The sequence below is a fragment of the Syngnathus typhle genome, linkage group LG4 (genome assembly GCF_033458585.1).
Source record: "Syngnathus typhle isolate RoL2023-S1 ecotype Sweden linkage group LG4, RoL_Styp_1.0, whole genome shotgun sequence".
NCBI classification, from domain to species: domain Eukaryota; kingdom Metazoa; phylum Chordata; class Actinopteri; order Syngnathiformes; family Syngnathidae; genus Syngnathus; species Syngnathus typhle.
Genome location: NC_083741.1, coordinates 16,964,403 through 17,105,214, shown reverse-complemented (window position 1 = coordinate 17,105,214; position 140,812 = coordinate 16,964,403). Strand labels below are relative to the sequence as shown.

The window sequence follows — 140,812 nt, the reverse complement described above, 5'->3', positions numbered from 1 at the left end:
TCGTAAGCACAAATCTATTTGGTTCACCTTCCCAGTTTCTTGATATTATATTTTACTTAGATGAAAAAGGAAGAGGAAACTGCACACTGGAGTCAAATCTAATGTCAGAACATTGCTTCACTTCATACAAAAGTGGTTAGAATGTTATTTTGATTTTTTTTTTTAAATGGTTATGGCATAATGATGCAACCTGTGTTGTGCAACATATAACTAACTGTACAGCATTTTTTTTACTCTATCTAAATCATACTCATTGGAATATAATCTTAAAAAAATAATAATAATCAATTTAGCTGTATGACCATTTAGATAACATTGTTTTTAATAATAACATTTAAACCACCCAAAAATACTGATCAGTTTCTCATATTTTTACAGAGCTAATAGAAAAGTACTACTTTCGATGACAAAATAAAATGTACTTATGACAACTGAATGAATTGGCTGGACGAGTTTTAATCAATTTCCCTCTCCTGCAGTAATTCTTATTTTCAAGTTCAGTTTGTGAGTCAACAAAAGGACAATACACGTAAAAAAAAGATTGTATCTTTGGAAAAATACCCATGCATGTTTCCTCTCTTTTGAGTCCTCCCACCCTCTCCATGCCGCAGGCACTCCCGCGGGCCTTCGCTGTAAGGCCTGGAAGGCTTAGCAGAGACAGAGCATTTAGTAATGGCTTCTTAATGGGCTTGTCGACAGCCACATTAGAGCGCAGTGCAGGCGGCGGGCGAGGCCGAGCAGTGATATGCCAAGCCAGATGCCGTGCCAGCTGCGGCACTCGGCTCACTCGCTCACGCTCTCATTTGTAATCACATTTCTCAGACGGATGGATGCCATGTGCGCAAGAGCACGCGAGCAGATACACATTTGTTGCCCTTTCTCTGCGCCTGCCAGGAAAGATCCTTTTAATCTGCCGCTCCACATTTTCTCTGTCGTGTCTGTCACCATCATCAAGTACCGCCTGAGAACATTCTACAAAAGAAATGATCATATTCCTTTTTAATGATTGGATGCCACCGCCTTCTGTTAATATGTTGCTTTATCTTGTCCTGATGTTTGAAATAAGAGGCTCTCTACTGGGGATCAAACCAGTTTTTGATTTTCTTACTGTGGGTTCAAAGTGAAAAGTGGCATCTTCTGAAACTAAATTTGAATGCTTAAGAGCACACACTATTGTAAAGTGAAATTCCAAGTTGTAATATTAAAGTGCCATTATTATTATTATTATTAGTATTAGTAGTAGTAGTAGTAGTAGTAGTACTACGCCTGTGTACCTAAAGAAATGTCCAGTGAGAAAGTCCATTAGTCGATCCATAACATACCATAAAGGTTAAGTACAACTTTTAACCTTTTACATGCAAAGCTGTAAAATAGCACTGGTCTGTCTGGCAGTGGATGCCTTTAAAAAGAGGACTTGTACAGTGGGTGAGGGGAGGAGATGAAGGAAGGCTTCAAGGATACAAGTCATGGCAGTAAATGTGGAGATGGGAGCAGGAAGTGAAAAAGAAAAAGTAAAGAGAAAAGGTTGGTAGAAAGTGGGAGGAGTGATTAAATGACTACATGGATGATTGGATCAATTAATGAATGCTAATGCGCTTCAGTGTCATTACCAAAGGTCTTAAAGGTCTCCAGCAGGGGGAGCAGGGTGTTAGTGTGAACAGGAGTTTGCCTTTGTGTGTGGTGACTAGTGGCTGTGTCGATGGAGGAGTCAGAAGGTGATTCTTTGTTTCCACATCTGATCAGACCTTTGTTGCTACCAAACCAAATTTCCCTGCATCAGCGATGAGCAAGTGTGATGTGGATGCATAGAGAATAATGTATGTGTGTTTGTAGTACACTACACGTGTGTGTTATTGGCAGCTGATAGCATTTCACAAGTTGAAGCCTTGAATATAGACGGCCGTCCCCGGACGCTGTATCGACAGCTGCCAATTGTCACTGCGCTGACTGACAGTGTTGTATTGATGGACAGTAGCCGCCGACAGAGAGGTGGAGGGCGAAACAAAAGGGAAACAATTGGCGAGAAGCAGAAGAGACAGTAAAAAGAGCAAAGGAAAGGTGTACAGAGAATGCTGACTAGGTGCTAGTGAAACTTTGTTAAGGTCAAAAGAAGACACGATCACCTCACTAGGTCACCTCTTTGCAGTGTTTCCCAAACGTCATTGCGGCAAAGCACATATTTTACATCATTTCGATCATTTCCAAACCCCCAAACTTGTCTTTGAGAAGGCAAAATCTAAATAAACTAGCAAGTGAATAATGTGGTTGCAAAAGTGTGCACACCCTCTTATAACTAAGCACGTGATTGGGTTCCGAGTTAACCCATCACATTCAAGCTCAGTCAGCGCGCGCTACCATTTAAAGGGCTTATTATTAACTTTGAATAAAGTTCAGATGTTCAAGTAGACATATGCTGACATTTTTTAGTCATGGTCCTCAAAAATCTTCCACGGCAGCAGAGTGATATCACTCACATGGTGGCAGCACTTGGTACTTCTGGGGCCTTAGTCAAGATGGACGGAATCATGAACAGTTAGTAATAGCAAAAAAAGCAACTGGAAAAAAAAACATCTGGAAACACCAACTGGAACACCTGTGAACTTTATTTGAGGTTAAATAGAGTGCATGTGAGGTGACTTCCACTGAACGCGAATTTGAATGGGATTGGTTTCTGTCACAATGTGTTATGTTAGTTAGCAGGAAAATTCCCTTTTCCCAACACCCGGCTGACCTTAGCATGCCCCCCGAAATACAGTATCGTGCATACGCAGACAGTATGTGGCCCGTGTACAGAGCATGTGTGTTGCTCTTCGCCTCAGGAAACTTGTGGCTGATTCCATTAGTGGGAGGAGAGCATATTTAATGAGGGGAGACAGCTGCTGGTAGAGGGATCTTGGTGGGCTTCGAAGTGTTGGGGGGAGCAATTAAACACATGCTCAAAGCTGGCCACTGGACACTACTTCTGCCAGTAACAATTTTAGGATTTTGGGGCGTAGCCTCAGTCAAGGGATCCTAGGTTCGAATCTCGACTCGGACCTTCTCGTGTGAAGCCACAGTTACGGTATAAAAGGGAAAAGACTTTATCGGAATTGAAAATGGCTGCAGATGGTTAGCAGTGAGGCTGTTTTAAGCGGCGCTAAATGTCCACATATATACGTGAAAATGTCCCAAAGCACATGAACAGCATGTTAAGATTGTAATTGGATGGTTTTCCCCTTTTAACGCGAGGGTATTGTTGGCCGCCTGTGACGTACTCTACTTGATTGACGGGAAATGAGCGAGGAGCCCGGGCACTGTGTCATAACGTTAATGTGATAGGTAAAGCCCCGAGGACACGCACACAAATAACTCCATGGCTGGACTTCTATCCATATTCCCGTACCAGACACCTGGGTTTTTCCATATGTCCATGTCTCAATCTCCTTCCGACCCACAATTCCCTGCTCTCCCTCCCCATCTCGCTACATCATTCACATATCAAAACACTCCTTCAACGTTGTGGTCCGCGTGGCGTTTTTACCACAGGTTAATAATGAGAGGAGAGGTGTGTGACCCTGTCAGAAGAGTGAGAAACTGACCCAAAGATATCAGACAGAGGCCGAGACCCCCGGCCCTGGGGGCGTCGAGTGTGTGCGCTAGAGAGAGGGAGAAGGTTGGCGGTGTGTGTGTCCGTTGCCTTCTTCTCATGGATGACATATGTGAGGTCATTTACATGCTATTACCTTTCCACTGGATTTGATGTACCACACACACACACACATAGTGGCCTGGTGTGATGCCCCTGTCAGATGGGAAGGAATGGGGGGTAGGTCACGTCTGTTTCCCCTCTCTGTCTCACACACACACACGCATACACGCGCTCACACACACACTCACCTGTCTCCCCCCCTTCGGTGTACAGTTACTAAGAGAGTTGTCAGGAGGCCCGTGTGAAGCATCAACTGTTTGACATCTGCCAGTGTCTCCCCAGCACACATTCCCTGTGATCAACATTTACACAGTCATGATTTACCAGTCACAGCTGCCAACACACACATAGAGACACGGATGCGCACGCACAATTTACAGTCAGTCAATTAGTCAATCTGTCACCATCATAAAGAGCCGTATTAACTGGACAGGTAACACTTACCATTTTTAATTGTAAACAAATATATTATCTACTGTAAAATATTGTAAAAAAATGTGATTTCCTCCAGACACATTTTTCTGAAAATGTTCTTCTGGAATAAATTCCAATGCAGGTTCAAGGACCTCTTTGCCGTCGCTGCTATCACATAAAACACAAATAACTTTGGACTTGATTCTTTAAAAGCACATTAAACTGATGTCTAATACATCTTTGATCCCCTTCCAAATGAAACAACAGATACGAGCCAATAGATACAAGCCAATCTGTTTGTTAAATTTGTTTTGTTCAGCTCTGCATGCTTACATCTGCTGTGATCCAGACAGACAAGCCTCCATTTGTCCCACTTTCATACAAGATAATGAAGCTGTCATTCGCAGACAGCCAGACAACTTCATTGGATTGGTTCAGGAGCGCAGACGACTGCTTGGGGAGACACACACACACACACACTCATGCACATACATATGCGCACAAGACTGCGAACAATCCCCTCGGCCCCTGTTAAGCATATGTCAAATATAACCGCATATAGAAAGCGAGATTGTTTGACATACGCGTAGCCAACTGAATGGCAGAGACACAAAAGACAATTAGACGCACACGAAGCACATTTTGTAACATGCAAACAGACAAGACAGTCCTGATAGCCACGAATATGAAATCAACCTTGAATGGGAAAACCCTCTGCGAATACTTGTCTCCACTTTACAAGTCAATTTCATATAATGTAACCACGAACAATTCCAAAGAGATTTAAAAACAATGTAGAAGCAGCCAGTTGATGAGCAGGAATGAAAAGAGGGTCACAAAGAGGAAGTGGGCGAGTGGCCAGGGTGCATGACAAGTTGAGTATGTTAAAATGAGGTTGAAGAGTCAGATTGTTGGTGCAAAGTGCGGGTCTTAAGGCATACGATGGTTTAACAGGTTAACACGCATTGAATTCACGTCTTGCCTGGAATCAGAATCTGATGTTAAAAGAGTATCCTCATTCTGTTCATCACTATTTGGATATACAAGCCAACGCTAAGACGATTTTTCTTTTTGGCAATGAAATTCACAAGAAACAGCAGATTGTAAACAATTCTTCCAAAAAAGACCAGTTGACCCCTACTAGCTGTTTACCATCATTATCAGTTGAAGTTCAACAAAACCACATAATAACTTACAAATGTTAGCGCTATGCTAATACACAACGCAAAACACCATCGACACCCTCACCACATCAATATTGCGGTAGGTTAAAACAATATAAGCGACATATACCTGAACACCAACAGTGCCGCAACACACATAGACAGACAATATAACATTACTCACTGGCATATTCTTGCCTAAAAATTGATAATTTTACTGCAGCTTACTGAGTCACATGGTTGTGTGATTGTAAAAAAAAATAATCGTATAAAGGCAAAAGTAATCTATTTGAAAGTCTAAACGGGTGTCAGGCGTGGGTGTACAAAGGACACTTCAAGGTGGTGAGGTCTTTAAGTCTTGTTTGAAAACATTGGCTCCTACATTTCCCACAATGCAATTTCTCCTCAGAGTCTCCTTAAGAGCCCCCCTGGAGCTTCTGAGGAACTGTGGTTCTCTCATCAAAGCTCGCATTAAAATTGGACTTCAAAGCTGAAATCATTAGTTCAAATAAAACACTGGAGGTAGTGATTGGAACAGCTCTTTAAAGGTTTACTGAAGTGCGGCACAATTGGACACATCAAGATGGCCACAGCCGGAAACCCGGGCATGAAGTGTCTGTGTTGTTTGAGCAAATGAGAGAGAAGAAGGAAGGCTGTTAACTTGCCTTTTTTATCCGATCATCCGCAAACCCACTCATCTTTCACTATTCAAAGACAAGACATAATTACTGCTTTGAGTATTTAGCTTCATAATTTACTCGTTCTGACACATTATTTACAAGCCTTTCCTCCGTCTTGGGCTCCCGGCAGGGGTTCGCCTCTATAATCTACTCTGTTAGGGCCGATCCAAGTTATTATCACTCTCATTTGCTTATTAAGTGCCCCCTTGTTTTCTTCAAATAAAGTTATAATTAGAGATTGAGCAGTTTGAAATACTATCTTCTCTTCGTAGAATCTTGACTGGGATGAGAGAGAATTGTGTTTTATCACTCGAGGAGTTAATGAGGATGTGCGCAACTGATGCTGTTTGTAAGCGTGTGTGTGTGCTTGAGATAGAGTGAGGGTATAGACGGATAAAGACACCCCTGTTTGAATTCAATTTCTGGAAAATATGAGACCAAAATAAATTATTTTGTAACCTTCTTCCACCATTAATGTGGCCTATAATGTGTTAAATTTTAATGTTTGTGCAGCCACCACGTTTTTGGGCCATTTTGTTGTTATTTTATTTTCTCTTTAATCACTCATGGGCCACCGTAGCTCAAGCTCAAGATAGCTTTCGCTGAAATGTAATTCTGAAGTGACACCAAGTGGAAGGAAAAGATATCCTGTCGCCCCGTCCCAGTCATATCCTTTTCAAAACCTGCTATGAAGGGAAAGGTTGGTGACAAAAACAAACAATTAAAAAAAAAAAAACGGATACAGATTTTATTTTTCCTTTATCATACTCTTTTACTGCATCAAGATGCCACAGAAATCTTTAGTATGCACAGTAGTCTACTTTACTTGAAATTAATAAGAACTCTCGTGCCTCTTAACTTGGACGGAGGGAGTTCTTAGCTTTGAGAAGCAATCAAAAAGGCTTTCCGAGGATGGTCCACTGATCCGTTTTTACCTTCTCATGACCCCCCCTGCGGGCCAGGCCCCGTCTTTGAGTGGAGTACATTAGGACACGGCCCAGCGCCACTCTGATTACATATGCTAGCCGCGCTAATGAGCTGAGGTGGACAGTGGAGGACTGCCGCTGTTTATGGCAACTCATTATCCGGCCCATTGACCAGAACTGTTCTACACATCACAGAACCCTGTGTCCTCTACATCTAGTCGACCATCACCCTGCACTCGTGCAGGAGGGTGGGATGTATGAAAAAGTGAGGTTGTGATTGCTTTGTGTATCCGCCACAAGTAAGATGATGTCGTTGGTTGCGAAACCACTTATTTGCTTGTTTACATGACGAGAAATGAATCCCAAAGCTAATGATCGTAGTCGCGTCAGTTAGTTCTATTAAAGCGTGTGTTAGCGAATCTCGCTATTGCCAAGACTCGTGTGTGTACATCGCTATGATGGCCTGCCAAAGTAAAATGTTTGCGGGCCCACAGAGAGACGGGGGCGCTAAGCTCAAGGGCACATTTGTTTCAAGCTAATGATAGAATGTAAATGGAGCAAATTTCCTCGGCGAGAACAGCAGCGGCTTTGGCTCCAACACACAACTCTTTCGCGCACACACATACACAGCCATCGTGGCATCGTGTTGATGGAGTGCAGAATCTCATTACGCATCTAATAGAATAAGTGTAGTGTGCGTATGGGGAGAGGAGAGGAGCAGCCAACCTGATTAGCCTTATCACTTTATTATGCCGCTCTGCACGCAGCACACGGGACAATTGCATTAGAGAGGAGCAGATGAGCTGAAGGCAAGGAGAACTCAGCAAACACTGCCTTAATTGATCCCTCACCAAATTAGCAGGGACAGGTTGGAAGGAAGGGGTGGGGGCCATCTCACTGCCTGGCGGCTTGAGACGCTTCAACACCCGGCGGAGGACTTCCTGGTCCACTGGTGAGGTGGATGACGTGTGATTGTGAGAGGCCTCCTGTGGCAGCCAAGGTGGCAACTCAGCAAGCCTCTCTAATGATCTAATTGATTCCCCCTAAAGGTGAACAAGTACAGATGAGGTGAAAACCTCTCGACAAATTTTGCCTTTGGCTTTGTCACATGGGCACACCTTTCAGTAGACTTTATGATTAATTAATCTTTTTCTTGTAGTATTTGGAACAGTGTGAAAATATTAGTAATACTTAAACGAAAAACAATCACACTAATGTAGTGGTGTACGTAACAACCCCCGTCTTTCTGTATGTGCAAGCAAGACGTCAGATCGGGTCTTTTTAAGTCTTCATCATTCTTTCAAAGCTGCTTTTTGGGTGAAGGTGTGCGCGAGGGAGAAAGAGGTGGGAGACTGAGGACGCTAGAGGGAGTGAGTTTATCTTTGTCTCCATGGGCACCCCCGGGGATTGTGGAATAGCAGAGGGTAATGAATCTGATTGGCTGCTGGGAGTTTTTCTGCTTGTGCTGCGCTTTGTGCAAGTTCACTTTGTTTCTGTGGCCAAGTTTGGGCAGTATGAAGGACGGCGAGGTGGGCAGAAAGTTTGGGATGGAATACATGTGCATGCATGTTATGCATATTATTGTGTGTGTGTGAAGACACTAAAACACTAACTTAAGCATCAATGACTCAAAAGTGCTTGTGTGATTCAAAGGCCAATGTTTTCAGAAATGGAACACTTCAGGTCACTGGTGGATTTTTTGTCCACTTTCAGAACAGAACCATGATGTTCACATTTGCCCCACAGTCCAGACGTTCTGGGCACTGTGTATTTTGAAGGCTTGTTAGTTTATGAACCCCTTGACTGACTGCCAACACACTTTAGAAACACATTACAGATCAAACTTTGTACATTCACTAGACCTTTGCATACTGTATGACTGCGTATGTGTGATGGTGGTAGGGGGGGTTGTGCGGGGGTCACAGCAGTGCGTCCTCTGCTCTCCCAGCAGGTCACAGGCGACAGATGTTCTCAGCATATGTGGCGAATTAATTAGTCGCTAGTAAACAGAGGGGGCCGCCACCACTCAGGCCGCGCTTTTGTCAAAATGTTTCTTTCCTCTCTGCTGCATCGTTACGGGGGCCGGTGGGGGGGGCATCAGTCTTTCTTGCTGGAGCTGCCCCAACCGCCCAGGTCAGGCGCACGTGTCGAACTGCATCTGTTGGTGCAAACGTGTTTTTCCATTAGTCAGAGCCGCTCTCTATTTGCAGCCAGGTAAACATGTTTTGGTACAGAAGAACTCATTGATGTCTACATTTCCACAATCCCCACAACTGGGACAACTGGAAACACTTTAGAATCACTTTGGATATTAGGCCCACTCACACACAAGGCCACTCACCTAACCCTTTGTTGGACAATTTGAATCATCATATTAACTAAAAACAAGTCTTTATTTTATAGTATGTTATTGTATTACTCAGCAATGATATACTTTTTTTGCCTTGTGCTTTTTTGTTCATTTGATTGTGTTATTAGCAAAACAATTGCCTCAATTTTTGTAGCACTTTGAGATTATTTTTATGAAAAGTGCAATACAAATAATTTGTATTATTATAAACATAAAATTGTCAATAGGTGTGAATGTGGCCATATTTAATGAAAGTAGGTTCCTTCCAACACAAATGACATTTGGTGTGTTGGTGTGTGTGTGACTGCATGCATGTGTGTGTGGCTGCAATAATGAAGTTGTTAGTTAAAGTGGTGGCGACCACTTGGGACTGGCTTAAGCTGTGTGTGATTGCTTAGGGATGGGATACACACACGCACAGTGAGAGTCATTACTCTATTACGCACATAGACTATTGATTTCCTGCCATCTTTCCATCAGGTGAGAGCTTGCCAGGGAATATGGGAATGAGCAGCCTGGCTGGGAAAATCAAAGTGTCACTCCTCCTTTTGCTGTCTTCCTCTCTCGTCTCCTTCATTACGGACACATGACAGGTCAAAGCTGTTGTTTTTTCCTCCTCTTCATCCCTCAATCACACCGCTCACATCTCAATCCGACGTGTTCCGATCCGTCGCTGTCTCTCTTCATCTGGGTCCGTCCGTTCCGTTTAGCTTCCTTTTGGGTTTCTTTATCCTTTCCTAATCTTGGAATGTTTTCGGTCTTCCTGTGCCGGGGCTTCCCTGCGTCTGCGTGATGGATTCCTTCCTCTGTTGTCTTTGCCCCGCTCTTCCCTCAAGTCTCTAGCGCTCTGCGCAATCAATCAGCAGACCACCCTCCCACCCCTAAAACCCTTCTAGTCCTCTCCTCATCCCCTCTTATCCCAAATTTCCTTCACAACAGTCGATGTGAAGCTCGTTTCAGACCACAGCTCTTTCCCCGTAACTTTTCTGCATGTCCTTTCTTCCCTAAAACTTCCCCTCATCCTGCGGCCTCGACTATCCGTCACCCCTTTCTAACCTTCTGCTCTCCCTCTTCATTTCACCTGCTGTCCTCCTCCTCCCTCCTCACCTCTCTCCTCCCTGAGAGGAGGATATGGGATCAGAGGATGACAAGGGTATCTATATTTAATATTAATGGCCACGCAGAACCCCGGACACGCACGCATATGGACACACACGTGCTCCCGGCCAAATAAAGAGTGATCAGGAGGCCGCTGCTTCCCCTCAGGACGGTAATCTCGTGTATGCAACACCCACCTACGTGCATGGTGCTGCAGGATGGATGTGGCATCATTAGGTAGAGGAGAGTGGCCGTTCTCAGCTGAAACCACAACGCTGGGGCTACACATCAATCTGTAGCCACACACACTCCCTCTGATACTGAGTGAACACACACATACACGCAGGAGGAGACGGGGCAAGCATTACCGCAACATGGACACTTTAACAGGCACTCACATGGTTTATTTATGATACTAGTACCATTAAAAAAAATTCAATGGAGGACCAAATTATTATTATTATTATTACATTATTATTGTTATTATTATTATTATTGTTATTGCTTTTCTGCCTATTATCTGTTAATCTATTTATAAAATAAAATATAGAGGATTTCTGACAAATTTTTCCCTTAGGAAATACATTGAATAATGATTTTTATCCGATGATGTCATAACCATAACCTGTACAAACTGTAAAAGCATTGTTTTAAATTACGTTTTAAAAACAATAACCACGATTTGTATTCAAATGCAAAAAGAATAAAGAAAGATTCGTCCTAGTTTTAATGACAAGACGTAATAAGTACAAACCTTGAGCTGTAAAACCCTATCATAACTACAGATATGAGCCTCACACATCTCATTTTAAAAATTCTTAATTGTTACTATATTTTAAAAAGAAGTTAAGCAGGAACAATTAAGCATAGTCTTAACTTGGAAAATGTGTTTAAATTTCTCCACATTTATACACTTACCTGTCTTCAAAGTTCTGACTGTGTTTTTTTTCACTAGATTTACTTAAGTTTTAAAAATACATTCATGGAGAAATAATTGCTACATGATCCACTTCTAGGTTCTACTGTGCCCTTGGGATCACAAGCACTGCTGCAATCATGTTTATAGCTAAAATGCACATTTGTGAATTCTAGATTATTGTGGTCTTAATGATGTCTAAAATGTTTCCCTGAACATAAGCTTTTCCGTGTGCATGTGTGTGTGTGTATTCATCAGTCAGAAAGTCCACCAATAGCTGCTTTAATATGCTGATTTCTGCAGGGCGAGCGTATACGTTTGCATGTACCTTCAATGTATTATATCGCAGTTTTATTTTCCATCCTATAGTGCTAATGATCTACCATATAAGAGAATAACAAGCGTCGACTGCAGATACCATCTGCCTGTAGGCTACACACACACACACCTTGTACTTTAGTGTGTCTGCACAGTGTCTCCTTGGCTTGCATTGATCTGTGGCTATCACACTGTATCGCGTAATAGGATGCTTTGGGACAGGGGCAATATTTAAATGAAAGGCGACCAGTGTGCATATGCATAGACACAACTGTCTTCCTGTGTACTGTACGTGCGTGCGTGCGTGTGTGTGTGAGGGGGGGTGCACTTTCCCAGCCGTCAGAGGCATTGTTGGCCATATTGGCAATCAATGGTCAAACTCCAGCCATTGAACAACTGTCCGCCTTTTCAATTGTGTCCCGTTTGAGAAACAATTTGACAATAATGTCGGCTTGAGAAAAAAAGACCCGCGGTCAATACGCAGGGAGAGTTGTGTGAAGGACAATTTAGAGCGCCTCGTCATCCAAATGAGTGAGTTGTGTATCTATGTGTGTCTTTTGGACAGTACTCGCGTCAGAGCATTGTGTGCCCTTCACTGATAAACAGCTTCTAGAGTTATTATAACCGAGTTAGTGTGTGTACACACACACACAAGCACAGACACACACCTGTGTACATTTGTGTGTGTGAAGGATGAAGAGAGCTAAATTAATTAAGTTGCTAATTAAAATTGAAATGTTCACATTACAATACACAAGTGTTTACCTTCTGAGTTTATCATTAGGCAAAAATTATACAGATTAAAATTCTTGTTTTGGTTAATCCTTCCATCCATTTTCCATACCGCAACATATAATATTTCAATATTGATGATGTTCATTCCCAGCAAAATTTTATTCGGACAATTTCCTGCCTAAACAGGATGCAGTCGTCGAACATTTCTTCTTATGGCCCACTGTCAAATAGTCTGCAATCTCTCTCTCTCTCTCACACACACACACACACACACACATACACAGTCTTTTTGTCATGATAATGGATTCTGTGTTGTTGGCTTTCAGGTCAACAGGTCAACATAAGCTTCTTAATGGACTGTGAAATAACCCTAACTGCATTAACCTCCCTCCAAACCACACACACACAGACGCACACACAGGTGTGTGCTTCCTCATGCATATAGCGCATACATATATATACATACAGACACACACCATGGCGCACAACCCACACACGCACACACCGTGCGCTCAGATGCGATTGGATTGGTCTTTAATTGGCGTAGGGGCGATCGCACCTTGAGGATGCAGCGAGGGGCCTTCAATCAGACAGAGTGATAGAGCGAGGCATGCTGGGGAGGAGGAGCAGTGGATGGATGGAACACAAATGAGCCGGCCTCAAACAAAAAAAGCAGACACCCTCACACCTATGCATGCGCACGTTAGGTGGACTACATTAAGATAATGCGCAGTGCAAACCGTATGTTGCCTTTTAGGGTGTATTAGAAAGTGGCTCTCGTTTGACCTCCACCAGGTGTCATTTTTCTATATGCTTTCCTCTAATACAATCTTCCATGCATCTATCTGGCATCATTTGGTTATGTCTGATCCATTGCTACCTTTAATCACTCTTACACAAAACAATTCAGCTGATTTAGACTTCAGCAAACTTCATGGATGCTGAGTTTTGGTGAAAATGAGGATTAAAATTGCAGCTAGATAATTGTATTTATTTATTTATTCGTTTATTTAAGGGTTTTTTGCGCCCATTGGTGCATCCAAGTACCAAAATGGCCCGTAAACCGGTGGTTGTGAACCACTATATTAAGACATTCCTGTTCCGGCTTGTAGGAGTTTTGAAACTTATTAAAAGAATAAATAAATAACCAAGTTAAAGCTGCAATGACAGATGTGCCCGTGTGTAATATTAAAACAAGCTTCTCAGGCTAAATTGTCTTCTAATTCCTCTTCTGCTTGCCTCTCCTCCTCTCCATTGCCAAATGTGTCTCCCAGCGAGGGGATCACAAAGGATTTGGGGTGTTGGTGGGGGGATTTAGCCGCGTGTCTTAAATCAGTCTTAATTTTTTGCTCTCCTCCATTAAAGAGCCACCATTAAGCTCCTCTCTTCTCGCCTCATTTCCCTCTTCCTCTTGTTTCACTTTTTCAATTTGTGCGAGAGGGGGAGTTCGCTCCTCATAAAATTTCACTTTGGCCGGCCTATCATTTGCATCTGAGCCAATAAATAGCAATTAGCATTAACAATTAAACCAGCCAGTGGAACCGCGGGCAGCTCCCTGAGATGGTCTGATGGATGGATGGCACGCTGGCTGTGAAAGAAGGGAGGGTAGCTTTAGTTTCTCGTCTAACGTGTGTGTGTGTGCGCGTGTGTGTGTGAGTAGTCGCTAGTACTCGCTACATGAACCCACACAGGGCGCTCCAGTATATCTTGCACTTTCAAAGCTAATTTATCTACTGTCTCAGTGGCCTCATCACAACACACTCATCAACCGTGTGGGCAGAAATGCCAAGCTGGCACACACTTTGGTCCACAGCTAGCACACAAATTTTCCTTGTTAATTGCACTCATTAAGTAACAATTGATGTGAGCCGGCCATTGTCATGCGTCATGTTTCCTACACTTTGTCCATGTAGGTTTGATGTAAATAGTTTGGAATCGAATACAATCTCTCGTTCAGTCTTGCGGCCTGCTGTTGAAGTTAGTTTTTCAAGTAACTAAATAACTGAATTTGGAATTGAGTTTGGAATTTTATGGCACTACGGTGAATGAAAATGATCAAATGTCAATTAAGTGTCTAAGTGACAAATAGTCCATCCAATAAGGCTGGATTAACAATTCAGTGTAGCTCCAAGTGCCTGATTCAATTATGCCAAAATAAATGCCTCAAATGTCTAAAAAGCAGGTTTTTGGGGGTGTACAACCTGCTACTCAAATTGCAGGCATAGACCTTCACAAGCCAGGCAGTGGTCAATAATCCAAATGTTAAATGTTAAACAACAATTACTTTCCTGGGCTGATGCTTCATCGCCCGTTGATTCAAAATACATTACTCAGCAATTATTTTTTTAAGTCCTGCTGTATCCAGCACAAATATTTATGGATTATCCAGCCATGCTTACCTCATTATTCTCTAGGGTTAGGGATCGATCATAAAGGGGGAAAATCCTCCCGTGATTGCCCAATCACACACACACACTTTAAAAAAGCTTCACAATTGATAGCACCAAAGCACTACATTAAGCTCCTCAACTCTCAACTCACTCCAGGTGAGCTATCTCACCTGACCGACAATACACTACAATCTGAGCCGAGAAAGCCGAAGTAAGGAAGAATGTTAGTGACTAGTTATGTTAGAATAAACGTCGTAGCCTATGCCAGATGCTCTCTGCAATCGAGTAAAGCTACAATATGAGGAAATACATGATTTAATAAAGGCATAATATTTGCTACAGTGAGATAGTGCAGATGTCCCTATTATTGTGTCCTATGTCCATGCCTCAGCGAGTGTGATGACACCCAGCTGTCACATGTCCGGTGAAAATAATCATGTAGGTGCCTTGCCGTGGAGCCGTCCATCTCCATACATTAATCACCCCCAATAGAAAGTCCTGACGAAGCAACTACAGCGGAGCCACTGCCCTGCCTAACAAAGCATAGAGCAAGGACACGCGGCGCCAACGGTGCACAGGTGTGTGCGTGCCTATGTGTGTCTACGTGTGAGGTGTGCCGCAGAGCAAGAAAAAGACTGAATAGCAAAATCAAAAGAAAACATGCGACATGCTTTCCCTCTCTGTCCCAACACGTCCTTCTGCGGGTTTTTTTTTTAGGGGAGGCGTCTTGGTTTTATTGTTATTACCACAGCAACACCATTAGAGAGCTCCATGTTCTTGTCCACTGGAGCAATAAATGAAGAGGGCCTAACTCTCTCTCGTCCTCCTTTCTCATACTTTATTCACGTTCCCACTCGGTTCTTTTGCATTTCTACTGTCCATTTTCATTCATATTTGTGCATGTTGCTATGCAGATTTTACCTGGAACAAACTCGGAGTCACACACACATATACACACACAAAGGATGTAAAGTGCAGTGGTACTTGTAAAGGACAGGTGTTGCCGTCACGACGTGTTAATTTTCAGACAGTCTTATTATAAACGCACTCTTAAAACTTCAGACGACAACATGCATGCAAAGCGATATTTGCTTCTTATTCACAGTAGATTAAAACAATGTCAAACATTTAAAAATGAGGTCATTAACTCTTAACTTTAACCTTGGAGACGATTGCAGGTAAAATATGTTATTTGGATCGGCTATAATAAATGAATAATTGTTTTCTTAGATAGTTTTTTTATTGGTTTTATGATTTAAACTTATCCAAACTTAGCAATTATTTAACTATAGTCATATTGTGCAGTATGTATTTTAATGACTTCAAAAAGAAATGTCATTTACTGAATGTAATTAGGCCTTTTCTTAATTTCAAAGTGGTGATTATAATTTTGTTTTTTAAAAGTGAATTTTGTCTATTTTGGAAAGTCGGGGGATTTAAATGTTCCAGTTGAAATAAATTCTGATCAGTGTTACTGCAGTATTTTCTCTTGACAGACTTCACAATGCTATTCCACTTAGCAAACTCTATTGACGGACTTAACGACCTTGAACGGTGGCCCGTGACAAAGTGATGAAAGGCAGATGACGGGAGGGAAAATAAAAGATGTGAAAATGTGATAATGGCGAGTCCAAAACGAGTTTTTTAAAAGTCCCTGCAGTAAAAGTAACACTTGAACGGCTGCTGGGGAAGAATATTTTATAAGTGCCTTATGACAACACATGAGCCTCCCAGACAGAATCCAAATAGCAGAATGTTGAGTGTAACCAGTGCCTACCTGCTCCTATAAAAGACTTCGACAACCCGCAAACGTTTGACTCACACATTGAGCGGACAGACACACACATACAACAGAGAGTGGACATGACAAGGTCAAAGGAAACAAAAACGTTCGGATGATTTAATTCGCATATAGAATATCTGCATTTGCAAGACCTATGCCTTGTTAGCCCGTTACTCACTAACTGAATACCTCCAACTGTTTGTTTTGGCTTCTCCATTAGGATTGTTGCTTCCCACCAGATATCTCTGGACATGGGAACAACAGTGTGGGTCATGTATCTCATATTATTTGTTTCATAAACGGCAGCTGGATAACCAATTGCAAAGAGTAATTGTTTCCTTAAACGAGGCTTTATGACCTCCGCTAAATGCAAGCGAGAGGTATTCTTTTTATTAGCCTCGGCGGAGGTCTATTGGTGTAGTTAATTCATGTGTTTGCATGTAAAAGTGAACAAAATGTGTGATTACAAAAATAATGATAATAATAATCATTTAATTTCTGGTAATATGTATATATATCACACACTTTGGATATTTTTAATTAATTAATTTTTATTAATATTAGTATTTTATTGCAGATAGTAAAGAATAATTGTCTATGAGTGTTGTAATTTTTTGTTTACATTTGTTGCTGCACCATTTTGTGTTCAGATATTAGTTATTTAAATTGTCGTACAAGGGAATGAAAAACTAAAATAATTAAAATTAACATTAGCAAATAATTAAATTAAATTAAAAACAACTTTCTCTTTTTCAGATTTAGTTTGACAGTAAACTTTGAGTGTGAGTGGCAATAAACAGCTTAAAGCATTGCTCACTATGTGCCAAACAGTTGCTTGTTGTCTAGTGAATTGAGTTTGCTGCAACAATCTTGAGTTTTTTCTTGCCAGTCAAAGCAAAACAATCATCAAGGTACATAAACAAATTCTCAGCATCCATCTACCCGTCCAATTTATGTCCTGAAAACACCCTGCGTCATCATTAGCGACCCCATTTCTCCCAAACCTTGATGCCACGCGTTCTTTTAATCCTTCCAATCTAACCTCTACATCAGTCTACTTGCTCATCTTTCTCTTTCCTCTCATCCTCTTCCTCCACCTCTTCCCCCTCTCGTTCGCCACTCAGGCTCCTGCGTCTCCCTCACTGCCCCCGGAGAGAGAGATGCTAAAATTAAGTGGTGCCACTTCTCAATGACACTTTAATGATAGCACCGCCGCTGCTGCACACACACACACACACACACACACACACACGCACACCGGAGAGATGTACAGTATATGAGCATCTGCTAAAGATAGGCCCCTCAGACACAAACACACAATGTGAGCCCACAGACACACACACACTCGCACGTCCAAACGAGTGAGCTTTCCTTTGTCTGGCCCGCCACAGGGAACGTGGGGGACGGGTGGAGTCTAATTAAGAGCGTCTGCGGGGAGACGCTTGGGTATGCATTCATGGGTATGTAAGTGTGTGTGTGTGTGTGTGCGTGCGTGTGTGTCATTCCAGCTTGGCATCATCATCACATGCCTGGAACTGCCTTCATGGCTTGTGTGTGGACAACAGAGGTGCTGACAGGACTGCTTGGCACAGAGGTGCTCAGGAAGAATTTTTTAGGGGGGTGGGGGGCAGTCATCCTTACATACTGTTTGGATCAAATTTGACCCCTTTTGACATATAATGACTTTCTATCATCACCAAAAATGCAAAAAAATTAAGATATGTGGTGCTCCTATATAGCAGACACGCACCTGTTGGTGTTTAACCTGTAACATATGTGCGTGCATGGAAGATGAACAGAATGGAACTTTGGAAAATCATTTACTTTTTATGTTCTTGTTTTTTTTTGTTTTGTTTTTTTACTGTACATTTGTTTTCCTGTTTTTGTGTGTGTGTGTGTGTACATGCATGAGTGTATATCAGGGTTATCGTAAGGTCAGGGATGAAGCTCCAGGGAAGAGTGCCAAGTGCCATGGTAACAAACACACACACACACACACACATGCACACACAAGAGAGAGAGTCTGGCTGGAGCAGCCAGAACATCAGCAGTGCAATACACCCGTCGTTTTGGAGGAAGATCACAACATCAAGAGATAAGAAATCTAAAACCCTCTCATTTTTCCCCAGAGCAGAATAGTGTCTAATATTTTCTCTCCTGTGCACAGGTGTCAAACCTTGCTGCATCCCGGTGTTCATTTTGTGCCCCCACACACCACCAGAGGAAACAAACATCAGCTGCCAGCGTCCACAATGAATACAGACAACACGTATGCTGCCTGCCACATGCAGCCAGGTGTGTGCGCATGTGTGCGCTTGCTCCCACACGAGTGTGTGACCTCGGGATGAGCGCTCTATTCTGAGCGCTGCTTTCCGCTGAATTGAGTTCTGTTACAGCCTGCGTCGTCTGGTCGGGTCTAGTGCAAGCGCACGTGTGTCAACCAAGGTTGAAGCGCATCAATATCTCAAATGGGACTTCACTTTCTTCTGAGTACACAGAGGAATTAAATTACAAATAGCGGCCTCTGCTATATGACTTTTTTTTTTTTTATTATTACAAAATGAACCTAAAAAAACGAAATGTTTTATAGATTATTTAATTTCAACAGAATATCCACCGGAAGATAAGCGCACAATACAAATGGATAGGTACGCACAGGCGTATATTTTTTATCCTCAGTAAAAAACGACTAATATATTAGTGCAGCTTTTACAATTAAATGACCTCTCCCTTAATAAAGAAGCATTTTCTGCCATTGAGTAAACAGGCCGGCATTTGAGGAAATATTTTATTCATGAAAAGATGCACACACGCTTGTACTCCTAAGCATCTTGGAAATAATTTAGCAACAAATGTATGAAAGTTTACAAATTAATGTGCAGAAACATAAAATGTGTCTTGGTGCTGTAATGGATGAGCTCAAGCATGCAAATTGAAACACTCGAGTTAATGTGACGATCAGACTCTTATTTATGTCGATGTAGGTATCGATTTCTGCTTTTAGAAGTCCATGATGTCATCTAATGTGGTTAATTATTTTTGGGCCTTAAATTTTGGGGGGTGAAGTTTGTTGCAAAAAGTTTTGTTTTTTTTAAGTACTTCGTAAGTCACCAGCCTTCAACATTTTCATCATGCTGCTTCAAATGAGATGTCAACATGAAGAACACGCACACACAAACACACACAATGAGTGCTTTGCCATATCATCAGCTCGACATCCAATTGTTTTGATTTGTCGTCACAGGGAGGCTTGTAAAGTGAATCTAATCGCATTTCCATGTCCCGTCATATTCTCATCAAAGAAGCTGCTCGGACTGCGCTTTTCATTGCCACACACTTCACTCTGCATGTGTGTGTGAGTGTGTGTTAACAAGCACATGTCCATAAAAGCGTTGTCAAGTAGCGCACCGCCGTGGAACAACACGTTTCACGCTGTTCGGCCTGTAATGAACTTACTGATGAATGAAAGCGGAGGGGGAACGTTGATACTTAGTCACTCTTTGCTCTGTTGTGGATATTTTTGCTTCCGTTCTGTCTCTCTGTGTTGTCTTTTCTCAGACGTTCTCTCTTCCAGCTGCCTCAGTGGAAGTCAAAGTTCTTGAAGGGTAGGTCAGTGTCATGCGCGTACGCTGGCGCGCGTTCACAAGCTTCCACATGTATGGAGGAGGCAGGGCACTGTGGGAAAAGGCTGTAGTTCATGTTGCATGGGCCTGACGTTAGCAGAAGTGGAGTCGGGTTGCTTTGACGTTTCAATTCTCATGCGTCTCGTTCTCCGTCACAACGGTAAAGTCAATTTTGTAGTTTACATAACGACTTTGGGATTATTTGCCAGTCAATCCTATTACTTTTTTTTAATCTGACCCTCAAAACTTTTTGGAAATTAAAGCAACAGTCACACGTGTAACTATGTTTCACGAAACAAAAAGTGTTTTCCTCCAAGTATTTTGAAGTTGAGTTTTGAGGAAAGTAACAAAAGTGTGTTTAGGATGTCAACGTGTGCTCTACTTTCTGAGCGCAGGATAGAGGGAGATGAAGTGTAACAAGAAGCGTAATTAGGCCATGATTTGAACTCTCTTAGTTCCTCCCTGAGAGAGAGCACGGGGTCCTGCCAACTTTTATAAATCGAGCCAGTCTATATATATATGTACCTGTGTGAAAGTGTACTTATATGTGTCTGTGTGCTTGTGTAGGAGGAAGAAGTGAGGCAACTTGAACAAAGTGTACCGTTAAATAGAGCTCCAGGAGGGCGGCTTGGATGCATCACCGATTTCAAATAATGCAAGACTTGAGACCAAAGACCAAACTGATGCATGCTTTTGTTTTATCTTAAAATTGATGTGTCAAAAAAGTCACTTTAACTTTTTTTCTGTTTTGCCCAAGGTCTCATTGGGATACACGTGCGGCCATCGGTATTTTACAGCTTTGCAGTTTTGGTAAGCAAATCATTCCATTGCCCGTGGCTCATGTTCATTCTCTACTAAATGAAACTGTGCTTTTTTTTTTCATACAATATCTTACAAAACCTTCGAGTATGTTACATCATCTTTGTCATTGTAAATCTCTTGCTTGGGAAATTACTGGTTTGGTGTCATGCGGTGTAACATTAAGTTTGTGTCATCGAGGGCTTGAGGCTTTCAACCAAGTGCAATTTTTATTTCTTGCCTGAGTTAGTATGGAGATAAAACTGGCAGCACTCAATATATTACTTTTCTTTTTTTTGTCTTCAGCTCTTTGATAGCCTATTTAGGGACCACTAATCAATTGATTTTTTTTGTATCCTCCCCTGTGCACGTACACCCACACATATACACATACATACACACACACTCACACACAAATACACTCATCCATTAATGTATGGATGTCTAATTAAGACTCCAAAAGTGAAGGAGTCACTTCTTTTATTTTATTGCTAGCACCTACCATCATCTCGTGCTGCTATTTTGCATTTTAATGATCATTAATAAACTTTTATTGTTTTGTTAATTATAATACCAGCCTCCCCCGTAATAGGGAAACAGAAATGTTCTGCTGCATGAAGGCAATAGACAGTGGGAAAGGAGTGCCATTGGAAAGAAATGGAGTGGATCCTCTCAGGTTGAACTCATTTTTTCCTGTAATAGAAATATTACTGTACATAAATAATTAAAAACCAAATGGTAAAACCTCGGCAAACAACTTTATGGGGTTCCATTGCACATATTCATTCACACTAATGTTTAACAAAGTCTATCCAACATTGTGGGTGTGTGTTCGTGCCTATTTTAATGATGGTGTGCACACTGGGCCATAGAGGTGCTAGGCCAGGGACGTGCATGATGGATCGTGGAGGCCAGTTGATAGCGCCATTACTCACTCACTCTCAAGCACGCACACATTGGTGCAGTTCACACCTGCCTGACACCTGTTCCCAGTGGGGGTCTGCAGTCTGCCCCTGAGACCAGCCCCAAAATTAGTCCCCATGCACGCCTGCAAATATTTTTTAAGTTTGCAAAAAACATCTTTTCAACTAGAAGGCCAATCCTGTTTCTTGGTCTGTCCAGTGGTCCACATACCATCCATCTAATTGACACTACAGCCTATATCTAGAAAGTCTACACACCCCTGTTCAAATGCTTTGTAATTATATGGTTTGTGCTTCCACCCTGCCCATTTTTTAACTCTGTATAGTTTTAAGTTAACTTGTAAACTTGACTTTTAGTCATCCCACTCTATTAAAATAAAAAAAAGGCAATATCATCAAGAAATGAAATTGTGTATTGTGGATCAATAGCTTGGAGGGTGAAAATGAGAGGTCAAGGTGATGAGAAATGAGTCAAAAGAATATTTACTGGAGACTACAACCAGTCCTACATGTACAGAACATGTCCACGTGGACAAAAAATAGCCAGCCAGAAGGACAGCCAGCTTATGTTAAATGTAGGAACTGGCGAGCACGGGGGAGGAGCACCTGGGGACACATAGCAGCCATATGTTGAAGCTTTGTCTCGTCCTACAAAACTCAGCCTGCCCTTCATGTGATTTGTCAAAGGGCCGTGCGCGGTGACAGGTGCGCGCTTGCAGCGGGGCCCGAGACGCGCCGGGGTCGAAACATGGAGGAGTGTGTGTTGTTTAGGAAGAAAAAGAAACACAGAAGGGATCTTTTCAAGCAAGGTGCCTCTGGGCTTTTTTTTTTTTTCTCTGCTCCCGTTCTCTCTTGTCCCACCTCCCTGGTCCCGCTGCACCCTTCTACCCCCACTTCCACTCGTACCCGTCTAACTGTGTCCTCCTGTGCAGGGGGCTGGGGCGCTGAACAGATTATGGCATAATTAAGGCGCTAAAGCAGCACATTATCCACCTGGTGGCTTAACCGGGGTGGCTAGCTCTGTGGCTAGGCTAATCAGTGTGTGCGTGTGCGTGTGTAATTGCACTCATTTGCATGTGTGTGTGTGTGTCTGCAGTGGGCATGGAGGCCCATCTCACCTGATTAAGGCCTCTTAGAGGGATGTGTTAAAAGCATTAGATGAGGACAGGAATGTAATTCGTCATGTTTAAAGGCTGGAAATTGAATCAAGGATGAAGAGGCAGCCAAATGAGCATACACACACGTATTCACACACTGTATGGAAGTCATAGCACCCTCCCTAGTTTCCCGCGTCCTGTCTTCATCTCTTTCAGTTTTGTTTGTCCATCCGTGCAGCTGAGAGACAACACAGCGCCCTCTATTTCTCTTACGCCCTCTCACCACTGTCCTCTAAGTGCCTGAATTGAAAATAATTGTGCAGACAATGCAATCAAAAGAGGAAGCGGGATAGTATACTGGGAAGAGACGCCGATATTATTAGGTTGGGGAGACTACTAAGTGTATAGTGAAATACCTCAGAGAGTCATTTTACACCTTCAGACTTTATTAAAGCTAATGGGTTTATATAGACCTCCCTAAGGCTGGTCTATTCATTACTTGTAACCATTAGGAAGTATTGCACACACACACACGCACACAACAAAGTCAGGGTGGCCGGCGGCGAGACAGGATGAGATCATGAGAGTGCGTCTTAAAAACACTTTAAAGTTAAATGGTACTAGATGAGGTTAAATAAGTGTGCTGAAAATGAATTGAAACAAGATCACATTCAAGGACTTACAGATGTGTGAAAAATGGCTAAGAATACTAATAACATTTATTTCGTTGTAGTTTTCTAAGAATAATTTTCCATTTATAGACTTTTTTAATTGCCTGTTATTATTATAATTAGTAGTGACATTTATGGTGTGATTAGTAAGAGTAGAATTACTCTAGTTAAATATTTTCAAATGGTTTTAACATTATGGTTCCCCCCGAAAAAGATTTTTGTGCACAAGAGAACAATCAAACATTTCAAACTCCCAAGAAAAAGCTCATTTTTATTTTATACATTATCAGGGGCACAGTTTTTATTGATCGTGTTCTGATTTTGACAAAGCAATCTGTAACGCACATGTTGATTCGAACATGACAGACTCAATAGAACTGTAACAGTGAAATGCTCAGAATATGTATTTTTCTTGCTGTATCGTGTTCTTGAGCAAAGCAATGCACTCCCAGCATGGTGCCCGTTTTCTAATTGAAGCTCTTGCGCAGTGATCGCCATGAAGGTTCAAATGCAAATCGATGTGGGAAGTGTGCACCAGCTCTGTGTCTCCTACGGGTACATAGAAATATGATTTTTGTTTTGTGGAAAGCAAGCTACTCTTTCTCAGTCACAATTTACACATGATTAAAAATAAACACCTTAAGTCCTTGCTCTTAATAAAACAGCACCAAGACAAAAACATGTTAAAGTTGAAAAAAATTAAATTCAGAGAGGCTGAGTCATTGTCAAGGGCATTTTTTTTTAAATACAGTCGGCCTATATGAAGGGCAAGACATGTCCTCATGTTCATGCATGTATTAAATTAAAAGTGCACTGCTAACAGGTCAGCATATGCTCCTGAAATATTTCATCTGGCAAACTGAAATATTATCATATATTATCACTTGGATTTTCTTTTTAACCAAATGTGAAGAATGAAATGGTTTAGGAACCATGTTTGATTACATCAAAGCATTTAATTATGTGATTTGGTTAGACTGTGTTCCATTACAATTTAAAATAAAGACAGACACAAGAGCTATATTTACTTAAAACAACTTAAACATTAACAATGTTTTTTTTTCAATAGAGATATTTAGTTCTCTTTCTTACTTTGTCTATATTTAATACCTATGTTTTCTATACTTAGATTTAAACACTTTACCTTCTGTAGGTTGAATCACTGTGCATATTATTTCATCTCCTTGTTTAATGTTTCATTTTTAGACTGAAGTCACAGTAAAAGGCACACAAAATAATTCAATATGAATACTTTCAATGTAAGTTAATTAATTCCAGGAGGTACCAAAATGTTTAATTTATAAATGCTGAATCATGAACAAAAAACTTCTTGCGTAACCTCGGTAAATATCTTCATTGCCATGTGTGGCTTGATGAGACAAAAACAAATCCATAAATAATAATTATGTAATACCTTCGTAATTATCATGTAATTATATGTAAAAATGCCACGCAGCTGCTTCATGTTACCAGGCTCATTACTCACGTGACCTTGACTAGGTTTGATCGTCACACGCAGTTCAATGAGACTAATACGCCACCTGTCCCGTATTTATCTCTTATTACAGCTTTTTATAGTCTCGCATCTTTTTATTTTTTAAATGCTGCCTCATTAGTGCATCGTTACAGCAAAAAGCACATTCCACATCTTCACAGTATCACAAAATCCAATGTGTTCAATTTGCTTGCAGATGCATGAAGCCAAATTAAGTTTAAATGTCAGCTTCAAGTGGAGCAAATAAGTGATTTTATTTTTTATTTTTTTGGTCATCATGTCAACAATGAGCTACTGTGCTTTCTTCACTTGATGTGTGGCAGTTGCGGTGGTGCTGCTGGATGACTTGTCTGCCATGAGCTCAAAGACAAAGAAAGGACGGTCATTAGATGGCTGTGGAGCATCAGGTACTCTCCCATCTTTCTGCCTCTGTTTTTCCGTTTCTCACATACACAGTGATTTCATGTGGGCCGTGGCTCCATGTTTGGTGTGATGTGCTGGTAGAGAGCGTCATCTACAGGTCATAATCTGCTTTGCAGGTTTTAAAAAAATAACTATTTGAACTATTAAGTGGCCTGTGGTTTTTGAGTAATAGATGAATGATAATTAAAAGAAAAATATCTAATGTGACTGACGATTACCAAACTCAGAGTAGTGTTTCTCAACCTTTATTGAGACTGAAATTAGACTTTTGAACCCTTGCTAGTGCAGGTGATGGCTAAAATGTGTGTGTTCAAGTTGAAGTTACTCAAAGCTTGACTGAGAGCACTTTACTTTTGTGAACACTTGCTTTTAGAATTTGTTTGCTTTGGAAAAGTGATGGATGACTGTGCCCCATTCCATTCTTCATTTCATGTGCGCAAAAGTCATAGCTTCCCCGGAGAAATGTCAGTATGCAGGCCAAAGATCAATGACCACTGTACAGGGATCTTACGTTTACGGAATGTAATCACCTAATCTGTCTAAAAATATTTTTTCGTCCTATTTGGCTGATCACACAAAAGTACTTTTTGTTTTGAACTTTTTAGTTTCAAGACAGGAGAATATAGTATGTTTTAAAACTGAATGTTGAGGTAGAATTTTTGATGGGTCTATATGAGGACTTGGAAGTGTGGCCTGCCTGTGGGTCTATAGGCACACACACACATGCACGCATACACGCACACACACACACACATACACACACGAGTGTGTCACTTCCCTCCCCTGCCCGCTCGCTGCCCCTGGAACAATTTCAATTTTAATAGCTTTTACTAGTATGTAACTGAAGCACAAGAGACACAAAAGGGAAGGACACACACACACACACACATACACATTAAAGGGGAGAAGTGTAGACCCCTTGTTGAAAATAGAGCCATCAAAAAAAGAAGGCCGACCCACAGAGACAGACAGATAGAAGGACAGACAGATCCCAGGAGCTTCTTGTAATTATCCCCGTGGACAAGTTGCCTCTGGCAGGGCTCAGCCACGTACCCCCAACACACCCACTCTCGCCGCCCTCTTTCTATTCCTCTTCCCTTCTCGCCGCTAACCCCGCAGTTTGCTAATTTCATCCCGGGGATTAGCCCCTGCTTGCTTGTCTGTCTTGTAATATTTCTTGGGGGTGTGAAATATGGCCTTCTTCTACTTATAGTAGGACTTAGTGAGCTCGTGACCAACCATCCTCCCTACCTCCCTCCCTCCCCAAACGGAGGGTTAAACAAGGAGACGAGGAGAGAGGAAGTTAAAGTGAATCTTGTACCTGCAGGGCAACACAATCTGTTTTCTTTATGCATAGAAGGGAAGAAGAGATGGAGGGAGAGAGGAAGGTGGGGGAGTCATATATCCCCTGCTAGTCTTTTGTTTAACTCTCTTTCATACCCCGAACACCGATTGACCTTTTTTGTATTTCACATTTGAAAACAGTTTGAAGTTCTTTCATAACATCTGTGACATGCCTAACTGGCTGCTCACGATGCCACTAATATGCCACTAAGCAAAGTGTTACTACTCCAAAGTATCCACACGAGTGGCCCGCGAATGTCAGTGTATGTTGCAGGATGAGCGCGCCCATGCACAAAATGACCCGCAGCCTGGTGTCTGTCTCACTGTTTCCTCTCCATCACTCCAGCCTCTCATTAGAGCCGCACAAGCCCGGCCTGTCACGTAATTAAAGGCAAAGTTATAAATGACCAGCAGGCCAAAAGCCATATTTCACAGGTGGACGCATATTTATTTATAATTTTTCACCTTTTAAATGTGTTTTTTATGCAAATGAGCACCAGGACACTTTTCAATTAACTTTGGGGGGCAGTTCCTCTCTACGTGCCACAGAGGCTTGTTATTAAAAATAGAATATTTTTGTTATCCTCCATAAATTATTCCCATGTGTCACATAAATTGTTTGGGGTTCAAGGCTCTATTTCTCCTCACTTAACCACTTGGCGATTGCTTTTTTGTAACTAATGCACCGCTGTTTTCATTCTCTGTTGGCTAAATAATGCACACATTAAATGCAGCCAGATACTCAGATATGTTTCTTATGTGGAGACAGACTGAAAGTGTCCCCCTCATTTTCTCCTTAATTGTCCCACAGGGAAAAAGCAAGAATAAAAAGGCATTCAGTTTCCCTATTGATAAAAATGGTGCACCACATGAGAAATAAATGTAGTGATGGGAAATGAAGCTTCAAATTTACTTCATGAACCAGTTCTGGTATTTTTTCACTCCTCTAGAGGGCACTCTGTTCAACATTGGGCTTAAAGTATACTGACATGCCATTTCCTAAATTCTTTTATTCAAACCAACAGTGTCATCCGGAGGAAACAAAAAATACAACTAGTTCATGAAGCACATTTGAAGCTTCATTTTCCTATCACCAAAAATGTTACGTTGAATGTGTATCAGCCTACTACTACATTACGTCATGGTGGTGTAGAGCAGGGGTGTCAAACTCTGGCCAAATATGGGCCATAGTGTAATTATATTTGGCCCACCCAAAAAAATTCTTCATCAACATTATGTGCCCACCATAAATAAGCATTCAAATAGCCTTTTGCAGCTTGTAAACAGAGATTATGATCAGAGAGGTTACATACAGTAATCCTACAACTGTCTCACTGCCCTGTATTACAGTAGCCAGAAAACAACTGTTAACCAGAAAGAGAAACAACACCGTCTGGTGGGGAAATGCATAATTGGACCCATGTTCCATCACAAGCACAAATGTAGCATTGGTTCAGATGTGCATACGTGCGTGCGTCCGTGTGTGTGTGCGCATGCAGCTGTGCCCTCTCCCTGGTGCGTAAAAAACATCCATTAATTGAATTCCCTCTAATTTTCCCCCGTCAGCTTCGCCTCGCAAAGCGAAACGCCCGCCTGCCTGCCACGCGTGCCACGCTACACTTCAGGTGTGCTGGATAATGGAGGATGACATTTGTGTCCCATCATGCCTCGGGGGCAACATGTGATACATGGCTTCCTTCTATGAAGGTTAAAATCGGCTCACCTGCCTTTGGCGTTTCATTACCCACTTGTTAAATACTCTTTTGGTAATAAAATGATTAAAGGCTTCACTCAAATGAGGCCTTTTTTTCCAAATGGGAGTGATGACTTTGGATATGCATTTACTGTATGTCAGTGGCTGTTGTGTGTGTATGTCTGAGAGTGTGCGTGGACAAGTGCAAGTCCAGTGTGTAAAATAATGATTGTGACAGACTTGACAATAAAGCTACCATTACTTTCAAACAAACGGCCTGTGCCGTCATTATGTCTAAAGCAGTAATACCTTTCCTCTCACGTTCAAATTGACACATTTTACCTTTGTGGCATCATCTATGTCCTCAAGCAAAGTGTAGTATTTCTACTCAAATGAATGGGCCTGACTATTTTTTACATCCCGAGTTAAGCACTGTGGCTATATCAACGGGACATAAAATATTATATTCGAGCCATTAAGCGGAACTACAAGCCTCGCCTTGGCCAATATGGCTCCTCTGCGACTTAGCAGATCGTCATACCTGGTATCGTTTTGTCTGTGAAAACAGCTGTAAAGGGCTTTGAATAAATGTTCTCCCTAACCCAATAAACCACTTTCACACAGTTTGAGTCAGGACAGCAAAATGGCTCATGGCAAGTGAACATCTGTCTTTATTTCATCCATTCATTACAACGCAGGTTTGTGGTTAAATTGAAAAAAATAGTGATGATGGTCTGAAAATATGATTATGATTGTCCTGTTCTGTCCCAGGTTGTCAGTCAAATTCTGATTTCTTTATGCTGCAAACAAAAGTGAGTTTTCTCTTCATGCAACTTCATTTTAAACGTCAGTGAAATTGCTTTAAAACTTTGTAATTGCCTGTAGGATCCACGAGATGGCAGGAAAGCACTACTTTTGTCTGAATGAAATTCCTAAACTCACTACATATTTTAGTTCCTTGCGACCACTGTGGTGCCAAATCACTGCTTTTTTACTAAATAAAACTGCATTTCTAGAAATGTTAACAAATAAAAGAGAAAGCCATTACTATAGCAACGAAACAAATAGATTGTGAGTTGTAATTTTTTAATATCCTCAGAGCCATTGTTTATTAAATGAGTGGGTCAGTCTCCCTCCGGCCAGAGGAGTTCAGTCCATATGATATATGATGGCAGTCCACTCGTCTCTGCTCCACTGGACCCTGTCCAACACCTGTTCTCCCATCAGGGGATGCTGTGTTGCCGTGGCAAGGCTACGCCACCGCACAGATTGGGACTGCCCAGTTGGGGTTGCGGAGAGGATGAAGTATGAGCTTCCCTGCTATGAAATGTAAACGCTAACTGGAAGGGGGGGGGCTTTGTAGAAATAAATGCTCCCTTTGTGGAAATTTCTCATTATATATGCATGACTGAGTGAAATCATAATAACTGCAGATAGATGAAGCATTTCTGATGGATGAGGGAAACAAGATCTATTTGAGAATATACCGCCGAAGTTGTCACACTTATTGGAAACTGGGTTGACTCAAATGAACTTTTGAAGAAATCATTAGCTTTGACATTCACATTCTTTCCCACCCTGTACTGTAAATGGTTTATATGGTATGTCCGGTAAAAGATATACACATTTTTATTGTGGTTTAACTTTAAGCAGTATAAGGTTAAGCAGACTGTCTATTGTCGAGACTTCAAATCATAGATTACATATTGGGAAAATTTTATGCACAAATCCAGTCAGTTCACAGAGGGCTTACAGTACATTTTGTTGCAACTGCACGTACAATACTAACGTGGATGCACGTACTTCTCTGCCCCGAGGAAATTAAAATGCACTCTCCAATTTGTCCAGTAGAGGGCAAGATAAAGCCATAAATTTGGAATTGGGTAAAGTTTTCAACTAGCAATTGGAAACCTGGTGTTTGGGATAAGATCATTTTATAAATTAAATTGAATGTAAATCTTTGAGTGCATGCAAATCTCAGAAATTGAAACATAATTTAAGTCAGTGTGAACATTTTGTCTTGAACAATCTTATGAAGACGACTTTATATTTTTTTCACAGTCAGACTATTTCTGAATCAACCATCCTGTAAGAAGAATATTAATCAGAGCATTTTTTTATTCGATTATTTCTTTAACAGAGAAGACCAAGAGAAAGAATGATGCTATTTGACATGTCGGGTGTTGTTAGACCGTACCAATATGGCCAGCAAACGAGGGGGAGGTCCTGTCTTCGACCAGGGATCAAACCAAAAGTGATGACATGCACGACCCTCAGTTTGTCTCGAGCCGGTCAGATGGAGACAGCTGGGTGAATTTATCGACCTTTACGCACGAATTACTCCGACTTTTGTCCCGCCTGGTAGGATAGGTGAGTATTTTTTTAATTGCCATTTTCGGGTGTGGTTCACATAGCATACATTTGGCCAACTACTTCACTCAGCGGAGGATGATGCTGCGTGTCGCTCATGCAGAAAACTATCAATAATTTGTATTTCTTTAAGAGCATAACATTTTAACTTTAACAATAATATCGCATATAATAGTGATTTTGCGTGTATTTTACACGTTATAGGGTCACATAGAATGATTGTTTTGGCAAGTCTTTATACATATGCATATAGGTTTGTCCTTTTTTGCAAAATCAACAGGTTCTAATAACTTTTTTTCGATTATATTTGATGTGATGCCAACTCAGAGAATGCATCCCACAACCAATGATTGTCTGTTCGTTGAAATCAGTTTTAATTATTGGAGCACAAATCCTTTGGAAAGATATTCTTATAACATCAGTGTAGCACTGGCCTGGGCAACGCACGTCCCATTGGACACTGCTCAATAATATGGAATTTAACTTTTTTTAATCGAATTTTTCCACATCTTTTTTATGAAGAGTATTTTAATCATCCACATTTGTTGAATTATTTTTAGCTTTTTTACCGAAATGTTTTTAATTGGTCAACAATAAGGGGTTATTCTGTGGGTCAAATTGACCCATAGCAAAGTTTGGATTTATTTATTTTATTTTCTAGAGGAGGTGGGGGGGGGGGGGTGCAGGTAGAGGTTTTTCTTAATGGACTGGAGGAATATGATGGCCTCTTCTCTTAAGCCAACTTTTTATTATTATTATTACATTATATTGCGTTATTTTGTAATCCCTTCTAGTTAACCCTGCAGTGACACAAAGGACTAAAAGGGAGTCAGTCTTGTCAAATGCAAAGGCTTTCTTTTAAATTATTTAATGATTTAATTATTTGCAACTATTTGTCCTTTTTTAACATTAAACATCTAATAGGTCACACTGACAAGTGTACCAAAGAAATAAATTAAAAAGAGGGTTAAGGTCATGATGTAATTAAAAAAATATATATACGTATATATATTATTGTCCAATAAATATTTTGTTGTTTCATACATTTAGCCTTCTATTTTTTGAACCTCCTCTTCAAATTGTCAGACCCATCTGTCAGGTTTTTTTTTTTCCAAAAACAAAGAGGATGTCAAACATTTGCCCACTTGTGTTGTAGCATGTTCATATAATCCTCCAACAAGCATTTCTTGTTTAATGAACGTGTTATGTTTGTGCTAGCTATGAAACCAGCAGGATTTTGTTTGAAAAACACTTCAAAACGACGCACGAGCGCAGGCACGTACACGCACGTACAGCATTTTGAAGTGTTTTTCAATTCATGTGCTGACTCGTAAATAAACAGTGCTTGTTGTGAGTCATGATGACAGAGAAGGTACTGCGTGTCGTGCATGCTCAAAATCCAGATTGTCTTGACGCTAGACAACACACGCTCGCTGAGAGTTACTGCAGGAAGAAAGCAAAGAATAATCATCTCAAGGACGTGTGCAGTATGATAGCAAAAGCTGCAGGCCGACCACAACCAGAATCATTTTTAATGGCCGAAAATGTGAAAAAATGCAAGAAATTTGTCTCCGCCAGTTGGAATCACTCTAGTACTTTTGGTAAGGCACTATAGCAAAATATACATGGGACGTATTCCCAAATGTAATAGCGTTGTGGTACATGATTGTTGAATTGAATTTCATGCAGATTGCATGTTTGATTCTTGGCCAGTGCCCCAATACCCAATCCCAATCCGGGATTTAAAAAAAGATGCTTTGTTGTAGGCGTTCAATCAAGTCAACTTTCCAGATCCAAATTAACAACGCGATTTGGGCATCTCGTCTTTCAGTCAGCACCAACCAGAGTTTTTACCAAAAATGAAATTGGCAGCATTGCCACAAGTCTATCCTCAAATACAAAAAAGCACGAGTGAAATACAAAGCATAAAACTAAGGAATGCTGAATTTTCTTGAGCGTGGTTATGATTTCTATCTTAGAGCTATCTTTACAGTATTTCTATGCCAGTTTGTTAAAATATGTCTGTATGTCAAAATTAGAGGTCTCCTGTTCTGTGCTGAGAAATATCAATGAATCCATCGATTAATTTACTGACTCGATTTTATCACAATAGCGCGACACAGACGTGCAGTTTAAAGTGTGACAAATGAAATTGCAGGTCCAACATTTAAGAAGTTATTTGCAAGGAGGAAGAAGCAAGTGCCAATTTTGCTGAGCATTGTTCAATAGCATCAATTCATCTCATTACTGATGATGTCATAATGCGTTTACGCGTGAATGTATAATTATGCGCCCTGCTGTGTATGTGTTTGGTGGAGGGGTGTTGACCCGACAGTGAGGCGGTTGGCCGTCCTCTGCCATCGATCCGACGTCGGTTGAGCAAACTGTGAATGAGAGCATTTCGTCGGGGTCATAGGTCAGCACCAGGCATATATTGTTGGGGCAATTTGTGACATCGCTTTGCATGTGTTTGGGCTGTGGATCTGAGTGCAAAGTGCCTGCCGCTCTTCTTGCAACACTCACTAGATGACACCCTCTGTACATACTGTAGCGCACACACTCGCGCACAAAGCCACACACACGCACGCACACACACACACACACAGTGTTTTTAATGCATACACAACTGTGTATGTGTGTGTGTGTGTGTCTCTGGATTTGTGTGTGTAACATGATCTGCTCTCCAAGGGGTGGAGGATGGACGCTGCAATCCAGCTTGTCAGACTGAAAAGAGGGAAAGAATAGCAGGGATGGTGTGTGTGTGTGTGGCTGGTATGCAGCCCGGGCTAATAGTAAAAGAGCCTGGGGTTCTTATCTGACCTCTCCTGTGTTGACCTTTCACCTCTATCCAAGACAAGCCCTTTGTGTCCACCAAGCTCGAACCTTCGAGAGAGCGTCTGTGTGTGCGTGCGTTGCATCAAAGTCTTGCCTAAACATTGTTATCTCCACTGACCTCAGATGTGATGAGACCTCAGTGAAGCTTTTATTTTCTCTAAAGTTCCCTCTATAAACATTCGGATATGTTGATTGGAATATTTGTGTGTGTCAGTTGTGTACCGTGCATGGTGTCAATATTGATTGAGGAATGAATGCCGGTAAATTGTTACTTTAAAAAAGAGCTACCAAGTGTTGAAATGCTAAGCAGCCCGTGTCAGTGACATCCTGAAAGAAAGGGGGCTCCCGAGTTTAAAGGGGGTCCTAACTACAGGTTTTGTATTTGGGTGCCTGAGTGTGGTGATGGGAAGGCAGGGACCAAGGGGTCATAAAACACTACAATAGTGTGTCTCTCCCCAGGGTGAAAGAGAGACAGAAAGAGAAGAAGAGATAGGGAGGCGGGGGGCGGGAGGGGATTTAGGGATGAAAGGATCTCCCACTTCCACGTCAGGGAGACGGGAAGGAGGGGGGATGCAAAGAGGAAAGATCAACAAAGGTTATGTGAAAGATTTAACCACAACTAGTATATGCCTTTTTTTAGCACAAACCTTTGATAGACATCTTATAAGTGAAAAGTTGCGGAAATCAGCAATCCACAAAAAGGCAACATGATTAAAAGCGTTCCTAACCTCTGAGCAGATGGAACAAATCTGATTGACGTATTATTTGCTTAATAGCATGATCACTGTGGTCATTTTGAATTCAGTCTAAATAATAAAAAAATACAAATATGTTTAAAAAAAAAATCTATATAAATCATCAATCATTCAGGACATTGATGAATCCATGCAACTGGACTCTTGTTTGTTGAATTTCTGCTTCCTTGTTTTCCAAAATTGTTCAAAAATGACTTAGTCCATTATGCTAATAGACCAACCCTTTCTACATTTTTAAAAAGCAACTTTCTGGACACCCTGTGATATTTAAATGCTTTCCTCTAATATTTTAGTGGGGTACTAATGCAAAGTGACACTTTGTCATTTGGATTGTTATGTTGATTGACTGTTGGTCCCGGTTTTTGGTCGGGAGGACGCTTCCCTGCTTTCATCCTGTGTCTCCCCGTGGTTGTAAACGTCAGTCTGCTGTTTGCCAGAAGGTGTGATTACTTCCTCTGCTTCCTCTCCTTCCATGTTATGACCGGCCTTCCTCCCCTCGTCTCTCTACAAAGCAGTGCGAGGCAATGGCGGTTCGCATTGTTTCTTTACATCATGAAAGTGTGGAAGCAGAAGGTTGTTGTCGAAATTAAAGATTAAAGTCCCAATGATTGTCACACCCACATCTGGGTGTGGTGAAATTTGTCCTCTGCATTTAACCCATCCCCATGTGATTTTAATCCATCCCCTGGGGAAGAGGGGAGCAGTGAGCAGCAGCGGTGCCGCGCTCGGAAATCATTTGGTGATCTAACCCCCCAATTCCAACCCTTAATGCTGAGTGCCAAGCAGGGAGGCAATGGGTCCCATTTTTAGAGTCTTTGGTATGACCCGGCCGGGGTTTGAACCCACAACCTTCCAGTCTCAGGGCGGACACTCTACCACTAGGTCACTGAGCTGAAATGGGTACGTCCCCCAAATAAATGCTAAGGCCAGAATATCAAGTTTTTACATCCGTTTGCACAGCAACCTATGAACCACATCCAGTTAACTTTTATCGTAATTGGAATTATATACATCGATAGAATTTACCAACGATGACACCCGACATGCTATCATCTTATCAAACTCGACGTAATTGCCAGACTTCTTTACACTTTTGTGACAGATGTGGAATGTTCATCTGCGACACGATGGTCCCTAATGGAGACGTTTTGTACGGCGCTTGGATCTGATTAGATGTTGCCGTTGTTCCTGATAGTGTGTTCACTGAGTGAATGTTTTGTTCCTCCTGTGAAACAACGCAGAAATGTTCGTCACTGTGGAGACGGACTGTTTTTTTCTTGTTACTAAGTTTTGTTCTTTCCATCTTAAATAGCTTCAACTGAAAAGGTTCTCAGAATCATCAAGCTTTTCGGGAAGCTGCGGTCCTGCCATCCATCTCGTAAGCGCTACATCACAAAAAGCCCATATGTGCTTTGTTTATTTTTGTAGCTGACCTACAGGTTGCTTAGGTCAGATAGTCATGTTTGTCTTTGTTAGTGTGTTTGTGCACATGTACGCACGCGTGCGTGGTTGTGCTCGCTTGGCTTGGTATGTGAAATGGGGGCCGCCAACATATGAGCAGAAGGGGGATTAGGTTGGCATTAGCATCCGCCCGTGTTAATTGCCTCCAGGTTGACCCACTTTGGTTACCGATAGATCTGGTTGACCTGCCACATTATAACAGAGTTGCACAATGAGTACGAGAGGGGAAACAAAGCAACAATTTTTGTTGTTGGGATTTAGTGTGTAAGACTAAAGTATTAAACCGTGACATTGAAATGAATTCAGTTATTTACAGTCTACATGTTGTTGAGTTGAAGTGTCAGTTGAACAGATCACATTTTGACTGAGTGTTTTCTTCATTGAGGCTGCGGTGAACCAGAGAGAGCTGCGGGGAGAGAGAGAGCGAGAGAGAGAGAGCGGAGAAAAACAAAAAGGGAGTAGCGTCTAGGTCAGGGTGTCCTTACTCTGTCAGTGCAGCTGATTTTATGGCATGCCGTCTGGACACATGCCTCCATTAGTAAGTGCTGGTAATGTGTATGCGGTGATGTGCCTCTGGAAGTTTCCGCCTGTTCTTTGCCTTTGCAACTCTGACTTTATTTGATTTTTTTAAAGATTATCTTCTCCATTATTGTTCAGATTAAATTACATTAATTATGAGGAGGGGGTGATCTTGCTGCAACACTTAATTATGAGATCAAATAATTGCTGCAGTTATTTTTTATTTCTGCTCCTTAGTCTGTTTGAATGTTTTGTCATGAAGGGGGACCACGTGTATTTCTTGGCAAAAGTTATTTTGATCGATATTTGTTATGATTATATCTGTTGGATCTATTGACTGTTTTGTATTATTTCCACATCCAGTGGCCAAAGGGGTGTATATTCAACTGCATACCAAGTGTTAAGATGTCATTGTGGTTGCAAGCTTTATTGACAAATACAATTTAGAATCCATTTAAATAATGATGTTCAGAAGTCTTTGTATACTTTCATCCCACAAATGAATTATTATACCCACATTTATAGACTAACGCGAACCAGAGTGACTCACTCGTATGCTCTTCTTGCCGCAACCCAGCCGTTTTCTCGACTAATAACGTTTGGGAAAGTGTGCTTAAGGCCTGTACTGGTTGATCATTGACCTTCCCTTCAGATGGAAGTAAAGCAATGAATCAAATTAGAGGGATTCTAACCTGTTTTCTCAGATCACCAATGGGGAACTCCTATGCGGGCCAGCTGCGGACCACGCGCTTTGAGGAGGTCCTTCACAACTCCATCGAAGCATCACTCAGGTCCAACATCGTCGTGCCGCGGCCAGTTTTCTCCCAACTCTACCTGGAGGCGGAGCAGCCGTCGACACACAATGGTGACACCCACGTGCCACTTTCACAATCTCCCATAAATTGTGTGAATGCTGCCCCGGAAAATGCCAAAAGGCTGAAAAAAGGAAATAGCATGAGGGCCATAAGCCTTTTTTGTATCAAAGCTTAGTACTTGCAAATGACCCGAATTGTGTGTATGTGTGTGCTCGCACATTTGAGAGCAAGAGCGTGACCTCAGAGGTGCCGCTTTGACATTAGCTGTCTTCCATGTCTATCCGCAGGTCGCACGGAGAACGACGAGGAGGACGAAGAAGACGGCTCTGAATCCAACAGTCCTCCAATACCCTATCAGATGAAGCCCCCTCCTGATGGATGCTGCACCACAGATGGTTTGTGCAAGACAGGTTTACTCTTTACGAGCCAGTTCTTGGTAAAAAATAGCAAGTCTCCCTTCCTGTAGGCTTCTGTCAGGCAGGCAGGGATCTGCGTCTTTCATCACTGGCGTCAGACTCCTTGGATTTGTTGCCGGGATTCATGCTGATCGGGCTGAAGTCCCCCTCCCTTCCCGAGAACCTGCTGGTGGGTGCCGTGGACCATCGTTTCCTGCCAGATGAACGGGGTCACAACGCTCTGCTGGGTAAGACAGAAGGAAAATCTTGAGCGCTCTCTATTAAATGCAGCTGGGAAGCTATCGATTCTCATCACGCCCACGTATTTGCTCGCAGGCTTTTCGGGGTATTGCATGGGATGTGGAGAAAAGGGCTTTCGCTATTTCACAGACTTTGCCAACCACATCAACCTGAAACTCAGCACCCAGCCTAAGAAACAGAAGCACTTAAAGTTCCATCTGTACCGTGACAACCAAGGTGTGCTGGTTAAAGGATCACCCATTTGCTGGAAGGGACACGGTAAGATTGGTTCGTATCAACTTTATAATACTTTGGGGGGGTTTCATTAGAATTAGTATTTTACTTTTTTTTTTCTATTCAGTTGGTGTTAGTGTTTTTCTATAGCATGTTTGTTGGTTTTAATTTGGATTTATTTTACTAGTGTGTAGTAGATTTTGCATTAGCTGTATTTATTCATTTATTTTTATTTTATTGTTTGTTCGTTTTTTAATTGTTTTATTTTTTTTATTTTTTTAATCGAGTATTCTTTTTTTTTTTTTTTCAACAGTAGTGGCTCCTCAGATTCTTTTTTAAAAGCAGAGCAATTGTGACCAAACTTTTAGACTGCCTGGTGGTCGTTTTATCCAAAGGTTCATTTTACCAATTCGTGTACACACTGCAATAACATTTACGCTGGTCCAGGTGGACTAGCAGTAAAAGGGTAAGAACAGGTCAGACGGAAATTATAGCCTGTGATGTCATCACACTCGTGAAAAGGACACTACCCAAATCAGCACTCCGCACCTCCAGCAACTATAAAATCATTTTTGAAGATGAAGAAGATACTTAATTATTGAATATTGTCAGGCACCACAATGAAGTGAGTCCCCCTACTAAAAGAAATGTGATGTCAGTAAATATTCTCTGCTGCGTTTCAGGTGGGCGGATAAGACAGATGAGCTCGAGTCTCTCTGAGACTCATGCGGCGTCAGATGAGCAGTCATCGAGTGCGCCGTTGTTGCATTCCTCACACGCACCTGGCAGCTATGCAGGTATAACAACAAAATAGGCACTTGCACTTCCAGATGAAGTGACAATAAGAAGTTACTCAGTCATCTTCCTGTCCATATGCAGCTGCATCTCACGCAAACGGCGTCGCTCAAACTTCCGATACCCCGCAGCCGCTGACAAATGGCACCAACGCCGCTTCTTCAAGCGCTCAGACGGTGATAAATCATTCGGGACCAGGGAGACCATCAGCTACAGGTAACGTAAATGCACAGTAAGAAATGTCAAAAATTACAATTGAAGATGTTGACGTAACGTTGGCTTTTTGTCCCATGCCTCAATCCATATTTGTGGTCAAACTAATAATATTAAATTCACGTTATGGCAGCCATTGTGTCTGCTATCATTAACCCCCTGGGTTTGTTCACACCTCTGAAAAGGAGCGCAGCCCCCTGTATTATAACGCCAGCGCTGTAGGGAGGCTGTCAGCTGCATTGTTTTGAGGATTGTCTTTTGTCTGCCTGATTTCATTTGCCAACACTTGAGGCACTAAAATTCCCCCCCTCACTTTCTTCTCTCTCCCTCGCTCGGTGGCCTCTATAAACCGGGGTTGTAAAATACTCTCTTCTTTTCCTTGCTATTTTCTCGCTGAATAAAAAAAAGCTTCCTTCCTGTCAGTGTTGTGTTTTTTTCATGACTTCTCTAACAAGTGCGACTCCAGTCTCCATCGCTGCATTTCAACAGGGGGTTTAGTACAAACATAAAATTCAACTGCATCCAAATAGGCTCATTGAAAAACAATATAAATTGTATTGAAGAAAACTGAAACATTTGAGAGCAGTCAGAAAGATGCTCAGTAACGTTTCTGTTAAATAAACCATTATCCATTGTTTCTTGCTCCAGGGTTGCAGACAAATGCCGGACCCCCCAAAAAGAGGCATAAGGGTTGGTCTCCTGAAACTTCAAGTGCTTTGCTAGAAAACGCAGGCAAGACGCCAACATCTTCTTCACTTTTGACATCATCAACAGTAACTGCAAATGGAGCCAGATTAGGTAAAAAAAAGAAAAATCATAAAGAAAAAAAATGCTCATTTAATTTCATATGAGGTCTAATTTCTTTAGTTGTGTTTTCTTACACATTTAGATGCCTCTGCCACGCTGAGCTCCTCACAGAGGTCCTTAAGCACGCTTTCTCCCTCTGGCCTGTCTGTAGCTGTGCCTGATCAGCTGTTGCACACTTGCGGATTACAACCTGTCATCTTTAAAGGTCAGACACATTCATATGACCTAATTCACTGCCAGATGGATTCAAAGCAGAACATTTTGGCTCTTTGCAGGCATCAACCCCAGAGAGTTATTTGTCAGTTTAGATTTTCATCATTAGTGCAATGATACTTCAATTAATCTTGTAAAATGTTTTATCTGCATACCTCTCCTGGATACAGGTCATGGCCCTCTTCCACAGCTGACTGGCAATTTTAGTGAAGTACTCGTCAGCTCTCTTCTGCAGAGTTGCTACTTGAGCTCTCAGACCCTCCCTAGAGTATATCAGCACTACGGACCCTCGCCCATTCAGCCACTGTCTACTGAGATGCAGATCCTCCTCACTGTCTACTACCTTGTTCAGCTCGGTCAGTGTCTCACGCTGTTAACACCTGAAAGCACAGCAGCATCCAGCTGAAACGTGATTTGTTTTCTCCCCCAGTTTATTGTTGTTATTACACTCAATGGCCATTAGACGGCCGATTGGCATACATTTGTGTTTACCGTAATTTTCGGACTATAAGTCGCGTTCTTTTTCATAGTTTGGGTGGGGGGGCGACTTATACTCAGGAGCGACTTATATACATATATATGTTTTTTTTTCACTATTTGGGACGTTTTATGGCTGGTGCGACTTATACTCCGGTGCGACTTATAGTCCGAAAATTACGGTATATGAATCTAAAATTACAAATTTAGAAACTTCTTCAATATTTTTCATCCTGCAAGCTTGTTGTGTTTTTAAAACACAGTTTTCCAGAGAATTCTTTTAATTGTTTGATTTGACTTGTTTCCTCCATGCTTATGATTTCTGTCTTCTACCCCCAACATTTGCAAGGCCCCGAGCAAGTGCCCCTGATTGAGGACTTGGAGCAGATATTCATGAGATCATGGAGGGAATCCCACCTCAGTGAAATCAGACATAATCAACAACCTCAGACACCAGCCACCCAAGGGCGGCACTATGGAATTGAGGTTCCGTATATATTTAGTAGGAACAGTGATGTATGTATTATAACCTGTGCCATCCAAGATGCTATTACTGTTTCTGTTCTTCACAGTAAATTATGTTATAAAAATGCTTTTGTACGATTTAAGGTGCGTGGCAGTAACATTAGTTTTCTTTCCTTGGCCCTTCAGGCCCCTCCTGCCCTTCCAGGGCTCCCTCAGCATCTTGGCTTAGCACCACACCAGCCTCTGACGCCCAGCCAGCTTCCTTGGCTCGCTCAGTTGGCCGCGTCGTCCTGCGGAGAAGGGGTGGTGGTGTTGGGGGAACAAGTTGGATCTTTGGCTCAGGGCCTTCAGCAGATGTTTAGCAAGTTAATGGAGGGACGCTTTGAAAACACAAATTACATCGTCGTCATTGTGACCGCTTCTGGACATGAAACGCAGTCCTGTGTGGTTGTCACAGGTGGGAATTTGAATCTTTCAAAATAAAAATAAATGTTTTTTTTTTTTCATTTGAAAAGACATTATGCATTTGTGTGCTTTCGGTATAGGTAAACACCAGTGTCGGGCTTTGGCCGAAAATATGTTTTCTCCCAATGAGGGTTTAAGAGAAATCAACCAGCAGCTTTCTTCCGGTGAAGCCCAGGAGCTAATCCAGTTCTGCAGTTCCCTCGGACAAGGTGTGCTTGATTATCGCCCTTGGAACGCACGAGTCTCTATTGTGTTTCCTTTGTGCATGTTCTGTCCTGTTACAATTTGTATGATGATATGACGTCTCGTCTACGGGCACGTTGACGTGATTAGATGAGGCATACCCAGTATCTAACTTCCTGTTTCGGTGCAGACGGTGATATGGATTTCCTCCTGGACAGCGCAACCTTGGACAGCAACGAGCCTTCTCCCTTATCCAGCGGTCAGGAATCATCGGAGGAAAAAAGCGTGAAAAACACACACAGTCCAAAAGACTCAAACAGCCCTAAAGATAAAATTCTGCCTTCTAAGGAAACTTGTTCAGGTAAAACAGATGACACAAATACTAGTATTTTCTTTTTGCAATTTTTTTATTCCATGAACTTGTGTGTGCTCGCATGTAGAGTTCTCAGTGGAGTGGCGGGACATCCGACCCATCCAGTTGGCAGTAGCCAGAAAGCTGCTGTCTCACGTTTGCGCCATAGCAGACTCCAGCACACAGAACTTGGACCTCGTGTCCTTCGACAGAGTCAACTTCCTCATCCTGGTCCCGCCCTCCGAGGTCACCTTTCAACAGACTGTGCTCCACCTGTGGAGCTCTGGTGAGTCACATGTCTCCACACATTTCCATTTCTTCGACTACTTTCCCTGTCCACGTTGACTTGAACCTCGGATTTCAGGTGTTCTCCAAGAACTCGGAAGTCTGGAGCAAGATTGTGTGTCTCAGCGGGAGGCTGAGCGCTATGTGGTGAAAATGGATCAAAGCGCTCAAGTGCGAGTTGACGGCCTGATACAGGAAGCACACAGCAACTCCTACACACTTTACATCCTGGTCCATGACCACGCCCACTGGGACGTCAGCAGGTCAAAGACAAGCAGACAAGCAGAGTTAAATTCAACAAGAGTTTTTACTTTTTGACATTTGTTTCCTGTACCTATTGTTTCGCAGTGCTTCTTACTGTAGCGCGGACTCGGGTTTGGGTCTGGTGGACCAACTCCTGAATTCCAGACGGGTCAGAGATGCTCCAAACATTCTGATTCTCCACGTTACTTCCTTCCCGTTTGCTCTGCAGACACAATTCACACGCATCAGCCCCTATAATGAGATCCACTGGCCGCCTTCATTCAGTAATGTGAGGTTTCATTCTACAAGTGCTAATAAAAGCATCCGTACAACAGAAGCACATTGTAACCATTTGTTGTGCATATGTAGGATGTGGATTTGTATCACGAGAGAACTCGCTACTTTGGTGTGTCAGAGCTTTTAGAGTCGACACGCTCGGGAAGCAGCCTGCCGCTGATGCGATGCGATTCTTCTTTTGAGAGCATGGCATCTGCCCTGGAGGAAAGGTACACGCTGTCAGCAAAAAAAAAAAAGCTATAGGTAAAACTGCTTAATATGTAAAAAAACGTTTCATTTAGGTTTCCAAAGCTGCACAGCGCCGTGATCCGTACGACAGTTCTGATCCACCACTACTGCACGGCGCTGATGGCCGTTTCTGGAAGAATCGGCGGCTCACACAATCTCCACAAGCACACGTCTGTGGAGACCCTGGGCATCGTGCAGGCGCTGCTCAGTGCCGCCCAGCAATGCCCCGCCCACCATGGTCACATGATCCTGCTGCGCATCCCCTCGCTGGCTCTGGCGGCGTGGGCGCATCGGCGGCTATCCCGGGTGAGGAGACAGCTGGGTCTTGAAGAGAGATTTGAGATCATACTAGGGAATCCGAGCCAGCCGCTGAATGTTGGACACAGCTTTATTGATCAAATTAAGGTATGCAAAAGTAGTGAGTAAATAGTTCAAGTCAAGAAATATGACTTGACTTTTATGCCTTATGTAGCTATGGCTAAAAATCCAAGAAGCTGATTGGGTGCCTCGTACCTACTTGGAGCTTGAAGCGCTTCCTTGCATTCTGATCCTGACGGGAGCTGAACCTCAAGGAGAATCACTTCCCAGGTTGGCACGCTAAGACCAAAGCAGTTTAGCATTTAGCAATTTTAATATTGATTTCATCCTCGTCCCTCAGGTCACTAAAGTACTGTGACCTTCGAGTGATAAGCTGCTCCTATCTTCAACGTACCACACTGGAGCAAGAGTTGGGACTTGCGGCATACCTGCTGAAGGCGGAGTCCCGATCCCCGCATAACCCGGGGCCGGGAAGTGACCTGCTGGAGAGCGATGCGGAAAAACTCAGTAGCACCGACAATGAGGAAGAGGAGGGCCAGGAAAATGGTAGTCAGTGATGATTTATTCAATGACTTCATTTGCATTCATGTGTTCCTCTTTGCTTTCTTTCTAGAAAGCTCTCCTGTGTCCTCCAACCAGCCGCTCCAGTCCAGCCCGGATATTGCAGCAGGAGCAGCAGCAGCAGACCCGTCTCCAACCCAGAGCAGCACATCAACGTCCCCGAAAGCTCCAAAGAGCACAGTGGAAACCACGCCGTCTCCCTCGCCAGCTCACACTCAACTTCCTCCCCAGTCGTCTTCTCAGCCATTTGTATTCCATCAACCTTCAATTCTTCACCCAAGTCAGTTGATGGCCCAAACCTATTCCCTGGCCCAACCCATTTTCCAGCCGCAGATTCTGAGGCAGAGCCAGTTACTAGCTTCAGCGAACCCCCAACTTTACTTCCAAACGCTCCCGCAGCACCAAATCCCCCACGCACCGCCCCAACAGCTGGCCCCTGCCCGGCCTCGTCGTCACCCTTCCAAATCCACTTCTTCTAGCTCTTCGTCGCCCCAAGCCTCTTCGCCTCATCTGAGCTGCTCCTGGGCACGGGGAGTAAGTCGGCCGCCCTCCGTGCTCCTCCCCCGCTCGCTTTACGACATCATCACGGCCAACGATGGCAGCGGGCTCCCGCGATGCACCTCCTTCCTGCCGCATATGTCGGTAGCGTGGGCTAGCAGCTTCAGGTGAGACTCCCAACAACAACAACACCTTCCTTTTCTTCCACACTCACAAATGCTTTTGTGTGCAGACCTTTGCTGAGTAAGATGATGACGTGCACAGAACAGTCGCTTTACTACCGCCAGTGGACGATCCCCCGCCCTTACCACATGGACAGCAGCAATCGCACCGAAGGACGCAGCGACAACTTTCACCCTCGCAGGCTACTTCTCAGCGGACCCCCGCAGGTACTTCCAATCCTTTTCTTACTCAATGTCAAAATTCATGCTCCGTATTGACAATCTTTTGGCATGATGTCATTGGACAGGTGGGTAAGACCGGCGCGTACCTGCACTTCCTGGGTATTTTGTCTCGGATGCTGATCAGGCTGATGGAGGTGGATATCTACAATGAAGAGGAAATCAATTTAAGTGAGTACATGTCCAGATGATGATAAAGAAATCATTTACACAGTTGTGTTCAAGTGTTGTTTGTGTGTGTATTTTAGATGTCCAATTAGACAGGGTTCAATACAGCCCGCCCAATGCCTTGTGGCCGGACCCAGACGTTTTGAAGACTTTACCCTTTGACTACATAGTCCACGACCCCAAATATGACGACATCAGCTTAGTGTACTGCCCTGGATATAGACCAGCCTCTGATGGTAGGCACGGTCCGACAAATATCGAAAATGGTCCACAAGGGAGCATATTTATATTCAACAACTTCATTTCATGATGTTGTCACTAAAGTATTGTGTTTTTTTGTTGCCTTTGCAAGCCAACCCAGCACACCAAGAGGAAGTGTGCCTCCGGAGGCGCACAACCAGGATCAAACTGTCCAAGTATGCGGCCTTTAACACTTATCACCATTGTGAACAGTGTCACCTCTACTTGGGCTTCAACCCCAGATACCAGGTCAGCATCACCCAAGCGTACAACTATCATCAATTTTTTTTTTCCAAGACTTTTGATTTTCTTGAATCTAGATGTATGAGTCTACGCTGCATGCCTTCACGTTCACCCATTTGCTGCTTGGAGAAGAAATCCAGCTCTACTTCATCATCCCCAAGTCCAAAGAGCACTACTTTAGTTTCAACCAACCGGGAGGCCAACTGGAGGGGATGCGGCTCCCTCTCGCCGCTGATCGGGTGAGTCTGTGGCAACAGGCCTTGAAAAATGTGCTGCTGTGATTCAACATTCATACAATGATGGCGCTCTTTTGTCAGAGCCCGGACTGCATCAAGAGTCCAATCTTCACTCCGACCACTGGGCGCCATGAACACGGTCTCTTCAACCTTTACCATGCCATGGACGGAGCCTCACATCTCCACATCCTGGTGGTCAAAGAATACGAAATGGCCGTCTACAAAAAGTACTGGCCCAACCACATCCTGCTGGTGCTGCCTCCTGTCTTCAATGGCGCTGGGATAGGTACCCGTCACCGTTACACAACCCGCAAATTTGTTCACAGTGCATCTTTTTAAAAAGTGCTCCGGATTATTTTCTTCCAGGAGCTGCTCACTTCCTGATTAAAGAGCTTTCATACCACAACCTGGAGCTGGAGCGCAGTCGTCGGCAGGAGGGCAGCGGCTCCATCAGTGACGTCTGGCCCTTCATTATCCTGGCAGACGACTCGTGCGTAATGTGGAATGTGGTCGACTTCGACGCACGCAAGTACATGCTCACACACTTTGTACTTGACCTACAATGGTGTTTCTCAAACTTTTTCTCCCAAGTACCACCTAAAAAAAATGCAGAAAGGATTAGACCATTATTGTTTCTTCATTTTCTTATTTACTTTAAGTGCATGCTACAGCTAAAACTGCATTTGTTTGAAGAAAAGTAATAATGGCAACAAAAATAGCTCATCTGAGTTTAATTACAGGGCTGATATCCAGACAAATTCAGTGGTTTTCCTGATAAAATCACTTCAAATATCTTTGGCATTGTGCTGCTAAACATGGATTCCATGTTTTTTCTGCTGTTTTGTGGTCACGCAATACATATTTGGTGGCATCAGACATTCAAATGATTAAGAAATTGAAAAAAACAAGACCGCCTAATATTTTTCCCAAGATTCAGTAGGTCTGCATTTTCATTAAAGGTGAGAAAGTGGACTTACTCCTAAAATTATTATTTATGTAATATTTTACGCCATGATAAAAATATGCACTGTTTTAACATTGTAAACCAAGCAAAATAAAAATAGGTTAAATTAAATATAGTTCAGTACTAATTATACTTATTTTCTAAACAAAGATTAAATGTGCATATTGGAAAATATAAATACAACTAAACTGTACATATAACGCAGTGCTTGAATAGTAAAACAAATGCACTGTTCATGAAAAGTGAGGAAATTGGATTTACACCACTAGAGGGAGCCCACGTTCCACTAATGCTAAGGGAGCAAACGACCATTTGGAAACAGGAACAGAGTTAACAACATGAGTTGTGCTCAAATATTTGCAGATAGGTTCACCAGTAACATTCTGAAGAACTATTTTCTATGAACACTAATAATGATCTTTGGCTTCTCTAAAGGAGAAGCTGTTAAATGCTGAAAGTTGCCAGCTTTCACAGGCAATATAATATCCGCAGAATTCAAAATTGGTTCTGCAGATATGCATCATGTTGGCTTACCAGGATTCTTAACAATTTTTCCCCCCCTCTGCTGCTGCCGTCAGTAGTCCGGTGGAACATTCCGCGTCACTGAAGCAGGTGTTGCAGCACATGGAAGGTTGTCCTGACCTGGCCCACTACGGCCTGTGCGGGATTAGAAAGTGGAGCAGTCGTGTACTCGCCGGTTGGTTCAAAACCTATTTTCCTTCTTTGGAAATGCCAAAATAGTCTCCCGGGACTAAAAGGCGAGTGTGTTCTCTTGTATCCAGGCCCCAATCAGAAAGAGCCTTTCTCCAGAGGTCACCTCCATGACTTCCTCCTTCTCAACGTGGACCGGAGTCAGAACGTCCAATACGACCAGAATCGTTTCACTTGTCACGACGTCGACTTCACCCTGCGGCTGCACAGCGCCGGACTGCTCGTCTGCCGCTTTAACAACTTCAGCGTTATGAAAAAGCAGATCGCCATCGGAGGTTACAGGACCTTCATCATCAAGACGAAGGTAAGGGCGCACATCCACGTCCGACCGTTCAATATCTTTTCGGGGTAACTGACGAGAGGGAAAATGTGCCCAGATGATGGACGTTCCCACTTCAGTGGGGCCCTCTCAGTACGTCTGTGCCCCCGACAGCAAGCACCTTTTCCTGGCCACCCCGGCTCAGCTCCTCCTGGAAAAATATCTCCAACACACCAGCCACAAGCTCTTTCCTCTCAGCACCAAGAACTACGAACACCCGGTCCTGTCTGTGGACTATTACATTAACCTGGGCCCTGAGGTAAGACACTTTTTAGGTTGGAATTGGTTGGAATGTACACGCTGGGTTTCACTTTGCTATCCATTGCCACAGGTGACGGTGTGTTTCGTAAGTTCAAGACCACACTCGGTCAACATCTGCACCACAGGCCTGCTGTTCAGCGGCCTTCTCCTCTGTTTCGCCGACGCATTCGTGACCCCCAGCTTCCTCAAGAAGTTCACCTTCCTCAAAGGTACACCAACATGATGACAATCAAATGTACCTAGTAAAGGAAATCATCTTGGGAGTCATGGCTCGTCCGTCCGTGCCTCCCCGCAGGGGCGACTCTTTGTGTGATCGGTGCAGATCGTAGCTCCTTGAGGCAAACGGTCGGCCGGCTAGAGCTGGAAGAGGAGTGGAGGTTCCGGCTCAGCGACGAATTCCAGACAGCAAACGCCAAGGAGGACCGACCCCTCTTTTTCCTGACGGGAAAACACATATGACGTGGAATGAAGACTTGGACAAAAAATATTGTTTACATGCATGATATGTGCTTTGAACTGAAAACTGCCATTTACAATCCCTTGAAGAAACTCACCACTTGGGGATTTCTCAGCGTACGAGCAGGGAGCCTGCTTTTTGGCAATAAATTAGCGGGATTTGTATCAAAAGTGAGGCACTGACAAAAAAATAAGGAGGTTTTTCCAAAGTAATGATGACGATAACTTAGTGCTTCTTTTTGTGCACTTTCCTACTAAATGTGTGTGAGAAAATGATGCAGGTACAAGTGTGTGCAATGTCTTGATGCAATATTCTGCAGCTTTACTTTCTGCAGACCTGTAATGGTCGACACAATCATTCATTGTATGAGGGTAGCCGATTTTTGGCAACAAGTGTTTTTTTTTTTTCCCCAATAGATGTCCATGTATTTGCATGTTAATTATTTTAAGAGTATTTTGAGTACTTATTTACTGCATGTGTAAGACTGGCTGTTGTTTCTTTGTCAGGATGTAGACTTTGTATTGCTTCCATTTGATTTTTTTTATACTGTAAATTGCATTTCACAATGTACAGCTTTGAACGCATTCATTTGTATAAATGTACAGGTATTTGTAACTTCTCTTGCTTTGTGTTTTTTTAAAAAAAAATTAATTTCTTCAATGGTACTATTTGCCTTCCATGCTATTTTTATCTGTACTTCTTCCTCCCTCACTGAGCTATGTGTCAAGTTTTACACTTTAATAATAGATGTCTGATACTTTGTGGGTGCACTTTATGTTCGTGTGAGCAGTTGTTGTGCTGTGTATAACTGGCGTGATGGCGTCAACAATTCTACATATGGTCCTCCCTCCAGCTTTCTCAAGTTACCTTCGACTAGTCCGTTACTAGATTGCGTTGGGGGTAAATTTAGTTTAAAACCCGGCACGCTGCATTTGCTACAAATACAATTACATCATAATGTGCACCGTTGTTATCTCAACCACGTGGGGAACTTTCGTCACACTTCAGGCCACACTTGGGAACAGAAGACATTACATAACAGCACCACTATGTTGAGCCTCTGGGGGCTCAGGCTACTCCTTCAACATTTCTTCCCTTTACACTGTAGCCAACCACACGGGGGCCCAATGTTCAACTATTTACTTTTTTATTGTTAGTATGGTCCTCTTATGCTGAAATTGTGTGCATGTCAAACATACCTTTAAGATTCATGGCCAAAAAGTTCATCCTTGGTTTGGGGTGTGAAGACTTCTTTTTTTTAAATCCAGTTTTCAAAAGTGTTATGAATCACCTTTGACATCAATAACAGCTTCATGTCTTTTTGAATAGGCTGCACCTTAGCTCAGCTGTCTTTGAGCACTTTTCCCCATTTCTCTCAAGATGCATCAGGCTGGTGGAGAGGCCCAGTGCTTCTTGAGATATTCAATCGGAGTCCAGTCTGGGCTCTGACTGGGCCTATACAGTAGCACAGCTTTTGCATACTTGCACAATTAATCACAAGACACCACTTGTGGGACATCACAACGTGGGCAGGGCCAATGTTGTTTTTTTTGGGTGGTGTGTGGCTCAGTCTGCCTCCTGATAGGCTGAGACCCACCAATGCCCCCAGTCTCCTTGAGCAACACCCGTCTCGGGCATGATTAAATGAACACATTCTTGACCTTGAAAGAAATTCACCACCAAGCTACTCTTGTCTTAGCAAACGTCTCTCGTCCTCTCAGGTGTCTAAACATGTCCAACTTCCAGTGTGTACTGAGCGTCATTATTTTTGGAATTGAACATTTTTACTACACCTCTTTCATTCGCCCTCATTTGTGTGTATCAAATGAAGTGTGCAGTGAGTGTGCAGGGATCCAGAAAATGTGATGTATTTTCCCTCAAACATAGGAGGCACATAGCTGCACAACCAACTGTCTGCAGCCCACAAACACATTGAGGAAATTCTCCCTCCAAATTTGCTCTCTTCTGTCTCCTCCCACTGAACTCTCTCTGCTGGCGGCTCCTTGGTAAATCATTCAGTTCTTGGAAAAGATTGCACGTGTTTCCTTGTTCTCTGCGGCTGAGTTTTGTGTGTGCGTGCGTGTATGTATACACACTCGTGTGTGTTTATGAGAGACTGAGTAAATCACAATGGACACGTGTTTGCGTAGTAGAAACTATGGACTGATAACAGAAAACTGTCCTCTGAGTCATATTCTGCAACTGTGAGCATTTGAACACGCTGTTGCATAGCAGTGGTGACGCGACATTAGAAGCAAAGTGCGGTGCCCCAAAAGATGCTTCTAATTTACAATGTTACCTTAGCAACTCTACCTAGCAACAAGTGACCAGCACAAGAAAAACAACAAATGTACCAGGTTATTTTTGGTTTATTTTGGTTATCTTCACTTGCTAACTGGCAAGGTAACCAGAATGATCCGAAACTATTTGTGCGCAATTGATTAACAAATTGGATTGCTGACGGAGAGAACATGGAGTTAAAAAAATAATCATCATTATTGATTCCCTGGCATGATGGTGCATTGCTTTGAATCAAGACTGATATGTTTCGACTAGTGTTGTTCCTACTGAAAGGTCAGTTGTTAAAAGCAGCATTGGGTTCTGCTGGGCACACACAGTGCTACATGAGGCTTAGTTCTTGGAATCACCAGGCAGCGTGTTATGGACCCCCGCCAAAGGGGGGAGACCAAGTGGGGTGACAAGCTTTGTTTCTTTATGGCCACAATCACGTTCAAGGCTTATTACATAATTGTGCATCTGTAATCATATTACTGAATTATGGGTGCAGAAAATGGCAAGTAGAGAGTTTGTTTACCCTCATCTGGCCGCACCCACTCAAACAAGTCTAGCTTCAACCCAATTGTCTTTCACATTTTCCTGCATTAATATGAAATTATTGGGAATTTTTTCCGATGCACTGATTTAGTGTGTCACCATCGGACTTCCTATTGCACACGCGTATGTGCAGGACATCTTTCACACAAACTAAATAAAGATGGAAAAAAATATATAATGTTTTGTGTGTTAGTAAATCCAAGCAATGGAAATTAGGGCTTGTCTGTTTATTTGTATATTGTGTGTATATTTTAATTTTGTCAAGAGTGACACAATGTGTTGCACAACAGCCTTCAATGATTTCAAGTTACCTAACTGGCATTTCTATTTTGGTTCCCTCGCCTCCAAACACATCTCTAGTTCTTTGTGGAGAAGTGCAACAGCAAAAAGAGTCGAATTTCAAATAAGTTGAATGGAAGCAGGAAGTGAAATACATTTTGAATAATGACATCGGCTGGCCTGAGTATGTCACATGACTGTGATGAACAGGACATCAACTTGGTACATAGAGTACAAGTGGGACCGGACGAGGAGATTTTTGTGACCTCATTTGCTTACAATAGTGTCCAAAATTTAGAAAAAAGTCAGTATGATACACTACTACTTCTGCAAACTGCAACCACAATAATAAACATATTGAATTATGACATATACTATTATTAATAAACATAATTCAAGTCTCAGTCAGTACAATGATGAACTGTTTGGTTTTACTATGGTATTATGGGGTTTTCTCCCGTGGACGTCACTCAAGTTCAGCCAATCAGAGAGCGTTTTATTTGCGGTGTGACAGCAGTGGGAGGAATATTTGCACTGCAGTTTAAATAGCGACGCAGCTTTGGCCAGAGGAAAAGCATCTAGCAGAGGGATTGTTGTGACAATGTTTGGCTTGAGGACATATAGGTAACAAAACGGCTCACATTCGGACGGGAAACACCCAGAAGCTGCAGAAAAGCCTGACAATAAATGTAAGTAGGATGACGTATCCGCGCATTTAGCGGAATATTCATTTATTATACGTGCGTCTGCTTGTGTGTGGTGGGTGGCTTGGCTTGTTTTGCACATTATATGAATGCGGCTGCTTGAATGGTTGGGCATTGATGCAGACTGCAGAGCCTCACCCATGTGGAACATGTTTACATGCCTCTCAAGGCCGCTACACTATTATTATTTTTGAGGTAATTTCATATTTTTAGCAAATATAACCTCTGTCATTTTTTTGTCCATTTTAACACGCATTAAACTGATATTGTCATGTAGTTTATTTGCATACTCTTCCACCCATCCGCCCAATGCTTATTGTTTTACTTTGAAATGATCAGTTATTGTATATGTTGGTAATTCAGCTGGAGGTAATGTTAAAAAAAAAAAAAAAAAGGTTCTTAGTGTGGCTTTTCTGTTGATAACACAAGATAATGTGTCCTGAACGACCCTACGAGTTGTCCCGTGATTGTCTATTACGTAATAAACACGCATTTTGATTGGCTGTTAAGGAGACATTTCCTGGGAGAGAATGTGTGTGTGCGTGCGTGCGTGTGTTCGCACATGGTCAGTGTTGACAATGACATCAGAAGTATGTACTGTGTCCCTGATTCACTTGTGCATGTGTGTAAACAACGCAGTTTCTTCACTCAATTATCCAGTGCCACCACCCTGTGTTGATAAGACATGATTTCAAATATAACAGTTTTGAAAACATACTCATTAGGCAATATGTTTATTGCTGTGGGTACTGCTTGGACTGCTCTGGTTCTGTATTACTTTATTCATAATAGTGTGGTTCACATAGTGAGCGGCAGTCAAACTATTCTACGAATATGATCCAAATGTTCTGCTGGATGAATGATTCTTGTGGAATAAGTCAAACGTTCCGCAACAGTTTGGACTAATCAAAATAAAAAGTCAACCAACAAGACCTATTATGAAATGGTCAGATATGTGATGTTTCATTAGAAACTCTGCTTGCCTCTGTTTCCAGTTGTAGACCATGAACTATGTGGGTCAGCTGGCGGGCCAGGTGTTTGTGCAGGTCAAGGAGCTGTACAGAGGCCTCAACCCCGCCACGTTGTCGGGCTGTATCGATGTGATTGTGGTGCGGCAGCCCAATGGCTCCCTGCACTGCTCGCCCTTCCACGTGCGCTTCGGGAAGATGGGCGTCCTGCGCTCACGGGAGAAAGTGGTGAGATGATGACAGCACTTCATATACTGTATAGCGCTTATGTACTGTAGATTCCATATACAGTAAGGAAGTTTTCAGAGAGTTACATTTTAATACTCTGATGCATATTCAGCAAATGCATACGCTCTATAAAGTCCATCAAAAGACCCAGCAGAATATATTTATATATATTCTTTTTTGTGCAGGTGGACATTGAGATCAATGGAGAGCCTGTGAGTTTACACATGAAGTTGGGAGAAAATGGAGAAGCCTTCTTTGTTAAAGAAGCTGAGAACACACATGTGAGTGTTGATCTGCATAATAATCATAACTCAAACATTAGGATCTCCAAGTAAAATGATCCTTTACTCTTACTACTTACTGTGTTTCCAAAATGGTCATGTACTCAATATTTAAAGGAAAATTAAGTGATGATGGAGGCTTTTCAATGGGATTTGATATGATATGCTCCTAACAGGAAGTGGTTCCAGCCTATCTAGCAACGTCGCCCATCATGTCGACAGGTGAGCAGCTGATGGACTCCAATTTGAGCAGAAGCAGCGCACGTCACCATGGTAAACATCTTTAAAACCAGCTCACGTTTTGGCACTGGTGGAGCTAGGATTTTTTTTCAGGGGGGCAGTTCCCCTGCCCCCCCCCCCCCCCCTGTAGCTCCGCCAATGCATTTTAGAGAAAAGCCCCATTGTTTTTATTAAGACTCTTTTGTTCTGTCACAGATACTATGATGTGCGGCTCGCTTCAAGTCCAGAGTATCGGGCTGCAGCAGGCCGATGGAGGAATGAACAAGAAGAGGAGAAGGAGAAGGAGGAAGGCTCGGCCAGATGGTGGAGGAGGAAGGCGGGATGAAAGCGGGGAGGAGTTTTCCGATGATGATAACATGTTCACTATTGACCTGAGCTCCGATGAGGAGAAAGAAGGAGACAGCGGAAGGTGTGTGTGTCGATAATGGATTCAGACTGTTCTTCCTCTGTCCCCATCCTTGCTGCAGAGGAGATTTAATATGCATATTTGTGTGTGAAGATGCAAAGCCTGTTGAGAAATGGCTACAGTTGTTGGAGGCGCTCCAGGAATTTGTCCTGTTCTCACAGGGCTCTCTGTTTCCTTGACATAATGGACCACAGCAGTGTCCCTGCTGCTGACTTTCCAAGCTTTTTTAGGAAGTCTTACAACACCGATGGCATGGGAACATTCCTGAGACGCTTTGAACTGACTGAGCTTGGTGAATTGAGACAAGGAGTATTTTCATCATACATTTTATTATTTTATTTTAGAGCATGACGAATGACAGTGATTCCAGTTTACGCAAATTCAGTTGTGCAGGGTTTTACGATGTGTCTGTTCGACTCTGACTGTTGTGGGGTTTTTTTGTCACCAGAGCTCTATACAGTGACCAAGACTCGGCAGCAAACACTCACCCCGGTAGAAACTGGACTCGTCCTGTAAGGTAGGCAAACATAAAGCCACATGTCTCACATATATAGATTAATGTTTTATTAATTTCCACATTATGAAATGATTCCCCTGACGGGTTCAATGTAAAATGGAACATGAAGCTCTATTGAGTTTAAAAGCTAGCCAAAACAAGATTGTAGAGATAGCTGAGATCAAAGATTGAATCATGGCTGGGTCTATTTGTATTACATTCCAACTGATTGCATTTGCTTGGTGGAGAGAACATGTTGTCTTCTGTGTTTATCTTCTCTCAATGGGTAGCTCATGATGTGATTCACTCTGTCAATTTTCTCTTTGGCTCTTCTGTTGTGATCATGTTGATGTTTATCTTCTCATAGCCATGTGATTGAGGAGACTCTTTCCATCCCTCCGTCCTGCGGTCTGTCTATCTCTTGTCCGCAGCAGACCTCTCACTTCTCCTCACACCTTAGGTATCTCTTCCACTTAGCCAGAGATGGAAATTATCCAAATATTTTTCTAATACAATTCTGACTAATAAAAAAAATGGAGCCATGAGATATATATATCTAAATTTTTAAAGTGTGACTTTTTTTTTTTTTTTAGTAATCCAGATGACTCTCAGTCTTCAACGCCTAAAAGCGACTCCGAGCTGGCCAATCGGGCTAAAGACAACCCTGAGATGCTGTGGACCTGGGGGGAGCTCCCACAGGCCGCTCAGGTATTTACACACCCACGTACAGACACACTTGCTCTTCAACTAGCTATGGACAAACATTTTGCGATACCAAGCTGCTAAAAACGTTCCGTTCCACAATTAAGATTCGGGGGCAGCTGAATAGGTTTGACTCTTTTATTCACATGTGCACGCATGAAAGTTCTGTTCTCTCCTCCTAGCCATCCTTCCTGAGTTCCCATCAGAAGCTGGACTGCGCCACGTCAGTCTCCATCCCCGTGTCCTCCAGCACGCACTTCAGAAGCATCAGTGATGGCGGCCCCCCGTCTCGACCTCTCTCGAGCGAGCACCCTGATTGTGAAAGTGGGGGGAGGATTGCAGAAGAGCAAAGTAAGATTTTGGAGAAGAAAAAAAAACTCTCATGTTGTTCTTCTCATAACCTTGCCGGAGCTGCTCCTCACCATTTGGCTGTTTTTTCTCAGCAGGAAGAATGGTGGAGAGTGTAAGTGCATCATGTGCAGAGATGGAGAGTTTAAGCACATGTTCACCAGCTCCCAGCATTCTCCCTGATCATCTGGAGGAAGGCAGAAACAGAGGCAGCCCAATCAGAAGAACGGATTCTCCTTCCAAGAGGAACGGTATGAGCACGCTAATCCAAAATAAACACTGAACCAGATGTTAAAATGTCTCCTTATTCGACAACTGTCTCACATTAGAAAAAAGAAGCCAGCATCTTGGTGCTGATGGCATATATTTGGATGATATTACAGAGCTGGAGCCAGAAGTAGCTGCTCTCTATTTCCCTAAAAGGTAGAAATACTTGGAAAAAAAAACATCGTTTTTTGTATTGGCACTCATTAGCTCGTGCTGAGTGACTTAATTGAGCGTCTCCTTCCTCAGCGACGGAGGTGGCGGTTCTATGAAGGTGGACTCGGACGTGGTGATGACAGCCATCCGCAGTGCAAATCAGTCTCCGCAGTCAGTGGGCAGCTGCGGGATGGACAGCGGCGTGGATAGTCTGTTGGACCACGTGGGGGACCTCCCACACGTCGCCATCTCGCTATGCGGCGGTCTGTCTGACAACAAGGAGATCACACGAGGTACGTCCAGGACTTGGATGAAGATGAAACATTGTTTGTCTGTTCACTTTCACTCAGTTCCTTGGTGTCAAGACGGCACCAAAGCACTAGTGCACATCAAGTAATCCACTTCTGCGTAGAATCTTAATACATCTCAATAAGCAATGCAATTTAGTATCCCAGATGGACATTAGCAAATATAAATATTGAACTGCAAATTTCCAGCACATTAAAAGTCACGATTGATACACAATATTCAACTTTTGTGTGTTTGTGTTTGTGTGTACACTCATGTGTGCATGTGTACGTGTGTGTTGGACTCGTTAGAACACTTCCAGGAGAGGGCAGTTTCCTACCAACAGTTCTCCGAAAACCCTTCCCTTATCGATGATCCCAACCTGGTGGTGAAGATTGGTAACAAGTATGTTTAACGCACACTTATAGGATGCACTGTACGTTGGCACTCGGGTTCATTAACCCAGTGGTCACTTTATTAGAAACACTTGCACACCCTTGACATATAATATAAAGCAGAGGTCCCCAACCACCGGGCCGCGGACCGGTACCGGTTCATGGGTCACTGGATACAGGGCCGCCAAGCCGCACAGGAAAAAAAATATATATATATTTTTTTTTATTGACGATCAATTAATTGAGGTCAAGACGTTAGTCCATTTAATGATATTAAGTAGCTCTATTTCTGGATGTCGTTAGATTGTTGTGGCCAGTATTTGATTGACGGTGTAATATTTTGCAAAGGTACTACAACTGGAGTACGGCAGCTCCAGTCATGTTGGCCATGCAGGTCTACCAGAAGCCATTGCCTCAGGTACGTCATCTGATTTTCATGCTTACACTAATCTGACTTTATCAAGACTTCCAAACCTATTTGTTGTTCAAATTATTGGCTCATTTCAATGTCACTAATTTTTGTTGGGTGCCCCTATAGAGCTTTGCAACTCTTTCCATCCTCTTCTTCTCTGCACTTATGTATGCACTAATTTGTAGCAGATTTTCACTTTGGTGTACCATTTTCAAAGCTATCCTAAGGTATCACTTTAACTGGCTAACGTGTGTTTCAGTTGCTTTTGTCAATATTTACATGAGCCACATTGGGAACTGTATCTAAAGCTTGGCACCAGAGTGAAATGTAGCTTGATGTGAGGGTTCTAACACTTTAATAATATCATGTCTTTGTCCCCTTTTTGACCTGTTCTCCTTTTTATTTAATTTTGTTGTGTCTTTCTCACACCATCCATCCCAAGTTTTGGTGTTTGAGTTATTTTCTTTCTGCTTTCGGCCTCTTCACGTACTGCCTCCCTGGTCTGTTTGGTCCCAGACCTGCTGAGCCTGTATGATAGTTTTGTTTTATTTCTAGTACGTTGCTCAGCGCATGCGATTGCCTGTCTTGTGTGTGCTGATGTTGCAACCCTCATTGCATGCATTTGCTCAGCTAGTGGCAGGACATTGTGGTTCGCTTCACTTTGTGGGCTATTTTTAGATCCATCATGTTCTCTGCTCGTCGGTTTTGAGTTTCCAGTGAGTTTTTGCGTGGTGTGTGCACGGTTTTGTTCAGGCCTCCGTGGAGAACATCATGAAGGAAAAGATGCCCAAGAAGGGAGGACGCTGGTGGTTCTCCTGGAGGAGCCGGAACAGTGACTCCAAATCGGTGAGCGCACCAATACAAATATTTGTCATGTGATCAACAACACGCAGCCATCTGATGACAACTTTGTCCTTCAGGAATCAGTGACAGAAACCACTGGAGACGGAGAAGACAGTTCCATTCCCATGGCATCATCTATGAGGTTAGATCCACACGCTTCTCTTTTAAACTGTTTCACAGCTTTCACCTCATGGCCATCATCAAACTGTTTGGTTTGTTGGTGTTGCCAGGATGAAAGACGAGTCGTCCTCTAGTGATGAGGACCACAGACCCACTTTGGTGTCTGGAAGCTCCCAGCCTGATGCTCTCCTTGCTTCTGGTAACGTTTGTTACAAGAAGACTCTTCGTCTCACCTCAGAGCAGCTGGTAAGCAATATTTTTTTAAAGTTTATATAAGATAAGATAAAATGCATAAATGTTACCGTGAACAACTTGATTAGGATATCCTTAGAAAATATGTTATACTTGCTTCAAAATGTGAATCCTTTCAACACACGCATAGAAAAAGCAAACGTACCAAATCTGTAATTCAACACTAACGCTAGTGTTACGTGTGTAGATGAAAAAATATCAGAATTGATTCCATTTAAAAGGTCAATTTATTTTCTCAACTGCTCATTCTAATTAGGGTCATGGATATGCTGGATCCTATCACAGCAACACAATTAAAATATTTTAAATCCATTACAGTACGTTCTAAATTATTCATGCTAAATATCCTTTTGACTTTTTTTTTTGCATTAAAAAAAAAAAATCAAAATGTGACATGTTACTCAATAGGTGAGCTTGCAGCTGAAGGAGGGTCCAAACGAAGTGGTTTTTAGTGTGACCACTCAGTATCAGGGCACGTGTCGTTGCCATGGAACCATCTATTTGTGGAACTGGGACGACAAGCTGGTCATCTCCGACATCGACGGGACCATCACCAGGTCGGACTAACTACTTCAGTTGCAGCTCATGCTCCACTAGAGGGCAGCCTTTTCACAGCGTTAAAGGTGTCTTGTGATGACAGGTCAGACACACTGGGCCACATCCTCCCCACGCTAGGAAAAGACTGGACCCACCAAGGCATCGCAAGACTCTACCACAAAGTCAGCCAGTGAGTGTCAATTAGCAACTTTTATTCATATTTATGTCATACTTATTTCACAAATATGTTTCAGAAATGGATATAAATTCATGTATTGCTCGGCGAGGGCCATTGGTATGGCAGACATGACCCGAGGTTACCTGCACTGGGTCAACGAGAGGGGAACCATGCTGCCGATGGGCCCGGTGATGCTCAGTCCCAGCAGCTTGTTTTCTGCGTTGCACAGGTCGGTCTTTTGCACACACACACTTATCCGTTACAGTATTTGGTACAACATCATAACCTAATGGCACGGAAATACTGTACAGATTAAAAAGGGATGTTATTTGTTTTCAGGGAAGTGATTGAGAAAAAACCTGAGAAATTCAAGATTGAGTGTCTGACTGACATCAAGCATCTTTTCTACCCTAATACTGAACCTTTCTACGCTGCTTTTGGCAACAGAGCTACAGTGAGATCACACACAAACACACACACAGTTAATCAAATGTGTTTTTAAAGTTCTTCCATGTGTGTGTGCATGAACCCAGGATGTGTATTCCTACAAGGAGGTGGGCGTTCCCCTCAACAGGATCTTCACAGTCAATCCCAAGGGGGAACTGATACAGGAACATGCCAAAACCAACATCTCCTCGTAAGATCTTTTTCCTCTATGATCTTTCTCTATGCCACACACTTAAGCCTTAAACGTTTGTGTCGTCAACGTCTCTCCAGTTACGGGCATCTCTGCGAGATGGTGGACCACGTCTTTCCAGTTCTACTCCAAAAACAAGGTGCCGACTTTCCCCGTTCTGACACTTTTAACGAGTGCGATTACTGGAGCGAGCAAGGGCCCGATGAAAGCAAACAAGACAAGGACGACGAGGGCTCACAACTTCTGGAGAGCAGCTGAGCACACTTACATACGTCTTACACAAGTGAGGATGAGACTGAAACCAAACTCCGATCTCGAATGTGATTTAACACTGTGCCGTTCTTCAACAAGAATCCAATAAGCTCACAACACACGTCTGTAAAATGGGAAGCTACAAGAAGAAAACCTCATAACGTCCGAATACCTCAAAATTAGCACATGAACAAATAATGGAAAATGACAGTATGAAGACCCGTTTGTTGTACAATGACACGTTTACTGACTCGCCAACATTAAAAAAAAAAAGCACAGTATCATTTGTTAACTATTACTCTGGCAGTACATATTACTTTAATCAATACGCAGATTATTTGCAATTTTGCATATTATCTTTTAAAAAAATTCTTCATTTATATACGGGAGAATGAAAGGCACATTGCTCCGAATTGTGGTAGTCAGAGAAAAAAATGTAAATGAAACAATTAAAAATAACTCTGCCTTTTTAAAGATAATGCAGCTATTTTTCAGAGATTATTCATTTAATAATCATTAGTTGTTTCTTTTATTTTTTTAACTACAATCACCTAATCATTATATTAAATTTTCAAATGGTAAAAAGTAATTTAAGACCAATGTTGTGATTAATATTATTAATAATACCTTATTAAAATTATAAATGCCTCTTTGTATATTTATAAATATAGAAAATAATTGAAACAAGGGCATTACTGTAATTAATTATATTCTATTAAAATGTTATTTTTACAACTATTTGTATATTTTAAATTATTGCACTTTGTTGATTTCTTATATGTTGTTTATTTGAATGTTTCCGTTCTGTATGCAGGTCTTAATTGAAATTTCATCAATACACTGTAGGTACAGTTTAAATATTAAATCGTATCAATATTTTAGTTACTTTATTTAAAGTCTAATGTCTTCTAGGGTGTTTCCAGTAATCATCTTTAAACGTATGATTTGAAATCTCTTCACTTTGCTTTAACTACATGACAGGAGCAAAATATAAGAAAGTTGTCTCAGTGTTATTAAATACATCTCTGATAATGCGAGTGAAAAAAGATGGCTAGATTATTATCATCTTGAAGGTGTTTAACGAGATTGTCAAGGTGTACCTAAAGATATTCCACACCTCAAAGTCAAAGACAGAATTCACCTCACTCCACTCAGATGAACACATGTGGTCACATGACCGCGCTACTGTGAAAATAAGAAAGTTACATACACGCAGGACAATGCAATTGATGATATCTGGAGTAATTTATTCCTATCAATGCAACTCTTTATAGCAGGACTGCTATGTGAAATAGTATTTTCTTTTGGTATGTGTTGCATATATGTATTTGGATGCATGCATGTCCACTCACATCTCATTGGGAACGTCACTGTGTATACAAACAATGTTCTGTATAAATGATATTGCTAATGGTTGGTGCTTACTAAAGCAATACAATATTTTCAGAGGCTGTAAACTCGGTGTATTAATTTATATGCAGCAAATTTGCACTTGGAATGCAAATTGAATGTTTCTGAATGCACTCAATGGACTTACTCGTGTTTTTTTGGGAGGTATTTCAGTTATGTTCACAAAATTTTTTTTTTTTTTTTTTTACAACAGTTGATCAATAATCGTACTCATATTATCTGTGTGCTTGTGTATGTGCCATTTTGTTCTAACATCACTATGCATCCTCGTAACATAATACAGGAGCACCATCGCAGACTGGTCACCTCATTTCTGTTAAAAGTGCATTTGTTTTTATTTAGTACGTGTGTGTTTGTAATGATCATAAAGTAATATTTATAACACAACCAATGCAATGGACTTCTCAAGATTTTTTGGTGTGCATTTTTATGATGATTGAATTCTTTCTGTGAAAGATCTAATAAAAATTGTTGACAAGTTCATAATTGTGTACCTGTTTTCTATTGACAGCAGTTGAAACAGTTTACCGGCATCAAAAGATTTTTATTTTCTTGAATTTTAATACTGACTAAAATAGAACAAACTCCCAGACAAATATGTTTGTATTGACTAAAATAATCAGCAGATGACTGAAGCTCTTTGAGGGCCCCCTGTCACGTCACATCCACGTTTGTTTTATTATGTGTACGTTGTCATGGTTTCTGTCAGCGTCTGTGTACTCGCCCCTCCCTCCCTGTGTCTACTCACGATCTATGCACTAATCACAGTCACCTGCCTCTCGTTACCTGTCGCGTATATAAGTCCTGTCTGGGTGTCACGCCCTTTTCGGGTTATTTGTTGTGGCTGGTTTCTTGTCTCATGTTTGTTATTGTCTCACTAACCTCTCTGTTAGTTCGTTTTTTGTTCAGTTCTGTTGATATTTGTTAGGCTGTTAAGTTTTGTTAGTTTGCTGGTTCTGTTGGCTTGTTCCCCTTGTACTCACTTCCAACCAGGGTTTATTGAAGGGAAAAGGTCCCTTCAATAAACCCTGGTCCAAGCTGTATTTGGTCGCCCTGCTCCATTCTGATCCTTAACACGACTAGCATTAAACACACCAACACAGCGTCTAGTGTCATCAAATCGAAGAGGTGGGAGCTTTGGTAAAGTCCCTCGTGAGGCCATTGCCCCGCTGGTGTACGCGCATGTGCTCCGTCACACGGTACTGGCGGGAAAAGGTCATGGGGCAGCGGGGGCAAGAGAAGGGCCTCACCCCCAGGTGAGTGCGCATGTGTCTGTTCAAGGTGCCGCGCTGGCTGAAGGAGCGCGTGCATAACGAGCACTGGAACGAGCGGCAAGCAGGCCGCAGCGTGCCGGGCGTGGACGTTGACGCTTGAATGTGATCAGACATGGCGGGAGCGGTGTAGGCCTTTTTACACGCCATATGTTCCCTCATCACTAAAAGTCTATTAGCGTCATTTGATGAAGACCCCGTGTTATCTTTGTTTGTGTGACTGTGACCGATAACAGACACTTTTTCATATTCCGTTGTCTTGTCCAGACGTAGATGACTGAATGTTTGGTTTGCAGGTTCCAAACTATCGGAGACTCCGGCCTCTTCATCACTGGACTGCTGTGATGAACTGGATGGCGGAAGATCAAGGCATGTCTGAGAAGACATCCCAGAATCAAGCATGTAGTCACTCACATGCTGCTGTGTCACTTCAGTGCTCTTAATTTTAACGAGTGGCTCGGATTCCGACGTCTTGGAACCCTCCTGGTGCTGTTTTCTTGTCTCATAGTTGTCTTCCAGGATATTCATGCAGAGATGGTTTCTTATACTTGGATCTTCACAGTGGCTTCCTGCATAGGAGTCTTCCGCAAGAGCTATCTCGTGTGAGTCATCAATATGCTTGTTCCTGTACTGGTGAGTGTCCTCCCAAGAAGCCACTTGGAGATCCAACATTGCGTCTCTGCTGCTGTGACGTATGACCGGTACGGGCCCACAGCACCGAGAGGGGGAAGTGGAAGATAAAGAACTGTGGTCCACATGGGCTGTGAATTGGAGCACATATTTTTGGCCTTCTCTGGCTGGTAGTCTCTTCTCTGTACTTGACAACTCAACACTGTGATCCAAATCCTGAGGAAAAAGGCTTCTATGAGTCCTAAAAGGCTCATTTGAGCCTCTGTCCGCATCATTCACTTCCATTGGTGGCGCATTCATAAGAACCTCCCGCAGTTGCTCCATCTCCAAGAGGCGAGCAGCAGCAAGTAGGTTGTGGTACTGTTGCCAACTCTGAGTGGTAGGCGGAACTCCCGTGTAAATGAAGTCCAACACAAGCTCCAGCACAGAGTGGGCCAGGCATGGAGCCTGCAGATCCACCAGGGAACCTGTTGAGGAGAGGATATTGGCCAGAACTGGACTGGAGGCAGCCAGAATACACCTGATGGAGACAAAAGTAGAGGTGGTAGATCATTAAAAAATCTATATATACATTTTGTTGTACTGGTTTTTTCTATCCTCAAAAGATTTGCATATGTTACAAGTCATATTAATAGTTGGAAACGTTCAGAAATTGTCTCATTTCGAGAGATCACAGAAACTCTACATTTGAGCAAGGGTGTGTAGACTTTTTATATCCATTGTATCACCTGCATACAACTACAATACGTGAACAAAAATAACAAGAGTGCCTTTTCATTGCGAAAACGCCTGAATATCAATAATCTTGGATTTACGTACTTGTGTGCTGGATAGAGATGACCTGGGTCCTGTCTCTGTCTGAGCACGCAATCACACAAGTTAGCTTGTTCTCGTTGGTGGTTCAGACTTGCCAATAATAAAGCTGCATGGCGACTCACGTCCTTCATGTAAACCGGAGACAAAACAGTGTAAATAAAAGCCATTGGAGCTTATATATTAAACATTGGCAGGTGTGTTCTGACACCTGTTAACCCATTGGTTAACTCTAAACACATGCCAGTTAGAAAAGGGTGTGCACACTTTTGGAATAATGGTATTTCATTTATTTTGCTTTCTCTGAACCGAATTCTGTCTCATCAGCTGTTTTGTTCCATTCCAAAATAAATTATCTACAGGCAAGTGAAATTTGCTTCAAGAAGTTTTCTCCTACCTCCATGTTGTGGTGAAGAGAGGGGATGCGTATCCTGTGTGTGCACAGTCCGCTGAATGGAGCTAAAAGCCATGGTGGAGGATATATAGTAGTGTGTGTGCTGTCTACTCACATGCTCCCCGTTGGAAAACGATCACAAGTTTTTCAGTCTGGAACCTTGGTGTGACGTAGAGGAACAGGTGCTTATAGGGAGAGCTGGCTTCTGACGTGACCATTTCAATGGCCCCGAATGGAGGGTACGCTAAGCCTGGCCCACTGGGTACCAACCATGCAGCACAGAGTTGTAGCGAATAGAGCTCAGTGTATTAGGGACAATTTTGTGTGTTTTAAGTTTTTCTCTGTAGAATTCAACTCAGAGGGATGTACTACGAAACTCACACTATTGCCACACAACAATTGGACATATCGCCTACATGTGAAAGTAGGCGATATAAGAAAGTGCGCCACCCAGCAAGCTGGCACAGTGTTGACAAGACCATATCAAGCCCCCCTCCCCCCCCCCCCCCCCCAGCCAATCTCGTGCTTGTCACCCCTCTTCATACCCAGCTACTTTTACTGCCACACTTACTTGGCATGTGCCCAATGGAAATACAACTGGATGACACACATAAGAGGGCCATTTAAAATAGAGGCCTTGACGAATCAGGACGGCCTAAACTAATACCTAGTGTAAAAGTAATTGGTGATAGGATAGCGTACGTGACTGGAAAACAATGTGACGCGGTATCAGATACGCTGAATTTACAGACGACTGTCGGCCACGTCCGCCGTAGATTCTCTGAGTAGGACAAAGGTTGCACTTTTGTTTCGTTCTCATCCAATGGATGTGATTTATATCTATGGCCATGGGAGTCATTTGTATACAAATATTGATTTTTATATATATTTTAAATAATATTCCAACATGTGTAAAAACACCTGGTGGACACTGAGTGTGAGTCATGATTCCTCGCATAAATCTTTAAAAGGTTTTAATGAGGTTCAAGGGGTCCTTGATCTATTTAGGTGTAGGATGCATCTAGTGATTAACTGGTTGATTTAATTTCAATAATTACATTGATCTGTGTTAGTGAGTTATAGAAACTCCAACTGTGAGCCAGGTCCTAAACAAATACAATAGAAGGAAAAACACAAGTAAATCCATGTTTCATCTCCAGATTTTACTTCATGTTAGACATGAACAAGTATCAAACATTTTCTTTCTTTTTTTTTTTTTTACCCAAGTTCAAACCTCAGTGAACTGATTGGAAGCAATGCTTTGTTAAGATTTCGTTAAAACAAAATACAAAATAGAAAAGTTCAGTTCAACTTAAACATTAAAATCTGCAGGCAAGAAAGACATTTACATGACATTTTCCAATGCATTTTGTTCTACCACCAATCCTTAATATATTGAGTCGTTATCTTTTTTAATGTGGGACAAACACAAAATTTAAAAGTTCATCAGTGGTAGACAGAACCTAATGATACACATTTTGTTGTAAGCTCTTTTTGTGAAATATTTTATGGTCGGAAAACATGATCTGCTAATGTGACAGCCAAGCCAATCTGCCTGATAGAAAAGTGATCCAAGCATTTTATACATGTTGTAGTGATTACAAGTCAAAGAGGCCCGCTTCTGTAATGTGCAACATCATTAAGTGAGAAGAGTGACAAAATTAAAATGTTTGCATCCGCTGACTCATAAATTAATAATAGAAACTATTCAAGACAATTTTCAGAGTCACCTGAGCCAGCCAGACGACTCGTGTAAACAAAAACAAGAGGGACTCCACAATGCTTGACATCATCATGTGATGAATGGATGAACGAATGAACGAACGAATGAATACTGTAAGATGATTTCTAATGCATATAAGACACCGAATGGAAGCTCCTCTGGTGCAAAAACTGTACCTTTGCCTTATTTGTTCGAGATTCTCACACGGCATCCGACAATATGCAACACGACATATTTTGATGCCGGATGTAGAAACGCTTTAATAATGGGGGGAAAAAAATGATGCTCTCCAACCAAAGGGTAAATAACCTTTCAAAATTGAGGGAGAAAAAAAACCCAGTGGATGAGGATGCTATCCATAAATCCTGAGATGCAGAAACACGATGCTACATGACATCCCACAGAAGAATTATTAGCAAGAGGTCTCTGGTGTGAGGATAATATTGCAATATTACGACAATAAAAAGGATCGTACCAGTCTTGTTAAACATTCCTGTAGGTTATATCGCTTTATAAATGTACAGGTAGAAAAACACTGCTCAGTGATGGAACAATGCATAGATTAAAAACAGCGTTGTTACTCGGCGAAATTTTCTGTGGTCCAGCAACAGCTCCATTTCTATTACAAAGAAAACTTGAAAAATACAAAGTGTAAATGCCTTACATATGACTGAGAAGATTCATTCAGCGTATTAAGACATGATTAAGACTTAGCAATGCATGATTATTGTTTTTTTACATTTGTGATTCAACAAACCCCTCCCAAAAGTCAATAAAAGCAACTGTAGAGGTTGCAATAATTTTGCAAAATGCCTGTCAGGCCATTATTTGTGCAGCATGTGTAGAGAGCAGGTTGCAGCCCTCCTGTTGACAAATACTTTTTTAAAACATTTGACAGCAGTGTCAGCTGTTCTTCCTGTGTTCTTGAGGTTTCTCCATGGAGAAGTACGAATCCAGTCTGGCGGCCTGAAGCATAGCCGCTCCTCTCACTTTTTCCCCAATAAAATGGGATGAGACTGACCTGTACAAAGCTGACAATTGTCAATTCCTTGCTGCTATGATGGACTCGGGCCTAACCACTGATGGATCTGAGCTATAGCCCGCTGCATTTGTCCAAAGTAAAAGTCCACATTTCTTGAGAAGTCCTGGCAGACAGAGGAGTGCACATCACCCAGAGCACAGTAAAGGGTGGTGCCTCCCATGCTGATCACCACAGTAACCATACAAAGCAGGAAGAGAAGCAAGCACGAGTCTCTGCCGCCAACATCTGCAAAACAAGTTCAAATTAATCACTTAAATTCGATTTCTAATTTCTGTACTGTAGCTGGCGTCTATTCCAGCGAAATATCTGACTGGTATAATGTGAACAAATATCAGGCTTCAAAAGCCGAAACTTACCACTATCAAATCCATCATCTGCTACTTTGAAGCGGACTCGTCTTTTGGCAGTGGGTTTATCGGATATGGACTCCGGACTAGAACACAAACTAACTTCGTCGGAGGGAACATTTTTCTTCTTCAAGATGGAGATGAGGCCATAGGCAGGAGACATCTGTCACAGAAGAACAGGATGAAAAGCTTTTGTCTCGCCACTAGGTGTCAGTGCGTCACAGAATATGCAACACTGAAATGTGAACTACATCAGCCATCCTCCCTCCAACATTTATTACCCTGCAGTTGGCAGTGCTTATGTACATGTCCCAAGCAATCAATAAATGGCGAGTCGGCACTAATGGACGCCTATTCTAGTTGCCTTTGTTAAACCACATTAGCAGAATATCAACGAGTCGAAAAAAAAGGCCCGTCTCTGGGACGGACAAAAAGAAAAATCCTATTTAGATCAGAATATGAAGATAAGACAATATAATTACAGAGAGTACATCAAAATCGATAGTGTACATGGCTGGACTATTACATAAGGGGTACAGACCTCCTCTATTGTGATGAGTTTCGCCATGTCGTCCAGTGTGACAGCTTCTGGAAAAATATCAGCCTTTTCATTCTCATATTCTTCCTGCTCCTCTTCCTCACTGGCCAGCTTGGGGTGTTTCGGAAAAGCCTTTTGAGGAAGATGGCCATCATCATCCTGGTGCAGGCTGCTTTCGTTTCCCTCCTGCAATCAAAAACAAATGCAGTGCTTAGAGTACGCAGGAAACAGCAACAGATGTTCCACTCCCAGTTGCTCCGTCCTGACAGATAGATATCTGGGACATTTTTAAAAAGAAGGGGAAAAACTTCATTTTTATACAATTGAGACCAAATTTATTTTCAAAAAGAAAAAGTTTACTGTAGAAGACTGACTTGTAGCCAAGTTACAAATGTGTGAGAAAAATAGAAACACTTAGTAAACAGAATTTGTACCTTGACCTTTTGACAAATCTCCTCTTCTTCTGCTACTTGAGTTTCCTGATGCAGATGTTCCACGTCCACACCAAACTCGTTCCACTTCTCCTCGCCTTCTTCTTCTTCAGCCTCATCTTCCATCATCGGCGCTTCCGCTGCCTCTTCTACATTGCACCGGTCGTCTTCCCTATCCACCTCCTTTTCCTGTGCTGAAACTAAATCTCCACCCTGCTGCTCTGCGGGTTTGGTCTGATCCATTTGTCCAGCTTCAGAGGGGTGCAAATCATCCCCCAGACCTGAAGTGGTCCGTTCCAGACACTCCCCTTGTTCTCCGTCACTGCCCTCCACCTCATCACTCAGCTCGGTCCCATGGAAACCGGCCGTCCCTTCTAAATTGCATTTGGGGGCTTCCCTGTCCTTTTCGGGACTGTCCGGGGAATCGAGTGGAGGTGACAGCTTAATGGAGGGTGGATGGCTGCTCTGTGGGCACGAGGAGTCTTGGGCTCTATTCTCCATTGTACCTTCAATGTGTCGGGCTGAAGGAAAGGAGGCACAAAATGGGAAGAAAAGAAATGACATGTTTTACAATCATTGGTATAGAGGACAAGGACATAACAAAGAAGTGGTAGATTTTTAAATTAATATCTTAAACAGTAGATAATTCTTGCTTTTGACTTTGGGTTTCGCAAACATGAACGAACACCAGATAAGCCGTCTTTCGGAGAAAAGTGAACAATTTTGAAGATAAGAGAAATGGGGACGAAAAAGTCAATCAGAGCTATTCCACAAACTCAAATCTGGTGACGACTGACTACAAACATTAGATCACATATTTCCCAAGTTGTTGTGACCTGATAAAAGCCACCGAATCACGTTTCAGCTGCGCCTGTGGGTAAACACCCGGCTTCAGAAACAAATCTCTGCAAACTTGTACTCATGCAGACAGCAACTTTCTCTCGCTCACCTTGTGGAGGTAATGCATCACCTTGTTCGAGCAGGTGCCTTACGCCCAGAGATCCCGACTGTAAACACAAATACAAAAACACTTCATGAAGAAAAAAACCCAAGATTATCCCTCATTTATATTTAACCAGACAAAATAATGATCTTACCGCTGCATCTGCTGCGTTTGGTCTACGACGAGAAGACAAAATGACATGATGGTGAGGAATCTTTGTTTCGTAAATTAAGACGTGTAAGATTTGATGACGCTTCATTACACTGCCAATCTAATATTAGCCGTAGCATATTTCCCAGGCTATTAAAATGTGTGTGTCTGAGAGGGAGTCAAGTGAGGTGAAATTTAATCAGCACAAGAGCTCAAATATCTGAAAGTGCCCAAGTAGCAGTTCAGCCATTACTGCAGTACTCACCGCCACAGCCACACGCTCTAACTTGCAAAGGTGGCGACACAAACATGACACTCTAGCCACCTTGGGTGTATTTTATTCCTGTGTATTGTCTGTTTCTTGGCATGTTATTTTATTTTAACTTGGTTAACTGTTGCGTTCAATATATTAACGTGCCAGACCTAAACTAAAAAGACACATACTGACCGAGTGTGCGTCTGGCAGATGTTTCTGAGAGTGTCCAGATGTCGGCCTTCTAAACTGGGCTGGCTTCTTATACACCGACTTTCTATGAAGAACAAGCAAAGAGGTAAATATTATTACAATGGATAAATTGGTGAGACGTCAAACTCGGCCAAGTATCTACATTGTTTGACTTTAAGTCAGCTCGCTGAACTTGGATGTAAAAGCAAAGATGAGCAGAGTTCATGACAGAAGTAAGAAGTGCACCATGAATATGAACACGTGTGTAAATTACCCCACTGTTGCTGGAGAGCATTCAAGTTGTCCAACACTCTCTGGTGATAAAGCCTCTCCAGTTGAATGCACTGTAAAGCCAACTGGTCTGAACAACCCGAGTTAACGAAGACACATTTTTGCAAAGCGCTTTGTTATGGCAAAAGTTGTTGTGTGTAAGTAAAGAAGGATTATTGTATTGTCATAACTTGATTCGGGTGGAAAGGCAAAACAGAAGAAGAGTGAAAAGTCTAGAGGATAAAGGAGTGCTCATGCTTATGTATATATGTAAGCAGTCATAATACAATCCTTCTTTGACAGGCCTCAATACGCCCTCTCTCAGAAAGAAGCCCTCTCCTTTATACATGCACAGAGATGCCATACATGAAGCAGGGCATAGCTCTTACATACTTTTTTGTCTTCATAACATTCTCTGACACCGCTCAAGCGGCACTTCCTTGGACTAATTATATTGCAACAGATGTTCATATTAAATATTCAATTAATGTCAATCAATTTTGCGTACAATAACTTAGAGGAATTCCATATTAGATCTGCCCTCCATAAAAAGCGTGTAAAAATACATAAAGACTTACGCATACATTGATAAGGATACAATCTTCATGACAGACAGAGGCCTCGGCAATCTGCAGGAAGAGATTATTTTTAAATGATGACAGGCAATTTTCTAAGAAAGGTATCACTCTGGAGGATTAAACTAGACTTGAGATTCAACCAAAATGAAAAAAAAAAAAAAGAAGACAACATGAGGACAATAAGGCGATGCCACAACAGAAATTCTACGTCTCCTCGGCCCGTGTCAGTGTGGCTTTTATGTTGCTCGGCTAAACACAGAACAAGTGTGTATGTGTCTCAAGTGAGAGCAGCACAGATGACACAAGAAGCTCTCACATTTGCATTTAAAGGACCAGTATGTATTTAGAGGGATCAAATATAGTTGATCAAATCTGCAAGTTGAACATATCACTATCGAATATTTTTAGAATCAATTATTCTACTGATTGACTAATCAATTAATCAGATACAATTTTATTTACATTAAAGTGTCTTAAAAATATTGTTTTCCCCGGTTACTGTTTCATAACCAACTATTTTTGCTTCTTTGGTATTATTTAGCGATTAAAAAAAAGAACTAAGCAAGTTCAGCAATATCACACGAGGAAGTTGGATGGTCATTGTTTTCCAAAATAAAAGCAGATTTGAAAAAACTGCATATTCCCAAAATGCATGTTTAAAAATGATGCTCAAACAAAATCACGCGCTTCATTACGAACTAGTCTTGCACAGATGAGCACATTCTTGCTGTTCACATTCTAAACGCATCCAGAAAACACAACAACAGAAATGCTTTACATCTCAACGCATACACCTTGTCCAGCAGGTAGGTAGCAAGCTCAACTATTTGAGAGGAATGTCTTGTGATTGCAGTGTTGTCTGCATATTTCAGAATGACAACATACCTCGGAGGTATGGCATAGTGAGGATTTTTTTTTTTTTTACAGGCATTTGGTGTTGAAATAAAGAAAAAGAGGTTACCCAATGAAGGTCTTGTGGAAGGCAATCATCACCTCCTCTCTGGGCCAAATGTTCCAGGGATGCCATCAGAGCGGAGATGGGCACTGAAGTGGAAGTGCACTCATCTGAGTGTCTAAGTGTCGTTTCAGAAACGGATTGTGCACCAGTCGGTATCTGCCCTGTGGAGAAGGCAAAGGGCTCTGTTGTTTGGCTATGAGATGTGGTGGAAGCCTTAATGTTGGATGTCGTCTCCAAGTGAAGGTCATGAACAAGTCCTTCAACGGGGGGAGAAGAAGTGGTAAGAGGTGCTGAAGTGGATTGTGCATTTCTGGCAGTAGTTGATGAGACATGTTCAGGTCCATCAGTGCAACTCTGACTTGTGTCTGGGGTGAAAGATAAATGAGGAGAAAGCAACGGCCCCGTGGTGAGGGTATCTCCTGAAGAGCTGGAAGCAAACCCACCCAAGTCCACTTCACTCTGGCCCACTTCCAAAGGACTGGTGGGACATGAGGTTTCTTGGAGTACAGGGGATGTAGGTTCTGGACTCGTCCCAGGACTGAAAGGATTCTCGAGCAGGCTTCCTAAAGAGGGAGAGGAGAAAATTATTCAAGACACCACTGTGTCCAAATTCCAGGGCTGCATTTTATGCCTCACAGTGCACAAGTGTTTTTATTTTCGGTCCGTGTAATGTCACTTGCTTTCTGTACCTGTTTCTGAATTGGAGGAATCAGTCATGGGAGTATCTGGAGACTGGCAGTGCATTAGGCAACTCGATGCCTCTGATTCCTCTTCTTCGTCCTTCATCAACTCATCAGTGTCCTCCTCTTCTTCTTTGCTTGTGCTTTTGTGTCCCTCCAACTCCTCCTTGTTCTCCCCGTTGTTGTTGAGAGACGCTTTCGAGGGGAGTCCAGTTCTGGAATCATTTTTCAGAGCTGACGTATGTTCCATCTGAGTGAGCGGGTTGAGCTCATTGAGGTTGTGAGGTTCAGGGTGGGGTGTGTTGTCACAATGGTCCACCCCACCCGCTATAACTTGTGCCATTATTCTGCCTTCATAGTCCAACTGGCCTGGAGACAACGTGGAAAGACACAAAAGTAACTTGGTCAAACTATAGAAAGAGATATTCACTCACTGATTTCACAATACGGTGTAAAATTAGCCACTGAAATTATGAAAATATTTGGGGCTCCTGGTCAAAAGACACCCTGAAGTCTAGTAGGACATATTTCTTTCTCACACTCACCAACATGATCCATCAGGCTCCACCCTGACCTTTAAACTTTCAAGCGTGCTGTCACCAATCAAGCAAGTCCTCCTTCCAGCCACAAGAGAACGAGAAAAGAAAAATGGCTGCTGTGAAAGAAAAAAACAACACATTATAAAAGTTATGAACAGCCTGCTGACTCATTCATTGGTGGAAGTGAGTGTGCAAGGGGCAAAACGACGCAAAACAGGTCCAAAGTCATTCCTGAGGTGCCAAACAAATCGTTCTGGCCCTTAATTACAATCCTACCAGCATTTAAAATGCATTGCAAACACAACTGTCACAACTTGTAGAACAACATTTGGAAAACTACTCTTTGCACCACATATTTGTATTACTATCTGGAAGCTCGACAACAAATCTCTGGATCCCTCTAATGCAGTAATCAAATAACAACCATTTGCAACACATTTATAAACACATGGAACAACGAACCTTTGTTATCACGAATTCACAAAAATCTAACTTACTGTTTTTAACAACGGTAATAATGGAAATAAAATAAACTGCAAACTTGGTGGTAACACTAACATTGATAAGTGACACAATCCTGGGTATACATCAACCCCTCTGTAATAAACCCACCCCAAATAAAACAAAAACGCAGTGTATGACAAAAGTATGAAGAGGGAAAAAAAAAAAGGGAAGCTTGTATATCAGTGAACGTCATGCATTGCACTTTGCATGATAGGACAGTTTGCCAACGTCACACTGTACACTATAAAAGTGATATTGGAGTATTTACTCAACAGCTACTTTTTAACATGCAAAACATAAAACAGTCACAACCAGTATATCGCAAATTTGCAGAAGACACGGAGAGACATTTTTATATGCTGTGCTGAATAGAAACAAAAGATTAGGATCGTGTTATTCTTATATTAAGATTGAATCAATAACAACTACCATGTCTTATGTCATTGTTACAATAATTGCCATTGTTTCTTAATTGACAACATCGGACCCACAATATCTCCCCCCCACAGTAAATAATGAAGGACATGAGGAATGGAAAGCGCGCATCAGCAAACAGGAAGAAAGAAAAACAAGGCCACCACAAGAGGAATACTTACCTCGTATGGACAGATTACACTTCAAACCAAAGGACACATCATTAGGTACACCAACAGGATCGAATCAATGGCCGTGTTGGTGTGTCGTGTACCTAATGAAGTGTCCCTCGGATATGTTTGCGTCTTCTCTGTCTTTATAACACACGTATTACGTTTAGTTAACCAAGCTTTGTAGTCCAGTCGTACACCTTCCGTATAACACGACGGGCCTTAATGCAGTGCCACCTAGCACAAAGCTCGGTTCGGCGACAGGAGACGTGCTGATCAAACGTTCACGTGATTATTAACAGGGTAAGCGCTTACTCTGGTTAAGCGTCAGCTAGTTAAATGTGCTTCTTTGGAGAATGTTGTTAGGGTTCGTTTTTGCACGGTGGCTACGGTTACGATGTGCAAAGATTCTGAAGGCGTCGGTCGATACATACATTCCAACTGCATGCTACGATCTCGTTCAAATTGAGTTTACATGGGATTTTCTGGGCTACGACTACCAAATGAGTCACCGTACAGAATACAGCGGCGTTGGCTAATGTTAGCTCGCCTTCACATCTGCACAGCACACAAGATTATAACCATGTCATTATGTCACTGCACGCTCGTTTGCTTTAACGTGATCTTACTTTTTGTTAGCTTCTGAAGAACACTTGTTTAGCATGATCGATCGCCAGGTAATCCAACTGGAACGCCACCTCTTACTGACAAGGTTGATGAAAGGTGACAGCTTGGATCTGAACGTCAGTGACACCTTGCCGATGATGTTGTCACAGTGGCGCCTATCGGCCACCGGGGGCGATGTTAGCAACACCAATACCAAATGGCTCTGTGTCGTCCTCTTCTGGCGACAATGGGGATGGCTAGTGTGTACGTCATCGGGGACGAAAACCTCAATTCTGTTTGGGTTAATTAACTGTGCACTTTTTAGTTTTATCTTGAGAGCCTTCCAAACAAAATTCACACAGTTTAAAATGTTTTATTTTATTCAAATGCATTCTTAAACACTGAATGAGATGAGATACTGTCATGACCGATGGGAACGTTTCCAAAAACGGGGGGTTGTATTGCAAATTGCGTGACAAAAAGATTAATAGAAAAAATTAAATTGAAAGGGCTATAACTATTTCCAAATAAATTAGTCCACAGAATTGGTATAGAATTTAATTCGCAATATGGCAAACCCATTGTGCCACATTGGAAAAGTGAACCGTTTAACTAAAAAAAAGTCTACAAAACATAACAAGCATATAGGTTTTTAGCACTTGCAGTAAAGATTTTTTAAAATGTGTAACGTACCAAGCGCTTCAGAACCTCCAGAAGTGATTACAAAGAGTAAAAAAAAACGTAGTTATGAAGCACTCAAGTTGAAATCTTTCGATGACCTTCTACATACATGGCTTCAAGAGCAAGGTTTTTAAACATGAAGGTCAGCAACACATACTGTATGAATTCTATTTCACCACATTATAAAACACAGTTGGAGTCCATTACTCTGCTGTACACACACCATGAGCAATTATACTTTGAAATCCATCTGTATATATTTTGGACTGACCTTGTCCCCGTTTCATCTTCATTGTTATTTGTATTTCACTATGAATAAATAATACAATTTTTTGTACTTGACATGATCTGTTTGTCTAATATATGCACATGTACTTTAGCCCCATCCCTCTTTCTCAGAGTTCTCCATGATCTCTTCATAGAGCCAGCTCTGAGTGAACTCCTGGCTCTTGTCCATCATCTGGAACAGCTGAAGATACTGCATAGGATGAAGCTGACCTGTCAGGATATCTTGTGGAAGTCCCATCGCGGACAACAATTTACTCCCACTGTCAGGTGACCAAAGACTTTAAAAGGAAAAACAAAAAGACAGAGCAGAACAGTAAGAATGTTTCACATGGACAGTTGATGCATGCCGTTGGGATTCAATTCCAAGTCAGTTTTTCAATCCCCATCCATGTTTTTCAATCCCCCCCAAACATCTGTAAGCGGCTAACAAAATTAGAGTGGATGCAAAAAGTCTACACAGAAACAACAAGGCTTCTGTCTAAGAAAGCAAAATATTACAACCACAGAAATTTGTTTTGGTTTAAGGCACTTGGAGCTAGGTTTTGTGCGTGTGCATGTGTGCAAACTTCCTTTTAATACAAGTTTGAATTTGGTGGTTAATTCTCATCGCCTGATGGCCACAACAGGAATATTTTTTCTCTACCTTTTTTGGCATTTAAAACCAGGAGCTACCCATTCAACAATACCAAAATCATTCAGTTAAAATTTGGAAAAATGAATGTTTGCATATCTGTGCTGTTGAATTGTGCAAAACTGTGATTGCTTACTTAAGCTTGTCAATGAGCCTCCCCTTCTTCTTTGCCAAACACTGTTTGACCATCACCATCAGGGTGGAGGCATTTGCGGGTGTGAGGCCGCCAGAGAACAAGTCAGCCCGTGGACGCAAACGAACCAGGCATATGTGTTCATTGGGAAGCTGAGGAGTGAAAATGAAGAAAAGTGGAACTGTATCAAAAGCACTTATGTCAATCCTGTTTACATTAGTAATTGAATGAGTCATTACAAGGCCTTTGGCAGGAGGTAGATTCTGTTTGGATGTCACAAACGACTCCCAGGGCTCCTGTGAACGCAGATGAACATATGGACACATAACAAATGGTCAGTGGTTGCACAGTCGAGTAACGGTTCATCTTCTGACACGTTGTATACCTTGTGTAGGAGTTCAATATGACAGGCCATTTGCCAGAGGACACTGAGGGGTCTGTAATGCCTCATTTGGCCAGCAGGAGTCATCATGACCTGACAAAGAATTCACATACAATCCAAGTCAATGTTTAGTATATTGTCAGGTAGTTGTTAAAAGGAAAGCACAGATACCGGTGTCATACATAGTTGTTTGCTTTAGCAATATGGAATTTATTCTGTTGGTGTTGCATGTTCAAGAAATGTTTGAATCAAATCAACCTCATGGTCCTCTTACCGTGTACTCCCGCTCACTCAAAAAGAGGTTGAGCTCTATTCTTCCATATCTGTAGAAGGACAGCCGCTCAAATAAAGCATAAACTAACTTCAGCAGGATGGCACGCTCTTTATTGTGCGGCACGATGGCCACAACTTTCACTGGAAAGTCTAGAAAGAAACAAATCAAGATTTAGACAAAATATAAAATACCTTTTTGTGTTGTTTCTCACCATCCGACCAGTTGGTTTCTGTTATTCCCAGGTCATTGAATAGTTTATCAGTGGACATCACTGATGGCTTGTTGCTTCCACCCCAGACCGGGTCCAGTCTGAAGAAGTCACAATGAGCCACTTCCAGCTGACCATCAAGAAGGGCTTCCAATCCCTAAAGTGGTGCAACATCATCCATTTCACTCACTTGTGAAGACTGCCTTACTCAGCAATGCAGCATTCAATTTTCTCAAGTGGAACCAGAGAGTCTGTTTGAGAGGGTTTCTTACCCGCAGCTCATTCAAGAAATGTTTCTCCGTCTCAAGTGCCACAAGTTTGTGAACTCCAGAATTGAGCAGGGTCTTTGTCAACACTCCGGGACCTACGGCCGACAAACAAATGCATGCAGCTGTTATTTCCATTCCAAAAAAAACAACATATGCAATATGTGTGTGACAAACGCCAAATTGCAGAAGACTAGAGAGCATTTTCACTTTTACTGACAAAGCTCGTACCTGGGTTGCATTCAATGAGAATAGTCTTGTCACTGTTTAGGTCAGGCACCAGATGGTGTGCTACCACTTTAGCCAAATCTGGGTCCACGATGAAGCGTCTGACTTTTTTACAGGCCCGAGCTTGACGTATATTATCCTCAAGTTCACCGACATCCAAGAAATCATTAAGGCACATGGAACGATATTGACCCTGGGGGAATATTGAATGAAAAGATGTTAAGTCCCTTCTACCACTACAAGGTTGAGATAACCAGAAGCACAGGAGTAAACCATGTCAATGTCAAGCGCTCAGGGTAAAACCTACAAAACATTTGAATACTGACCCATGAGGGCCAGGCCACACCTACAAACAGAACATTGGGGAAAAAAATCCAAGTTTAGGAACCGATAAGTGTCTACCTTCATAGCCACAGCAGACAAGTTCCTGTGTGCGAGTGGTGATGAGGGGGACACCCTCTCTGCACGGGGCTGTGGTGAGTTTGCACCAAGCGTAGGCCGACTAGGCCCAGGGGACAAAGAATCAAGGCTGTAGGCCCTTGTGTGAAGCATCGGGAGCCCGGGCACTCTCGAAGGAACCAACATTGTCCTTCGCAAAGAAGACTGACTTGCGATCGCCAAACAGCAAGAAGCGCGTGAAACCAGCTCCAACAGCCTACAGATGTGGGTGGACATGATGGAACTGCAGACAGCCATCAAACGTGGAAAAGGAACTCGAGAACTCTGGCGAGGTCCGTGCCTAAAAGGGGGGTGAGAATAAAATATGAATTTCTTGGGTCTTAAGGTGCGTTGTCAATTTTGTACATTTCTTCCAGCCTGATTTAAATGACATAAGGAAGACACGTGTAAATGAGTTAATACACGAATTGATGTTTCATAACGGGTCATGTTACTTTAGTAAGTTTATTACTTCTGTAATACACAGTAACTGCAATGCACTGTTAGCCCTCCAAGCACGTGTAAGGCATACATTGACGTAGCACAAAATAACAAGCATTTTAATTACCGATGACTTGTTCTGCTTTTGGCTTCTAGTCCTAAAACCACTTTCGTAAAGAATAATATTTTGAATCAAAAAGATGGGACAGGGGAGGAAGCTGATTACGTCAGCATATGTGCTAACTGTAAGCTTCTACCGCTAACCAACTAACTAAGCAACGGTGAATAAAGGAGTGAGACATACCTCAATGTGATGCTCCTCTATTATATTCAATTATGGCAAAGGCCAGCATTCAAACTCGTCTTAGTGAAGCCCGTTTGCCCGTAAACTCTGTGACATTGGCTCCGTACATTATGACCCCACGTTTGTTATGAGCGAGTAAAACCGCTCGTGTTGGTAGTCGCATATTAACTACGTCAGCAATATTGCTGCGGGCACACGGAGCGAAATATCTGGAAAATATCCACATTCAACGGTATTAACAAAAACGTCATTCTGTTGGGACAAATGTTAATTAGTTGTAATCGTATGTTTTCCATGAAATTGTGTGTTTATGTTTTTCCTCTAAGTATTTTGGAATTTGTTGTGAGAATGGTAGTGTGCGTGAACGACGTCGCCATGTTTAATGTGGCACAATGACGCAGTCGCTTTAGCGAATGCACTCATGTCTAAAAGGATGACTAGTTTTCATGCGCCGTTGCATGTTTATTATGTAGCCCCCGTTGCCATTTGGCATATTTGGTGATCTGTACTTTTGATATTGTTCATGTTGCGCTGTCTCAGAAGCGAATATAGAAGCTTTCCTAAGTTACTCCTTCCTTCCACCCCCAAGCTCCACCCTTATGATTCTAGAGTCTCGATATATACAATATTGATACGATTTATGATATCATTGATATTATCACTATCACTGCGACACCAGCGCAACACTGGAGTTGACTAGTGTGCACGGGAGTCACTTATACTCGCTACTTAGAACTTAAACCACACTCAGTCGCCCCCAGATGAGTTATTTTAAAAAGTGCCATGAAATTATTAATTTAACTGACTCAGTATCATTTATGCTTAGACCTTGAAGCAACACATGTACCCCATTAAAATGTGGAATTGCAATGCATTTACTGGAATAAAAAAGATGCTACTTCTTATATTTGATGGGCAATAAATAACTTGTGTTAAATGTGAATAAACCTGTTAAAAAATGATAAATATGAATATGACTTCCACTTCTAACGTTGCCAAATAACTACCGGGTCACAAATATTCGTTTCGAACTGACGCGCAATTGTAACATATCGGTATCTCTATCACGATACCAGTTTTTTCGATATTAAAGCTTGCAGTATCATACGTCAGATTCCCTCGCTTCTTCCGGGTAGATAAGCGCTGTCAGGTGTGTGTCACTGGTCGCTGTGCTCTCACTCTACTTGCCCGCTGTCATCATGGCGAGTGTTCAGACATCATCCAACAGACCTTACCATCTGGTGATCTTTGGAGCCTCCGGGTTCACGGGACAGTTTGTGGTGGAAGAGGTTGCCCGGACGGCGTCCGAGGGTCCAAAAGGGAACCTCAAGTGGGCTGTGGCTGGTAGGAGCAGGCAGAAGTTGGAGCAAGTTCTGGAGCAGGCGGCCTCTGTCCTCGGTTTGTATCGGGCTTTATTTCTTTTTTCCCCTCACTGCCGATTTGCTTTAAGACGTGAAGCTGTTGAGAATTGTACCAAATACAGCTTTGAAATATTAAATTTGCATTGTTAGACTTATCTGAGTTCACCTTTATCCAAGACTGATAACAAAAATTGTGACTCTGCTGAATTCCAAAGTACAACCAAACTAACTCCACAAATCACTTTTATTGTCCACACATCTACGTCAGATTGCAAACATTTTTAATCTTGGAACATCCGTAGCTCTAGCATTCATTACCTGCATCATCTGGAATGCAGTGCAAAATGCAGCCAAGTGGATTTTCCAGGTTGACAATGGTCTCCATGCAACAATCTAAAAATGGAAAGTAAAGCCTAAAACCAAATTAGAACCTCGGAACATTTCTGTGTTCATGACAGTTACCAGAGGATTAAATTGGTAGGATTTGACTTTCATCCACCCCTCTCTTTGTCTTTGTCTTTTGGGAGTGCACAACAGCTGATGGAACATACCATCTCACTGATCAAGCCCACTTTGGAACACGCACACCATTTTGTTTTGTAACTGAAATTCTTCTTACCACTTGGCAATTTTGCAAGGCTCAAAAGCTCCCAAAGAGCCATAATTAATTTAATTAGCACTTAACTGTAGTCCCAAATCTGAAAACAAACTAATATTCTTTAAAGAAAAAAAAATCAAATAACTCATGTGCAGCAATAATTACATCAAATTATTATAATTTTAAAAGTAATTGGCCAGATCCAAATATGTTTACTGCCTTATTAAGGTTTGAACCACACTGCACGGGTAAAAACTGGCCCAATTTGCCAAGATGTCAGATTTCATTTGCACTTGTTTGATATTCAAAGTAATTAAAGAAGCACCTTAATGGGACAAATTCGAATGTCCTCTTGTGAATCTTCCCCTTTGAATATGGGAGAATGGCTTCGCCTGTTCTTCTGAAAGTTGTGAACAAAGGATGAATCCACTGAAGCGCTTCTCGTGTTGCAGAAAAGCCTGAGCTGAGGACCCAAGTGGACATCATTGTTGCAGATGTGGATGAACCCGACTCTCTTACGGCCATGTGCAAGCAGGCTGTCATTGTTCTCAACTGTGTGGGGCCTGTAAGTACACCGCATGTATTTTTTATTTTTATTTTTCCAGCAAGTGCTAGCTTTGTCTGGTGACACACACCTTTTGTAGGCAACATTTCCACCATTTCCCCCGGCTCTCTCCTCTGGCCGTCTCTCACACTACAGCATTCATGTACACAATGAAGGCCACAGTCTGGCGGTGCACAAACACGCCTTGTGTCCAGCCATGCCGCTTTGCATCTGGTAACCCATTCTGATTTTTGTTCCAAACAAAACTTTGCCTTCCACGGTTACCCACAACTGTTACCTGCTACCTCTCTGTATCAGTTTCCTTGGAATTTCAACTGAAAGCCGATTACGTGCTTTATTTTGAATTCAGTTAAGGGCTATCTAATATGGGGATGAATGGATTTGTCTTTGTCTTAATAGTACAGGTTCTTTGGTGAGCCAGTGGTTAAGGCCTGTGTAGAGAATGGAGCACACCACCTTGACATTTCCGGAGAACCTCAGGTATTCATGTGAGATCACAAAGTCGTGCCCAGTTTCGACTTCTGAATCAAGTACACTATTTGCAGCAAAAACTCCCTTCTTTGAACAAATCAACATTTCAAATTGTGAAATGTGTTTTCAAATCAAATTTAATATTGCAAATCATAAGACCCTTAGTCATCTTTTTAAAAGGTCATCAGTTTCTGCAAAGGAATGTAAGCGCTCTTGAAGCATTTCATGTGATCTGATCTTGTTGAGACTTTCTGTTGTAAAATATCACATTGCATGCTCGTTGGGATTTTTTTTTTTTGTCAGTTTATTTTGCTTATGCAGGATACGCCTGATTTTGCTCTATTCCACACGTTTGGGTGCAGTTTCTCGAAGGCATGCAGCTGAACTATCATGACATGGCAGCCGAAAAGGGCGTGTACATCGTTGGAAGCTGTGGATTTGACTCCATCCCTGCTGACATGGGGGTCCTGTACACTAGGGAGCAGTTCAAGGGTACTGAGACATTCTTGCATGATTGCCAACGACTGTTAGCACAGTTGCCTCCCCCCGCCCCCTGTGGATAAACTATTTTGCCACAATGTTCTCAGGTACTCTAACTGCATTGGAGAGCTTCCTGACTGTCAATACTGGCCCTGAAGTATGTGAAAACATTTGATACAATTCTATGCCAAAGAGTTGTTCCACGTGACTGTTGAATATGTTTGTCTACTCTTGACAGGGAGGAGTCATCCACGATGGCACGTGGCAGTCTGCCATCTACGGCTTTGCAGACAGCGACAAGCTTCAGAGTCTTCGCCGGAAGTTTAACTACAAACCGTTGCCTTCTTTAGGCACCAAGCTGCAACGCAGGTATTGTATGTTTCTAAGGGCTGGGCAGGACCGGACCCAGCTGCAAATGGCAAGAAGATAAAGTGTGAATTGTCGGAGGAATGCAACTTTTTATTTTATTTTTTATTTTTTACGCTCACAGCTTTTCACCTATTGCTGATGGGTCTGGAATGCATAACTGGGCTCACTGGAGTGTACCTTTCTACCTGTGTCTTTTATAGGGGTGCATTGTTCTACAGTAATGAGATCCAGCAGTACACGGTGCCCTTCATGGGTTCTGATCCGTCAGTCGTCAAGCGAACGCAGCGGTTCCTGGTGGAGGAATATCAGGACACTCCGGTTAGTTTGTAAAAAGAAAATGATTCAAGTTGACCAAAACGTAATCCCTTCCTAATGGAGACATTGGGGATTTGCTTTAGTCAGCACAAATGACATTTTTATATTTTTAGCTGTCATACAAGTGTAAAAAGACTTAATTGAAAATAGACAGATCAGCCAAAGCAGAGAAAAAGCTAACAAAAAAAGCTATATATTGAATATTTTCCCTTCTCCAGGTCCAGTATGGAGCCTATGCAGGCATTGGTGGCATTGGCAGTGTCATCAAATTGATGTTTGCTGGCATGATGTTCTGGTTGTTGGTCAAGTTCACTTTTGGACGGAACCTCCTCGTCAAGGTAAGGTGACAAATGTGCAAATCTCTTACTGAATATTTGGACTTGTATGCTGAAGTCTTCGCTGTTTCGTCACAGCATCCAGAGTTCTTTTCCTTCGGACTCTTTTCCAAGGCTGGACCAACTCGGAAGCAGGTGAATGTGTACATTGAAAAAAAAAAACGAGATGAAGACTCTGGAACTCTTAAGTTTCTTGTATAATCTTTAACAAATACTAGATGTTTAGTACGAATGTATTGATTTTAAAAAGTTAAATAGAACTGATCTTTTCTCAGGCAGTGATTATTTTACGAACCTTTAGAGGGAGCCCATGAACCACACTGAGTATCACCTAACTAACCCACGGACTGTGTATGCGTTTCAGATGGAATCATCCTCGTTTCGCTTTGCTTTCTATGGAGAAGGTTACACAGAAGGACTGGACCCCACCCAGGGAAAACCAAATGGCAAGATTTGCACGCTGGTTCAAGGACCAGGTAAACGATAGCAATTCTTTGAACTCTTCAATTATGTTGTTTAATTAAAACAATTCATGAAGCTCTCAGCTGTTTACCTTTTTAGACCCATTGTTTCTCCCTTTTTAGAATGTGGCTACGTGGCCACGCCCATTGCTTTAGTGCAGGCAGCTCTGACAATCCTCAACGAACCTAAAGCCTTGCCCAAGAGGTGAGTCATCAAACGCTAAAAAAAATGCAGATTTACAAGTTTACTAGTGAACACCCTACACACATGTGTATATATATATATTATATATATGTGTATGTGTGTGTGTGTGTATATATATATATGTGTGTATACACACACACACGCCATACTAGTTAAATGGGATCAAAACAATATCGGCACAAACGGTGTGCTGCAATGCAGTTACTTCATATTTATAGCTTTGAATTTTTATAAAACCCACTTTTGTTTCCCCCCTATATAGTGGAGGAGTGTATACTCCAGGAGCTGTGTTTGCGAAAACCACCCTGATCAAGCGTCTCGACAAACACGGCATCCAGTTCTCTCTCATCTAGTAAGGCTCCCTGTACGATTATGTGCTCCAGGATTTACTTGAAGCATTTGGAAGCAGCTGCAGAATAACAACTCGATGTTTCCAATCTAGAAAAGCTCATTCAACATTGGCAGATTACGTTCCATCAACACTTTTGTAACTATTCTTTTTGCACCCTTTTTTTGTCCTGCAGAATGCAGCATTACTCATAACTCACTGCCTGCAAAGTCATTTAGCACCGTCAAGTACTACCATCTTGAGTACAAAGATGCAATCCAGATTTTGTTCTCATACAATCAAAACTTTTTTGCAATGCACAACAGATTTTGGAGCACTAAGAAGGCAGTTTAATTTGTGCTGTAGAGCATAGCAGCTTTGTGTTTATTTGCTTGTGTTAAAGGCATCTTCAACTTGTTTTTGTGGATAATGCTTGGAATTCCACCATAGTCCTTGTCCAAATATGTACTTGTTAGATTGAGCTTTAAGACTGTGGACAAAATGAAATATTCCAATAATACTCTGCATAAATTGCTTTGTGGTTTGGAATGATCTCAACTAGCATGTTGATCTTACTCCAGGCTTGTTTTGCATCCAAGTGCGAGTGAGGTGTGCAGATAACAGGTTTTGCGGATTTGCCTTTTTTTTGTGATGAATTTTGCTGTTTTGGGTCTCTTGAATAAAATCAGCTCTTCAAACAGATGTCTTATGGCTTTGATAATGCTAATGCCTTTTGGAAGAAATCCACCAGTGGTTGTTCCCATCAAACATTTAGCTCCATTTAATTGAAGATACAGTCTGAAGAAATATACACTCAAAGTATCTTGGTGAATAAAATGCAATTTTATTTAGAAAAATAGTCTTTCCTGTATAGAAACTGTATTGCTTACAAAAACCGCATGAACACACTTCCTCTTGGCAGTGAAAAGCCTTGAAATTTTTTGATAGCATGTGATAACATTCAATTGGAAACACTAGTCCATGAAAAACATTTCATTCCATTTCTTGATTGAGCAGCTGATGAGAGTAGATAACATCCTCATAGTGGTATTTTTCAGCTATGCTCATGATGGCGTTGTGGCATCGAATTCGGCTCAGAATTTGCAGCACTTCAACCACCGCAAGCCTGAAGACGAGGAACAAATATGGATTACATAAACCCAGAATAATAAGCGTGATTGTCAAACTTTCACTACCTTGTGTCCGGTGCTTTAGGAGGTTGTTGTTTACAAATGTTGTGAGCCTTCTGAATGAGGTGATCTTTGAAAGACTGTAGCTGAGGCAAACATTCATCTTCTCCTCCAAACCAACTAGTTGGCAGGCTGTCTGCAATCTAAACAGAGACCGGATAGTGCAAGTTTAAAACAGAAAATGTAGAAAATGTGTGCTCTTCCTGTTTAGAAAGGAACAGTATTTACCCTTTTACATGCATGAAGGTCAGTGTTGGACAGCATCTGGCTGCCAAGGGTGATCATAAGGTACCGGCACAGCAGTTTGTCTAACATCAACTCCTTCAGCACCGAATCGGGCAGCAGTTGGTTCCATTTTCCCATGTTTCCTAGTAGCTAGCACAAGCATAACAAAACAAATGCATGTGTTAACGAGATCATGAAAATAAATATGGGAAAATATTCATTGGCGTCAGGCAGAATCTTCATATTGCCAAAATGATGTGGGGAAAAAAAAATTGCCATTTCCAGCACTTTAGGGAATGTGTGGAAGAAAGAACACACATTTGTGGACTGACCAACAGTTAAGATTTATGATTTTTATTTGACCAAATTGTGACTTGGCATTTCAGCCTGATGCCAGTGCTATGCTAAAAGTTGCACTCTGTTACCTTGATAGCCATCCAGAACTGTTGGTTCCTAAAGTGACTGTGAGGAGATAACCTATCTTCTAGAAGCCTAATAAACCAGCAAGGAACATTTTAAAAACATGTTACAATCAAAACAAAAATAAAAAAAAAAGAAACTGACTTTTTGGGGTACAATGGGATAAAGACTTCTTCATCCACACAGACCCTCAGTCGGCCAATCACAGCCTTGGTGAGCGCCTGTGGACATGAACGCACATTAATGCAGTTCAATTCAGCATTTGGGTGTAATTTCAGGATCAACAAACTGTTGAATGCACATTTAGGTTCATCTGAGAGTTTGTCCCACAAGCTGAATATCTCAAATTTTGTGCATGTTTTAAAACAAGCTTACCGTGACCGGCTTGCTCTTCTCTCCTTCAAAAATTGAATAGTCCTCCTTCAGCCGGTGACACAGCTCAGTGAGATGGGTTGACTGATGGAGGGACATAGGGTCCCAAACCAGGTCTACAAAGGCTGAACACAGAAGAGGATGCAGTTTGGTTTTGGTATTGATGCAACAATGGCTGTGGGGGAATGTGTGCTACCTATTATTTTGGGTATGACTGTCCTTTCGATGACATTAGAAAGCATCTCTCTATCTAAGTGCTCTAACTCTTCATGACCGTGGCCATGACAAAAGCTCTCCACTGCGGTGAACCATGGGAGCTTTTCAAAGTCTGTGCTGGTATCCTGACACACAAACACACTAAATCATCTCAAATCGACTGCTTGTGTCATGAAGTGTTCAGAGCATGTAAGCACCTTTAGAGGGTTCCACCCAAGCAGCTGATGCCTTATGATGGGGTTAAGCAACTTGGGCAGACACAGAGAGATGTAGGCACTGTGGTAAGAGTCCGAGTAGAAGCTTCTCCATTCTTCAAAGCGAGATAAAATCTTTTTAACATCATGAAAGTCGTCGTGAACGTCAGAAAATATTTCCTGGGACTTCAGCAGGATGGCAGCTGGAATGAGAACAGACAGGGAAACGTGTTTGTGTCAGCATTTCAAGCGTATACAAACGGGTTTTTTTTCTCTCCTTACCCATCTCCTTTTCCAGATATTCTTCCTCTTCACACGAAAGCAGTGTATCTTCAGGCATATCGCCATCTTCCACAGGTTTACCACAGGTGCCTTCAACTCTGCATTATGAGAAGCACAGCACAGAGCCGTGTGAGACGTCAGATGATGTGGCTGGTGAGTTTTTATCCCCGCATTATGGCAAAAGGTTTGTAAACAACTGTATAATTTAAGTGATTTGTATTCAGAATTGAATTTAACTCACCTCTGAGTATCAGCTCCATTGGTGGAGTTTTCTGTGTCTGAGATGAAATAGAAAGTAGTGAAAAGTGGATTACGGCCAGTCATATCTTCATTATGGCTCATTAGCAGGCTAATAATTAGAAATCATTTGAGAGGGATGGACTGATGTAGCCAACTCACAGCTGAGCTGCTGTAGGTGCTGGGCATGCTCCTGGATCTTCTGTCGTCTCTTGGCGCACAGCGCCTCCGTCTGGCTCGACAGTAGCGTGTGCAGCTCTAGTTCCAATGAGTTGATTTCAACAATCTGCACTCAAAAAGAGCCTCGAGTAAGAAAACCAACTGAAATATGACATTTTAAATAGATCTCCTTGGCATCTATAAATCCGACGGCCATCATGTGGTTTGGGTGTGCAAATCAAATGGCGTCTTACCTTCTCACGCAGACACTCCACCAAATTATGGGAAAAGAGGGTCATATCTCGGTAAAACTTGAGTTGTTTTTCTGAGGAGCTTTCCTCCAGAGATTCCACAGAGGTTTTAGCACTCTCTGCATCTCCCTCCATCCGACTCAGCTGGGCTCGCCGCGCACTGTGCACCTCCTTCAGGGAGTCCAGTCTGCAAACAAACCCAATCACCTGAAGGACTTCAACCACTTGGCAAAGTTGGAATTAAAAGACTAACTGCAAGCCTACGTTCCAGTTATCCTCCTCTTAACCATTGAGACAGTGACGGAGGGGAGTATCTTTGGGATCTTGAGACCTGCTGATTTCTTCTTTTGTCTCGGCTGTTCATCGTACTTGAAGCTACTGCAGCTGTAGTTGCTAGACTCACTGCCTGTTGGGCTCTGAGTGTGAAACGAAGCAAGAGAATCAAACTATGACGTCAACTTCACTGGAGAAAAACAATTGGAATGGAATTTATATCCCAATAACCGTTCCACTAATCTTCTTACCTGTCCGCCAGGCTGTCTCTTGACTCCCTTCCCAATTTGGGTCTCCTCCCAAAGCTCTTGCTCCTCTTCGTCACTCCCTGACAGACTGCCAACACTTCCCTCTGATACACAAAACAAAATTACTTGAAGCACAATAGTCTCCTAACGTAAAACCATCTACACAGCAAATAATTTGATCCCTCTATCAGTGATTTTTATTAGGTGCGTCGGGACAAAAACGTGGGCGTTCTGAAAGACATTTTCAAACATGTAGCCGAAAACACATACTTATGTACTTTTATTTTTTCCATACCAAGTTTCTCCGCAATCCTCTCCTTGACGGTTTTGAATCGCGGCGCAAACTCAATTCTTTTCTCATGATCATCAGGTTCATCATCATCATCATCATCGACCCTGTCTTCATCCTCCTCCTCCTCCTCCATTTCTTCTTTATGGTAGCGCTCTGGGGTGCTAGCGGAGGAGTTTCGGCCATTTTTGTCAAGAGGGATGAATTCTTTCTGGGCTCTCGTGTCCCTCCTTTGCCTCTTAGCTGCTTCGATGGCCCTTGCACTGGGGATCACAACTGTACGCAAAATATACATGGCCTCATTTAGTCAAAGTATTGCAGCACCAAAGTATGACAGGTAATCTAGAATACGAAAACAACTTACATGGTTTGACAGCCGAGTAGCTGCATTTTGAGGTCGATGAAGAGGAACTGGCAGCTCCATCATCATCATGATCATCATCGTGATCATCATCCACCTCATCATTCACCACTTCCTCATCATTGTCATCACTTTGGTGAGAACTATATGGTGACGCTTGGCTTTCATTATCTTGCCTGACAGAAGCAGATGTGACGATCCCTTCTGGTTCTTAAAAAAAAAAAAAAGGTGAGGAATTTCTTAATTACTTCACACAACATCTTTGATACGTCAAGAGCATTGATTCCGTACAGTAACATGACATAAGCGTGCAGTGATAAATCGTCATGTCTCTATTGTCACTGAATATAGATTTCTACAAAGTACTCCTTTGTCTTGTGAATGACACTGTGCTGACAAAACCCCATCATCTGTACTAGTCGAATTCAAGTCTATTTTCATCAGATTAGCATCTACTTTTAATCGTGCAAGGCATGACTAAGTTTGAATTGAACCGTTACCTACCAACTTCGTGGTTGGTCCTGTCAGGTGGAAGTTCCTTTTTCCTTACTTGGAACAAAACGGCTTTATCAGCAGACTTCTTTAGTTTAAACTCAGGTTCCAGCGCTGAAAACAAAAATGAGGTGTGATATTCAGTAACTACGAACATTGAAAGATTAAAAAAAAAAAGGGAACTCTGCTCTAATGTTAGCTAACTTGTCACTGTGGGGTTCTCCCCATTTAGACATATTTACGTTCTTTGTCGTCAGAGAAACTGAGGACTGTGCTTGTTTTCTTCTTGATGCCATCATTGTCGTCGTTGTCATTTTCTTTATTGTCTGCCGTCAGCGTGGATTTCTCCACGTCCTCTCCGTCACCCTCATCCACCTTTGGTGAATTCGGCTCTCGCTTCGAGCTGCATGATATTCCACGGGAGTGACCAACTCTGGACGGCTTAATTGCCACAACCGCTACGGCCTTCTCTGACCCGGCTCCATCCGCAATATTCCCCTGACTTTCCTCTTCATCGCTCGAGTCTCCCTTTCTCTGTCGAAAATTTCTCCTGGGCTTTTTGGTGAACATTTTGAATTCCTAAATTAACAGATGAGCGTCTTGTTTTCGAAGTAGGGCCAAACTATTTTACGTCATGTCAAAACGTATTTACAAGTGTCGTAAATAAGACGTAAACGTATCTCGGTGCACTGTGGGTGACGTAGTCCTAGTCGAACGACCTTGAGCGGGTTGGTGCGTTGCCGCTTGCAAATGCATCTGCTAAATAGTTGGATGTGTCAGATCTGCGCCGTTAACTAGATAGATGAGTACATTAACCTTATTTATCCAACTGTATCCATTACCTTTTTTAAACATAGATATGTTTCTGTGTTAAAACTCTGCGGTAGAGGGATTCTGCCCTACTTACATTGCGCAACTTTGCCACATTCAAAATGGCAACGACGTTTACGTACAACGCGGCTGTTATGAGGTTATGTACCTTAGACATTGATGGATACCTACATTTCTAATTTTCTGCAAGTTGGTAGACGAGATCATCTTGTCTCCTGACGTCACCCCATCCATCATTCCTGTTCCACGTTTGTTCCTCCCCCGCTATCATTTACGTTTCACTTTTGTTCCACCCCGGGGAACCGCGTCTCTCCTCCCAGTCACTGCACCGAGAGCCCCGCGGAGCAGCGCAACCACTGGGCAACAGAAGAGCAGGCAGCCAAATGGTTGTCAGCCATGTTGTTGGTGTGACAGACTCAACAAGCTGTCAGCAACAGGTCCTCCCGAGAAGTAATAGCGAAACTAAAAACTTTCAACGCTTTCAACGCATCGTTGCACATTGGATAAGTCGTCGGCAAGAGCAGGATATTAACTTAGGACTTTTGGAAAACTCGGAAATGTGTCATTTTACTGACCTTAGCGAGAGATATCAACCAGAGGTAAGTTTGAAAAATTGCTGTAAATTGCCTTTTCAGGAATGTTATCATGCTTTCAAACAATGTGTAGTGTCCCACTGCTTTTATTAATGTAACAAATCAGGGGAAAAATCTCCTTCTCAATGATGCAAATTTTGAAACTCAGTGCCATGCAACGGGACGTAATTAGTACTGGGAGTCAAAACGTGCTTTCTAGTAAAATTGTGAATTCACAATTAGATAGATGCTCAAATGCATATTTTACGTTACGTGCCTATCGGTGAAGGTGGATTTGCATGTCATTGAAACTCGTTGAGCAGGTTGCAGGAAGCAGGCGAGCGATCTGAGAATGTGTGACTTGCAGAGATGTAGGGAATGCAACTACTGTGGTCTTCAAACTTATTTTTCTACATAAACAGTTGCACCATAACGGCCAGCATTAAATTAATGTAGTATGTCTGCGGAGAAATAAGATCATTTTATTAAACATCGCAACCCCATGTAAAGTTAGCCCATTTTAATATAACTGCATTAAAATCACTTAAATGATTCAACTCTAAGGTTTTGCAGATAAAAAGTTTAATAAAAACGTGAATAAGAGTTTGAAAACATGTTCTTTTAATAGAATAAATATGAATGCATTGCTTCAAAAAGTTAAAGACAACTGAATTGTGCTTAGGTCAACCCCCCACCCCCCATACAGAGAACCGACATACGAGTCTGACGAGTGGGACCAGCCCCATACAGCATTGCTTTACAGGCCATTGCTCAACACTGTGTACATCTTATTGCCTCATATGCCTCATACACATTTACTGGATAATCATGGCCTCTCGGAGTATCATTTCGATGATGCACTACTGACTGCAAACACTGCATAGCTCTACAAGATATACTAGTTTACATGGCTGACAAATAAACATTGGATGATAAACAAGTCTCCACTGACTAAGTCTGTGTGTAAATAAAAATGTGATCATTTTATGTTTTGTGACATTTTTGTTTGGTGGTGTGTCTTGAGATTTGTCTCTATAGAATATTTTCTTTGGCTAGTTAAAGTTTTCAAATACAGCTGTAGCAGACGTGATTGTGCTTGCAATTTTTTTTTTTGCCAACTTGATCATCCCTGCAGCAACACTTCAGCATGGTATGAAACACTTCAAAAGGCCCCTGCAGATTTGTGAAATGTGTTTTCTGTTGTGTAAAACGTTCACCTGCCAGCCACATGATCGTAACATACCATTAAAAGCAGGCGTTTCAATCACGAGTCGTAATTGTCATGCTGACTCAACCTGCTTTGCTTACTTGAGCACCCTTGGTGGCTTTCCACACTATTAGGCACTGCTACAACAAACATGTGGCCGCTAGTACAAGTGAGCAAGAGCTAGCAGACTTTTGTCTGCAGTGTTGCCAACAGCAATGTTTTTGCAATATTTGGCAACTCTTCCTATCCCACATGCAACTTTTCTCCCCAAAAAGCCTTGACAGATGAAAAATCTGTATTTTCTGCATTGTGGTCAAGATTTGGCCAGATAATCCTGTATGCAAATCTGCAGTTTCATAGACATACACGGCCACCGTAGTTAGTGCTCACTGCTCTTGGTGCAAAATTTCTTATTTTTTCCATCGCTAGTTTCTCGAAGAACTCGAAAATTGGGTCACTCATAAGTCGAGGTACCATTTTATTGAAGCGACAGACACGTAAGAACAAGGAAATGGTTTGAGGTTTTATTTTTCATCAGTCTAGCTCAGTATGACCCCTTTTCAATGTCTACATGGTTTATTATTAAACGATACACCGATTGGAATTACATCTCCAGATTCATTGCTGCTATTAGAACGCTTAGTCAGTGCCAGGTAGGCTATTTATCCAACACTTCTGTGTTTTGTACATAGCGAGTGAGACAGGCATGACCTTTTGAACAGCAGCTGAAACCAAGTTGAAGCATTTGAGGTTAGACTAGCACGGGCAAGCCACAAGTGAAATGACAGGCTGCAGTCTGTAGACATGGTAAAATTAAGCGCCTAATGTCTGATGGTTTATTACCAAAAAATGTCTGCGCTGGTCACTGCAGTGGAATCTCAGAAGTCCAACCCAACCCGTTCCAAGTCTGCCTGTGAGGGCATGAATGGTTCTGTTGGAGTTTCTGGAAGTATTTATTAGTGGAAATGTCTTGTCTATACTTTGAAAGGACAAATAAATACCCAAATGTACATATTTGCCTAAAAACAACAGAAATTGTAACCGTCTGAAAATGTACCCTTTTTATTAGCTACCGTATATGTCCCAGTGACGAGCCATCGGACCCTTAAAGGGACAAATTTAGCACTTTTTTTTCTGTTAGTGTAGCATGGATACTGACTTTTGAAGTCGAATTTCATACTGCTATTTTTAACATACAGTAGCTTGACAGTAACTCAAATCTCCTGGTGAGTTGAGTTCATCTACTGAACACTGTATGAAATTCTGCAACTGTATTTATCTAGCACCATCAAAACAGCGCTTTTGTGTGAGCGTTCGAGAATACTCTCTGTGTTCCATCTGTCCGTTCTTTGTGTTCTCACACACTCTGCCGCCCAGTCAACCTTGTTGTGTCTGTTGCAATGCAAATATTAAAAAGGGTGCTGAATTCATTTGGAAACTCATGGCTACTTTGACAGAAGGCCTGTTTGTGCATTTTTGTGTCTAACTATGTAAATAGGGACATTTTAGAGATGTTTAGAGATCTAAACTGACCATCTGTAGTCGGCCCATTGTGCGCGACGAGTCTTTGGTTCTCAGAGTCAGGCAGTGATCATTCTGATTCATATTGTGTTTGTGAAATATGAGTTAAGCAGTAAAACTGGGTGAAAGCATCCTCTGGGAGACATGCTTGTACTCCAGAAGCATAACGGGCTCTGAACCAAAGAGGAGAAAGCATGCAACTGAGACCAAAGGGAAGGACCTGACCCAAAAGATGAGACGAGGCGGAGAGCGACAGATGGCAGGCAGTAGATTAGTCTCCCGCTTTGATCTTCGATCCTTGTGGGCATCGATTCAGTACAATCAGTCCAACAAAACCCTCCCTCACTCTGTTATGCCTTTTATTTTTTTTCCCCAAACAGTGTTTTTTGACCATCTGTAACTGGCACTCCCTAAATAACTTGTCAGGCATTTTTTGTTTTTTTTTGTTCTGCTGTCTGCATTTGGGAGTTTTGGTTCTCAGATTGCTGTGTCACGTCCAAGCTGTCCCGCTGCCAAAGTCAATGATAGCTTCCTGTCAGCTGACATGATGAGGAAATACTTGGTTCTGATTGCCGGGTTGGAAATGTTGAGTAAGAAGCCCTGGAATGTGTCCCCATTTGCTTGTCATTCTTCCGGGTCATTTTTTTCCCAGAGCAGTGAATTGATCGCAACTGGTTTGGAACTTCCAAGTCAATCTAAGACACCCAGAGCAGTATGGTTGTGTTTGATTCAATGAGAAACTCAACAATAAATGTCAACTGGGAGTGGCCATGAACAGCTTGACCTTTTATTTTCAAGGTTTATTATCAGCCAAACCGTTGCTGTTTTGTGAAGTTAGATCAATTGAGTTGCGCTCTAATTATCTGGCGCTGGTAGCTCAAATTTCTGCTTACAAGTCATGCATACAGAAAAAAAATCACCTGAGCGATGACTCGTATCTCGGAAAAGCTGTACGCCGGGTTACTTTTAAGGGAAGCTGCTCAAGACTTTGTTCAGATTTCAAAAACAGATCAGACTAACACCGTGGTTGAACTTTTATTAACTGTACAAGTCATAGTTCAATATTTTTAACACTTTGCTAGTGTTGTCATCCACTGTAGACTCGTTTTCCCCCAAAGATGTAGTTAATTCAGAAATGTATGAGCACAGGAGCTTTTGACTTCTTAAGTTCCATTGTGTCACTGTCACCATTTTCTTGCTCACTGTATTCTTTAACAATTGACTGATTTCTAAACCTTGACATGTTGAGTCATGTTCATTCAAAGCACGAATGAATGGAGCGAAAACTGTTGACGTGACATAAATCAACGTGGTATAAATATGTGTACCATGACTCCCAGTCTCACCTCAAGCAAAATTGTTATTGAATATTTTAGTGTATGTTTCATCCAAAAGGTGCCAGTCTATACAGTGAATGTTAATGCCCTCACTTTAGCACCAATAAAGAGTGACTGTGGATAGTGTTGGTACCTCTCCCAGTATGCTTTAAAAGGTTTGGAAGGTGGTCTGAGTTACCCAGCCAGAGGGGAACAGGAGAAGCCCTGTTAGACTGTGCTGACTGGCTAAACGCTGCCTCCTGCTTCCTGCCTGCCTTGTTCGCTCCACAACTTGCTGTACTGTGCTGTGCTGTACTGTTCTGTCCTGTCCTGGCAGCAGTACTGACTGATGACTGGGCTGCCACTGTTTGTTTTGCAGATGACTCAAAGCAGTAGCTGAGGACACAATCGGGAGTTCAACCCCTCGCTGGCTCCCCGACACTAGCAAATATGAATGGTAAGCTGGCTCCTTGTTTGGATGAGTGCACTGTGCGCATGTACGGTTGAATAAGTCGTCTTTGTTGGAGAAAGCGATGATAAGATAACCTTTGTGTGCAAGTGGATTTCATTATAACATGTGCACAACTACCGTTTCTTATTTTAGTTTCGCAACTACCATCTCTCATTTTAATTTCATTGAGCATGTTCCCATGGATTTACTTGACAGCACTCAATCACTAACAGTAAATCTGTTTCTGTGGTTGTTTAACTTAACACTTAGTTTAGGGAGTGTCTTTGCTATTTGTGTGCCATCTCCCTTTGGTGCCAAGTGCTTGTTTGCTTTTCTCAGGTGAAGGTTTTGCTTCCTGGTAATGATCATCAGTGTAATTTTATTTGAACAAGGCTTCTTTCCTGTGCGTTTAGGTCATTAGTATAATGTATCATTTCGAAACAACTGAGCAAGAGTGAGATTAATGACAAGGTCAAAAGCGTACATTGGCCATATAGCATTTATAGGAATTGGAAGACAAAATGGATTTTGTGCTTCCTATTCAGGTTCCGCTTTTCTAGAAATACTTCCTACACAGTTTTGGAGTGTCTCTGGGAATTTATTTTTTAACATTTACAAAGTCATAGTTCAAGGGGTTGAGGTCAGGTTTCTCATGTTCCTTTTGCTACACCAAAGTCATCCAAGATAGTATGTACAGTTTAGATCTGGTTTTGTATTGTCGGAAGGTGCCAAACAGCCCTTTCCTCATACATGGTTGGAAGCATAGAGCTCTCAAAATATCTTGGACGCATAAAGACTCAGTAAAATCCATCCAACCCAATTTATTAATTAGTTGTTTATTTTTGTGTTATTTATTTATTTATTTATTTTGCAGGTGGTGCTAATGTGTGGGCTGTCACGCCAGAAGAGAGGTTGAAACATGACCAACAGTTTGATACCCTCGCCCCTTCAATGGGTTATGTTTCAGGTGCATCCATAAGTTTTTTTTTTGTTATCTATAAATTGTATCTTGGTCATTATTGACAGCAGGATCCCTCTCAACTCATTTAATTTCCTGTCTTTTATCTTCCTTTCTGTAGGTGAGCAGGCGAGGAAGTTTTTCCTTCAGTCGGGGCTACCTGCTTCAGTTCTGGCTGAAATATGGTAGGAAATATTTGTGGAACAACAAATTCCCCCCCAAAACTATCCTCGACTAACAATTTTGTGGCTCAATCCCAGGGCTCTTGCTGACATGAACAAAGATGGCAAGATGGACAGGTTGGAGTTTTCCATTGCGATGAAGCTTGTGAAGCTCAAACTGCAGGGAACGCCGCTTCCTTCTGTCCTGCCAGGCATCATGAAGCAACCTCCAGTAGCTGTTCCCAATCTCAGCTACGGTACTGATCACACTCTAAAGCACTTTAGAGCAACAGATTTTCATCCAAAAATCTTGACAAGATTTCAGCAGCCTTTTGGTGGATTGCTGTCATGCAAGTTGGCTACCATCTAACTTATTAGCTTGTCACGTGTTTATGCCTTAGGGATGATGCAGAGCATGTCCCTGATGCCTGGAACCAACCTTTCTATGTTCACACCTGTATCCATGGCAACCCCAGGACCCACCTCTTTGCCAACAATGGCAGGCCACAACCTGGGATTTATTCAGCCAATGGCTGCTGGCACCTTGGCCACTGGTACACAATATTTATGTTGTTTTTATATGTCTAATTATTCATCCATATGGTCCTGCTACTGGTGTAGTTTATAATGCAGGAAACTATTTGATCACTCTTGATTGGTTTTATTTTTGCCATAGAATACACCTAAAACCAAAGGTTTTGCTTTACCCCTGAATCTGCTTATGAGCAAAAGTGTAATGGCTGTGTCCTAATACTGCTGTCAATATCATGTGTCATCCATCTTCTTGCTGATGCGTCTATAAATGAATGGAATTTATGTTGATGTATTTTTCAGGTCTTCCGCTTTCTGCTTCCTCCTACGGTTCTCCTCTTGCATCCAGGTAACACACACATGCACACGCTAATATTTCAATGCCCAAAGCAATAGCCCTTCAGCCACTTATCTAGTGGGATGCTTGTAAATCATACATCATTTATTATTCATCCATCTGAAGACTGCGAGGACTAAGCCTCAGTATATTGGCGTTTTTAGCTTGTATTTTTGTATTTTCTTTGTGCTGCAGCGCCACTTTGCCACCCTCCTCAATGACTGCCCAAATGGCAGCAGGCCTCGGGGAGTGGGGTGTGCCACATGCCTCCAGACTCAAATATAGGCAGCACTTCAACGTCTTGGACAAGCAGATGACGGGATACCTCACTGGTACTGTGTGTGTGAGTGTATGAGTGTGTGAATGTGTGAGTGTCTATTTGCACAGTGCACTTGGGTCATACAAAACCCAACTATGTGCGGCATGCAGGCGTGGATGTTCATGAACAACCGTTGATTTCATAAATCTTCCCTCCCTCTTTTTTTGCTTTCTTTTTTGGAATCTGAATTGCGTCAAGCATTGGCTATCTTGGCAAGCGTGTATGTGCTTGTGTGAATGGCAGGCTTGTTGGACCAGTTTTTTCTGAAGTAGCCATAGTGAGACAATGAGCACACACCTACTCAAGCCTGCCTGACTTGCAGGGCGGTTAGGTTTTTTAAAGTGTGTCCCAACATAATAAATAAAGCAAATTCATGGCTTTATGGGGAATTATTGTAGCCGCCCCACCTACCAGACTTTGTACTTAAAGTTTTGTTCACATAATACTTTCAGTCATACCTTATACAAACTTTCCACACCTATACATTAATGTCTTTCTCCCACATTGTCACCTGACTTTGTGATGAAATTCTTTTTTTTTTCCCTAAATCATCTCCTCATTCTGCTGAAATTGCCTACATAGCAGGTCATGTAATTCTACCTTTCAAATGAATTAATAATAAATATAATCACTCAGTTTTGGGTTTACTACAAAAATGTGGACAAAGACTATGAACATTATTCTAGGCTGGATTACGATGTAAGAAAAACTTAAATAAATAAATACATAACATTCCATTTGTCTGCAGGTCCGCAGGTGAGAGGTGCCATGGCAACCACAATGCTCAGTCAGACTCAGCTCGCCTCTATCTGGTAAGGAAATATGACTGTGTTTATAAATGCAAAGCTATTTGTAAATGGTGATGTGTACTTCTACGACAACTATCAAGGAGCTATCAAGTTGTTGTGTATACATTATGTAGTAATATCATAAGTTTATTTGGCTTCAAAGTTATAATTACGATGTGGCCAGTGACAAAAATTTGTTTGACACCCCTGATCTATATTATCTAAACTCTATTTGTGTAACCATGTTCTCTGTGTTTTTATAATTTATCTACATACTATATATATGTGCATGCACAAATGAATACGCATGTATATTTGAATCAAAATAATACACACAATGATTTAACCTTTCTACAGGAATTTGGCTGATGTGGACAAGGATGGCAAGCTTTCGGCCGAGGAGTTCATCCTGGCCATGCATCTAGTGGATGTAGCCAAGAGTGGGCAACCACTGCCGCGTACCCTGCCAACTGACCTGGTGCCACCCACACAACGGTATGTATGTATAAATTGAGCCAAAAGAGTCACCACATGACTGCATCATCATTATTTGCTGTCTGAATGATATCATCCTTTCTCGCAGGAGCCTTGCAAATGGATCCAGTGTGTCCAACTATGCGGCTCTTTATGATAATTTGGATGTTGAACTGACACAGCAAGCCAGAAGCAACAGTCAGTTTTTTTCCTTATTATTATTATTTTTTTTAAAGTAGTGCCTTCATTCCTAGACCTGATATAATTGTCTGTTCCAAATTATTTTTCTTCAGAATTAAGTTTAACATATACTGTAAGTGATTACAGGAACCATTCAAGTTGTCTACCTGTCACCCTTTAGTGTCATTCGAGGACAAATTCAAAGCCAACCTAGACCGCGGTAATGCAGAGCTCGAGAAGAGACGATTGGCGTTGCTGGAAGCGGAAAAGAAAGAGCAGCAGAGGCAAGCTCAAAAGGCACGAGAGGAGCAAGAGCGACGGGAGAAAGAAGCTCGCGAAGCGGAAGAGAGGAGGCGGAAAGAGGAGGAGAGGCGGCTGGAGCGCCAGAGAGAGTTGGAGAGGCAGAGAGAAGAAGAACGTCAAAGAGAAATTGAAAGAAAAGAGGTGAGGCGCTCTCAAGAAACCCTTCACATTTCCGGACGAGATTCTGGCTCAACTGTTCTACTCGTACAAAATGATTCCCCTGCTGTATATTGTTGGGTTTTCTCTACAGGCTGCACAGCGGGAGCTTGAGCGGCAAAGGAAGGAGGAATTTCAAAGGAGGAAAAGAGGCGAGCTCCAAATAAAGAGGCAGCAGGAGCAGGACGACATCATCCAGCTCAAAGCTAAGAAGAGGAGTTTGGAGATGGAGTTGGAAGCTGTGGTTAGTGATGTGAAGCGACTGGAGGCTCAATTGTAAAGGTTGCGCCAACCTGGGTGGAGATTTCAGGTCATTCTTTGTGTCTTAAAACTCAAGGGTAACAAACAACGGCAGATTTCTGACCGTTTGCGTGACATTCAAAATAAGAAGACTCTTCCCAGGACTGAGCTGGACCTTCTCAATCAGAGGAAAGATGCACGCCATCTTGACATCAAAAACATTCAGCAACAGATTGAAGTTAGTGTTGGTTTTCTTTCCAACTGTTTGGGATTACCATTTTGTTTGCTGAATGCAACAAAACTTTTTGACAGGAGTTCCAGAAGAAATTAGCCCTATTGACTCCAGAACAGAAAAGGCTGACAGAGATACTCCAAAGCATGGCTGTGAATAACCTGTCAGGTTGGTGTTGGTGGTAATATTTATTTTGCAAACTGACACAAAAGATATCATAAGAAACACAAAAAATGTCACCCAATGCAACGGTTGACACGTTAGTATTAATTCAAATACATAAAAATATATATCTCCCATAGTATCTGCCTCATAAATACCATCTTTTTGTGCTGTCTCATCCTATGTTTGTAGTGTCCACCATCTCCAACTTGAAGCTCAATGTCACCCAGAAGCGAGGTGCATGCACAAACTTGAAAACTCAGGTGGAAGCCCTTGAGAGAGAAACTGCTGCCAAACTGGAAGAGCTGGACCGGTATAACAAAAACATGCAGGTAGAATAAGGCAACATCATATGTAGCAATTTGACATGGCATCAGTTAAAAACCTTGCAGTCACATGAAAGAGTGACTCAATATGACTGTGTGTATGGGTCACACACTGTGTTACGTTTTACGTCCTTTAATTCCTCATAGTCGCCCGGGGCATTTATTTACTCAACAGAAAATAGTGGATACATTTTGTCTGTTCGTGACATTTGTGCTGGATTGCTAATTGCCAGTAAAGATGCAATCAACACATTTAATGCTTCAAAGCGGTACTTTTGAAATTCATCGGAAAGACGCTATGCGCTTCAGTGCTGCTGGATTGGTTATCGACCAAGTTCAATTAGTCTCAGCCATTAATGCTTTTATGTCTGAGCGCAAACACGACTTGTCTATGAACAACAAAGTTTGGTTCACAATGTTCTCACGTAAAATGGTGTCCAACTTGCTTCTTCCTTTTTAACCTTATCTTTTGCTACCTTCAACTGTTGTTTGTTTCTTCTGCATCTTCCTCCTGTCCTCTTGTTGCACATCTTCCTTCTAACTTTGCAGCATGTGGGTGCTAACGGCGCTTTGCTTGAGGCAGTCGTCTCACTGCTGGCCTGCCTGCGTAATCTCTTCTACCTGCTGAAGGTTTTCATTCTTCTTGTCGTTCTCAACCTTGAATATCTTTTATCCGCTGGTGTCATTGGCTATCCCCATTTTTTTACGTTTTGATCACACACCCCTCACTCTTCTAACATGTATTTTTACTCCTTTTGCTCAGCCCCTTACTTGTTAGTCCAGTCACTCCATGTTTTTCATCTACATCAGGAACTAAAAACGAGCCAGCAAATGCAGCAGGCAGCACTCGAGAACCTGCGAAGCATCAAAGAGGACAAAAAGCAAGAGCTGATTCGAAAGAAGCAGGAGCACGAGGAGAGGAGGAAACTAGAAGAAGAGAGGAGGCGGCAGGAGGAGGAAGCTCAAAGGTCTTTTACACGTTTACACAAGTGAAACGGCATCGAACCTGCTGTATGATTTTCACGTTCGTGTTGTCATCTGTTTTGCAGGCTTATCAAGCTAGAAAAGGAGCGTCAGTGGAAGGAGAAGTTGAGGAGGGATGAGGAGGAGCGCCAAAGACTACTTCAGGAGGAACGTGCGGCCAAACAAAGGGAGGAGGAGGAGAAAGAAAGGCAGGCTCTCATCCAGGCAGCAAAGTTGGAGGCCGAACGAGAGCTTAGGGCAAAGCAGGAGGCGGAGCGCAAGCGCAGAGAAGAAGAGGAGAGGAAAAAAAGGGAGGAGGAGGAACACCGGAGGCAAATAGAGAGACAGAGGCAGGAGGAAGAGAGGAGAAAACTGGAGGAAGAGAGGAGGCAGTTGGAGGCTGAGAGGAAGAAGCTGGAGGAGGATAAAAGGATGGAGGAAAGGAAAAGGAAAGAAGAGGAGGAGCGACTGAAGCGGGAGGAGGAGAGAAGGAGGCTGGAGGAAGAACGCCAAAGGAAGCAAGAGCAGGAGGCAGAGGAGAGGAGATGGATTGAAGAAGAACGCAGAAAGGAGCTGGAGCGGGTGGAGGAGGAAAGGCGGAGACAGAGGGCAGCCCAGGCGGCCGTCCGAGACTCTGAGGAGAGGAGGAGGTTCGAGGAGGAGGAGCGAAAGAGGGAGGAAGAGAAACGGAAGCTTCAGCACCAACAGGAAGATGATCGGAGGAGGCGTGAAGAGGAACGAAAAAGAGCAGAGGAGGATAGAAAGAGGAAGGTGCAAGAAGAGGAGAAGAAGAGAAAGGAGCATCAGTCCAGTGGAGGAGGCAAGATTGACATTCAAGAGAAGCTCAACTCTCTGCTTCGAGGACTGGAGGAAAGGAAAGGTAAGTCAATACGACGTGAGATGATCAGATGATGAACGAGGAGCTTCTTGTTTGGTTCAAATTGCTCATGTGCCACCATAGGCCGGCAACCACGGACCATGCAATCCAGCAAGTCGGTGACTCTTACACCCTTCAGGTCACTTTACCCGTTCACGGCACGAAACCACGAAGAGCTCACTTTCAACCCGGATGAAATCATCGAGGTATGATTGCAATCACCTCACGAGGGCTGCCCTCCAAAATCAAATCAATTATCTTTGCACGTAATATTTTCTCTCCTCACTTTCCAACTCTCCGTCCTCTTCTGTTAGGTGGATGAGACTGTGGAGCCAGAGGAGGGTTGGTTGTATGGGCACAGACAAGGGCTGATGGGTTGGTTCCCAAAGAGCTACGTCGAGAGGGTGGGCCAGTCGGACTCGGCAGCCCCTGCGCCACCTCCGAAGTTGCCCATTCAGTCGCAGCTTTCTCATGCTCTTGAAGCGGCAAAAGTAGCTGGGACGAAATCTGCCTTCACCCCAACACACTCTCCAAACTCTACTCACTCTGACACACCAGGACAGGTAAGTTATCTTTGTTGGATTTATTATAGGATGATATCACACACAATCGACATGACTGACATAGCTTGCCTGGAAGAACTGTTACCATTTCAAACCACACCACGTCGAGAAAGCTTTTAGATGTTTAAACTTACCTATATGGATACACCGTTTTTCTTTTATCAGCAGGTGGTAGGGAACCTGCTCGCCCAGGCTCTGTGCTCCTGGACCGCAAAGACGGACAACCATCTGAACTTTGAAAAGGATGATGTGATTCAGGTGCTAGAACAGCAGGACAGCTGGTGGCTGGGAAACCTGAAGGGAGAACAGGGCTGGTTCCCCAAGTCTTACGTCACACTTGTGGGCGAAGGGGACAGTTCAGAGTATGTATTCAATTACACAAAAAAGGAACAAGATCGTTTTAACATGTTAAAATGTCATAACAAAGTCGAGTTTATTTCAGCAACTCTGGGAAATAACATTAATACTGCTTTGTATCATTTTCAGCCACTCACCAAATTGCAAAACAGTGTTAATGAGTTCTGAGGGTGTTTCTAAATTTATTTCTCCGTGTTTGTGTTCACAGCATGACAAACTCCACATCCGGTGGTGCAGAGATGAGCAACAATCAACAATTTGAAGGTGAAATCAACTGCCAGAAATATGGCATTCATTCAGGGAGAATGTATCTTGTAATGTTCAGCTACAGCATTAGTAGCAACTGAAACTCAGCTTTACGATCAAAACTTTGCAGAGTTCATAATTTAGGAGGACATGTCTTATCCATGTCCTCAGATTTGTCAGATGAGTTTATTTGGTCGTTGGTGTACTATTTTGCATTTTTGTGCTTACAACTTTATGGCTTCTCATCACTTTTTCTATCTAGAGTACACAGCGTTATACCCGTATGAGTCATCCGAGCCTTCAGATCTGACGTTCAGAGAGGGGGATGTGATCTTGGTGACCAAGAAAGATAGAGAATGGTGGAACGGCGTCATTGCCGACCGCTCGGGCGCCTTTCCCGGCACCTACGTCAAACCTAAGGAAGCGGATGTAAGAATTTTCAAGCACTAGAGCTCTAGCTAATGTCGCCTAAATTATATGTGGTTTTAAATCATTTTATTTACGTTTCTCAGGTGAGCACAAAGAAGAGAGGTTGGTATCTTTGCCCTTATTGTGATATTACGCTCTCCATGCCATTACAAAGTTTGCTCCTATTTGTTCTTGCACAGAGATTGGCAAGGTCACCAGAGCCCATTCCTCCTCTGTACCCGGCCAGCTGAACCTGGAGAACGGCCAGCTCATTGTCGTCCTCAGCAAGGACGCGTCAGGCTGGTGGCTTGGAGAGCAGCAGGTCAGTCGTGCTCGAGTGCTCTACTACTGAACAGTAGATGGCACCAAATGATTGTGTCCTCTACGTTGTCCATTTAAAGCTGACAGCAGGTGAAAGTCTTGTCTGATAAAAGTTGTGATAGTCATGCTTGCATGTGTGTTTTGAAACAGGCCCGAGGTAAAAAGCGTCAAAAGGGCTGGTTTCCTTCCTCACATATTCAAATATTGGCGTCTAATAGCGGCAAATCCACACCAGCAGTCCAGTCAGGTAAAACACGTTCACAGCCATGATTACAGCTCTTATCTGAATGAAAAATACTTACAGGCCTTCAATATGATGTTTGGCTCATTGACATTGCCCTCTTCCCTAGGAGCGTGTCAGGTGATCGCCTTATACGACTATGTAGCCGCCAACAAGGACGATCTGAGCTTCTCAGCGAATCAGCTGATCACCGTCCTCGACAAGAGCAACCCGGATTGGTGGAAGGGAGAAGTCAATGGGGCTACTGGGTTGTTCCCCACCAATTACGTTAAGATGATCACAGGAGACGGTGACCCCAGTCACCAGTGTAAGTAATGCACGTACACATGACCGCACTCTTGAGTCATAATCCTCGCCGTCATTTGTAGTAGAAGGATGCTACGGTGAAGTTTTCTCTCCCTCCATGTTAGCATGTTTCAAGTGGCTTGTGGGAGCTGTTCTATCATCGTTGCACTTGGCATGCAGTTTTCTTCTTGGTCTATGCTCTTTTGCGCAGCACGCAAATCAGTGCGTTGTTGGACATAATTATACAATGCAAGCTGCAAATCATTCAAAAACAGAGCCAAGTAATTATAAAAACAGTTTACAGTGGAACCTCTGGATTCAAACATGATCCGTTTCAAGAAAATGTCAGGTCTTCTCTGATTAAGAATAACATTTTCCCGTAGGAAATACAGAAAATCTATTCCAGGCTCAAACTGTTGCCATCATAGAAACGCTATCAAAGTACGTTATCAACCGTATGAGTTAAAAGCATAAATTGTGTTCACTCCTCCATAACGTTGATGAGTGGTAAACAAAGATGGCTGTTTCAAAGTTAGACTAAATACAGATTTATTACTTTCTTTTATTAATATTACCAATCACTGAGGCTTGGAGCATTTCCCCATAGATGTTTAGTTCTACTCGAAACTACATAACCCCTGGTTTGTTGGATTTGAGAGGTTCCACTGTTTTTTACCTAATATTCAACCCAGTTTTCAGAATAAAACATCAAGACAATCGCTTACATTGTGGGGAAACTCACATTGATGACTCAGCATCAGGAGCAACTCAGGGGTCTCAGTATCTTCCTCAAGGAAACTTCAACTGGTCTGTGGGGAACCGGAAACTCCCTATTGCTAGATGGCCACTCCTCCCTTCCCCTTCAACCATGCCGCCCTGCAACTCATGGTTTAAGGAGATTTTTTTTCCCCCTCTGCATCAGAACTTGAAGGGAATCTTCTAGGTACAAACCGGAGTGGTACTTGCTTGTTAGCTTTTAATCTTTCCTTTTCGTCCCATCTCCTCCTCCTGTTGCTTCTCGCTGATTATCACCTTCTCCTCTTTCCTCATTTCTCCACTTGTTGCCCTCCCACCCACTTGCCCTCTTCTCTCCTTCTAGGATGGTAGAATGGGCTCCACCTCCTCTCCTTCTCCCGGCTTCAGAGAAACCCACTATTAGTGCACACTGCTCTGACGGAGTAGTATTTGGTTGCCCGGACCGTCCCACCTAATCTACTGACTACTCTCAATTGAATACTGTCATGTTTTGGAGACTTCTTCTCACCCCAAGAGGCTTTTTAGAATTGAATGAAGAACCATAAGCCTTTGTGCCTCTTTCAAAACAAATATACTTAGAGAAGGGTGATTATGGGTCTTTCTATGGTTTATGCTTTTCTTACACTTTTATATTTCACCCAACTTACGTCCTTGCTCAGCATCTATTCTCTCTTTTTGGGGGCGTCCATGATTTATCTCACCAGAATGCCTCCAGAGATATTATCCAGACTTCTACCACCTTTTCATCAAGTTTTTTAGTGCCTTCTTCAGATTATCCTCAGTGGAAGTGGAAGCATCATTATGTTTGCTCACAAGACTATAATATTGATTTTTGTTAACAGCATGCAAGCTTGAAGGAGAACCTGTGTCTAGTGCGCTGCCATGTTGTGCTAATGAGAGAAAGGGCAATTTTCTGCTTAGGTTTGAATGATCTGGTTCAATGTATTTGCAAGCTTTGGTCAGATTTTAAGGCTTCAAGAAAACAGGGTAAAACGCACTGATCAGAATGATGTATTTATTTTCTTTGGGTTCTGGGGTTCTGCCTTAAAATATTAAAGCTTTGTTTGATTTCACATTTAAGTGTTAGTGTTATTATTCCTTTATGTATATTCTTCGGTCGCGTACAAACGTGTGTCTGTGGGTGTGTGTCAATCAGCAAGATGGGTTGACCAAGTCAACCGTTAACATTCTAACCTAGTTGATGTTTGTCAAAGAACCATTTTTCATATCCCCCCCAATAAAAAAGATACTGCATATAGATAACCTGTCTCATCTTAGACGCTGTTCTTAACCTATTTTTTTTTCTACGGCTGTAAAATGAAATCACCAACCTTTTTGTTCCAAACATGCCACCATGAACCAAAGAAAGAGTTCCTCTCCTTGTTTTGGTACAAACAGATTTATTTTGCGCACAGAAACATTTGTAATCTGTCACCAGCAACACTGAGAAAACAGCCAGAAGGTGAGGGAGACGAAGACAAACGTGTTAAAAAGTCATACATGTGAAGACAGAGGACAGAAAATCTTTTTAGAAAAAAAAAAAATATTTGAATGATACATGAAACGTACCTCATGTGATGACTTTAGAGAGCAAATTTCATTTTTTAAACCTCTGGGATGAGGTAAACAGCGAGTGTTTGGTTAGTGAAGCAGAAAAGAACGGTGAGTTTGGAATGCTCTCAAATGTTAAATCATTCATCCGGTAAGTATGCACGTGTTGTGTTCTCATTATTATGTGACTTGACAGCACAAGTTTAACACAATAATTTTTTTGCCCTAAGTGTTTACAAAAAAGTAGTGAAAAGTTGCTTCTGCGGTTATAGTGAATTACTATTTTGTCTTGCCTTTGTTTTTGCATCCCAAATACCTCGTCTTGTGTGTGTTTTGTGTGCGCTGTAGGGTGTGCAGACCTGACCAGCTTGGAGTCGCTGAGCCCGCTCGAGAAGAAGAGGCAAGGCTACATTCATGAGCTGCTACAGACCGAAGAGAGATACGTGGAGGACTTGCGGACAGTGCTTGAGGTGTGACAAAGCAATCTATGTTAACTGTACATCTGCATGGCAAATATCTGTGCTAATCTTTTTAGGTTTTCCATAAGCCTATGTCGGAATCTGGACGATTGACTTCTGCAGAGATTGACATGATCTTTGCCAACTGGAAAGAACTGATTAGCTGCAACACTAAACTTCTCAGGTTTGTGCTACATCCACTAGATCAGGTTTGCAAATATTTTTAGTTTGCTTCAAACCTTATTGTGTCCATGTATTTTTATATTTTTTGGTCAGGGCGTTGTCTGTTCGGAAGAAGAGCGGCGGGGAGAACATGCCGGTGCACATGGTGGGAGACATTCTGGTTGCCGAGCTGTCCCACATGCAGTCGTACATCCGGTTCTGCTCGTGTCAGATTCAAGGAGCTGCAATGCTGCAGACTCGCACTGACAATGAGCCTGACTTCAAGAGCTTCCTCCAGGTAGGACTGAGAAGTCATCCAAGTGTGTTTCTGTATATATATCCTAATATATATTTTTTTACTGCTTTGGTTTTACACAGTAAATAGTAATTACATAACCCTTTTCAAAGTTTCATTCTTTCATTTTGAACAGAATGTGATGTCCCGCCCCTGTATTGATTAGCATTTCGATACATTTCAATAACATAAAAAACGTAATTCATTTTATCAGTTCCACTTTGGGAACAAAGGTAAAACTTGTCTGTTATGTAGATTCACCTTGCAGAATGAAATATTTCTCGACTTTATTTTTTTATAATTTTTGTGATCATAGTTTACAGCTAACAAAACTCTCTTCTCCAGCTCTTGAAATTAGAAAATGATGAGAGCAGTGAGCAACAATCAAAATAATAATTTTATTTACATATTAAGTAAGAATTTAAATTCTCCTGTGTTTGATGAGTGTGTGTGTATATAATTAGCCTGCTAAAATAAATTAACATGATAAATGATAAATATAACAATAAACAAATCTTTTTATTCTTATTATTAGAAGATAAAAATGGGATAACCCTGAATGTGTTTTCTGCCTACTAATCGACTTCCACTGGGCAGATTGAAGCCTTGGCATTTGCGCTCATCTAACCACTTGTGGCATATTGAATCTTACCTTTGCTGTCATTTGTCAGAAAATCAGCTCCGACTACAAATGTAAAGGGATGCCGCTGTCCAGCTTCCTGCTAAAGCCCATGCAGAGGATCACACGCTACCCACTGCACATCAAAAGTGTATGCATGTCCAACAGCTACTTTTGTGCAGTTTTGTGTCCAAGAAAAACAGAAGTATTCTCTCATCTTAGATTCTGGAGTGCACTGCAGAGGGCCACCCTGATAGAGGCCCTCTGAAAGAAGCTCTGGAGAGAGCAGAAGAACTTTGTCAGCAGGTGTGTAATGGATTAAGTGCATTATCCTATTTTGGTGTCGTACGAATTGATTAAGGTGTGCATCAGATACGCTTGCTTTTTTGATTATTTTTATGAGTATATTTTACTTTATGCCAACCAGGTCAATGAAGGTGTGAGAGATACGGAGAACTTGGATAGGCTGGAGTGGATTCAAAATCACGTCCTGTGTGACGGTGCAGCCGAGGTATTACGTTGAAACTTCTAGTGAATTGAAAATGATTCGAAGTAAATGGCTGCCATCAACCCACACATCTAAAAAAAAAAAAGGAATTCTAAAAAATATGTATTCCCCCCCCTCCCTTCTCTCCCTCCACAGAATATTGTTTTTAACTCTATCACCAACTGTTTGGGCCCAAGAAAATTACTCCACAGTGGCAAGGTGACCGATGTAGTCGACACAAACATTTCAACCACTATTCCACCGTGCTTCCCTTATTTTGCGTTTTGTCCCCTTTCTGTTTTATTCCTTATTCAGCGTGGATGTTAATTAGCATTTGTCTTTATTACGTTTGCAAGATCTACAAAGTCAAGAGCAACAAGGAACTTTGGGCCTTCCTCTTCAACGACTTCCTGCTCTTGACTCACTCGGGGAAACAATTCACCTCATCCGGCATTGATAAACTGTTCAGCGCCAAGAACAACACACACCTCAAAATCTACAAGCCGGTAAGACACAAAATATCATGCTGTCAATGAACTTGACGCCGTTTTTATTATCATTCTTTTTTCTTTTTGCATTGATATCTGCTGACTGTGTTTTCCTGCAGCCTATTATGCTCAATGAAGTTTTGGTGAAACTGCCGGATCCTTCTAGTGACGATCCCGTCTTCCACGTCTCGCACATCGACACGGTTTACATACTGAGGACGGAGAACATCAACGAACGGTAGACATGCACACAAACACACGTACGCCTGAATAGCATGTTGTGCGTTGAACATGTGAATTCAAAACTTTCAAGAAGGTCAAATTAAATGAACCTGTTAATGTTAAACTGTTTGTGAGTAGTATATGTGTAGGGCAGCCAAAATGATCAATCTGATCCTTTGCATTCGCAGGACAGCTTGGGTTCAGAAGATCAAGGCAGCGTCTGAAGAATCTCTCCAGAAGGAAAAGAAAAAGCGGGACAGGGCCTTCCACTGTAAGCCTTTCACACTGTGCCCGGCAAATGTGATGGTCGCTGTAGATGAATAACTGTTGCTTGTCTTTTTAGCTCGATCCTTGAAGGGAACTGGAATTGGCCGTCTTCTCGTCACAATCTTGGAAGCCTCTGAGCTGAAAGCAGTCAGGTCCAATGGTGAGTATGAACACATTTGGCTGGCTTTTGAGTATTACATAGTTGCTTGACCCAATGGTTATCATGATCATACATTTTAGGGGCTTTTGAATATACTTCCTCTTGCTTTCCGTTCATCCTTGTCAAGCTTTCCATTCCTCACCTCCACAGGTAAAATGAATCCATTCTGCGAGGTGACCTTGGGATCTCAGGTCTTCACGTCCCGAGTGCTCAATGACACCGTGTACCCCAAGTGGAACTTCAACTGTCAGTTCCAAATCAAGGACATTTACCAAGACGTCCTCAGCATCACCGTATATGAGAGGGACCCGTTTGCTCCTGACGGTCAGTTCCACTCTTTATCGTCGCGCCTCCTCACGTTTCACATGAAATGTTCACATGAGTTACAATGACTAAGTACTAGTCTTATTGTTTGAGTCATTTTTCAGTTTTACATTTTTTCTATTAAATTCTGGTGCGCTGCTCTCTTTTTTTTCTTGCCTAATTTAGAATCCGTGTAAAAACAGTCCAACTCACTGTCATGATAATTTTCTCTTCTCAGACTTCCTGGGACGGACAGAGGTTCCCATAGCAAACATAAAGAAAGAGCTGGAGGGCAAAGGCGGCGGCGGAGCGCGGCGTCTTGTGCTGCAAGAAGTGTCCAGTGGGGAAGTGTGGGTCCGCTTCGACCTGCAGCTCTTTAACGGCAAATAGCTTAACCAAGGCCTGCCTTAATGTTGTGATGAAGGAAGGCGGAAAATCTGTCTGACATTACCCCAATCCTCCTGAAGGGCTGGTGTTTTTTTTTGCTTACTTTTTCTTGGATGAAAAGGGGAATATTGACAAATCTTCAATGAAGCAACTGTTGAGTCAGGTTATTCAGGGCAAAGTCCACCAAACAAGTTGTAGTAAACTCGAGGACCTTTGCTCCAGTCTGAAGCGAGCATGACTGATGGTTTTGCTGATGTGCTGTCTTCCCCCATTTTGACATGAAAACAGTAGCACTAGTTTGAGCAAAGTCTACTGCTGTAGATAGATCTCAGGCTATTTCATTCTGGGTCAAGTAAGTCACTGTTATGACACAAGGTGCCGTCTCCTCTGTGTGATTCAAGTTTGCAATCTTTGTATTGTGTGCTTGCAAGCAAAAGCTCCTTTCAACTCGTTGAACTTTGTGTGTTATTATTATTATCTCACAATCAATTTCTAACTAAAAGTTTATTTTGTTGATATCAAAGCTTGTAGGACACACTGTTCTTCGCCATATGTAGACTGTGGTTAGGGGGAGATGATTTTTTTTTTTATATAGGAGTAAAATCACAGCAATTTTCCAGGGGCATTCTACTAATTAACTGAATAGTGTCTTTAAAAGTGTCTGTGTTTCTTATGTATCGTTGAATTGCCTAAGTTGTCGTGGAAGGAGGAAGGTTTGTTTAATGATTGTTCTTTAATTTCTAATCGTCTTGTAATACAATCAACACCTTTTCCTCTTTCTTCCCCCCTCTCAAAGTCCCTCGCAATTATCTTTTACATTCAAGCCTGAAACAGAAGCTGTGCAATAATAATAATAATAGAATTAAGAATACTCTTTTGTGTTCTGTCCTAAGTGAATCCTGCTGTTTATTTACAGCTAGTGTGCTTGCTGCATCACTTTTCTCAGACAAATGTATAGTGTGACTTTTTCTGTTCTTCCATCCCACCACAGATGTGAATGTCACCACACCCTCAGCGATGTTTAATGATCTAACAGTAAGCGCCTGCCAGGGTTCTGCAGATTAATTACAACGTGTATTTATTTCTGTATTTATGTGAGGGACTATCCGAAGGTATAACGCTTACATAACCGTGTTCGTATTTACTGGTTGTTTTTTTAGGGTCAGCAAAACATGTTACCATGTTTTCTGTAATTGTTAGTAATTCCTCTCTTGTTAGTTCAACCTGTTTTAGATCTTTTATAAATTACATTGATTTGACTTTTTCTTTCCCTTTTTTTTTTTTTCATTATTCAATTTTATTTCTGCACAGATACTGGACTGCATAAGTCCTCCCAATAGACTTGTGAAACGTGTTTGTTTGGTTGTACGTTTTGCAGCCATCTGCTGTGCCCGCCGTGTCTGTCTGTTTACCTGCTGTTTGTACTATCCTGGGCCTGATTGAGGCACTCAAGGGTTGTCGAGTCAAAATAAAGACATTAAAAGTGGCCAGACTAACACATTATTTGAAAGGTTCACAAAAATCTACTTTGGTACCCCAATAGAGCAAGGAATTCCAAATGTGAATGTTTTACCATCACTAAGTGGGAATAATTTTTCAGTTTTGTTATATTTTGAATCCATTTTGTACATAGTAGTCGAGGAGGGAATTTTGGAAGACTAGAGTGCACAAATAGACCTCATTAAGTCCTTCTTCACCCTCCACTTGTTCCGAGTGCACGGGAGCAACAGTGATTGCATAACTACACTGACAGTGGCTGTGAGAGAGGCACACACACACACACACGCTCACAGCTGTGCAACACAACATCAGCTGGAGTCAACCTACTTTGCCTACATTGGGATTTTTTAATCCTGCAGGGACATTATTAAAATGATTAGTTACTCCTGCTCCCTATAGTACGTGGGACAGAATTATTCACAAAGAAATATTGTTGAATGTGAGACTTTAAAGTTAAGCAGAATACGTTTTACAGTTTTTATTCACACCTTGAGATGCAAGTTGAGTTCGTTCCAAGACCAAACAAACTCGTGTATGTCAATTCATCATTCCCCATTAAAAAGAATAGAGATGCCATTAATCTGTTGAGCTCCATGTTGTACTGTTCGTTTGACTTGCCATGTCCCACTGTGCATTCATCTTTTGATATTGCTTAAATAATTCACATTTACTGTAGGTTTCCCTCACATCCTGTTCACGGTTGCAACGAGACAAAAGTAGCCCTGGCGAAGAGAAATAGGCGGACGGAGAGGGAGATGGTGAGTGAAATACAGAAAAAAGACAAAATGCAGCAAAGCAGAAGCAAAGAGCTGCAGAGTAGTTGAGAGGCAAGATGGAAGTAAAGAAGAATAAACATGAATCGGAGAACAGAGGTAGAGTGACAGACTGAGAGGCACTGAGTTCCACTCGACTCAGTCATGAGAATGATTTCATTATTACCACATGAACAGCTGTCTTATGTAACACACACACAGACCTAAATAATGGAAAAGGGGGCACATCCTGGACACAAACCTGAATAAACGCAGGTGCCCTATGGAAACAAAAGTCTTGACAAGTCTTGCTACATGTTTAACTACAGCTTCTGAACTATACTGTATTAACTACTACTCCATGCGAAATAGTGATGTTGCAAGCGCGTACAAAAGAGTAGTTAATGTATTGAAAGCATCATTTGGTCACGGCCTTAGGCAAACTCATGTGAGCAAGGCACCCGATGAATGCAGTTCATGGCAAGACAAATGTGCCAACTCACTAGTGTGCAACCCATTGAAAAACACAGCTCACCCCCCGCCCCCCTCTCCATACAGCAGTTTCCTCACACAGTGTATATATACTGGACACAAATGTTGATGTGCATCTGTATTTTCATCTAAAACAGTTATTCCATTTTTTTTTTTTCAATTAAATTGCTATATCTACGCTGAGGTCCTTTGGTGGCCTCCATGAGAGATACCACAAATAAAGCTACACAGTTTGACTACAAACTGGCCGACCTTACATGCTGCACGACAGTTCTTTCATTTGCGGCAGTTTCTACGATACTTTAGAAAATAGCATGGGGAGAAAAAGAAGACAGAAGGTCCTAGAAATGTAACTGCATAGAGTTTTAATATAACTTGAGCGTGATACAGTAAGTAGTTGACTCTGCCTGCCAGTAGACTTTGACAGGACTGTCCCTTGTGACCTCACAGTCACACATCATGTGTTGACTCATTTACAATGCTGTAATGAGTGACTGTTTCCATCTGTTGTGTGTTCTAATGTGTCTGGATGGGTGAATAATGCAAAAGAGGACCATGTTTTAACTCTAAGACAGGCAAAGGTGCAGCTTGGATGCATAATGAATGTTTAAAGGCTTCAAGCCCATGTGCCTGTACAAGAATACTTTTTGTTCCATTAATAGTGATCATGAGGAAGTGGTTATTCAACTGTACTGCCAAATGACTTAACCATACTTCTGTTATTTCCAGCGACATCAGAAGACAAACATGTTATACATGAATAACGTATATATGACTCACTTATGTAGACAGGTGGAGTCTAGAGTGAAGCTTGTTTCACACATTTCTTTCTAGGTGCAGTGATGAGAAAACAAATATTTTTCCACTCAGAGGCCAGGGAACAATTGTGAATGTACTGTTATGTGCAGCCTGGTGTGGAAAGACTATGAAATGTGCTGAGATTTGATATTGACTCTTCAGATGTGCTATTCTTTTGAGTCCAATTAAAAAGCCTACCGCACTGATTGCCCTCATACACGTGTGTATGTGTGTGTGTGTGTGTGTGTGTGTGTGTGTGTGTGTGTGTGTGAGATGTGTTCAGGTACACCCACTTGGCATCCATGTGTGACTAGACCACAGTGTGGGGGACCTGATGCTAAGCCGACATGACAGAAGCAAATAATGTCTGCTCCCGTTATCTTCTCTTCCCCCTCGGCCTGCAGGAACCTTTTAAAGGGCCAAACACTGATACAAACACTCATGCACAGAGATCCACATATGTACAGTATGCCGTGGATATGAGCCGTGTACCAACTGCACACATATGTATGCCCGTGTTACATGATGTTGCACAATCCAAAATTCTAAGAATGAGTACTCTACTAGTTTTGCAACACTGAAACTACCTGAATAGTATACAATTGCACTTGAAGCACCATTGTTTTGAGGTAAAATGCTGCATTCAATATTTCTGATATATATATACACTACCGTTCAAAAGTTTGGGGTCACAAAATTGTTTGGGTGACCCCAAACTTTCGAACGGTAGTGTAAATATTATTATAATACAATATTATGAATTAAATATCATAAATTATATCTTATATTTGTATAAGATTATACATAATCTATGAATATAAGTGTACATATATATGATAAGATTTTTTACACAGAAGAATATATATAATCTATAAATAATTATCTAAATAAATATATACACTACCGTATATATATTAAGTTTATATATATATATATAAACTTGGATTTATATTTTTAAATGCTCAATTCACAAAGCAAACGAACCACTTGCACAGAGCACACCAACGGAAGCCCGACAGGCAAGAAGGAAGCGGTGGTTCATTACTTCAATTCGCATCGTATTCGTGACAAAGTAAGTTATTTTGGCCTTTTTTTCATCTAGTATTTTATTTGACGACTTTATTAAATTTCATCGTGTTCGTTTTATTCATATGGTTCATTTTAATCAGTAATTAACTGAATAGTAGGTTGGGCCTATCGTAATGCGCAGGTGTCTGTAATCACATGCCGGCTCTCTCAATTCTAAATTGCGGTGAAACGCATGAGGTAAGAACGATGTATTGTAAATTAACTACTACCAACAATCGTAATAATGAGAGTTAAATAATAAACAACTTTATTATATGATACGATGAACTATTGTCGTACTAATATTGTAGTAATTGTTCTCGTTCGCGCGTAGCTTAGCGCTAACACAGCATTCGGAGCAACACGACGGAGTTTTAGCTTGTAGCTTGGCGCTAACACAGCAGTCGGAGCAACACGACGGAGTTTTAGCTTGTAGCTTGGCCTACCATCCTTCACGATTTTTTTTCTCTAAACTGCTCTACAAATGTATGGAAATGGTGTACTGTTAGAATGGTTTATAGACTTGCCCCTGTAAATGGGCAAACCTAAAGGTAAGTCTCGTTAAAAATGTGTTTATCTCGTTTATTTGAAAATATGATGTGCCGTGTTGCTTCGTTTTCAATTGGTTGATGTTCATAAAGTATTTTTGGTGTCTTTGACTGCCCAAAAGTGTTAATAACCAGCTGAAATATTAATATTGCCATATTGTGGCCTAGTTTAACTGAACTGCGCAGGTGTGTGTAATCAATTGCCGGCGGTCTCCTTTTTAAATAGCGTTGTAACGCATGAGGTAAGAACGATGTTAACTACTACAAACAATCGTAATTATATGGAGAGCTGAATAATAACTTTATTAAATGATACGTTGAACTATTGTCGTACTAATGATGGCAGTATTGTAGCAATGGTTCTCGTTCGCGCGTAGTTTAGCGCGAACACAGCATTCGCGGCAACACGACGGAGTTTTAGCTTGTAGCTTGGCCTACCATCCTTCACGATTTTTTTTCCCTCTAAACTGTTCGACAAATGTATGGAAATGGTGTGTACTGTTAGAATGATTTATAGAATTGCCCCTGAAAATGTGAAAACCTAAAGGTAAGTCTCGTTAAAAGTGTATTTATCTCGTTTATTTGAAAATATGATGTGCCGTGTTGCTTCGTTTTCAATTGGTTGATGTTCATAAAGTATTTTTGGTGTCTTTGACTGCCCAAAAGTGTTAATAACCAGCTGAAATATTAATATTGCCATATTGTGGCCTAGTTTAACTGAACTGCGCAGGTGTGTGTAATCAATTGCCGGCGGTCTCCTTTTTAAATAGCGTTGTAACGCATGAGGTAAGAACGATGTTAACTACTACAAACAATCGTAATTATATGGAGAGCTGAATAATAACTTTATTAAATGATACGTTGAACTATTGTCGTACTAATGGTGGCAGTATTGTAGCAATGGTTCTCGTTCGCGCGTAGTTTAGCGCGAACACAGCATTCGCGGCAACACGACGGAGTTTTAGCTTGTAGCTTGGCCTACCATCCTTCACGATTTTTTTTCCCTCTAAACTGTTCGACAAATGTATGGAAATGGTGTGTACTGTTAGAATGATTTATAGAATTGCCCCTGAAAATGTGAAAACCTAAAGGTAAGTCTCGTTAAAAGTGTATTTATCTCGTTTATTTGAAAATATGATGTGCCGTGTTGCTTCGTTTTCAATTGGTTGATGTTCATAAAGTATTTTTGGTGTCTTTGACTGCCCAAAAGTGTTAATAACCAGCTGAAATATTAATATTGCCATATTGTGGCCTAGTTTAACTGAACTGCGCAGGTGTGTGTAATCAATTGCCGGCGGTCTCCTTTTTAAATAGCATTGTAACGCATGAGGTAAGAACGATGTTAACTACTACAAACATTCGTAATTATATGGAGAGCTGAATAATAACTTTATTAAATGATACGTTGAACTATTGTCGTACTAATGGTGGCAGTATTGTAGCAATGGTTCTCGTTCGCGCGTAGTTTAGCGCGAACACAGCATTCGCGGCAACACGACGGAGTTTTAGCTTGTAGCTTGGCCTACCATCCTTCACGATTTTTTTTAACTACTACAAACGATCGTAATAATATGGAGAGTTGAATAATAAACAACTTTATTAAATGATACGATGAACTACTGTCGTACTAATATTGGTAGTATTGTAGTAATTGTTCTCGTTCGCGCGTAGCTTAGCGCTAACACAGCATTCGGAGCAACACGACGGAGTTTTAGCTTGTAGCTTGGCCTACCATACTTAACCCATTTTCCCCCTCTCAACTGCTCTACAAATGTATGGAATTGGTGTCTACTGTTAGAATGGTATATAGACTTGCCCCTAAATATGGGCAAACCTAAAGGTATGTCTCGTGAAAAAGGTGTTTATCGCGTCTATTTGAAAATATGATGTGCCGTGTTGCTTCGTTTTCAATTGGTTGATGTTCATACAGGATCTTGATGTCTTTGACTACCCTAAAGTGTTGATAACATGCTGGAATATTATTATTGCCATATTGTGGCCGAGTTTTAGGGTTTAAGCGTTTTAGTGAAGTAATGTTAATCTAATTTCATATTACTGTATTGGCCCAAATATAAAACGACCCCGATTTCAAGACGACCCCCTTTTTTTCAAGACTCAGTTTTGAAAAATGACTTTTTGAACACCAAATTTTATTTTTATACAGAAAATAATTGCATCTGGAACAAATGATTATACTAATTTATTCGAAAGAGAAAGCATATTATTTTGCCTCTTTCAAATCACGCTAAAACTGTCATCTTAATAGCTGAACATTTAAATATGTAAACTAAAGTGCAATTATATTTGTAAATGAATGGCTTCTGGTTTTTAAAATGTAAATAAACCAATCTACTGTGATAAAACAACAAAATTGCAATAACTGCATTAAACATTAGTGAAGTCTAACTGTAACTAATCTTGAAACAAATCTGAATAAGGAAAAACTTTGCAATAAAATAATGCAAACTGCTACCGCTATTGTTGGGGAGCCTGAGGACTGTATAGGGGGTTGGCTCGGATGGTTATGCTCTTTTTACCCCCGGGTGTTGGTCAGAACACAGGAGGGAAGACGTGGTTTAGTTTTGATTGCTTTAGCTTACTAGTATACTTTTTCATGATATTCTAATATTTTGAGATATGATATTTGAGTTTTCTTAAGATGTATGCCATAATCACCAACATTAAAATAATGAAAGGCTTGCAATATTTCAGTTGATTTGTAATGAATCTAGAATGTACGACATTTTTGTTTTTTTAATGCTATTACTGTAGGTTTTTATGAAGTAAAAAAACAAACAAAATGAACTATTTTTCTTGTGTATTGTTTTTTTAGGAGGCTGCGCGAGTTGCATTTGCCTGCATTTCAATGGTGTAGTGGATGTCCCATGTGTGTTCATTTGGAGTTCCAAAATTACGTCAGCCATTATGATCTGAATACTTGAGAATAGCAAACAAGTAAGTCATTATCACTCATTTACAAAAGTCACACTTTACAACAAGTATTTTAGCATCTCCCAGATGTTTTAGTTTGGTCTGAGCTTAAAGTCAGTCAAAGTCTGCTTTATTGTCAATTTCTTCACATGCCAAGACACACAGAGATTGAAATTACGTTACCACTATCCCACGGCGACAAGACATAGTACACATTAAGAGTGACGAATAAATGATAAATAAACAAATCACATAATAAATAAGAGCAAAAATAGAGCAAGTGTGCAGACAGTCAGAATATAGCGCAAAAGTACAGGACGCTACGCAGAAGGGGGTAGTTCAGGATCCTAACAGCCTGGAGTATGAAGCTTTTGGTGAGTCTGGTGGTGCGGGAGAGCAGGCTCCTGTACTTCTTTCCCAGAGGGCAGAAGATCAAACAGAGTGAGCGGGGTGACTCATATCACTCACAATCGTGGTCGACTTGCGGGTGAGATGGGAGGCGTAAATGTCCTTCAGGGAAGGGAGTGAAGCACCAATAATCTTAACAGCCGTGTTCACTATGCGCTGCAGGTCCTTCATGTTGTATTCAGTGCAACTATCACCCCAAACAGCGGTACAACTGGAGAGGACGCTCTCAATGGTGCCACGGTAGAATGTAGTCATGACCGCCGAAGGAGCACTTGCTCGCCTGAGTTTCCGCAGGAAGTACAGGCGGCGCTGAGCTTTCTTCGCCAGTGATGCGGTGTTGGTGGACTGGGAGAGGTCCTCACTGATGTGCACCCCCAGGAATCTGGTGCTGCTCACTCTCTCCACCACAGCACCGTCGATGGTCAGTGGCAGGTGTTGGGTGTGAAAATAGGAAAATAGGTTGATTTTTAGACCTAAAAATAGGTTGATTTTTTTAGACCAAAAAAATAGGCTGATTTTTAGACCTAAGATAGATGTCTAAAATAGGTTGATTTTTAAACCTAAGGTTGATTTTTAAACCAAAAATAGACGTCTAAAAAAGGTTGATTTTTAGACCTAAGGATGATTTTTAGACCAAAAATAGACGTCTAAAATAGGTTGATTTTTAGACCTAAAATAGGTTGGTTTTAAAACCGAAAATAGACGTCTTAATAAGGTTGATTTTTAGACTTAAATAGGTTGATTTTTAGACCAAAAATAGACGTCTAAAATAGGTTGGTTTTTAGACCTGAAATAGGTTGGTTTTTAGACCTGAAATAGGTTGGTTTTTAGACCTGAAATAGGTTGATTTTTAGACCAAAAATAAACGTCTAAAACAGGTTGATTTTTAGACCAAAAATAGACGTCTAAAATAGGTTGATTTTTAGACTTAAAATAACGGACACAATAAAGGACACTTGCGTTATCTGCAAATAAAATTCTGGACAGTTTATCTGAGACATTTGACAGGTTATTAATGATACATACATTATGTATGCTAATAACTCCTTGAAGCTTAGTGGCTCAACTGTTTGCATTTTACTGAAGCATGAAATCATTATGTACAAGCTGTTTTTCTTTAATTCTTTACATTCTTTTCAATTGTTATTACTGTAGGTTTTTATAACGTAAAAAATAAACGAAATGAACTATTTTCCTTTTGTCATTTTTTTAGGGGCCTGCACGAGTTGCATTTGCCTGCATTTCAATGGTGTACTGTAAATTCCATGTGTGTTCATTTGAAGTTCCAAAAATTACGTCAGCCATTATGATCTGAATACTTGAGAAGAACAGCAAACAAGTAAGTCATTATTTCTCATTTACAAAAGTCACACTGTACAAATGTTTTGTCTGAGCTTAATGCGAACATACAATGTTAACAATCCTAAATTAATGTTGCAGTCATAATACCAATGTAACACTGATATTTGAACACAAACTTTGCAGCAACACTTGTAGGCAGAAAATATAACAAAACTCACAGGCATATATTATGTATACTAAAAATTGATTGAAACTTAGAGGCTCAAATATTCTGGTGACTGGGAAACACCCAATACAGATTTGACACAGTATGTGAAGAAAATGTGATGAATGCTAAGCTTGGTTAGCTTGATGCAAACGCATTATGGAAAACACCATCAACAGACTAACACAACCATGCTAGCAATTCTAGATTAATGTTGCAGTCATAACTTCAATATAACACTGATATTTGAACACAAACTTTGCAGCAACACTTGTAGGCAGAAAATATAACAAAACTCACAGGCATATATTATGTATACTAAAAATTGATTGAAACTTAGAGGTTCAAATATTCTGGTGACTGCGAAACACCCAATACAGATTTGACACAATATGTGAAGAAAATGTGATGAATGCTAAACTTGGTTAGCTTGATGCTAACGCATTATGGAAAACACCATCAACAGACTAACACAACCATGCTAACAATTCTAGATTAATGTTGCAGTCATAACTTCAATATAACACTGATATTTGAACACAAACTTTGCAGCAACACTTGTAGGCAGAAAATATAACAAAACTCACAGGCATATATTATACTAAAAATTGATTGAAACTTAGAGGCTCAAATATTCTGGTGACTGCGAAACACCCAATACAGATTTGACACAGTATGTGAAGAAAATGTGATGAATGCTAAGCTTGGTTAGCTTGATGCAAACGCATTATGGAAAACACCATCAACAGACTAACACAACCATGCTAACAATTCTAGCTTAATCTTGCAGTCATAACTTAAACATAACACTGATAATTGAACACAAACTTTGCAGCAACACTTGTAGGCAGAAAATATAACAAAACTCAGGCATATATTATGTATACTAAAAATTGATTGAAGTTTAGAGGCTCAAATATTCTGGTGACTGCGAACCACCCAATACAGATTTGACACAGTATGTGAAGAAAATGTGATGAATGCTAAACTTGGTTAGCTTGATGCTAACGCATTATGGAAAACACCATCAACAGACTAACACAACCATGCTAACAATTCTAGATTAATCTTGCAGTCATAACTTCAATATAACACTGATATTTGAACACAAACTTTGCAGCAACACTTGTAGGCAGAAAATATAACAAGACTCAGGCATATATTATGTACACAAAAAAATTGATTGAAGCTTAGAGGCTCAAATATTCTGGTGGCTCCATCAATGGTGGAAAACACCATCAACAGATTAACACAACTAGCATCAGTCTTTTGTTGGGGGCTATGTGATGTGCCTGCATCTGGTTGAAACTGCCTTGCCCTGCCCTGCACCTGCGCTGCCCTGCCCACCCCTGCGCTAAGATCAGTGGTGCTCAATCATTTTCTGGAATCATTGGATGCCCCTGGATGAAGCCGGGACTTCCTTGGATATGCCTGGACGAAGCCAGGACTGCCTCGGATGCCACTGGACGACGCCGGGACCGCCTTGGATGCGCCTGGAGGACGCCTGGAGGACGCCTGGAGGACGCCTGGACTGCCTCTGTTGAGCCTTGACGACGCAAGGGCCGCCTTGGATGCGCCTGGACGAAGCCAGGACTGCCTCGGATGCACCTGGATGACGCCGGGACCGCCTTGGATGCGCCTGGAGGACGCCTGGACTGCCTCTGTTGCGCCTTGACGACGCAAGGACCGCCTTGGCTGCGCCTGGACGAAGCCAGGACTGCCTTGGATGCGCCTGGACAAACCCAAGACCGCCTCGAATGCGCCTGGACAAACCCAAGACCGTCTCGGATGCGCCTGGACGCTGCCGGAACCGCCTGGACAAAGCCGGGACTGCCTTGGATGCACCCGGACGAAGCCGGCATCGCCTTGGATGCGCCATGGAAGATGATCTGGACGACGCCAGGGCTGGTTTGGATGTGCCTTGGATGCGCCTAGTAGACGCCAGGACCGTCTTGGAAGTGCCTTGGATGCACCTTGGACGAAGCAAGGACAGCCTCAGATGCACCTGGACGACTCCGGAACCACCTTGCATGCGCTTGGACGCCAGGACTGTCTTGGATGTGCCTTGTATGCGCCTGGATGGAGCTGGGATCGGCTTTGATAAGCTTGGACAACGGCGAAACCGCTTTGGATGAGTCTGGACGACGCCGGGACCATCTTTGATGCGCCTAGACGACGCTGGGATTGCCTTGGATGCGCTTGGGCGACATCTGGACCGCCTTGGATGCGCCTGGAGAACTCTGGGATCGCCTTGGATGCCCCTGGACGACCCCGGGACTGCCTTGCATGCGCCTAGACGCCAGGACTGCCTTGGATGCGCCTGGAAGAAGCCAGGACCGCCTTGGATACGCCTGGAAAAAGCCAGGACTGCCTGGACAAAGCCAGAACCGCCTTGGATGCGCCTGGACGATGCCCGGATTGCCTCCGATGCGCCTGGACGACGCCATGACCGCCTCAAATGGGCCCGGACGACACAGAGACTGCCTCAAATGCGCCTGGACGACGCTGGGACCGCCTCGAATGCGCCTGGACGACGCCGGGACCACCTCGGTTGCGCCTGGACAACGCCACGACCGCCTTGGATGCACCTGGATGACGTCGGGACCGCCTTGGATGCGCCATGGATGTGCCATGGATGTGCCTGGACAACGCCAGGACCGCCTTGAATGCGCCTGCACCGCCTTGTGTGCGCCTGGATGCCGCCAGGATCGCCTTGGATGCGCCTGGACGACGCCGGGACTGCCTCGCTTGCGCCTGGGCAACGCAACGACCGCCTTGGATGACGTCGGGACCGCCTTGGATTGCCTTGGATTCGCCTCGGACGATGCCAGGACCGCTTTGAATGCGCCTGGACCGCCTTGGATGTGCCTGGACGCTACCGTGATCGCCTTGGATGCGCCTGGACAACGTCACGACCGCCTTGGATGCGCCTGGACGACGCCCGGATCGCCTTGGATGCACATTGGATGCGCCTGTACAACGCCGGGTTTGCTTTGAATGCACCTGGACGATGCCGGGACCGCCTTGGATGCGCCTGGACTCCCTTGGATGCGCCTGGACGACGTCGGGACTGCCTTGGATACACCTTGGATGCGCCTGGACGACGTCGGGACTGCCTTGGGTGCGCCTGGATGACGCCAGGACTGCCTTGGATGCACCTTGGACAACACCGGGACTGCCTTGGATTCTCCATGGACGACGCCGGGATCATTTTGGATGCGCCTGGATGACGCCGGGACCATCTTTGATGCACCTAGACGACGCTGGGATTGCCTTGGATGCGCATAGGCAACACCTGGACCGCCTTGGATGCGCCTGGAGAACTCTGGGACAACCTTGGATGCCCCTGGACGATTCCGGGACTGCCTTGCATGCGCCTAGACGCCAGGACTGCCTTGGATGCGCCTGGACGAAGCCAGGACCGCCTTGGATACGCCTGGACAAAGCCAGGACCGCCTTGGATACGCCTGGACAAAGCCAGGACTGCCTGGACAAAGCCAGGACCGCCTTGGATGCGCCTGGACGACGCCCGGATTGCCTCAGATGCGCCTGGACGACGCCATGACCACCTCAAATGCGCCCGGACGTCGGGACCGCCTTGGATGTGCCATGGATGTGCCATGGATGTGCCTGGACAATGCCAGGACTGCTTCGGTTGTGCCTGGACGACGCAAGGACCGCCTTGGATGCACCTGGACGAAGCCCTGACTGCCTTGGATGCGCCTGGATGATGCCGGAACAGCGGTGGATGCACCTGGAAAATGCCGGGACCGACTTGGATGCACCTGGATGACGCCGGGACTTTCTTGAATGCGCCTGGATGACTCCGGGGACCACCTCAGATGCGCCTGGACGACACCGGGACTGCCTTGACTGCGCCTGGACGGCTCCAGGACAGCCTTAGCTGCGGTTGGACGACGCCGGGACCGCCTTGGATGAGGCTTGGATGCACCTTGGAAGCACCTGGATGACGCCAGGACCACCTTGGATGAGGCTTGGATGCACCTTGGAAGCGCCTGGACGACGCCGGGACCGCTTTGGATGCGCCTGGTCAATGCCGCAACCGTTTTGGATGCGCCTGGACAACGACAGGACCGCCTAGGATGCGCCTAGACGACACTTGGACCGCTTTGGATACGTCTGGATGACGCTGGGACTGCCTTGGATGGCCCTGGACAATGCCGGGAGCGCCTTGGATTTGCCTTGAATGCGCCTGGACTTCGCCGTGACCGCCTGGGATGCGCCTTGGATCCGCGATGGATCCACCTTGGAAGCTTCTGGACGGCCCCGGAACCGCCTTAAATGCATCTTGGATGCACCTGGACAAAGGTGGGACTCCCTCGGATGCGCCTGGATGATGTCAGTACCCCCTTGGGTGCGCCTGGACGATGCTTGAACCGCCTTTTATGCCCCCAAACAACGGCAGGACCGCCTTGGATGCGCCTCGGATGTGCTTGGACGACGCCGGGACCGCCTTGGATGCGCCTTGAATGCGCCTGGACTTCGGCGTGACCGCCTGGGATGCGCCTTGGATCCGCGATGGATCCACCTTGGAAGCCTCTGGACGGCCCTGGAACCGGCTTAAATGCATCTTGGATGCACCTGGACAAAGGTGGGACTCCCTCGGATGCGCCTAGGATGCGCCTCGGATGTGCTTGGACGACGCCGGGACCGCCTTGGATGCGCCTTGAATGCGCCTGGACTTCGGCGTGACCGCCTGGGATGCGCCTTGGATCCGCGATAGATCCACCTTGGAAGCTTCTGGACGGCCCTGGAACCGGCTTAAATGCATCTTGGATGCACCTGGACAAAGGTGGGACTCCCTCGGAGGCGCCTGGATGATGTCAATACCCCCTTGGGTGCGCCTGGACGACGCTTGGACCGCCTTTTATGCCCCCAAACAACGCCGGGACCGCCTTGGATGCGCCTAGGATGCGCCTCGGATGTGCTTGGACGGGCTTGGACGACGCGGGGACCGCCTTGGATGCGCCTTTGACGACGCCGGGATCACTTTGGATGCATCTGGACAACACCGGGACCGTCATGGATGTGCCTGGATGACGCCTGTACCGCCTTGCATGCGCCCAGATGCTGGGACCGCCTTTGTTGCGCCTGGACGACGCCAGGACCGCCTCGGATGCGCCTGGACGACACCGGGATTGCCTTGGATACGCCTTGGATGCGCCTGGACGACGACAGGAGTGCCTTGGATGTGCCTTGGACGACGTCGGGATCACCTTGGATGCCCCTGGATGACGACGGGACCGCTTTGGATGTGCCTGGTCAACGCCGCAACCGCTTTGGATGCGCTTGGACAACAACAGGACCGCCTAGGATGCGCCTAGATGACACCGGGACCGCCTTGGATACGTCTGGATGATGCTGGGACTGCCTTGGATGGGCCTATACAATGCCGGGGCTGCCTTGGATTTGCCTTGAATGCGCCTGGACTTTACCGTAACCACCAGGGATGCGCCTGGACGACGCCGGGACTGTCTTGGATGTGCCTGGACGAAGCTGTTACCGCCTTGCATGCGCCTGGACGCTGGGACCGCCTTTGTTGCGCCTAGACGATGCCATGACTGTCTTGGATGCGCCTGGACGACGTCGGGACTGCCTTAGATACACCTTGGATGCGCCTGGACCACGTCGGGACTGCCTTGGATACGCCTTGGATGCGCCTGGATGACGCCAGGACTGCCTTGGATGCACCTTGGACAACTCCGGGACCGCCTTGGGTTCTCCATGGACGACGCCGGGATCATCTTGGATGCGCCTGGATGACACTGAGAACAGCTTGAATGCGCCTGGACAACGCCGGGACCGCTTTGGATGCGCCTGGTCAACGCCGAAACCGCTTTGGATGCGCCCGGACAATGACGGGACCGCCTAGGATGCGCCTGGATGGCGCTGGGACCACCTTGGATGTGTCTTGATTGCGCCCGGACGCCGCTGGGATTGCCTTGGATGTGCTTGGACGACGCCTGGATCGCCTTTGATGCGCCTGGAGATGGCCAAGACTTTGGAAGTCCCTGGTCGATGCCAGGACTGCCTTGCATGCGCCTAGACGCCAGGATTGCCTTGGTTGCGCCTGGACGATGCTGGAACTACCTCGGATCCGCCTGTCTGATGCTGGAACTGCCTTGCATACACCATAGATGCGCCTGGACGACGCCAGGACTGCGTTGGATGTGCCTGGACTTCGCTGGGACCGCCTTGGATGCGCCTGGATGCGCCCTGGATGTGCCTCAAATGCGCCTTGGATGCGCCTCGACGACGCCCGGATCGCCATAGATGCTCATTGGATGCGCCTGGACGACGCCAGTATCGCTTTGAATGCCCCTGGCCGATCCCGGGACCGCCTTGGATGCGCCTTGGCCGCGCTTGGACGACGCCGGGACCACCTTGCATGCGCCTGGACGCAGGGACCGCCTTGGATGCGCCTGGATGGAGCTGGGTTCGCCTTGGATGCGCTTGGACAACGCCAGGACTGCTTTCGACGTGCCTGGATGACGCCGGGACTCCCTTGGATGGGCCTGGACAAGGCCGGGGACCGCCTTGGATGCGCCTGGATGACGCCTGGACCGCCTCGGATGCGCCTGGAAACCAGCAGGACTTTGGATGCCCTTGGACAAGGCCACGACTGCCTTGCATGTGCCTTGACGCCAGTACTGCCTTGGTTGCTCCTGGACAACGCCAGGACTGCCTTGAATGCGACTGGATGACCCCAGGACCGCCTCGTATGCACCTGGACGATGCCGGGACTGCCATGAATGCACCTGGATGACTCCGGGACCGCCTCGGATGCGCCTGTACGACGCCAGGACTGCCTTGGATGTGCCTTGGATGCGCTTGGACGACGCCGGGACCGGCTTGGATGCGCCTGGACGACGCCGGGATCACCTTGGATGCATCTGGACATTGAGTCCGAGTGGACCTTGTTCCGCGCCACCATTGTTGAGGCGGCCGACCGGAGCTGTGGCTGTAAGGTCATTGGTGCCTGTCGTGGCGGCAATCCCCGAACCTGCTGGTGGTGGACACCGGCGGTAAGGGATGCCGTCAAGCTGAAGGAGTCCTATCGGGCCGTTTTGGTCTGTGGGACTCCGGAGGCAGATGACAGGTAGCAGGTGGCCAAGCGGAACGCGGCTTCGGCGGTTGCTGAGGCAAAAACCCGGGCGTGGGAGGAGTTTGGCGAGGCCATGGAGAATGACTTCCGGACAGCTTCGAGGAAATTCTGGTCCACCATCCGGCGTCTCAGGAGGGGGAAGCAGTGCAACGTCAAGACTGTTTACAGTGGAGATGGCGTGCTGCTGACCTCGACTCGGGACGTCGTGTGTCGGTGGGGAGAATACTTCGAAGACCTCCTCAATTCCACCTACACGCCTTCCATTGTGGAAGCAGGGCCTGGGGACTCTGAGGCGGACTCTCCAATCTCTGGGGTCAAAGTCACTGAGGTAGTTAAAAAACTCCTCTGTGGCAAGGCCCCGGGGCTGGATTAAATCCGCCCGGATTTCCTAAGGGCTCTCGATGTTGTGGGGCTGTCATGGCTGACACGTCTCTACAACACCAGGACTGCCTTGGATACGCCTGGACGACGCCGGGATCCCCTTGGATGCGCCTTGGACGACGCCGGGACCGCCTTGGATTCTCCTTGGATTATCCTTGAATGACGCCGGGATCATCTTAGATGTGCTTGGATGACACTGAGATCGACTTGCATCCGCCTGGACGACGCAGGGACCGCTTTGGATGCGCCTGGTCAATGCCAAAACCACTTTGAATGCGCCTGGACGAGGCCTGGACCGCCTCGGATGCGCCTGGAAATCAGCAGGACTTTGGATGCCCCTGGACAATGCCGCGACTGCCTTGCATGCGCTTGGACGCCGTTACTGCCTTGGTTGCACCTGGACAACACCAGGACTTCCTTGGATATGCCTGGACGACGCCAGGACTGCTTTGGATGGGCCTTGGATGCGCTTGGACGACGCCGGGACCGCCTTGGATGCGCCTGGACGACGTCGGGATCACCTTGGATGCATCTGGACTTTGAGGCCAAGTGGACCTTGTTCCACGCCTCCATTGTTGAGGCGGCCGACCGGAGCTGTGGCCGTAAGGTCATTGTGCCTGTCGTGGCGGCAATCACCGAACCTGCTGGTGATGGACACCATGATGGTAAGGGATGCCGTCAAGCTGAAGAAGGAGTCCTATCGGGCCGTTTTGGCCTGTGGGACTCCGGAGGCAGATGACAGGTACCGGGTGGCCAAGCGGAACCCGGCTTCAGCGGTTGCTGAGGCAAAAACCCGGGCGTGGGAGGAGTTTGGCGAGGCCATGGAGAATGACTTCCGGACGGCTTCGAGGAAATTCTGGTCCACCATCCGGCGTCTCAGAGGGGGAAGCAGTGCAACGTCAAGACTGTTTACAGTGGAGATGGCGTGCTGCTGACCTCGACTCGGGACGTCGTGTGTCGGTGGGGAGAATACTTCGAAGACCTCCTCAATTCCACCTACACGCCTTCCATTGTGGAAGCAGGGCCTGGGGACTCTGAGGCGGACTCTCCAATCTCTGGGGTCAAAGTCACTGAGGTAGTTAAAAAACTCCTCTGTGGCAAGGCCCCGGGGCTGGATTAAATCCGCCCGGATTTCCTAAGGGCTCTCGATGTTGTGGGGCTGTCATGGCTGACACGTCTCTACAACACCAGGACTGCCTTGGATACGCCTGTACGACGCCGGGACCCCCTTGGATGCGCCTTGGACGACGCCGGGACCGCCTTGGATTCTCCTTGGATTATCCTTGAATGACGCCGGGATCATCTTAGATGTGCTTGGATGACACTGAGATCGGCTTGGATCCGCCTGGACGACGCAGGGACCGCTTTGGATGCGCCTGGTCAATGCCAAAACCACTTTGAATGCGCCTGGACGAGGCCTGGACCGCCTCGGATGCGCCTGGAAATCAGCAGGACTTTGGATGCCCCTGGACAATGCCGCGACCGCCTTGCATGCGCTTGGACGCCGTTACTGCCTTGGTTGCACCTGGACAACACCAGGACTTCCTTGGATACGCCTGGACGACGCCAGGACTGCTTTGGATGGGCCTTGGATGCGCTTGGACGACGCCGGGACCGCCTTGGATGCGCCTGGACGACGTCGGGATCACCTTGGATGCATCTGGACTTTGAGGCCAAGTGGACCTTGTTCCACGCCTCCATTGTTGAGGCGGCCGACCGGAGCTGTGGCCGTAAGGTCATTGTGCCTGTCGTGGCGGCAATCACCGAACCTGCTGGTGATGGACACCATGATGGTAAGGGATGCCGTCAAGCTGAAGGAGTCCTATCGGGCCGTTTTGGCCTGTGGGACTCCGGAGGCAGATGACAGGTACCGGGTGGCCAAGCGGAACCCGGCTTCAGCGGTTGCTGAGGCAAAAACCCGGGCGTGGGAGGAGTTTGGCGAGGCCATGGAGAATGACTTCCGGACGGCTTCGAGGAAATTCTGGTCCACCATCCGGCGTCTCAGGAGGGGGAAGCAGTGCAACGTCAAGACTGTTTACAGTGGAGATGGCGTGCTGCTGACCTCGACTCGGGACGTCGTGTGTCGGTGGGGAGAATACTTTGAAGACCTCCTCAATTCCACCTACACGCCTTCCATTGTGGAAGCAGGGCCTGGGGACTCTGAGGCGGACTCTCCAATCTCTGGGGTCAAAGTCACTGAGGTAGTTAAAAAACTCCTCTGTGGCAAGGCCCCGGGGCTGGATTAGATCCGCCCGGATTTCCTAAGGGCTCTCGATGTTGTGGGGCTGTCATGGCTGACACGTCTCTACAACACCAGGACTGCCTTGGATACGCCTGGACGAAGCCAGGACTGCCTTGGATGTGCCTTGGATGCGCTTGGACGACGCCGGGACTGCCTTGGATGCGCCTAGGCGACGTCGGGATCACCTTGGATGCATCTGGACTTTGAGGCCAAGTGGACCTTGTTCCACGCCTCCATTGTTGAGGCGGCCAACCGGAGCTGTGGCCGTAAGGTCATTGTGCCTGTCGTGGCGGCAATCCCCGAACCTGCTGGTGATGGACACCATGATGGTAAGGGATGCCGTCAAGCTGAAGAAGGAGTCTTATCGGGCCGTTTTGGCCTGTGGGACTCCGGAGGCAGATGACAGGTACCGGGTGGCCAAGCGGAACCCGGCTTCAGCGGTTGCTGAGGCAAAAACCCGGGCGTGGGAGGAGTTTGGCGAGGCCATGGAGAATGACTTCCGGACGGCTTCGAGGAAATTCTGGTCCACCATCCGGCGTCTCAGGAGGGGGAAGCAGTGCAACGTCAAGACTGTTTACAGTGGAGATGGCGTGCTGCTGACCTCGACTCGGGACGTCGTGTGTCGGTGGGGAGATGCGCCTGGTCAATGCCAAAACCACTTTGAATGCGCCTGGACGACGCCTGGACCGCCTCGGATGCGCCTGGAAATCAGCAGGACTTTGGATGCCCCTGGACAATGCCGCGACTGCCTTGCATGCGCTTGGACGCCGTTACTGCCTTGGTTGCACCTGGACGACACCAGGACTGCCTTAGATACGCCTGGACGAAGCCAGGACTGCCTTGGATGTGCCTTGGATGCGCTTGGACGACGCCTGGACCGCCTTGTTATGCACCTGGAAATCGGCAGGACTATGGATGCCCCTGGACGATGCCGGGACTGCCTTGGATGCGCCTGGACGCCAGGACCGTCTTGGTTGCACCTGGACGACACCGGGACTGCCTTGGATACGCCTTGGATGCGTCTGTACGATGCCAGGAATGCCTTGGATGCTTCTTGGACGCGCTTGGATGACGTCGGGACTGCCTTGGACGACACCGGGATCACCTTGGATGCATCTGGACAACAGATGCTACAGAAGACGCTGTGTGAAGAAGACCTAATGTCCAGACACAAGAGACTTTTGAGACTGTGATGCCAAAGAGAGAGAATAAGATTAGTAAATATATAAAAATACAAACTAAATATGTAAAAAAGTAAATAGATAAGTAAATAGATAAGTAGATAAAAAATGGATAGGTAAACTGATAACTGGATAAGTAAAAAGTCGATACAAATAGACAAGTAAACAGATAAAAATAGTGGATGGATGGATGGACGGATGGAGGATGGATAAAAATAGATGAGGGAATAGATAAAATAGGTGTAATTTTATAGAAGTAGATAAGTAAATAGATAAAAAGGGATAAGTAAAAAGTAGATAAAAAATAGATAAGTAAACAGATGAAAATAGTGGATGGATGGATGGACGGATGGAGGATGGATAAAAATAGATAAGTAAATAGATAAAATTCGTGTAATTTTATAGTAGATAAGTAAATAGATAAAAAAGGGATAAGTAAAAAGTAGATAAAAATAAATAAGTAAACAGATGAAAATAGTGGATGGATGGATGGACGGATGGAGGATGGATAAAAATAGATAAGTAAATAGATAAAATGTAAATTTATAGAATTGGATAAGTAAATAGATAAAAATGGATGAGTAAAAAGTTGATAAAAATAGATAAGTAAATCGTATATAGAAGTAGCTAAGTAAATACACAAAAATGGATAAGTCAAAAGATAAAAATAGAAAAACGGATAAAAATAGAAAAGTAAATTTGATGTACCTGGACAACGCCGGGACCGCCTTGAATGCGGTTCCAAAAATTACGTCTGCCATTATGATCTGAATACTCGAGGAGAACAGCAAACAAGTAAGTCATTATTTCTCATTTACAAAAGTCACACTGTACAACAAGTATTTTAGGATCTCCTGGATGTTTTAGTTTTGTCTGAGCTTAATGCTAACATACAATGCTAACAATTCTAGATTAATGTTGCAGTCATTATAACTCCAATATAACACTGATATTTGAACACAAACTTTGCAGCAACACTTGTAGGCAGAAAATATAATAAAACTCACAGGCATAGTATATTATGTATACTAAAAATTGATTGAAGCTTAGAGGCTCCAATATTCTGGTGACTCCGAACCACCCAATACAGATTTGACACAGTATGTGAAGAAAATGTGATGAATGCTAAGCTTGGTTAGCTTGATGCTAACGCATTATGGAAAACACCATCAACAGACTAACACAACCATGCTAACAATTCTAGATTAATGTTGCAGTCATAACTTCAATATAACACTGATATTTGAACACAAACTTTGCAGCAACACTTGTAGGCAGAAAATATAACAAAACTCACAGGCATATATTATGTATACTAAAAATTGATTGAAACTTAGAGGCTCAAATATTCTGGTGACTGCGAAACACCCAATACAGATTTGACACAGTATGTGAAGAAAATGTGATGAATGCTAAGCTTGGTCAGCTTGATGCAAACGCATTATGGAAAACACCATCAACAGACTAACACAACCATGCTAACAACTCTAGATTAATGTTGCAGTCATAACTTCAATATAACACTGATATTTGAACACAAACTTTGCAGCAACACTTGTAGGCAGAAAATATAACAAAACTCAGGCATATATTATGTATACTAAAAATTGATTGAAGTTTAGAGGCTCAAATATTCTGGTGACTGCGAACCACCCAATACAGATTTGACACAGTATGTGAAGAAAATGTGATGAATGCTAAACTTGGTTAGCTTGATGCTAACGCATTATGGAAAACACCATCAACAGACTAACACAACCATGCTAACAATTCTAGATTAATCTTGCAGTCATAACTTCAATATAACACTGATATTTGAACACAAACTTTGCAGCAACACTTGTAGGCAGAAAATATAACAAAACTCAGGCATATATTATGTACACAAAAAAATTGATTGAAGCTTAGAGGCTCAAATATTCTGGTGGCTCCATCAATGGTGGAAAACACCATCAACAGATTAACACAACTAGCATCAGTCTTTTGTTGGGGGCTATGTGATGTGCCTGCATCTGGTTGAAACTGCCCTGCCCACCCCTGCGCTGCCCTGCCCACCCCTGCGCTAAGATCAGTGGTGCTCAATCATTTTCTGGAATCATTGGATGCCGCTGGATGAAGCCGGGACTTCCTTGGATATGCCTGGACGAAGCCAGGACTGCCTCGGATGCACCTGGACGACGCCGGGACCGCCTTGGATGCGCCTGGAGGACGCCTGGACTGCCTCTGTTGCGCCTTGACGACGCAAGGACCGCCTTGGATGCGCCTGGACGAAGCCAGGACTGCCTCGGATGCACCTGGACGACGCCGGGACCGCCTTGGATGCGCCTGGAGGACGCCTGGACTGCCTCTGTTGCGCCTTGACGACGCAAGGACCGCCTTGGATGCGCCTGGACGAAGCCAGGACTGCCTCGGATGCACCTGGACGACGCCGGGACCGCCTTGGATGCGCCTGGAGGACGCCTGGACTGCCTCTGTTGCGCCTTGACGACGCAAGGACCGCCTTGGATGCGCCTGGAAGAAGCCAGGACTGCCTTGGATGCGCCTGGACAAACCCAGGACCGCCTCGAATGCGCCTGGACAAACCCAAGACCGTCTCGGATGCGCCTGGACGCTCTTGGAACCGCCTGGAATGCGCCTGGACAAAGCCGGGACTGCCTTGGATGCACCCGGACGACGCCGGCATCGCCTTGGATGCGCCATGGAAGATGACCTGGACGACGCCAGGGCTGGTTTGGATGTGCCTTGGATGCGCCTAGTCGACGCCAGGACCGTCTTGGAAGTGCCTTGGATGCACCTTGGACGAAGCAAGGACAGCCTCAGATGCACCTGGACGACTCCGGAACCACCTTGCATGCGCCTGGACGCCAGGACCGTCTTGGATGTGCCTTGTATGCGCCTGGATGGAGCTGGGATCGGCTTTGATAAGCTTGGACAATGGCGAAACCGCTTTGGATGAGTCTGGACGACGCCGGGACCATCTTTGATGCGCCTAGACGACGCTGGGATTGCCTTGGATGCGCTTGGGCGACATCTGGACCGCCTTGGATGCGCCTGGAGAACTCTGGGACCGCCTTGGATGCCCCTGGACGACCCCGGGACTGCCTTGCATGCGCCTAGACGCCAGGACTGCCTTGGATGCGCCTGGAAGAAGCCAGGACCGCCTTGGATACGCCTGGAAAAAGCCAGGACTGCCTGGACAAAGCCAGAACCGCCTTGGATGCGCCTGGACGACGCCCGGGTTGCCTCCGATGCGCCTGGACGACGCCATGACCGCCTCAAATGGGCCCGGACGACACAGAGACTGCCTCAAATGCGCCTGGACGACGCTGGGAACGCCTCGAATGCGCCTGGACGACGCCGGGACCACCTCGGTTGCGCCTGGACAAAGCCACGACCGCCTTGGATGCACCTGGATGACGTCGGGACCGCCTTGGATGCGCCATGGATGTGCCATGGATGTGCCTGGACAACGCCAGGACCGCCTTGAATGCGCCTGGACCGCCTTGTGTGCGCCTGGATGCCGCCAGGATCGCCTTGGATGCGCTTGGACGACGCCGGGACTGCCTCGCTTGCGCCTGGGCAACGCAACGACCGCCTTGGATGACGTCGGGACCGCCTTGGATGCGCCTTGGATTCGCCTCGGACGATGCCAGGACCGCTTTGAATGCGCCTGGACCGCCTTGGATGCGCCTGGACGCTACCGTGATCGCCTTGGATGCGCCTGGACAACGTCACGACCGCCTTGGATGCGCCTGGACGACGCCCGGATCCCCTTGGATGCACATTGGATGCGCCTGGACAACGCCGGGTTTGCTTTGAATGCACCTGGACGATGCCGGGACCGCCTTGGATGCGCCTGGACTCCCTTGGATGCGCCTGGACGACGTCGGGACTGCCTTGGATACACCTTGGATGCGCCTGGACGACGTCGGGACTGCCTTGGGTGCGCCTGGATGACGCCAGGACTGCCTTGGATGCACCTTGGACAACACCGGGACTGCCTTGGATTCTCCATGGACGACGCCGGGATCATCTTGGATGCGCCTGGATGACGCCGGGACCATCTTTGATGCGCCTAGACGACGCTGGGATTGCCTTGGATGCGCATAGGCGACACCTGGACCGCCTTGGATGCGCCTGGAGAACTCTGGGACAACCTTGGATGCCCCTGGACGATTCCGGGACTGCCTTGCATGCGCCTAGACGCCAGGACTGCCTTGGATGCGCCTGGACGAAGCCAGGACCGCCTTGGATACGCCTGGACAAAGCCAGGACTGCCTGGACAAAGCCAGGACCGCCTTGGATGCGCCTGGACGACGCCCGGATTGCCTCAGATGCGCCTGGACGACGCCATGACCACCTCAAATGGGCCCGGACGTCGGGACCGCCTTGGATGTGCCATGGATGTGCCATGGATGTGCCTGGACAATGCCAGGACTGCTTCGGTTGTGCCTGGACGACGCAAGGACCGCCTTGGATGCACCTGGACGAAGCCCTGACTGCCTTGGATGCGCCTGGATGATGCCGGAACAGCGGTGGATGCACCTGGAAAATGCCGGGACCGACTTGGATGCACCTGGATGACGCCGGGACTTTCTTGAATGCGCCTGGATGACTCCGGGGACCACCTCAGATGCGCCTGGACGACACCGGGACTGCCTTGACTGCGCCTGGACGGCTCCAGGACAGCCTTAGCTGCGGTTGGACGACGCCGGGACCGCCTTGGATGAGGCTTGGATGCACCTTGGAAGCACCTGGATGACGCCGGGACCACCTTGGATGAGGCTTGGATGCACCTTGGAAGCGCCTGGACGACGCCGGGACCGCTTTGGATGCGCCTGGTCAATGCCGCGACCGTTTTGGATGCGCCTGGACAACGACAGGACCGCCTAGGATGCGCCTAGACGACACTTGGACCGCCTTGGATACGTCTGGATGACGCTGGGACTGCCTTGGATGGCCCTGGACAATGCCGGGAGCGCCTTGGATTTGCCTTGAATGCGCCTGGACTTCGCCGTGACCGCCTGGGATGCGCCTTGGATCCGCCTTGGATCCGCGATGGATCCACCTTGGAAGCTTCTGGACGGCCCCGGAACCGCCTTAAATGCATCTTGGATGCACCTGGACAAAGGTGGGACTCCCTCGGATGCGCCTGGATGATGTCAGTACCCCCTTGGGTGCGCCTGGACGATGCTTGAACCGCCTTTTATGCCCCCAAACAACGGCAGGACCGCCTTGGATGCGCCTAGGATGCGCCTCGGATGTGCTTGGACGACGCCGGGACCGCCTTGGATGCGCCTTGAATGCGCCTGGACTTCGGCGTGACCGCCTGGGATGCGCCTTGGATCCGCGATGGATCCACCTTGGAAGCTTCTGGACGGCCCTGGAACCGGCTTAAATGCATCTTGGATGCACCTGGACAAAGGTGGGACTCCCTCGGATGCGCCTAGGATGCGCCTCGGATGTGCTTGGACGACGCCGGGACCGCCTTGGATGCGCCTTGAATGCGCCTGGACTTCGGCGTGACCGCCTGGGATGCGCCTTGGATCCGCGATAGATCCACCTTGGAAGCTTCTGGACGGCCCTGGAACCGGCTTAAATGCATCTTGGATGCACCTGGACAAAGGTGGGACTCCCTCGGATGCGCCTGGATGATGTCAATACCCCCTTGGGTGCGCCTGGACGACGCTTGGACCGCCTTTTATGCCCCCAAACAACGCCGGGACCGCCTTGGATGCGCCTAGGATGCGCCTCGGATGTGCTTGGACGGGCTTGGACGACGCGGGGACCGCCTTGGATGCGCCTTTGACGACGCCGGGATCACTTTGGATGCATCTGGACAACACCGGGACCGTCATGGATGTGCCTGGATGACGCCTGTACCGCCTTGCATGCGCCCAGATGCTGGGACCGCCTTTGTTGCGCCTGGACGACGCCAGGACCGCCTCGGATGCGCCTGGACGACACCGGGATTGCCTTGGATACGCCTTGGATGCGCCTGGACGACGACAGGAGTGCCTTGGATGCGCCTTGGACGACGTCGGGATCACCTTGGATGCCCCTGGATGACGACGGGACCGCTTTGGATGTGCCTGGTCAACGCCGCAACCGCTTTGGATGCGCTTGGACAACAACAGGACCGCCTAGGATGCGCCTAGATGACACCGGGACCGCCTTGGATACGTCTGGATGATGCTGGGACTGCCTTGGATGGGCCTATACAATGCCGGGGCTGCCTTGGATTTGCCTTGAATGCGCCTGGACTTTACCGTAACCGCCAGGGATGCGCCTGGACGACGCCGGGACCGCGTTGGATGTGCCTCGGATGCGCCCGGATGATGCCGGGACTGTCTTGGATGTGCCTGGACGAAGCTGTTACCGCCTTGCATGCGCCTGGACGCTGGGACCGCCTTTGTTGCGCCTGGACGATGCCATGACTGTCTTGGATGCGCCTGGACGACGTCGGGACTGCCTTAGATACACCTTGGATGCGCCTGGACCACGTCGGGACTGCCTTGGATACGCCTTGGATGCGCCTGGATGACGCCAGGACTGCCTTGGATGCACCTTGGACAACTCCGGGACCGCCTTGGGTTCTCCATGGACGACGCCGGGATCATCTTGGATGCGCCTGGATGACACTGAGAACAGCTTGAATGCGCCTGGACAACGCCGGGACCGCTTTGGATGCGCCTGGTCAACGCCGAAACCGCTTTGGATGCGCCCGGACAATGACGGGACCGCCTAGGATGCGCCTGGATGGCGCTGGGACCACCTTGGATGCGTCTTGATTGCGCCCGGACGCCGCTGGGATTGCCTTGGATGTGCTTGGACGACGCCTGGATCGCCTTTGATGCGCCTGGAGATGGCCAAGACTTTGGAAGTCCCTGGTCGATGCCAGGACTGCCTTGCATGCGCCTAGACGCCAGGATTGCCTTGGTTGCGCCTGGACGATGCTGGAACTACCTCGGATCCGCCTGTCTGATGCTGGAACTGCCTTGCATACACCATAGATGCGCCTGGACGACGCCAGGACTGCGTTGGATGTGCCTGGACTTCGCTGGGACCGCCTTGGATGCGCCCTGGATGTGCCTCAAATGCGCCTTGGATGCGCCTCGACGACGCCCGGATCGCCATAGATGCTCATTGGATGCGCCTGGACGACGCCAGTATCGCTTTGAATGCCCCTGGCCGATCCCGGGACCGCCTTGGATGCGCCTTGGCCGCGCTTGGACGACGCCGGGACCACCTTGCATGCGCCTGGACGCAGGGACCGCCTTGGATGCGCCTGGATGGAGCTGGGTTCGCCTTGGATGCGCTTGGACAACGCCAGGACTGCTTTCGACGTGCCTGGATGACGCCGGGACTCCCTTGGATGGGCCTGGACAAGGCCGGGGACCGCCTTGGATGCGCCTGGATGACGCCTGGACCGCCTCGGATGCGCCTGGAAACCAGCAGGACTTTGGATGCCCTTGGACAAGGCCACGACTGCCTTGCATGTGCCTTGACGCCAGTACTGCCTTGGTTGCTCCTGGACAACGCCAGGACTGCCTTGAATGCGACTGGATGACCCCAGGACCGCCTCGTATGCACCTGGACGATGCCGGGACTGCCATGAATGCACCTGGATGACTCCGGGACCGCCTCGGATGCGCCTGTACGACGCCAGGACTGCCTTGGATGTGCCTTGGATGCGCTTGGACGACGCCGGGACCGGCTTGGATGCGCCTGGACGACGCCGGGATCACCTTGGATGCATCTGGACATTGAGTCCGAGTGGACCTTGTTCCGCGCCACCATTGTTGAGGCGGCCGACCGGAGCTGTGGCTGTAAGGTCATTGGTGCCTGTCGTGGCGGCAATCCCCGAACCTGCTGGTGGTGGACACCGGCGGTAAGGGATGCCGTCAAGCTGAAGAAGGAGTCCTATCGGGCCGTTTTGGTCTGTGGGACTCCGGAGGCAGATGACAGGTAGCAGGTGGCCAAGCGGAACGCGGCTTCGGCGGTTGCTGAGGCAAAAACCCGGGCGTGGGAGGAGTTTGGCGAGGCCATGGAGAATGACTTCCGGACAGCTTCGAGGAAATTCTGGTCCACCATCCGGCGTCTCAGGAGGGGGAAGCAGTGCAACGTCAAGACTGTTTACAGTGGAGATGGCGTGCTGCTGACCTCGACTCGGGACGTCGTGTGTCGGTGGGGAGAA

The 140,812-nt window shown here is 43.9% G+C and overlaps 8 protein-coding genes, 1 long non-coding RNA gene and 1 pseudogene across 22 annotated transcripts in view; 5 read left to right on the top strand and 5 right to left on the bottom strand.

Moving 5' to 3' along the window:
• Window positions 1-344, top strand: part of spata17 (spermatogenesis associated 17) — a 25,972-nt gene extending 25,628 nt beyond the window's left edge. Inside the window, exon 10 of the mRNA XM_061277250.1 lies at window positions 1-344. This exon is cut by the window's left edge and continues 205 nt beyond it. The gene's annotated coding sequence lies outside the window, so the exon portion shown is untranslated.
• Window positions 345-30,776: 30,432 nt separating this feature from the next.
• greb1 (growth regulating estrogen receptor binding 1) lies at window positions 30,777-49,167 on the top strand. The gene is made up of 34 exons (XM_061276474.1): window positions 30,777-30,898; window positions 37,173-37,333; window positions 37,571-37,678; window positions 37,750-37,926; window positions 38,015-38,197; window positions 38,836-38,949; window positions 39,032-39,163; window positions 39,809-39,958; window positions 40,050-40,172; window positions 40,351-40,536; window positions 41,007-41,143; window positions 41,309-41,579; window positions 41,668-41,796; window positions 41,961-42,131; window positions 42,211-42,408; window positions 42,487-42,670; window positions 42,756-42,939; window positions 43,020-43,156; window positions 43,229-43,580; window positions 43,648-43,763; window positions 43,834-44,039; window positions 44,107-44,719; window positions 44,785-44,941; window positions 45,022-45,124; window positions 45,202-45,357; window positions 45,474-45,610; window positions 45,682-45,843; window positions 45,922-46,126; window positions 46,207-46,369; window positions 47,383-47,501; window positions 47,587-47,819; window positions 47,893-48,093; window positions 48,166-48,304; window positions 48,391-49,167. Exons 2-34 carry the CDS (start codon window positions 37,180-37,182, stop codon window positions 48,552-48,554), a joined length of 5,964 nt encoding a protein of 1,987 aa, XP_061132458.1. The 5' UTR covers window positions 30,777-30,898; window positions 37,173-37,179; the 3' UTR covers window positions 48,555-49,167.
• On the bottom strand, window positions 42,519-50,021 carry LOC133152668 (uncharacterized). 4 transcript variants are annotated; one of them, XR_009714172.1, is made up of 7 exons: window positions 49,752-50,021; window positions 47,339-48,533; window positions 46,242-46,437; window positions 43,689-45,098; window positions 43,053-43,499; window positions 42,742-42,873; window positions 42,519-42,655 (listed from the first exon to the last, which is right to left on the bottom strand). It is a non-coding gene; the product is annotated as an uncharacterized LOC133152668 (long non-coding RNA). The 4 variants fall into 4 exon arrangements; XR_009714171.1 differs by having other exon boundaries at window positions 42,742-43,499; XR_009714174.1 differs by having other exon boundaries at window positions 42,742-43,499; window positions 46,248-46,437.
• Window positions 50,022-52,206: 2,185 nt separating this feature from the next.
• On the top strand, window positions 52,207-62,269 carry lpin1a (lipin 1a). 4 transcript variants are annotated; one of them, XM_061276476.1, is made up of 23 exons: window positions 52,207-52,355; window positions 53,366-53,566; window positions 53,752-53,847; window positions 54,024-54,120; window positions 54,283-54,496; window positions 54,942-55,010; window positions 55,357-55,449; window positions 55,583-55,697; window positions 55,874-56,042; window positions 56,138-56,290; window positions 56,369-56,462; window positions 56,553-56,752; window positions 57,059-57,152; window positions 57,491-57,560; window positions 58,308-58,400; window positions 58,475-58,539; window positions 58,628-58,763; window positions 59,178-59,326; window positions 59,410-59,496; window positions 59,561-59,713; window positions 59,824-59,938; window positions 60,018-60,121; window positions 60,202-62,269. In XM_061276476.1, the coding sequence occupies exons 2-23, from the start codon at window positions 53,375-53,377 to the stop codon at window positions 60,377-60,379; spliced, it is 2,736 nt and encodes a 911-aa protein (XP_061132460.1). In that variant the 5' UTR covers window positions 52,207-52,355; window positions 53,366-53,374; the 3' UTR covers window positions 60,380-62,269. The 4 variants fall into 4 exon arrangements, with proteins under 4 accessions (XP_061132460.1, XP_061132462.1, XP_061132459.1 ...); XM_061276478.1 differs by having other exon boundaries at window positions 56,135-56,290; window positions 56,423-56,462; XM_061276475.1 differs by having other exon boundaries at window positions 56,135-56,290.
• A 447-nt stretch (window positions 62,270-62,716) lies between these two features.
• Window positions 62,717-65,008, bottom strand: LOC133153236 (hypermethylated in cancer 2 protein-like; annotated as a pseudogene).
• A 1,025-nt stretch (window positions 65,009-66,033) lies between these two features.
• On the bottom strand, window positions 66,034-75,414 carry cnsta (consortin, connexin sorting protein a). 4 transcript variants are annotated; one of them, XM_061276184.1, is made up of 14 exons: window positions 75,253-75,413; window positions 73,542-73,651; window positions 73,006-73,365; window positions 72,760-72,879; window positions 72,320-72,573; window positions 71,379-71,409; window positions 70,785-70,871; window positions 70,514-70,595; window positions 70,070-70,091; window positions 69,922-69,979; window positions 68,976-69,493; window positions 68,545-68,727; window positions 68,013-68,166; window positions 66,034-67,881 (listed from the first exon to the last, which is right to left on the bottom strand). In XM_061276184.1, exons 2-14 carry the CDS (start codon window positions 73,552-73,554, stop codon window positions 67,670-67,672), a joined length of 2,094 nt encoding a protein of 697 aa, XP_061132168.1. In that variant the 5' UTR covers window positions 73,555-73,651; window positions 75,253-75,413; the 3' UTR covers window positions 66,034-67,669. The 4 variants fall into 4 exon arrangements, with proteins under 4 accessions (XP_061132168.1, XP_061132167.1, XP_061132165.1 ...); XM_061276183.1 differs by having other exon boundaries at window positions 68,982-69,493; window positions 72,320-72,879; window positions 75,253-75,414; XM_061276181.1 differs by having other exon boundaries at window positions 72,320-72,879.
• Window positions 75,415-75,586: 172 nt separating this feature from the next.
• On the bottom strand, window positions 75,587-79,677 carry tfb2m (transcription factor B2, mitochondrial). Its single transcript, XM_061276185.1, has 10 exons — window positions 79,504-79,677; window positions 78,723-79,059; window positions 78,324-78,513; window positions 78,099-78,190; window positions 77,830-77,983; window positions 77,619-77,767; window positions 77,348-77,437; window positions 77,202-77,258; window positions 76,966-77,114; window positions 75,587-76,476 (listed from the first exon to the last, which is right to left on the bottom strand). Exons 2-10 carry the CDS (start codon window positions 79,014-79,016, stop codon window positions 76,287-76,289), a joined length of 1,365 nt encoding a protein of 454 aa, XP_061132169.1. The 5' UTR covers window positions 79,017-79,059; window positions 79,504-79,677; the 3' UTR covers window positions 75,587-76,286.
• A 940-nt stretch (window positions 79,678-80,617) lies between these two features.
• LOC133153056 (saccharopine dehydrogenase-like oxidoreductase) lies at window positions 80,618-85,689 on the top strand. 2 transcript variants are annotated; one of them, XM_061277089.1, is made up of 13 exons: window positions 80,618-80,901; window positions 81,915-82,027; window positions 82,427-82,507; window positions 82,861-82,990; window positions 83,086-83,135; window positions 83,217-83,347; window positions 83,548-83,665; window positions 83,881-84,000; window positions 84,076-84,132; window positions 84,362-84,473; window positions 84,582-84,663; window positions 84,926-85,015; window positions 85,188-85,689. In XM_061277089.1, coding segments are annotated over exons 1-13 (1,284 nt in total). In that variant the 5' UTR covers window positions 80,618-80,702; the 3' UTR covers window positions 85,189-85,689. The 2 variants fall into 2 exon arrangements, with proteins under 2 accessions (XP_061133073.1, XP_061133072.1); XM_061277088.1 differs by having other exon boundaries at window positions 84,926-85,689.
• A 122-nt stretch (window positions 85,690-85,811) lies between these two features.
• gcfc2 (GC-rich sequence DNA-binding factor 2) lies at window positions 85,812-90,858 on the bottom strand. 2 transcript variants are annotated; one of them, XM_061277087.1, is made up of 18 exons: window positions 90,443-90,858; window positions 90,213-90,314; window positions 89,712-89,912; window positions 89,354-89,623; window positions 89,062-89,162; window positions 88,802-88,953; window positions 88,541-88,724; window positions 88,290-88,413; window positions 88,132-88,168; window positions 87,891-87,988; window positions 87,612-87,811; window positions 87,395-87,539; window positions 87,202-87,323; window positions 86,971-87,047; window positions 86,832-86,898; window positions 86,410-86,556; window positions 86,188-86,324; window positions 85,812-86,117 (listed from the first exon to the last, which is right to left on the bottom strand). In XM_061277087.1, exons 1-18 carry the CDS (start codon window positions 90,768-90,770, stop codon window positions 85,985-85,987), a joined length of 2,625 nt encoding a protein of 874 aa, XP_061133071.1. In that variant the 5' UTR covers window positions 90,771-90,858; the 3' UTR covers window positions 85,812-85,984. The 2 variants fall into 2 exon arrangements, with proteins under 2 accessions (XP_061133071.1, XP_061133070.1); XM_061277086.1 differs by having other exon boundaries at window positions 89,712-89,918; window positions 90,443-90,857.
• A 358-nt stretch (window positions 90,859-91,216) lies between these two features.
• itsn2b (intersectin 2b) lies at window positions 91,217-113,167 on the top strand. Of its 3 annotated transcripts, none has more exons than XM_061277084.1 (40): window positions 91,217-91,630; window positions 96,027-96,104; window positions 96,973-97,065; window positions 97,178-97,241; window positions 97,317-97,474; window positions 97,619-97,771; window positions 98,052-98,097; window positions 98,281-98,417; window positions 99,153-99,216; window positions 99,550-99,687; window positions 99,776-99,864; window positions 100,028-100,290; window positions 100,400-100,549; window positions 100,643-100,783; window positions 100,858-100,945; window positions 101,132-101,271; window positions 102,076-102,233; window positions 102,315-103,108; window positions 103,190-103,311; window positions 103,420-103,668; window positions 103,837-104,030; window positions 104,234-104,289; window positions 104,534-104,700; window positions 104,784-104,802; window positions 104,880-105,001; window positions 105,151-105,247; window positions 105,351-105,548; window positions 108,182-108,303; window positions 108,369-108,475; window positions 108,568-108,751; window positions 109,420-109,518; window positions 109,590-109,673; window positions 109,795-109,878; window positions 110,011-110,073; window positions 110,211-110,360; window positions 110,462-110,580; window positions 110,753-110,835; window positions 110,908-110,991; window positions 111,142-111,315; window positions 111,533-113,167. In XM_061277084.1, the coding sequence occupies exons 2-40, from the start codon at window positions 96,098-96,100 to the stop codon at window positions 111,682-111,684; spliced, it is 5,412 nt and encodes a 1,803-aa protein (XP_061133068.1). In that variant the 5' UTR covers window positions 91,217-91,630; window positions 96,027-96,097; the 3' UTR covers window positions 111,685-113,167. The 3 variants fall into 3 exon arrangements, with proteins under 3 accessions (XP_061133068.1, XP_061133067.1, XP_061133069.1); XM_061277083.1 differs by having other exon boundaries at window positions 91,218-91,630; window positions 103,834-104,030; XM_061277085.1 differs by lacking the exons at window positions 110,211-110,360; window positions 110,462-110,580; window positions 110,753-110,835; ... (1 more) ...; window positions 111,142-111,315; window positions 111,533-113,167 and adding an exon at window positions 110,170-110,196 and having other exon boundaries at window positions 91,220-91,630; window positions 103,834-104,030.
• The last annotated feature ends 27,645 nt before the right edge of the window (window positions 113,168-140,812 follow it).

What these genes read in the sequence shown, in the direction of transcription:
- greb1 (XM_061276474.1), top strand. Translation starts at nt 37,180, where the DNA reads ATGGGGAACTCCTATGCGGGCCAGCTGCGGACCACGCGCTTTGAGGAG. An exon ending in GCAGCCGTCGACACACAATG is followed by an intron (nt 37,334 to 37,570) that starts GTGACACCCACG and finishes GTCTATCCGCAG; the next exon opens with GTCGCACGGAGAACGACGAG. An exon ending in AGGGAGACCATCAGCTACAG is followed by an intron (nt 39,164 to 39,808) that starts GTAACGTAAATG and finishes TTCTTGCTCCAG; the next exon opens with GGTTGCAGACAAATGCCGGA.
- lpin1a (XM_061276475.1), top strand. Translation starts at nt 53,375, where the DNA reads ATGAACTATGTGGGTCAGCTGGCGGGCCAGGTGTTTGTGCAGGTCAAG. An exon ending in CACTTCTCCTCACACCTTAG is followed by an intron (nt 55,450 to 55,582) that starts GTATCTCTTCCA and finishes TTTTTTTTTTAG; the next exon opens with TAATCCAGATGACTCTCAGT. An exon ending in CCCATGGCATCATCTATGAG is followed by an intron (nt 58,540 to 58,627) that starts GTTAGATCCACA and finishes TGGTGTTGCCAG; the next exon opens with GATGAAAGACGAGTCGTCCT.
- cnsta (XM_061276181.1), bottom strand. An exon ending in ATCTGCCAGACGCACACTCG is followed by an intron (nt 70,092 to 70,513) that starts GTCAGTATGTGT and finishes TTCTCGTCGTAG; the next exon opens with ACCAAACGCAGCAGATGCAG. An exon ending in TGATGCATTACCTCCACAAG is followed by an intron (nt 69,494 to 69,921) that starts GTGAGCGAGAGA and finishes CCTTTCCTTCAG; the next exon opens with CCCGACACATTGAAGGTACA.
- tfb2m (XM_061276185.1), bottom strand. Translation starts at nt 79,016, where the DNA reads ATGGCTGTCTGCAGTTCCATCATGTCCACCCACATCTGTAGGCTGTTG. An exon ending in TGAGTGAGCGGGAGTACACG is followed by an intron (nt 77,438 to 77,618) that starts GTAAGAGGACCA and finishes ATTCTTTGTCAG; the next exon opens with GTCATGATGACTCCTGCTGG. An exon ending in TACCTCCTGCCAAAGGCCTT is followed by an intron (nt 77,115 to 77,201) that starts GTAATGACTCAT and finishes TTCACTCCTCAG; the next exon opens with CTTCCCAATGAACACATATG.
- LOC133153056 (XM_061277089.1), top strand. Translation starts at nt 80,703, where the DNA reads ATGGCGAGTGTTCAGACATCATCCAACAGACCTTACCATCTGGTGATC. An exon ending in TTCTCAACTGTGTGGGGCCT is followed by an intron (nt 82,028 to 82,426) that starts GTAAGTACACCG and finishes TTGTCTTAATAG; the next exon opens with TACAGGTTCTTTGGTGAGCC. An exon ending in ACATTTCCGGAGAACCTCAG is followed by an intron (nt 82,508 to 82,860) that starts GTATTCATGTGA and finishes GTTTGGGTGCAG; the next exon opens with TTTCTCGAAGGCATGCAGCT.
- gcfc2 (XM_061277086.1), bottom strand. Translation starts at nt 90,770, where the DNA reads ATGTTCACCAAAAAGCCCAGGAGAAATTTTCGACAGAGAAAGGGAGAC. An exon ending in AGAGACAGCCTGGCGGACAG is followed by an intron (nt 88,954 to 89,061) that starts GTAAGAAGATTA and finishes TTTCACACTCAG; the next exon opens with AGCCCAACAGGCAGTGAGTC. An exon ending in TGGAGTGTCTGCGTGAGAAG is followed by an intron (nt 88,414 to 88,540) that starts GTAAGACGCCAT and finishes TTTTGAGTGCAG; the next exon opens with ATTGTTGAAATCAACTCATT.
- itsn2b (XM_061277083.1), top strand. An exon ending in TGCAACACTAAACTTCTCAG is followed by an intron (nt 108,476 to 108,567) that starts GTTTGTGCTACA and finishes TTTTTTGGTCAG; the next exon opens with GGCGTTGTCTGTTCGGAAGA. An exon ending in ACGGAGAACATCAACGAACG is followed by an intron (nt 110,581 to 110,752) that starts GTAGACATGCAC and finishes TTGCATTCGCAG; the next exon opens with GACAGCTTGGGTTCAGAAGA.